General features: G+C 42.2%; 13 protein-coding genes and 2 long non-coding RNA genes across 35 annotated transcripts; 8 read left to right on the forward strand and 7 right to left on the reverse strand.

Annotated features, from left to right (window-relative positions):
* The first annotated feature begins 5810 nt into the window (after positions 1 to 5810).
* Positions 5811 to 8591, forward strand: LOC105022138 (myocilin). The gene is made up of 3 exons (XM_010890305.3): positions 5811 to 6688; positions 7079 to 7171; positions 7471 to 8591. The coding sequence occupies exons 1-3, from the start codon at positions 6205 to 6207 to the stop codon at positions 8271 to 8273; spliced, it is 1380 nt and encodes a 459-aa protein (XP_010888607.1). The 5' UTR covers positions 5811 to 6204; the 3' UTR covers positions 8274 to 8591.
* Positions 8592 to 11579: 2988 nt separating this feature from the next.
* On the forward strand, positions 11580 to 17623 carry LOC105022123 (peroxiredoxin-6-like). 2 transcript variants are annotated; one of them, XM_010890293.3, is made up of 6 exons: positions 11580 to 11748; positions 15374 to 15530; positions 15782 to 15928; positions 16333 to 16479; positions 16743 to 16843; positions 17158 to 17622. In XM_010890293.3, the coding sequence occupies exons 1-6, from the start codon at positions 11657 to 11659 to the stop codon at positions 17207 to 17209; spliced, it is 696 nt and encodes a 231-aa protein (XP_010888595.1). In that variant the 5' UTR covers positions 11580 to 11656; the 3' UTR covers positions 17210 to 17622. The 2 variants fall into 2 exon arrangements, with proteins under 2 accessions (XP_010888595.1, XP_010888586.1); XM_010890284.3 differs by having other exon boundaries at positions 16743 to 17623.
* A 7704-nt stretch (positions 17624 to 25327) lies between these two features.
* fggy (FGGY carbohydrate kinase domain containing) lies at positions 25328 to 33212 on the reverse strand. 4 transcript variants are annotated; one of them, XM_020041627.3, is made up of 16 exons: positions 32843 to 33212; positions 32224 to 32352; positions 31906 to 32112; positions 31668 to 31779; positions 31370 to 31521; positions 31163 to 31182; positions 30286 to 30401; positions 29989 to 30117; positions 28854 to 28957; positions 28519 to 28626; positions 28254 to 28315; positions 27632 to 27785; positions 27281 to 27355; positions 26903 to 27118; positions 25983 to 26044; positions 25328 to 25516 (listed from the first exon to the last, which is right to left on the reverse strand). In XM_020041627.3, exons 3-16 carry the CDS (start codon positions 32101 to 32103, stop codon positions 25438 to 25440), a joined length of 1587 nt encoding a protein of 528 aa, XP_019897186.2. In that variant the 5' UTR covers positions 32104 to 32112; positions 32224 to 32352; positions 32843 to 33212; the 3' UTR covers positions 25328 to 25437. The 4 variants fall into 4 exon arrangements, with proteins under 4 accessions (XP_019897186.2, XP_010888554.2, XP_010888544.2 ...); XM_010890252.4 differs by having other exon boundaries at positions 31163 to 31251; positions 32224 to 32314; positions 32843 to 33210; XM_010890242.4 differs by having other exon boundaries at positions 31163 to 31251; positions 32843 to 33210.
* A 2348-nt stretch (positions 33213 to 35560) lies between these two features.
* Positions 35561 to 37476, forward strand: LOC105022094 (transcription factor AP-1). The gene has a single exon (XM_010890231.3). It carries the CDS (start codon positions 35990 to 35992, stop codon positions 36926 to 36928), a length of 939 nt encoding a protein of 312 aa, XP_010888533.2. The 5' UTR covers positions 35561 to 35989; the 3' UTR covers positions 36929 to 37476.
* Positions 37477 to 39397: 1921 nt separating this feature from the next.
* On the reverse strand, positions 39398 to 43079 carry tada1 (transcriptional adaptor 1). Of its 2 annotated transcripts, none has more exons than XM_010890212.4 (8): positions 42825 to 43079; positions 42421 to 42512; positions 41957 to 42022; positions 41745 to 41863; positions 41404 to 41616; positions 41174 to 41325; positions 40431 to 40587; positions 39398 to 40276 (listed from the first exon to the last, which is right to left on the reverse strand). In XM_010890212.4, the coding sequence occupies exons 1-8, from the start codon at positions 42896 to 42898 to the stop codon at positions 40124 to 40126; spliced, it is 1026 nt and encodes a 341-aa protein (XP_010888514.1). In that variant the 5' UTR covers positions 42899 to 43079; the 3' UTR covers positions 39398 to 40123. The 2 variants fall into 2 exon arrangements, with proteins under 2 accessions (XP_010888514.1, XP_010888522.1); XM_010890220.4 differs by having other exon boundaries at positions 41745 to 41842; positions 42825 to 43070.
* A 2027-nt stretch (positions 43080 to 45106) lies between these two features.
* On the forward strand, positions 45107 to 60876 carry angptl1b (angiopoietin-like 1b). Of its 2 annotated transcripts, none has more exons than XM_010890200.3 (5): positions 45107 to 45555; positions 49355 to 50222; positions 51161 to 51354; positions 58281 to 58551; positions 58652 to 60876. In XM_010890200.3, exons 2-5 carry the CDS (start codon positions 49421 to 49423, stop codon positions 58837 to 58839), a joined length of 1455 nt encoding a protein of 484 aa, XP_010888502.1. In that variant the 5' UTR covers positions 45107 to 45555; positions 49355 to 49420; the 3' UTR covers positions 58840 to 60876. The 2 variants fall into 2 exon arrangements, with proteins under 2 accessions (XP_010888502.1, XP_019897951.1); XM_020042392.2 differs by having other exon boundaries at positions 45551 to 45620.
* Positions 60877 to 64280: 3404 nt separating this feature from the next.
* Positions 64281 to 70684, forward strand: si:ch1073-82l19.1 (protein zyg-11 homolog). 2 transcript variants are annotated; one of them, XM_010890181.3, is made up of 14 exons: positions 64281 to 64544; positions 65037 to 65205; positions 65383 to 66197; positions 66383 to 66526; positions 66646 to 66822; positions 67666 to 67730; positions 67889 to 67988; positions 68311 to 68361; positions 68457 to 68618; positions 68724 to 68771; positions 69217 to 69417; positions 69498 to 69550; positions 69665 to 69762; positions 69953 to 70684. In XM_010890181.3, exons 1-14 carry the CDS (start codon positions 64542 to 64544, stop codon positions 70108 to 70110), a joined length of 2244 nt encoding a protein of 747 aa, XP_010888483.2. In that variant the 5' UTR covers positions 64281 to 64541; the 3' UTR covers positions 70111 to 70684. The 2 variants fall into 2 exon arrangements, with proteins under 2 accessions (XP_010888483.2, XP_010888490.2); XM_010890188.3 differs by having other exon boundaries at positions 68460 to 68618.
* A 4664-nt stretch (positions 70685 to 75348) lies between these two features.
* LOC109615086 (leucine-rich repeat-containing protein 52-like) lies at positions 75349 to 83234 on the reverse strand. The gene is made up of 3 exons (XM_029119133.2): positions 82917 to 83234; positions 82132 to 82762; positions 75349 to 76477 (listed from the first exon to the last, which is right to left on the reverse strand). The coding sequence occupies exons 1-3, from the start codon at positions 82977 to 82979 to the stop codon at positions 76131 to 76133; spliced, it is 1041 nt and encodes a 346-aa protein (XP_028974966.2). The 5' UTR covers positions 82980 to 83234; the 3' UTR covers positions 75349 to 76130.
* A 7400-nt stretch (positions 83235 to 90634) lies between these two features.
* Positions 90635 to 93216, forward strand: LOC105022050. 5 transcript variants are annotated; one of them, XR_003777810.2, is made up of 5 exons: positions 90635 to 90771; positions 90931 to 91610; positions 91770 to 92109; positions 92338 to 92555; positions 92684 to 93216. It is a non-coding gene; the product is annotated as an uncharacterized LOC105022050 (long non-coding RNA). The 5 variants fall into 5 exon arrangements; XR_003777809.2 differs by having other exon boundaries at positions 91770 to 91863; positions 91935 to 92555; XR_003777808.2 differs by having other exon boundaries at positions 90931 to 91270; positions 91498 to 91610; positions 91770 to 92555.
* A 97-nt stretch (positions 93217 to 93313) lies between these two features.
* On the reverse strand, positions 93314 to 98602 carry LOC105022030. Its single transcript, XR_828874.4, has 5 exons — positions 98505 to 98602; positions 98306 to 98373; positions 97415 to 97522; positions 95801 to 95898; positions 93314 to 93663 (listed from the first exon to the last, which is right to left on the reverse strand). It is a non-coding gene; the product is annotated as an uncharacterized LOC105022030 (long non-coding RNA).
* A 41-nt stretch (positions 98603 to 98643) lies between these two features.
* Positions 98644 to 101780, forward strand: mgst3a (microsomal glutathione S-transferase 3a). Of its 3 annotated transcripts, none has more exons than XM_010890163.4 (7): positions 98644 to 98752; positions 99181 to 99309; positions 99488 to 99561; positions 100635 to 100692; positions 100820 to 100892; positions 100982 to 101142; positions 101551 to 101780. In XM_010890163.4, exons 2-6 carry the CDS (start codon positions 99193 to 99195, stop codon positions 101137 to 101139), a joined length of 480 nt encoding a protein of 159 aa, XP_010888465.1. In that variant the 5' UTR covers positions 98644 to 98752; positions 99181 to 99192; the 3' UTR covers positions 101140 to 101142; positions 101551 to 101780.
* Positions 101781 to 101803: 23 nt separating this feature from the next.
* On the reverse strand, positions 101804 to 107839 carry si:ch73-344o19.1. 2 transcript variants are annotated; one of them, XM_010890078.4, is made up of 5 exons: positions 107647 to 107839; positions 105911 to 106246; positions 104868 to 105062; positions 104446 to 104603; positions 101804 to 104284 (listed from the first exon to the last, which is right to left on the reverse strand). In XM_010890078.4, the coding sequence occupies exons 2-5, from the start codon at positions 106188 to 106190 to the stop codon at positions 104234 to 104236; spliced, it is 684 nt and encodes a 227-aa protein (XP_010888380.2). In that variant the 5' UTR covers positions 106191 to 106246; positions 107647 to 107839; the 3' UTR covers positions 101804 to 104233. The 2 variants fall into 2 exon arrangements, with proteins under 2 accessions (XP_010888380.2, XP_010888371.2); XM_010890069.4 differs by having other exon boundaries at positions 101806 to 104284; positions 107654 to 107839.
* Positions 107840 to 107975: 136 nt separating this feature from the next.
* On the forward strand, positions 107976 to 115554 carry LOC105022001 (importin-13-like). 4 transcript variants are annotated; one of them, XM_010890090.4, is made up of 22 exons: positions 107977 to 108200; positions 108384 to 108620; positions 109280 to 109405; positions 109561 to 110225; positions 110334 to 110474; positions 110638 to 110779; positions 110884 to 111050; positions 111283 to 111403; positions 111521 to 111668; positions 111801 to 111982; positions 112131 to 112157; positions 112235 to 112369; positions 112468 to 112599; positions 112774 to 112854; positions 113034 to 113171; positions 113291 to 113387; positions 113475 to 113527; positions 113633 to 113699; positions 113794 to 113852; positions 113966 to 114055; positions 114284 to 114465; positions 114973 to 115554. In XM_010890090.4, exons 2-22 carry the CDS (start codon positions 108540 to 108542, stop codon positions 115070 to 115072), a joined length of 2934 nt encoding a protein of 977 aa, XP_010888392.2. In that variant the 5' UTR covers positions 107977 to 108200; positions 108384 to 108539; the 3' UTR covers positions 115073 to 115554. The 4 variants fall into 4 exon arrangements, with proteins under 4 accessions (XP_010888413.2, XP_010888392.2, XP_010888401.2 ...); XM_010890099.4 differs by having other exon boundaries at positions 108430 to 108620; XM_010890104.4 differs by having other exon boundaries at positions 108518 to 108620.
* A 372-nt stretch (positions 115555 to 115926) lies between these two features.
* On the reverse strand, positions 115927 to 121479 carry fzr1b (fizzy/cell division cycle 20 related 1b). The gene is made up of 12 exons (XM_010890124.5): positions 121352 to 121479; positions 121088 to 121189; positions 120108 to 120299; positions 119929 to 120011; positions 119320 to 119503; positions 119160 to 119225; positions 118931 to 119033; positions 117964 to 118145; positions 117630 to 117863; positions 116939 to 117043; positions 116666 to 116758; positions 115927 to 116552 (listed from the first exon to the last, which is right to left on the reverse strand). The coding sequence occupies exons 1-12, from the start codon at positions 121424 to 121426 to the stop codon at positions 116511 to 116513; spliced, it is 1461 nt and encodes a 486-aa protein (XP_010888426.1). The 5' UTR covers positions 121427 to 121479; the 3' UTR covers positions 115927 to 116510.
* Positions 121480 to 123325: 1846 nt separating this feature from the next.
* LOC105021981 (cytochrome P450 2J2) lies at positions 123326 to 130639 on the reverse strand. Of its 4 annotated transcripts, none has more exons than XM_013140218.4 (9): positions 130257 to 130639; positions 127837 to 127897; positions 127580 to 127729; positions 127164 to 127324; positions 126597 to 126785; positions 126258 to 126399; positions 125904 to 126088; positions 125568 to 125709; positions 123326 to 124446 (listed from the first exon to the last, which is right to left on the reverse strand). In XM_013140218.4, exons 1-9 carry the CDS (start codon positions 130431 to 130433, stop codon positions 124268 to 124270), a joined length of 1386 nt encoding a protein of 461 aa, XP_012995672.1. In that variant the 5' UTR covers positions 130434 to 130639; the 3' UTR covers positions 123326 to 124267. The 4 variants fall into 4 exon arrangements, with proteins under 4 accessions (XP_012995672.1, XP_012995673.1, XP_010888358.1 ...); XM_013140219.4 differs by having other exon boundaries at positions 127837 to 127970; XM_010890056.5 differs by having other exon boundaries at positions 127837 to 127999.
* Positions 130640 to 136071: the final 5432 nt, after the last annotated feature.

The following is a 136071-nucleotide window of genomic DNA, read 5'->3' on the forward strand; positions in this document are numbered from 1 at the left end:
TCAATGGGTGACAGGTCTGGACTGCAGACAGGCCAGTTTAGCACCCAGACTATGGAGCCATGCTGTTGTAATTTGTGCAGAATGCTCCAAAAACTATATATACTGTTCAGCATTAAAGGTGCCTTCACAGATGTGAAAGTCACCCATGCCTTGTACACTAATGCACCCCCGTACCATCATGGATGCTGGCTTTTGAACTGTGAGCTGATAAGAAACCACATGGTCCCTCTCCTCTTTAGTCCTGTAGGAGCCATGGGGTATCCTTAGTTATAGTTTAGGGGACAAGGAGTGTTAGTATGACATAACTGTCACTATCCCTAGAGGCTTGGCATTCCTTGTTAAGGCGTGCCATATACTGTATCTAATCCTCCATTTCCATGGCGACGGATAAGGTACTAGACATGACCATCCTTGGATGTTGCGTAATAACACATGCTACCCAAATGTCGATTGTTAGATGGTGGGAATCAGCAGAGAGAGAAAAACTAACACTGTTGAGAGCCGTGATTGCACCATCTGGAGACATGTACTATGACTGCTGAATAAACATTGAAGAAGCCTGGAACCCTGATTCATTCTTTCACTGGTACAAATCTACATTAACGACTATTAGCCTAACGGTTAAAAATACGTAGATCTAACAGTCCGGAGGACATGGCGTCCATGAATCCCAAAAATAATTTCATATTTTGATAAGTTTTCCACTTTGCCTTAGTCCATCATAAATGACATGGACCCAGAGAAGTCAGCAGAGGTTGTGGATTGTTTATATGGTTTCTGCTTTGCATGGTGGAGTTTTAACTTGCATTTGTGGATGCAGCAACATACTGTCTTCACAGACAGTGGTTTCAGAAGTGTTCCTGAGCCCATGCAGCGATGTCCACTACAGAATCGTGTCTGGTTTTAATGCAGTGGTGCCTGAGGGCCCGAAGATCACAGCCATCCAATATTGGTTTTTGTCCTTGTCCCTTGTATACAGAGATTTCTTTGGATTCTCTGAATCTTTTAATGATATTATGTACCGTAGATGATGAGATCCCAAAACTCTCAAAATGTTATTGTTCAGAAACATTATTCTTAAATTGTTGCACTATTTGCCCGTTAAGTCTTTCACAGAGTGGTGAATCCCTCCCCATCCACACCTCTGACAGACCCATGCCCAATTCAAAGTGGGCATATCATTCTCAAAAATCAATAATGTCAATAACAATAACAATACCTCAGTTTCAACATATGATATGTTCTCTTCGTACTATTGTCTGTTGAATATAGTGTTTAAATGATTTGCACATCATTGCATTCTGTACAGTACATTATACCTTCTACATGCATGTGCTATGCACAGACCCGCACACACACACACATACATAAATACACACTGAATGAACACTTACACAAACCTAACACACCCACTCACATACATAAATATGTGTACATTGTTATGAGGTGTGTGCTTGGCTGCATGACAAAGCCAAAGTATGTTGTAAATGTACAGTATTATGGCCATTGGTATTCTAAAGAGCTACACTTACTCAACATTTGTCTGAAGGTTGCTTTGTGAATTCCTTCACTATGCATTTACATTCCATAATCAGAGACAGACAGAACAAATGAATGACAGACAGACAGAGTGAAGGAAATAGAATACTGAAGATCTGAAGAAGATCTGGGGAATATAGACGGGTGACACATTAAAGGAAAAAACAAGAAAGTGTCTCAGTAAGGTGTTGGGCTGCCAGAAAAGCTTCAGTACAACTTGGTAGAGATTCTATATGCTTTTGGAACTCTGCTGGAGAGATGGAACATTGTTCTTACAAAGGATGTTCCCTCATTTAGTTTTTTCATGATGGTGGTGGAGAGTGATGCCTAACACTTTGGTCCGAAATCTCTTATAGGTGTTTAATTGGATAGAGATTTGGTGACTTCCAGTGCTATAGGACAAAACAAATTGGGATTAGTTGAGGATTAAATAAAACTTCACTGGCTACAAGCTTCAGTAACTACATGTAGTAAGCCAGAAGTAAAGCAGTTTATGGTTATGGACAAACTGTAACCTACATGTCGAACATCATATCTCGTTTGAAGTGTTGGACTCTTTGTCTTGAAACACACTGCTCTCACACAGGAAGAGCAGGTTAGAGTGAGGGCAACAAAACATTTTTCACACTCCCACCTAATCTGCCTGAGAGAACTTTGTGAAGAAATAAGTTAACTTCACGAAAAACTATCAACAAAAATATATTATGTTTATTGACAAATGTATAAGCTTTATAGATATTTCTCCCACCACCAATGTCCATAGAATTGTATACAGAAAATGAGGATGTCACACCACTCTGCTACTGTGTGGCTTAGTGGTCAGAGCAGCTGTCTCTACACACAACCCCAGGTTGCCACCAGGTTGTCTAAGCAAATGCGGCAATCTTTTTGGCAGGCCCAAAAAGCAAAGGATCACTGGATGGCACCCGGTCTGTGGCGGGCAGACTGTCCGTGGGGGAAGTAATGTCCTGGGAATGTGCCGTGTTTACTGGGTGGTGCCATAGTCTGTCTGCTTCACTAATGAAAGCTTTTGAACAGAAACACCTGGAAGGTTGTCTGGAAGTGAGCTAAGCTGTGACTAAACAACACTTGCAGTAAAAGTGGGAGGAGAACAATGTCTGTGCCGTGTGACCCACCATGATTACACCTGGCGGGCCGACAGACTGGCTGATTTTAATCCTTAAAGACAAAAACATCCTTCCGCACACTCACATCCACTACTGAAAGAAATAATCAACGTTAAATACATTTATTTTTCCCAATAATATAATTCGAAATAACACTTTTCACAACAAAGTAGGCTGTGATTTATTTTATTTTATTGTTTATCCTCTTGATCTTTCATTCAAACTATTAACAAAAATCCAATAAAATTTTTAATGAAAGTAAAACAATTGAAAGAAAACTCTAATTATTATCATAAAACATATACGGCAACACAAACCCTTGAGTTGGTGATCAGTGAACCATTTTAGTGTTGATTTTGACATATGCTTTGTCCTGCTGGATGATCCAACCACAGCCCGGTTAATGCTTCCTGCCAGAGCCGGTCAGGTTTTGATTCAATATCTGCTGCTATTTGATAGTGGACATGATACCATATACACTATCAAGTTGTCCCGGGCCAATGGAAGAAAAACAGCCCCATGCTTCATAATTATTGCCCTTACACTGGAAATCGGCATTTTTAACTTTTGAGCTATGTTCTTACAGCCATTTACTGATTTGTGCTGATATATGACTATGGGAATTTGGCTTGTGTGTCAGCTCATATTCATACCCCAGTGAAACACGAAGTCATGGATTACCACTTAAGTGTTCCTAATTGAAGGAACATTTCATTTATTTCACACAAATCTTTTTCAATCATTCTACTTAAATTAAAGGTAAGATTTTGAACAAGAGGATCAACAGCAAAGAAAACAATTTCACAGTTGTTGTACTCATATTAACCAAGGGTGCCAATGTAAGTGGAGGGCACTGTGTGTGTTTGTGTGCATTTGCGTGCGTGCTGGCCAGCCATCTCTGCTTCTTCCTAACCCTGTGAATTATGCCCCAGAGCCACAGGACACATCACAGTGAAAATTACACATAACACTTTTTTTTTTTATCACCTGTGAATGCATGTCCACTGAAATGTTGTGGGCTAATGAATATGTTGGCCAAGTGTGAGTGTGTGTATATAATATATATATATATATAGATACAGTATTATTTCCTTTAAAGATCAAGGCAGTGGAAATTACTGATTTAAAATGTGGAATGTCACTTTATCCGGTTGAGCTGAACGATGTCTGTTGACAGGTTGGCAACACTTTGATCTTCCAGGTACTAGTAGTCATTTCCACAGTCTTTTTCTGTCCACAATCAGCTCTACTAAGTGTTGCTCTTTACAGTCCTGTATCACCACTTAAAATGTATCTCTCCTCTTCTAACTATTTTTCTAGTACGATGCACTGTCACCTTTATGGTCTGTACAGTCTATACTGATATATTTGAATATATACTTTTTTCCTGCTTTATTGAACAGGAAATTATAGACTACACAGATTTAAACTGCTGGATCACCCTAGGCAAAGAGTGCCTCCAAACCAAGCTAAGCCTTGCACTGCTTATCAAACTGCTCAGCCAGGAAGTTCCCACTACAACTTTTGTACTTGGAAGTCAGTCCATCCCTTAGCTTTCAACCATGATTGAGCTTGCACATGCAAAACACTACAAGAGTCACCAGAGAGCAACGCAACAAAGCAGCCCTGTCAGGAAACCCAGGACGCCGTCGAGTCAATCCAACATTACTGCGGCGCCAATTGGGAGGACCTCCTTTTAACAATCAACCATACTGTTGTGTCTGACCCATGTGGTCCTAACCTCTAGCAGCGCCCTGTATGTTTGTGCATATGTGACACACACACATGCTAGAGGATTGTGATGTTCCCCCCAGTCCAACAGGCCTGCATGTGGCCTCACAAGACTGGCCCTAAAAGCCAGACCAACAGACACACCTGCAATGTCCAGCTGGTACAAAACAATGGTTCCATTATGTCTCCAGATAAATAGATCTAACCAAAGGAATGCTCCCCCAGGACCCACCTCAGAGAGATGGAGAGGACAGGCTGGGCTGCCCAGTGGAAAGCAGTGTGGGTAAATGGAGGCAGGGTGATTTGAAAGAAGAGAGAGGTAGGACACAGGTCCCTACACATGAGGGAAAAGAGAGAGGAGGTGACTAAGGCCTCGAGTCAACATTCTGATATGAATCACGTTGTAATGAAACCTTCTACATCACTAGAGTGGGGTGACGTCCAGGTAAATGTTCCTTAATCCAAGTCAATGTGACCCCCCCTAGAAAAGAGTGAAAATCCTGGGATCCATTGATCCTGTCCCCCCATTGAGGAGCAGCCAGCACTTCCAAATAGATGAAAATCTCTAATGGTTATAAAGTACATCACATTCACCTACTAAAACGGGTCAAAATCCAGTTCCTTCACTATCTAGCCTCCAGACATTCTGCCCTGACAGAGCAAAGTGTAACACTGTTTTCAGGTGAAGTAGGTCAACCTTAGATCTAGGACTAGGCTAGACCAGGTTGACCTGCTGTGGGTGTCAAGGGTAGGGTGGCAGCCTGGAATCCCAGACTTGTTTGAAGTAAGGCAAGCAGACAGGATGGAAAGGTGCTTCCAACTGAGCCCACAGCTCACCTGCTATCTTAATAAACAGGTGGGCAGAAAATTACCAGGTGATAAATCCAAGGGACATTGGACTTATTCTCTGCAAAGAATTTAATACTAAAGTGATTAAATATTACTTATTAAGGAAGAGGATACTGAGTAGCAATCTTTATTGTTATAAACAGGAGACTGACAGAGTCAGAAACATATGTCCTGTATAGACTAAATCTTTGACAGGAACAACAAACTGTGTTGATTTCCCCTGATAACTCCCAAAACACAATTAAAATACTTCTGAGAAACAATTTATCTTGAAAACTTCTAACAACACTTGTTCTTGTATTTGGACATTTTGATATTATACTAAATTACACCCAGTATATGTACTTCTGTTCTAGTGCCTTGCTTGTGGTTGTGTGTGCTGGTCGTGACTCAAGGGGTATGGTATAGAGGGATGTATGGGAAGTTGTCAGAAGTTTAACGTGTTTTGGGAAGGGGGTGTTGTGTTTTATTTGTGGTGTCTTTGTTCTGTCTCATCCTTTCTAAATTTGTAGCTGTTTATTTGTTTTATTGCTACGAATACATTTGGAATAAAATGAAATAAAATACAATTCTCAAAACACATGATGTCACCAGCTACCCTTCAGCTCGGTTCCTGCATCCCAGATTTGCAGCATGATTCCTTGTCTCCTCCCACCCTCTGCTGCTTGTATAAATACCCCCCACACAGCGGGATCTAACTCCAAGACCAACAGACATAGATCACATAGACTGACAAGTGACAAATCAAACTCAGCCAAAACCAAAGAAGAAACTAAAGACAAAAAAGAAACCTCACAAATTAATGTGTGAAATAAAGAGACTGAACTACCAAAAAACGGTTTCCTCAGGTCCTCAGATCCACCAGGACAGAGAAGACAAGGTGAGAAGAAGGACTCCTGAAGGACCTAGGCAGTGATCCACCCTGAGACCCAAGCAGCCAATCCAGTGGTCCTCTAGAATGTGGCTGGATTTAGCCTTGTGTCTGTCCTGCCTGGTGCTGTCTGCCCATGGCCAGGACAGAGCACCTCTGCCTCACTCCAGCAACCACACAGGGAAATGCCTGTACACCTTCATGGTGGACAACCCTGCCCAGGCCAGCTGCCCCGGAGCAACCGGAGATCCTGAGATGGAGGGGGTAAAGTCTCGTCTCACCCTGCTGGAGGCCCTGGTCAACCGGCTGCTGGGGGACAAGGGAGCGGGCGGAGAAGGGGCAAGGCCTGGGGGCGACAAGACCACCCAAGCGGCATGCTTCCAAGCCATGGGAGAGAAGAGCCAGCTTCAGGAGGACAAGAAGCAGCTGAACCGGAAGGTGCAGGAGCTCCAGAAAAGGGTGGATAAGCTGAGTCTGGAGGCTGAGACACTGAAACAGAGACCCTGCCACCAGCCCCAGGCTGCTGGAGTAGGACTCCAACTGCATGAGTTCAACCAGAGAGCAGCCAGCAGTGAGTGTTAATATCCCTTATAACCTATCCCTGATCTGTATGTTTAAATGGGAGCTGGTGGTTGGAGCTTATTTAACATGGTCAAAATACAAGGATAGTAATGTAAACGATGTGTTCAGATCAAAATGACCAAAGATCTGCTTGGTTGCATAAGCAGAATGTTATACTGCATCAGGGTCAGTAGATGCTCTTTTTACAACACTGTGCTGGTCAGTTTTAGTGTCTGTAGTCATTTTGATGCTGCCTGTCAAATTCCTGGGACACCTACAAAGAGGATTTGTTGTCTCCGTATAAACTCAGATTTTTCAGGTTTATGGATAGTGTTTGTTTGGAGTGAATGACATCAGCCACAAAATCATCATCTAAACTAGCTCTCTCTCCGTCTGTAAGACCCCAGCGTTACTGCCTACCAGGAGATGAAGGCAGAGGTGACGGAGATCCCAGCTTCCCGTCTCATCCAAGAAGCTGGGCAAAACAACAAAGGTTTTTCCAGGGGTGTTACCTCCTGTAGAGTTACCTCCCAAACTCCCATCTATCTTCACTGCCCTTCTCCCCTTGGTGGCTTCTTAGAGTAACTACAACACAGGACCATGCAGGCACGACATCTCGCACAATCCACAATCCAAAACATTTTGAAAGCCGATCATAGGGTTAGCTTTGTGACACGTACCGCATATTAAGAATAAAACAATTTCACATTCAGTTTCATTAATGTAATGCCACTGTATTTGACAAACATGTTTTAACTGAACGTAACCATTTCTGTTCCCCGTTGTGTCCAGGATGTGGAGAGCTGGTGTCTTTGGGGGAACCTGTCCTGCACCGGAAGGCTGACAGCATCAACGGGAAGTACGGGGTGTGGCTGCAGGACCCTGAGGCCGTGGGCGGTACGTACAGCAACAGGACGGTGTGGCGCATCGACACAGTGGGCAACGACGTGCGTCAGCTGTTTGCCTACGAGGACATGGAGCAGTTCGCCAAGGGCTTCCCCATGAAGGTGCTGGTGCTGCCGGAGGCCGTGGAAAGTACGGGCGCCACGCTGTACCGCGGCTCCCTCTACTACCAGCGACGACGCAGTCGTACCCTGCTCCGCTATGACCTGACCTCAGAGAGCGTGGCGGCTCGCCTGGAGCTCCCCCACGCTGGCTTCCACGGCCAGCACCCGTACTCCTGGGGAGGCTACACAGACGTCGACCTGGCAGTGGACGAGCAGGGTCTCTGGGCCATCTACAGCACCAGCAAGGCCAAGGGCGCCATAGTGGTGTCTCGGCTGGACCCTGAGAGTATGGAGGTGAAGAGGAGCTGGGAAACCAAGATCAGAAAGAACACAGTGGCTAACGCCTTCATGATCTGCGGTCGTCTCTACACGGTGGCCAGCTACACCGCTCCAGACACCACCATCAACCACATGTTCGATACGGCCATCGGCAAAGGCAGAGCCATGGCCGTGCCCTTTAAGAACCGCTACCGCTACAACAGCATGGTGGATTACAACCCTGCTGAGAGGAAGCTCTATGCCTGGGATAACTTCCACATGATAACCTACGACGTCAGGTTGGGGAGTCCAAGCAGTACCAGCCAATAGAGAAGTCTGGCCACAGATGAGGGATTGGGTTGGTTTTCTACGCTGTTGTTATAATATTATGAACCAAAAACATTAGTAACAGCTTTACAATAAGATCCTAGCAATGATTCTGCATTGTTCTTCTGGAACATTTGTTTTCTTCTGACAATGTAAATAGAATAAATATTTCAATAAAACAAGTGGAAGGAGATTTTTATGTGATAGGACTTCTACTGTAAATGATAGGGCTTCCTATATGATAGGTATTTTATATGTTATGGGACTTCTATATAATTTCACATTCTATATGATATGACTTACATATTATAGGATTTTCTATTTGATATGACTAGGCCTGTTGCTACTCCATATAAACTTAAATGTTGCTTATTATTTATGTTTTCTTTTCATTATATAATGTTTTTCTTTACTTTTTCATTTAAAATTGCAACTGTATTGTCCATGTTAAGTGTATATAGAAGTCGCATTTTCACTATTGTGTATTAAAGACTACACACCTTCTTTTGCTTCTTTTGCTTCTTTTGCTGATGTAAAGGCTGAAATCAATACATTTTTGTTACCATATGTATATCATACTACCAGTGTGTGGACCAAGGATGACATCTAATAATGACTGGCTGGATGCTGCTACACAGTAAATGGAAGCTTTTCATTGGGTGGGTATTGCAGTGTTTCCATCTTATTTGTAATAACAGCAGCGGGTTGATAAATTGTGATGCGTTGCCACAGAAAAACTGAATTTTTTATTTTTTTCCTAAGCGGAGTGCAGTTTACTATTGCATGAGCATCAGAGTAGGGCAACCATAGATAATAGAACATAATTATATCTATGAGGGCAACAACGTCCTGCACCCGACGTTCGGAGTGATTTCAAAGAAACAAAACTAGCAGTGTCTGTGCACGTGCACATTTGTGTTGAACTGTCAGTGGCTGTAAGTGACTGTGACATAAGTGGCTGTGACATTGAAATAAAGAAGGTAGCCATCATCTGAACGACAGCTAAAGGTAAAAAGCCATCCAGCTAATCAACTCTGACAACTCAATTGCTAAAATCGGCTACAATAGATAAGCATCATACTGGAAACATGAGAGATTCGGCAGCAACAATAAGACCTCTGGTTTTCATATTTTGCCTTCTAGGTCGAGTAGAATATACTGTAAAATGCATTAAATACCCCCCGAAAAGGAAACATCTCCAAATGATGTTCACAAATAAATCTATTTTAATTCTAAAAGAGAATACAACCATTCTTTCTTAACTAAATGGCACATAGCTATTGACTAATGTGACCAAAAAACAAGCCTGTTGATAGCCAAGTATGCATACACAGCTTACAACAATGTACCACTGACAAATCAGCACGAGGGAACGACAGAGAGATATGTCAGTGTAGTGATGAACTGAAAACCTAAATTATATTATAATTAGGTTTTTCCAAGTTTGCTAGAATGTGTAAAATACATAGCTAGCCAGCTGTTGTTATTGTGTGACGCTCAATATCAGCTAACATTGGATAGCTGGCGAGATAGCTAGCTAGTACAGTTGCTAGCTATTCAAGCTAGCTGTGTCTGCTGTCCATGACTCTTCTGCACAGGCGGCAGCACAATTTCTAACAACACTAGGGGAGGCCTGAGAAGGAGGGGTGTCATGTCCACTGTTAATGCCTGACCAAGGGAGGGGTAAGAATTGAGGTGTGGGATAGTTGACATGGGGAGAAATATTCTGAGGAGGAGGTTTGGCACTTTACTAAGAAAGAGGTGAGGAGTGAGAAGGAGCGGAGATGCTTGACTGGGGAGAGATGAGTGTCTGAGGATAAGTGGCCATGGAGTTCCAAATATGCAGAACACAGGCTCAGCGCTAGAATTTGAAGAAACAGCTTATTACAAATACACAAAGATGAAACATACTCAGTTTATTTCAGTGCACAACACATTGATGTCAGACATGGATGCACTTACATCATGGTGGGAAAAAGACTGGAAATCCCATCCACTCAACATAGAAAACATTTACATTGTTTTTTGGGGTATAAATTCTGACTATCTTGTGATCTTATTCGCTCAAAATGATGTTTGGATTACACTAAGAAATGAGGCACAATATGGTGTGTCTGAGGGCCAGGACACCCTAGGCTTCATACACAGTGGGGAGAACAAGTATCGATAGACTGCCGATTTTGCAGGTTTTCCCACTAACAAAGCATGTAGAGGTCTGTCATTTAGTTAGTCTAACTAGGTCAAAAAACTGCTAATTTACGCCTTAATTTTTTTTTTCTGATAACACAAAAACGTCACCTAAGCACTGTGTGGTCATAGCCTAGTTGAGATGGCTACATCACCGTCTTTCCAGCGACGTGAACAAATAAAACATTTATGAGCACTTACACTGCTTGCTGCAATCTTTTTTCATATTATTTATAATATGTTTTATTAAATCGTATTCAACATTGAATTAACTACAGTGGGGAGAACAAGTAATTTATACAGTGCCGATTTTGCAGATTTTCCCACTTACAAAGCATATCATAGGTACTCTACAACTGTGAGTGACAGAATCTAAAACAAAATTCCAGAAAAATCACATTGTATGACTTTTAAGTAATTAATTAGCATTTTATTGCATGACATAAGTATTTGATACATCAGAAAAGCAGAACTTAATATTTGGTACAGAAACCTTTGTTTGCAATTACAGAGACCATGCCTTTCCTGTAGTTCTTGACCAGGTTTGCACACACTGCAGCAGGGATTTTGGCCCACTCCTCCATACAGACCTTCTCCAGATCCTTTAGGTTTCGGGGATGTCGCTGGGCAATACGGACTTTCAGCTCCCTCCAAAGATTTTCTATTGGGTTCAGGTCTGGAGACTGGCTAGGCCACTCCAGGACCATGAGACGCGTCTTACTCCTTAGTTGCCCTGGCTGTGTGTTTCGGGTCGTTGTCATGCTAGAAGACCCAGCCACGACCCATCTTCAATGCTCTCATGCAATTCTCCCCATTGTATGGGTCAGTGGTCTGGGGACCCATTTTGGTAAATTTTTAACCTGCAGTAATAATTTGTTTGAAATAGGATAAATAACACACTGTATTCAGCAAAAGCACACATTTAGTCACTGTATGCCGTGCAGTGGATCTAAACTATCAATATGGTTATTCTGATTATAGAAATAATGATATTGTAGAGGAGATATTAATTCTGTATTCATGTGGATCAAAACCGCAACATGTCACTTGTGACTGCCTACAATAACGAGTCCTTATTTAGGATGCAACGTGATTTGTAGCTCAGTCATTTGGCGGTGTGGTCTAAATTGGTTTTGATCCTCTAGAGTCTAGAGCAGTTTGATAGACAACTGCATGCTTGACGCGTCAAAATTTGAACCATGCCTGGACTACTACTTGGAGAATTGTTTCCTAATTTTGAGGCCGAAACCACCACTGGAAAAATAAAATTCCACGACTTCCTGGGTGACTCGTAAGTATAGGCTCATTTAAAACGCTGAAATGTATAATCTGCCTCAAACATTTAGTAATCCTCGTAAAGAATAGCTTAGACTGTATGTTGTTTCGCTTTTCCTTTATAACTGATATTCTACCGTACGTCGATTTCACAGTAGGCTTATAGTTCGAACTAATAGTAAGTTTCTGAAGAAGTTATACGTAGGTGTAATTCTTTATCAAAAATAAAGGTTTTGCATGTTTGCCGAGGTTTAAGGATGTTGCTGTGAATAATAGACTAATGCTAAGTAAATGTAAGCTACACTATAGGTCTTATAAAAATCATTGTGTGGATGAGCCTGTCACGAACGAACATCAGTTGTTTTGTCTTGTACTACTAGAAAACGATGACGATAGTCTACTCATAGTATCATCATATGTTTGAATCAGAAAATCGTAGTGTACATTTAGAATTTAATAACACTGCCTATGTACCGATTTCACGTTTGCAAGTGTAAATGTTATCGCTCCAATTACACAATCTCTAAACGCTCAATCTCATTGGATTTTTTTCCTGTTGCCTGAATTGTACAAATTTCACACTACAACAGTATTGCAGATTTTGTGCCAACACAATCTGAATGCAATCGAAGGCGTTTCCAGCAAAGGCAACGAGTTGGCAATTTTTGTCTCTGATCTATAAAATCTGCATGCGACTGCTAAATCCCCGCGGTCAACCGCTCTTCTCGCTTGTAGGGTTTGTGAATTCGGAAAGCGCTATCACGTGACTTCGGAGGGGAGTCGAAGCGGATGCACGGTACAGCATACCACGTTCAGCCACCAAGACATGATAGCTGCATGCAGTACCAATTCATCAAACACGTCATTTTAATCACCCTTGTTCAAACTTAACAATTATTGAACTTATTTAAACTTTAATTTAAATAAGTTGAACATTTATTGGATTTAGTTAATTAGGACATTGAATAAAACGAAATAAAGGAATTGGGCAACATTCATATGTGGTAGAGACACATTTTGCTGCAATAACGAATTTCCACCCAAACTTCAGATTTTATTTTTACAGTATTTCCCTGCGTTTTGCTACGTCCATACTTCCTTCAATTTACCCGGTCCCTACCGTTGAGAAGCATCCTCACAGTATGATTTTGCCATCACCATACTTCACAATCGGGATAGTGTGTCTTCAGGCATAAACAGTGTTAGGTTTGTACCACACAGCACTTTTTAGCTTTGGCCAATCGACCACCAAATCAGATTTTACTTTTTGAGTAACAGCTTCACTCTAGCCCCCTTCCAGTACAGTTTTATACAGAGCACTTATGACTAATCAGTGCACCATGTTAGCCATTTCACATTACGGTGAAGGTAGGGGTGTACTAACATTTTTCTGTTTAAGGAAATTGCATTTCTCTTTATTTTAATTGTATAAATGGCTTAATAGTTTTTATTATTATTTGAGAATTTGGGTTAATGAATGTGGTTGGGATTTAGCTTAAACATCCATGTGTCAAAATATGTCAATAAAGAACAACAACATTTCAAGGGGTGTACTTAATTTTTCGGATGAATGTATAGTGTATAACCGGATACTTGCAATTCAATCTATACCCTATATTTACTACAGACAGGGTCTGGAATCCGGAGCGTTTCAGTAAAAATGGTGTTAGACATTTTTCGTTATGTTTTTTTTTCTCTAAGCTCATTCAGTGAAAACGCTGATAACACAAAAACGTCACTTAAGCACTGTGTGGTCATATCCTAGTTGAGATGGCTACATCACCGTCTTTCCAGCGACGTGAACAAATAAAACATTTATGAGCACTTACACTGCTTGCTGTATTCTTTTTTCATATTATTTATAATATGTTTTATTAAATCGTATTCAACATTGAATTAACTACAGTGGGGAGAACAAGTAATTTATACACTGCCGATTTTGCAGATTTTTCCACTTACAAAGCATATCATAGGTACTCTACAACTGTGAGTGACGGAATCTAAAACAAAAATCCAGAAAATCACATTGTATGATTTTTAATTAATTAATTAACATTTTATTGCATGACATAAGTATTTGATACATCAGAAAAGCAGAACTTAATATTTGGTGCAGATACCTTTGTTTGCAATTACAGAGATCATACGTTTCCTGTAGTTCTTGACCAGGTTTGCACACACTGCAGCAGGGATTTTGGCCCACTCCTCCATACAAGACCTTCTCCAGATCGGCACAATCATAAAACAAAACCCCGAATTCTTGCAGGTGGTATAGCTCCCCATTCGTCCTGGAAAAATGTCTCCAGGTCATGCAAAGTCTTTGGGTCGTCTTGCATGAACCGCACGTTTGAGATCTGCCCAGAGTGGCTCGATAATATTAAGGTCAGGAGACTGTGATGGCCACTCCAGAACCTTCACCTTTTTCTGCTGTAACCGCTGGAGGGTCAACTTGGCCTTGTGCTTAGAGTCAATGTCGTGCCGGAAAGTCCAAGAGCGACCCATGCACAGCTTTCGTGCAGAAGAATGCAAATTGTCTGCCAGTATTTTCTGATGACATGCTGCATTAATCTTGCCATCAATTTTCACAAGATTCCCCATGCCTTTAATGCTCACACACCCCCAAAACATCAGTGATCCATCACCATGCTTCACAGCATGGTGATGGCACTGTCGCAGTAAAGGCACTGTCGCAGTAAAGGCTTCTTTCTGGCAACTATCAGATTTTTGTTCAAGTATCGTCGTATTGTGCTCCTTGAAACAACCACACTGTCTTTTTACAGAGCAGCATGTATTTCTTCTGAGGTTACGTGTGGGTTTTTCTTTGTATCCCGAAGAATTCTTCTGGCAGTTTTGGCTGAAATCTTGCTTGGTCTACCTGACCTTGGCTTGGTATCAAGAGATCCCCGAATTTTCCACTTCTTAATAAGTGATTGAACAGTACTGACTGGCATTTGCAAGGCTGTGGATATCATTTTATATCCTTTTCCATTTTTATAAAGTTCCATTACTTTGTTACGCAGGTCTTTTGACAGTTCTTTTCTGCTCCTCATGGCTCAGTATCTAGCTTGCTTAGTGCATCCATGTGAGAGATAACAAACTCATTGACTATTTATACACAGATACTAATTGCAATTTAAAAAGCCACAGGTGTGGGAAATTCACCTTTAATTGCCCTTTTCACCTGTGTGTGTCACCTCATGTGTCTGTAACAAGGCCAAACATTCAAGGGTATATAAACTTTTGATCAGGGCCATTTAGGTGATTTCTGTTATCATTATGATTTAAAAAGGAGCCAAAAAACTATGTGATAATAAATGGCTTCATATGATCTCTATCCTTAAATAAAAGACAGTTTTTATCAGTCATATTTTCAAAATCAATGCAAAAATTTCACAATTTTTGCCAGGGTATGCAAACTTATGAGCAAAACTGTATATCAACATGAAAACTGTATTATTTGTAAAGTCAGGATTCTATGATTGACTGAAATGGAAGAGCCTAGAATACAAACCTGCACACAATCACAGGAGCCAGGGGGTTTGAGGCCATTCCTCTGCAAAGCCTCTGCTAATCTCTGTTTCTCTTCATCACATCTCTTTACTTCTCCCTCGCGGTTCCTCTCTATCACTATCTTTCTGTAGTTGGGGTATCCTGTTCTCTCACCCCCGTGACTATACGCCTGTCTGCACCACAGAGCTAGGGCGAGCCACCACACTCTGCTTAGAATTCAGCAGGCGCAACGTGAAGATGATTGCCCTGTCCATCGACAGCTTGGAGGACCACCATGGCTGGATCAAGGTATACGTGGCTGTTGTAACACAGCTTTATAGAAAACAGGGGGTCATTTGGTTCAGTAATAGTACCAATGACCAGTGTGTTCCGTAATAGTGCCCATGACCAGTGTGTTCAGTAATGGTACCAATGACCTGTGTGTTTCGTAATGGTACAAATGACCAGTGTGTTCACTAATGGTACCAATGACCAGTGTGTTCAGTAATGGTGACCTTTGACCACTGTGTTCAATTGAGGGCTGTGCTGTGGTCCTGTAGGACATCCTGGCCTATAACACTGAGGGGTGTGGCGGTGCCTTCCCGTTCCCCATCATAGCAGACCATCACAGGGAGCTGGCAGTAGGCCTTGGCATGCTGGACCCAGAGGAAAAGGATGAGCATGGCATGCCCCTAACTGCCCGCTGTGTGAGTATAGAAACACACATATGAATGTTTACACGCAACAACTGTTTTCTCAGACAACCTTTCTCACTTTCTTCCTGCCAGACTCTCAACTGTTTCTCAGTTTCATGATCTTATGGTGAGTCATTGCCCACTATAAGATCAGCACCCTCTTTCTTGACACTTTCCCATGAACATTACTTATTCATGCTGACTGGTGGGGGGGCATGCACAATATCAGTCCTTTGCTGCATACAATTACTTCATCTGATTAGGTATGTGATCTGCTTCATTCTGTATTTCTTATACACACACACACACACACACACACACACTGTTTCTCTCTTTACAGTATTGCAAGTGAGTACAACCATCTACTACCTGGATAATGCCCTGCCACCAAACTGTGACATATTTGTGTTTCTCAGGTTTTTGTCATTGGCCCGGACAAGAGGTTGAAGCTATCTCTGCTCTACCCTGCCACAACGGGCCGGAACTTCGATGAGATCCTCAGAGTGATTGACTCCCTGCAGCTCACAGCACACAGCCGAGTGGCCACCCCTGCTGACTGGCAGGTCAGTTGACCAACCCATCCCAAGGTTTAAAATCTCCAAGTAGCCACGTATCACTATACTGTAGCGCCCACAGCTTCCTAGAGGGAGAGTGATCAGTTAAATATACTGTAAATGGCTGCTTGATCATTTGTCGCTACTGCAACTTATTGTATTGTTCCCCTGAATAATTCCAACCTTTCCTCAGAGCAATAGAGATTGTTTTCTAGTCATATATCAGGCAGCATATCGATGTATATTTATTTGTATCCATGTATATTATGCAGCCTGGTGAACGTGTGATGGTTCCTCCAACCATGCCAGAAGAGGAGGCAGCAGCCATGTTCCCTGCTGGGGTCTACACCAAAGACCTGCCCTCAGGGAGGAGGTACCTACGATATACACCTCAGCCACAATGGCGGCAGAGTCACACCGATAGTCACTCAGCCACTGATCCAAACACACAGGGAGAGGAGGTGGTGAAAGAGAAAGAGAGAAAAGAGAAAGAGGAGAGAGAGAAAGAGGAGGAGGAAAAGGATGCCAGACCTTATGATGGTGGAGTGCTGATTATATCACAAGATGACTAGAAGTAATCTCACCCGTACTGTTAAAAAAATGTTTTAATGACGTTGGAAATAATGATACACATATAAATCACTGTAGCGACCCTGTGTTCATGAAAATGGATATTCCTTACTTCAGCATGGTTTTCTGGAACCCGAACGTGTCAGTGCCACTCAGGCCAGCAGGTTGATGACCACCAGGGATGGCTCGCTCACCTGCATGCAGTATTGACGTTTCAATGATATGACAATAATCACCATCTGGTTGGTGTAGGTAACACATGCTCTACCATTAAAATACCTGTTTCCAACAGTTCACCCCACAACCAATAACCGAGGCCTTCCCACATGTCTGACTTAGGGAAAGAAAAACCCCTAACCCTCACTGAAATAGCAAAAAGAAAACTTTGACAAACCACCTTTTTTTGAATACCCAGTAAATGTAAAACTGTTCCTAAATACTGATAATTGGATTTATAAAGTTGAATGTACAGTTTTCAGGTGATGATAAACAGGTGTGCTGCCTTCTGTTTAATTGTGATATTATTAATAAACTATTATGAACAGCAATACAGCCTCTAGTTTCACTTCCACCCTACATTTTGCAGTCAGTTGTAACCTTACACTTCATTCAGATCAGATCTCTTTGCATGACAGCTAAGGTGTTTAACAGTGCCAGGGTCAAGAGTAAAGGCACGGTCAGTAAACTGCAGTGCTGGTCTGGTTAGTGTTTGTAATAATAGCAGCAGAACACAGGATCAGTGCAAGCTAACGTAGTATTTATATACTATTGTATGAAATACTCAGGAGTTTGTAAAGTTACAAATGTAATGTGAAATCATGCGGCACTGCGTGCTATATCCAGCAAAACTATATTCTCTACCCCCTCTTAAACTAATATTGTGTCGTTGGTGTAAACATACAGTACCTCACAAAAGTACACAAAGAGTACACCCCTCACATTTTTGTAAATATTTGATTATATCTTTTCACTGAAGAGACTGAAGAAATGACACTTTGCTACAATGTAAAGTAGTGAGTGTACAGCTGGTATAACAGAGTAAATTTGCTGTCCCCTCAAAATAACACAACACACAGCCATTAATGTCCAAACCGCTGGCAACAAAAGTGAGTAAACCCCTAAGTAAACATGTCCAAATTGGGCCCAAAGTGTCAATATTTTGTGTGGCCACCATTATTTTCCAGCACTGCCTTAACCCTCTTGGGCATGGAGTTCACCAGAGCTTCACAGGTTGCCACTGGAGTCCTCTTCCACTCCTCCATGACGACATCACAGAGTTGGTGGATGTTAGAGACCTTGGCCTCCTCCACCTTCCATTTGAGGATGCCCCACAGATGTTCAATAGGGTTTAGGTCTGGAGACATGCTTGGCCAGTCCATTACCTTTACCCTCAGCTACGTTAGCAAGGCAGTGGTCATCTTGGAGGTGTGTTTGGGGTCGTTATCATGTTGGAATACTGCCCTGCGGCCCAGTCTCCGAAGGGAGGGGATCATGCTCTGCTTCAGTATGTCACAGTACATGTAGGCAGTCATGGTTCCCTCAATGAACTGTAGCTCCCCAGTGCCGGCAGCACTCATGCAGCCCCAGGCCATGACACTCCCACCACCATGCTTGACTGTATGCAAGAGACACTTGTCTTTGTACTCCTCACCGGGTTGCCGCCACACACGCTTGACACCATCTGAACCAAATAGGTTTATTTTGGTCTCATCAGACCACAGGACATGGTTCCAGTAATCCATGTCCTTAGTCTGCTTGTCTTCAGCAAACTGTTTGCGGACTTTCTTGTGCATCATCATTAGCAGAGGCTTCCTTCTGGGACAACAGCCATGCAGACCAATTTGATGCAGTGTGCGGTGTATGGTCTGAGCACTGACAGGCTGACCCCACACCCCTTCAACCTCTGCAGCAATACTGGCAGTACTCATACATCTATTTCCCAAAGACAACCTCTGGATATGAGTATTTCATACAATACTTCCACTGCAGCACTAAATAGATTAGATTATTTGAACAGTTCAAGTACAGTACAATGAAATGCAGTTCACAAATTCTCGAGAGTTGGGACAAAACACGTTTTAAAAAACGTTTTTATAAAATACACACTATATCAATTAGAGTTATATGTTTCTGCAGAGAAAGGTCTTAGTTATTTAACCATGTAAAGAAACAGGTTCTCCATTTTTTTTTACAAAGAAACGTTTCCCTTCAGAACTGGATTTGTGTCAACTCCATCAGACACACTAAAAAGTATACCATTTTTATTCTCCCAATCCAACAAGAATCTAAAGTTCTGAAGTATGTTGTAATAGTGTTTACTTACTCTTATATGTAAAAAAATATATATTATATAAACTTAAGTTGTGATTTCACATTTTTATGAAAACCCAGATTTCTAAATATTTGCATTTTCAAACATTGATTTTAATTTCAATATTGTAAAAACATAAGAAGATGTAGATAAGATGGTCCTTTATTACAAAAATATTAACTGAAGGAAGAATATTGTTTTCCCCAAAAAATTAACAAAAACATACATCTGGCGCTGTTGACGAAGATCTGACGGTGTTGACAAAAAATGTGTGTGCATTGCTGATTATTGAACAAATGTTCTCTTTAAACACTACTACTAAAACTACTCCTTGTTATTAGAGTATTGAAATTACTGTAAAGCAAACTATAATAAACATATTGCACATACACTGTTTCCAACTACTATTAATTACACTGTTTCCAACTACTATTAATTACACCGTTTCCAACTATCAAAAAAACAATAAGGGAAACCAGGGGCCCTCCTCCCCCTCTGTTTTCATCTACCTACCCTACACCAGTGTCTCCCAACCTTTTTCAGTTACTGTACCCCCAAAATGTTTTTGCACTGCTTTCAGTACCCCTGAAGTACCCCCTCATGTTAATTTCACTATTAAGTCTATGGTGTCATGAGTGTTTTCAAGTACCCCCTGTGGAGAGTCCAAGTACCCCAAGGGGTCCTAGTACCCCTGGTTGGGAACCACTGCCCTACACCATTTCCTGCTCTCCTTTTTCTCATCCACCTCTTCTCCTCTTCCTTTCCTCCTTTGTAAGTAGTCATTTACTTTAAAGTGGCATGTGTGTGTGTGTGTGGGTGTGTTTGGATGTGTGATTGCCCTGCACTGCCTACTTCATACTGGGTGCGATCTTAAATTGACATTCCTTGAAAACAATACTGCAACACATAATCTGTAGTTTAGAATCAGGTTCAATTAGCTTCCTTAAGTTTTCATTTTTGTCTAACCTAACCTAATCTAACCTTGCGCTTATGCCTTGAGCAGCAGGCGTCTGACATGCTCACGGTCTATGAAGTCCATCACATCAGGGGCTATGCTGTAGATCTCTCATGTTCTTAATTGGACTGGTGATGCATTTCCCATTAGTTTCACCATGATGTCTTCAACTGGGCAGAAACAGACATCCTTAGTGAGAAGCTTAGGCTGATACTTTGCTGTTGGACCATGGGGATGCAGAAACTCCACTTTCACATCTTGATGCTCAGGATCCACAGCAATGGTCTTGGCTAGCCACCAGTGGTCATCATATACTATTGCTAGCCAGTCTCCATTATTAAGGCTGCTAACAGCCGTTACTGTCACAGTACCCTCAGGACCTTTCAGAGGCTCCTCATCCAACTCCTTCTCCATCACATCTTCCATTTCCATATCCTCTTCCATCTCCCCTCCCATCTCTTTTTCCATCTCCTTCCACAACATGGCCAAAGGTCTTTTCTTTCCTGCCCTCCTTCTAGACTCTGCTGTTCCTCTGGGTAGCCATGGAAATAGAAGGTAGCTGGGCAGAAGCACTGGCAAACCAACATCTTGCTGCAAAAGCAGGATAGTTGTCTGTGCTGGATCCTGTTCTCATGTGGGATGACCTGGTGTATTTGTCTTGTTGAGGGAACCTGTTTGAGAGGATGCATGAGAAGTGTATCGTATCTTTGCATGTCTTCCTCTACAATGTGGTACAGCCGAATGCTCTTCAGACTGTTTGAGACCTTTTCAAAGAATGTGTGTCCATCTGTCACATCATTTCCTCTCAGGACCAGTTTGTCAGCTGTTCTTTTCACTGTTCCGCCAATGCCGTCTGGTGCGCCCTTACCATGGGAATTGGGGAAAAAGTTCCATGTTGCCTTTTCAAACCCAAGTGTAGGAGGGATACAAGACAGAAGGAAAAAATTATTCTTGTTCTTATACTGTTTACTTGGACCATCAGACCAAAAGTTTTTCTTGTAAATACATATTAGTAAGTATTTACAAGTATTAAGTATATGTACATTACAAGTGTAATGTGCAGATGTGCAATGAAGACAAATGCAGTACAAATAGCAATACTAAATGTGCAATAAAGGCCAATACAGGTTGGCAGAAAGTTCACAAGTTTGAGGTATTGTGAATGTTACAAGTGGGATAATAGTTGTTCGGGTACAAATGGCAATTTCTTAATGGCATTCTAGATGTGCAAACAAGGTAAATGGAGTAATGTAGTAGGGTAGCATGAGCAACCGGGATGCAGAGATAGCAGCACTAAGGTCCCCGAGGTAGATGTGTGTGTAGCAACTGTGTAATGCAAGCACAGTGGCAATTCTAAGTGTGCAAAATGTCAATGTGCAAAGAGGCAAACTGAAGGTACAAAGTGCATGTGCAACTGAAATGCAGGGATAGCAGCGGTGAGGATCTTGATGTAGACACGTACCTGCAACAATTGAAAAAGTTCCATTATCAGGCTTTGCAAGGCAGTGTCGGGGGGGGGGGGTCACAGAGTTCAGCAGGGTTACAGTAGATGGGAAGAAACTGTTCCTGAGCCTGCTGGTGTGGGGAACAGAGACCTTTACCGCCTGCCTAATGATAGGAGGGCAAACAGTTTGTGGCATGGATGTGATGACCCCGCACGCCCTGCGGACAGCACTTGCATTGGAGGTCTGCGATGAGAGGAAGCCGGGCACCAGTGATGTGCTGGGCGTTTTCACCACCCATTGCTGGGCCTTCCAGTTGGCTATGGAGCAGCTCCTAAACCACACTGTGGCACAGTTTGTTAAAACGCTCTCAATTGTGCTGCGGTAAAAGCTCACAAGGACCCTGGAGGACAGGTGGGCTTTCTTCAGTCCCCTTAAAAAGTAAAGCCTTTTTGACCAGGGCTGAGGTGTTGAGGGTCCAGGTGTGTCCTCCCAGGAATGTGGACACCCAGAGATGTGGACACCCAGGAATTTGAAGCTGGACACACATTCAGGGCCAGGTGGTTGTCAGTCCACCATGCCGCCAGGCAGGTTTTTCTGCAAAAAGAATCCCTTACAGTACATTACAGTGGAGGGATGGAAAATAAATCATGGTTGGATTTATAACACAATCCCTCTCCAAAGCTAATGAGGACAAGCAAATTAACAACAACAAAAACATCAAAATAGTTTTTTTATATTAGATGTCCTCTACATTAACTTAAGCTCTAACCATTATCTCAATATGCTCCACCTCATAATATTCTTTAACTCATGTAAAGTATTATTTAAATAGTCATTTTGTTTCATTTATATTTTTCCCCACAGTTTTTCCTTTGAAAATTCACACAATACACACACTATAGACAGAATGCAAGCTTTTATTCTGATGGCAAAATACGAAAAACTGTAGTTTTATTGTTCCTGCTAAATGTATAATGTTTCACTGCAGACTTTTATTTTGAAAGCAATATATGAAAACCGGAGGTCTTATTGTTGCTGCCGAATCTTTAACGTTTCCAGCAACGCTGGACGATGGCTAACTTCTTTATATCAAATGTCACAGCCACTTATTGAAAGTTCAACACTCCAATGCTTGATACTCTGAACGTCGGCTGCAGGACGTTGTTGCTCTGTTCTGATGCTTGTGTAATAGTAAACAGCGTGAAATGGTAAACTGCACTCAGCTTGGGAGAAATATTATATTTCATGAAAATATTCTGTTTTTCTGTGGCGGCACATCACAGTTTATCAGTGGCAGACCGTCACTGTAATTACAATATGAGGGAAACACTGATCAGTGTCTGTATTTTGTGTATCTGTGTTTTTATTGTGTGTCTAGCTGTGTCTTTATTGTGTGTGTAGCTGTGTCTTTATTGTGTGTGTAGATGTGTCTTTATTGTGTGTGTGTATTGTGTGCATCTCTGTGTCTTTATTGTTTGTGTAGCTGTGTCTTTGTTGTGTGTGTTTGTGTCTATTGTGTGTGTAGCTGGGTCTTTATTGTGTGTGTGTGTGTGTGTGTGTATATATCTGTGTCTTGTGTGTGTGTGTGTATCTGTGTGTGTATCTGTGTTTGGATTGGTAAGTGTTTGAGTTGGTGTTGTACAGAGTCATGCATTCATGTGTGAACAGGGAGTAATGCAGAGTGCTGAGGACACGGAGGAAGATAATTTGTTGTCAATCTTCACAGCCTGAAGTCTGCCCTACATAAAATCCAGTATTCAGTTGCACAGGGTGGTCCAGATCCAGCGCTCTGAGCTTGGTGACAGGTTTGGCTCAACAAGCAGCCAGGACTGTACTGATGACTAAAATGGACGAGCCTGGAATACAAACCAACACACAAACACAGGAGCCAGGGGAACAGAGGCCATTGTTACTCCATAGCCTTTGCTAATCTGTTTCTCTTCATCACATCTCTTTACCTCTGCCTCGCGGTTTCACCCCGTGCCTGTCTGACCATAGAGCTAGGCCGAGCCATCACACTCAATTCAGTAACAGTACCACTGATCGCTATGTTCAGTAACAGTACCACTGATCGCTATGTTCAGTAACAGTACCACTGATCGCTATGTTCAGTAAAAGTACCACTGATCGGTATGTTCAGGAACAGTACCACTGATCGGTATGTTCAGTAACAGTACCACTGATCGGTATGTTCAGTAACAGTACCACTGATTGGTATGTTCAGTAACAGTACCACTGATCCCTATGTTCAGAAACAGTACCACTGATCGCTATGTTCAGTAACAGTACCACGGATCTCTATGTTCAGTAATATTACCACTGATCGGGTATGTTCAGTAACAGTAGCACTGATCGGCATGTTAAGTAATATTACCACTGATCGGGTATGTTCAGTAATATTACCACTGATTCGTATGTTCAGTACCAGTACCACTGACTGGTGTCTTCAACAATAGTAGTGTTGAATGCTGAACTGTAGTGAATGAACAGCATTTTAACACTTCTCTAGGTGTGTTGTAGCGATGTGAATTTCATTGGAAATGGCACCCTCTGTGGATCTTGTTGTGGCGACATGCACATTGTGTCCAGTAATCCTGGCAAACTGCCTGAAGTGGGCCTTGATAAGACTCTCAAAGCACTTTAACCCTATTTTTAAAGTTTGCTTGGTTATAATCTACCACAATGATCCAAACTGCATCCAGGTAAGATTCATGTTAGTAGATATTATTCTGCAGTTAAGTGCAGCCTTGAAGTGCTTGTGGGAGTGTGTAAACAGAAACTAAGTAAATGCTTACATTTTATCTTCAAATAGTGAGGATGGCATTTTAGTGTCAAGTATTCCAGATTGGGTGAGTTGAAATGTTATTGACTGCCTTATGACAACAATGCACAGGCATATTTTACAAAACAACATAAAGATTAACACCAAATTAGCAAAAAATAATAATAGAAATGTGGAATTGGATCCTGTAAAACACTTGTGACTGCAAGCATATCCTGTCATTGGTACACTTGTTTGTGGAAATTTGCCAGCTGGTTTAAGGCAGTGGCCTGTACTCAGTGTCACTAAGACAACACCAGTGGTGAGGAGATTACCGTCTTTGGTTCTGTACAGAACAGGAAACAGCAACACACATTTCTATATGGAGAGAGTCATGGTTTATTTCTCATGATGGAGAAAACGATAAGAGATCAGAGAGTGTTTGTGTGTGTTACAAAGAACAAAGTAAAATTCTGATACAATCTTAATAATTTATTACCAAAATATATTTCAAGTTGACTGTATTATTGCTCAGTCCCTTTGTAATGTCCCGTTGATTATAATGTATGCCTTATTATATCTTCAAGCTAGGACAGTATATCAACTTTACAATCTGAAATACTTCATTAATTAACTGAATAGAATCACCACCATTTTGAATTGATAAATCTGATAAATGCAGGTCCAGATCCTCTGACACTTCTATAGCACTATGGGGTATTTTGGTCTTTCGAAAAGGTAAATACAGTCTCTGGTATCCAGCACATTTTCAATTAGGTTGTCTGATAGCCAACCTGTATCAACAGTATCTGTACCTGAAATCCCATTCAGCTTGATCTTCCTTGTTGTTGGGACTACTGCCTGCTATAGAGCTATTGCAATACGCTGGAACTGGAGCTTTTCTTTCCGGAACCTCCTAGTTCTGTCAGGCATTCATAAGGGCCATGTACTCCCTCTGGTGGACATGAAGACGCAGGAACACAGAGTGCTTCTTACTGTAAAAGCTAAGAGAAAGAGAGTGAGAGAGCACTACTGTCTGTCAGATATTACAACATTATAATATTATTAGAACACTGCATGAATGGCTTAGCGAAGACAACTTCCACAGAAAAAACATTTATGAACAAACTCCCAGGACAATGTTTCGGTCATCTGAGCAATGGATTAAAGTGAGCAAAAAGAAATACAATTTTGCCTAGTGCACCAACTTCGTTTAGCCTCAAATAATTCCCCTTGGAAGTTTTTGTTGATGAGTCTTTCTCATGATTTGTGTTGTCAAGCAACACTCTTTCTTTGTTGGCTTAAGTGTGAAGGCCCTTCTGAACCATTTTTACTTTACCAGCAGACCTAATGGGAAATACACATTCACAAACCAGTTCCCTTATTAATGCTAATTCCCCAATGTACCACAATCACATAGAGGTTGACTAATGAAACCCAACAGTGCTGCAGGACTGTCTCATTTCTCACCTCTGGAGCTCGTGGTCAGGCTGAACAACTTTTCCCACTTTGGCCATTTTCTCCATCGCCTCCTAAAACATGAATTAATAAATCAAATACTGCTCAATAAATAATACACATTCAGTTTTAACCTGGAGAGATGAGCCAGAGCAGTGGGCTTCAAACCTCCACTCCCAGACGTCGAACAATTTAGTCAGCATCTTACTGATTAGTTGGCATGTTGAATCTGGTGTGATGCTTAGCACATCAAAACAATACCCAATAAATGGAATGTCTGGCTGGTGGTCCTGGAAGAGAGATTTGACAACCACTGAGCTAGATAACAGCCAGTGACCTTTTTTGGGGAGGAATGGCCCAGCTGTGGAGTTTGTGGCAAGCGAAGAACAATGCTTCTTTTCTGACCTCGTCCTTGTCCTTATACATCATCTCAAAGCTTAACTCCCCTGTTATCACCACTAGTCTGTCATCCCCCGCTGGTATCTTCAGACACCACTAACTGCAAGAGCAGTGACAACCTAAAAGGAGGGGACAGGTGTGACCTAGTACAAACAGTAAGGCATACAGTTATTTTTAGTCCGTCTGGCTTATGGGGTGACACTCCCTAGTGGTCAGAGATATGCTGCTGAATGCCGCAGAGGGACACCCATGATTCACCATGCCGTGTCATGTCAACAGACTTTACACAGGTCTCCTTCTAGAGACACAACAAGAGAGCATGTCCCTTTCTCAAGGTTTAATCTATGTCCAGTAGTTAGTAATCTAGGCCCAGTAGATATTCGTACACTATGACCAGTAGATGTAAACATTTTACCAGTAGATGTTAGTACTGCATGTCCAGTAGATGGTAGTATAGAGTCGGGAATGTACACAAAATAACAAGCAAAATCATATTCTGCAGTGTTTATTGTGTGTGAGTGTCTTCCACCCACCTGTATAGAGCTATAATCACAGGAGGCACAGGCTCCCAGGACAGCTGCTCCCACCAACACAGCCTCTGTCTGGGCAGGCAGGACAACAGGGAGTCCTGTGGCGTTTGCATGAACCTGGACATACAGAGGATTCTTACTCAACCCGCCACACAGGAAGAGGGTTGTGATGTCATTGCCTGATTGCGTCATGGCCTCCAGGATGTGTCTGGTGCCCAGCTGAAAGGGGAGAGCACAGAATTACACAAACAATGACACGATACAACTTAAGTTTGAAATACTTTTTCTTCCATCTCAAGCTGTCGTGACAGTTCTTGGTGGATCGTTGTGGGTATTAATGTGGGCCTTCTTATGGAGCTCATGCAGTGTAGTTGTACTTACAGCCAGGGCCTGTAGAGTGGCCAGGTAAAGCAAAGCCAGGTCATCCAGGGTGCGGGACAGCGACAGGCCAACCACCTGTACAAACACACAACACCTGTGTACCAACAAGCTGCACAACAACTTCATAGAGGCTTCTCTATTTGTATATAAAGAATACCCAGTGTCTTGCTTGGGAAATTGCTCTCTAAGCAATTATGGAGGTCTGGTGTTTTGATTTCTGAGCGCAGAGGGTCAGAGCCCTAGCTTGGTCTACTCTATCTGGGCTCACTTGTTAACACGTAATGTTAATGTCACTGCCCACCGACCAACGGTTGTCAAGACAGCCAGGAGCCAAGGGTGGTCTCTTCTCACCATGCCCCTCAGGGTGGGGTCAGCCAGGGGTGAGCGGTTGCCATGAAAGTCTGGCCAGACATGGAGGCTGGAGGCCAGAAGATCCAGGGGAGTCCCCGAGTCTTCAGACATGGAGGATAGGTGTCTGTTTAGGTAGTTGTAGACATGTTCCCCACTGCAAGGAAATATGAGACATGGTTCACATTTTCAACTAACTTTGTATTATGTTGCTGTTTTTGTATGTTGTTGCCAATAATGTTGTTGACAAATGTTTGTGTAGCATAATAATGGTTTTCTCATTAGAAATCCATTTATTGCATTAAGTAATTCAGCGTCTTAGCTGCTACTGAAATGAAGAAATGCCTCCGAGCAATAGTAAATCAGTCATTCTCTTTCAACATGAAATATTTTTACAACCTAGAAAAACTGGTTCTCCCATTGCCCAGAGGGGTTTGTTCTAACCAGAATCTGGTGATAACTGAAATGTAAACCCTGCTCTTCCTAGGTTGGTGTTATTATATGGACTCTTAACATTCTGGGCCAACAGGCACCAGGGCTCCAAGTACATACTGTATATGAACACAGTATGTGGTGTATGTTAAATACATATGTTTTGATAATATGACTGCTGTAAAAAGCCAACCTTTTCACAGCATGCTCCTGTAATTGGGGGAAGGCTGCATGACCTTTGACCACATGGTCAATCTGAGGTAAGAAAAAAATACAACTAAGTTTTTCTGGGAATAGGAAATATATTGCTGATTACTTGAGGGCACACATTGACACAGCTACAGGATTTGACGTATAGCGGTTTACTTTTACTCTAGCAGGTAAAGAGAAGCAAACCAGCAGCTCTGCAGGGCCAAGGGCCTGTAGTTGAATAGGTCAAGCAGCAGAGCTGAACTGACCAGTCTTCCAGTAGCACTCTGTCCTCCCTCATTGAGCCACATCTCAGGCACCATGGCAGACAGGTAGGGTCCCCAGACCCCAGGGACATGAAGGGGTCCCTGACTGATCTGAAACAGAGAAAAACACAAAGGTAACATTGAGCTATGGGCTTCAACACAGAAACGTCCGCAGGCCCCAACCACCCCCCCTTAATGAACTTGGCTATCCTGCAACCTGGGTTGTGGGTTCAATTCCTGCATAGGCCTCATTTATTGAAAACTGTACATGTTCTTTAAGTTGCTTGAAAAAAAAAACGAGTACATTTATGTGTGTTGTTCAGGACTACAAAACTCACTGCCATGTGACAGGATGATGTCCCACAAATCATGGCCATGCGCGATGTCATTGGCTGGTGCTTACAAGGCAGTGAGGAACCACTCACATCTGCACCAATCACACCTGGAACCACAAAAAAGGTTTATTCATATTAGTTATGACTGGATAGTGCTTTGTCATACAGGCAACAATGCCAAACATACTGCCATAAAGTTTTTCAGGTTCAAAACGTGTGAAGTTCTTTAAATCCAATCGAACATGCCCATAATTTGCAGAAGAGACTTAAGGCAAAAGACCTTCAATGAACAACACCTGAAGATCGCTTCAGAAAAGCCCAGCAGAGCCTCACCCGGCATCTGGTGGGGCAGTGGCTCACAGGCTTCAATCAACCATTACATGCAATGGATATGTGACCAAACAAAACATTAAGGGCTTAATTTGTACATTATATTGATCAGTCCCAAAACTTCTGATTCCCCCAAACAGGAGGACTTTGTATAAAAAGTGTCATCATTTGTAAATGGTTCAACCAACATGTACATAAATGCCCTCAAATGTATACGTATTGTTGAATGTGTGCACAGCTTACACTTCTCTTCTTTTTCCTCAGTAAGGGCCCAATTGTTTAAAAAGGAAGAAAAACATCCTTTACGATTACAAAAACATTTGTTATCTAATAGCCAAGGGGGAGACTGGGCCACAACGTGAAGGAGTTTTAACTTATTTATTTAACTAGTCTCTTCACTCTTTGAAGTGGGTCTGTAACCTTCACAGTGGAATTCCGTGCTGAAATTAACTGCTGGGATAATGTTTTCCAAGCTGGTTCCAGTTGTTACGGTGGGGTGGAGGAACAGGGACCAGAGGTGGAGGAGCAGAGTTCACATCAGTGTGACATGCAAAACTATTAGAACCGCATGGAGTGGTTCAACCTTTGACCTTTGACCCAATGCAACGTGTGACAAGTAGAAGCAAAAGTTCATGAGAAGTTTAAGTGTCTGAACAGAACCAGGTGGGCAGCGTGTGGTTAAGAGACTGATCCAGGTGTGGATATACTCCTGGGTGAGTTTCTATAGAGCCGCTCATACAAACATCTGCCGTTGTTATCTAGTTTTCTCATCTATTCAAATCTCTACTACAAAACAATGAGTGCCTACCCAAGCCTCCAGCATGGGCATCAATAAGAGAGGCTCCCACTGCAGTGCCCAGGTCCAGCCCCAGTTCAGCTGCAGCGTCCTGAGTGAGGCCTTTTCCCACTGGGCTCCCAGGACAGCAGGTTACCGAGCCTAGGTAGATAGGGAGATACACACGGTGGCTGAATTCAGAACAACAACAGGTATGTAGGTACTCCCATTAAGATAACACCAATCAATGCTGAGTATGAGCTTCCTTGTTCATTTTTCATTAATCCAAGAAAATGTCCCTCATGTTGAAAACCTATTGACTGTGATCACCTATTTTGGAATGGTTGTTTTCCAGTAAGTCCTCCAGACCAATGGCTGTCCAAAAGCTGTCATCCCATTTCTCTGTGGGGCAGTATGTCCACTTACACACCAGAGTGCATAAAGACCTGAAGGGGAAATTGTAGTGGAAAAATAGAAGAGTGTGTGAACGAATGTACATGAAGAAAATGGCCGGTGATGAAACATCTACAGGAAAACTGAATGATTGTTCTAAGGAAAATGCTGAATTCAAAGCGGCAATGTAGTGGTTGTTCCTATTATTTAGATAAGAAAGTGCTGATTATATTTCAGAATACATTTGATCTTTTAAGACTTTTGTTTCAGAGTGATGGTAGTTAAAAAGTGGGGGTTACTGAAATTGGGATCTTGATTAATGGCGGACACTTTCTTTGTGGAGCAATTTTTAACCAATCTGAAGAACACTGTCATAGTAGCCTCATTTAGACGTATGTGATGTACTTTAGAAACTTCAGATATTAAGTCTAATATTTCAGTATTCAGAGTACTTAGACTAATATTCCTTGAATTTTTATTGTATGTCTCATAGTAATAGTTTCTGACATAAAAATCCTTATGCTAGGCCACAAAATGTGAATCTCTGAGCTAAGACTGAGTCAACATTTTGCATAAGATCATTAGCTGCAAGTATTAGGCATTTAGCCTCTAGATTTTTAATAATTCCAAAAAGCAGATCTTGGACACATTTACTAATCAAATATATAATACTTATTTTGTCTTACGTTAACTCCTGTCATCCTCAGCTGCTGAAGTGGAATTTGTGTTGATATACAGAATCTGTCTGACAACCAGTGTACCCGGTCAAAATACACACATGCAGGCAACCACATGCTCCTGATCTGAAGCCCACCTGGCCAGAGAACCTGTGGCCTTCCAGGACAGAAAGTCAGGGAGGTCAAAAAAATGGGCGGCGTCCCTCCAGCAGGTCTCTCTCAGGTTCTGACAAAATATGTGACAATATAACTGGACAATAGACGAATAGCACTTAGGCCAACCAACCAATCAGAGAGGTCTAACAATAAAACTGTCTACAGACTGATGGCGGGTGACCTCTAACCTCTTTCAGCCAGAGCAGCTTGGGGGGCTGCATCTCCGGTGACATCACCCCCCCAACCCTGCTCAGGACCCTATGGCCAGTGGTGGTGATGCGGGCAGCCTGCTCGGCAGCACGGTGGTCCATCCACATCACCACATTCCTCTCAGCCTTGCCTACACACGGGGTGACAGAGAGGAGACCAGTTCAACCATGACTTCTGAGTTCTAATGCTTGTGCATTTTACGCAATCCGATGAGCGTTCAACACGTTCAACAGCGTTAGTGTGGTTATAGATTTGTTTTAACACCGTTTCACTCACCGTCCTTGTTCACGGCTACAGGCCGGAAGTTCTGGTCCAAGACCACAAGGGAACAGGTGGCGTCAAAACCCACCCCTCTGACCTGGCTCTTTGGAACTCCTTGGGTAACTCTCTGTCACAGGAACATGGTAAAATGTCGTTGTTTAGATATTGTATTGCTACTGAATTTAGCGAGAACATTTAGCAAAATGTACTTTACTCCCACTTGAACACAGTCTCAAGAAGCCCAGGCACCTACCCGGACTGCTCTACAACACTTAGACCAGATGTCAGCGGAAGACTGGACGTAATGGTCGGACTGAGGCTCCCAGATGCTGACAGACTCCTCTGCAGTGGTCTTCACTTGGCCCTCCCTGGTGACCAGAGCAGCCCTCACACTGGCTGTCCCCACATCCACCCCAACATAGTACCAGACCACTGGCCCTGAGACAGCCATTTACCACACCTGCTAGACACAGACAAATCAATGACAAGAGATCAATGGTGACCGCCTCACAGTTGGCTGTGTCGTTGGGAGACCAGTGTTCGAAAGGAGGGCAGTACAATTGGCCAATACCTTCTGGGTTGGGATGGTTAATATTTGGATCACCTTGCCTCGTGGCGCTCTAGAAACTCCTTGTGGCGGCTTGGGAAGGTGCTGGAAGTTGCTGCAATGCAAATCACAAGATAGCCAATCACAAGTTGGCTATCAAAATTGGGGGGGTGGATTAAAAAAAGTTTGAATCATCACAGCCTGGTTTCAGGCATGTCACATGGCCACAAAGCACCGCTGCAAGTGATGAAAATAGACCATCGCATCCTTGGGGCCATGCTCCCACCCATCCAGTATATCTAGCCAAAACTGTGCCTAATGAAAGCCTGAAGAACCCTTCACACCCTCTAGATTTGTCTACTGTAAGGTCTTAAGAGGCTAAGAAATGGTATCTGCAAGCCATCAGACAGCTGAACCATTGAACTTTGACCACCTACACTGACTCTGTTCTACAAGGCAAACATTTCTCTACAGCTGCAGACCTAACTCAACCATAGACATACTGTTTGAACACATACTGTACATATTTACGTAAATACCATATGATTATCAATCACAGATACCGTAGCGTTGTTATAATTATCATTTTTCTTTTTATTTAAATCGAATTTGTATTTCTTGTTTCGTTTTTGGGTCGTTTTACCTTTTAACGTCTAGATCACAATGTATGCTGATAATGAACTTCCACCATAGGAGCTTTGGTTCCACAGACTACTGGAACGGAATGCGTTAGCAGTCAAAAAGCGTAAAGTCGTTGTTGTCTCGCATTGAAGACCAGAGGGGTTTCTCTTTGGCCATTGGGTTTTGGTCAACTGCGACACTAGCCGCAATCCAACGCACGCACATCTGCCAAAGTAGCTTTACATTTTTAGATTGAATATAAACCTTTGGGAAATAAACGTTGAGACAATGGACCTTTAATCAGTACAGATAGGCTCTGACAAGAAAAACGACAAAATGACAGATTTATATGAAGTACTTTTAGTCACATTTTAGGTGTTTTTTTTATTAATAATACTGTTTATGCTAACTCCTCCATCATGTGTATATTCAAAAAGCCTTGTCCAATTGAAGTAGACATGCTGTCCAGAGTTTTAATGATTGTATAACAAATTAAAGGACAGCTGGCATATTTAACACAAAAGTGGAAAAAGAAATTGGCTTCATTTATAGCTGGTATAACTTGGATAAATCAGGGTAATTTCAATATAACACAGACAAGAATTTAAAAAAGTAGTCAAAATAGGAAAACAATCCTACTGATCAAGAATAAAGTATATTACTATTGTTTTATGTACTTAGAGAGTTAAATCCCTTTAGGCCCATGGCAAACAATGTACAGTTAGCAGTCGATGTTTGGGCCAAACATGAACCAGACAGAGATTAAAATAGAAGGGGTGGGAGATAGAAAAGAGTAATAGAGAGAGAAAGAAAGAGGGGGAGGGAGAGTGAGAGAGGGGAGATAGAGGACGGAGGAAATTATAGCAGCAGGACAGGAAGAAACAGATGGTCCACTGTAAACACTGTATGCATGTTTAACAAACAAACATGCACACACACTTGAGTGAGTACTCTAACTTTCCTCTATTTATTGTCAACACATGCAAAGTGCACTCTACACATTTTGGTCAAACAAAGCACAGACCGGAAGATTGTGTTTTCATGAGCTAAGGGTCCATCACTTTTCTACAACAAAGGACTGCTTGTGTTGGCTGTGGTATAGCTCTTCATTAGAACCCTCCATGCAGTGGAAGCAGCTGGCTGAGCTAGAGAGAAGAAGGTGGTGTTAACTACATTTGAGGTTACCCATCAGGCCAGAGGACAGGAAGCAGGGACAGAGAAACAGGAAGTTTGGTCAGGCCAGCTGTAAGTTGATGGATGAAAATTCCCCACCAAATGAATAAACACAGGTGCTGGCTGTTGCAGAATATTGTAAATGTACTTCATCTTCCACAAAGAGACCTGTCTTAAATCATGCTAGCTCCATAAAGAGAATCTGTGTGTGTGTGTGTGTGTTAATTTTTGTGTTTCTGGTCAGTCCCTGTGACAATGTGTATGATTCTTGGATAGGACTGTTGTTTGTGACATGGGGAACAGACTTCCCTAAATATTATAATCTGGAAATCCAACTGAAGGTGTTAAATACCTCCAAATGGTGGTTGTTGTTTTGTTGTCAAGACAACCTGAGGACAAGCATGTAATCTCAGAGTTGACCTCAGTCAACACTCACACTTACTATGGCCTGTAGCTGAGGCATGTTAAATAATTTATAGTCAGGGATGAATAGAATGTGTTGAATAATGCAAGAAGAGAGCAGACGAGAGTAAAAGCTCACGGCAAGCAGACAGAGCTGAGAGATAATACCAGAGATATCAGTCTGAGAGTTTCTTAGAGGCTAACTAACAAGCAGCACTGATTCCCATTAAACTCTAATGACGAAAATTACACATTGCATGTTACAGACAGATATTAAGGCATTCTATTTCTAAACACAATACGCATGTAAAGAGTTCCTAGTTTAAATATTATGAACATTATCATGAAGAGCACCTAGTCATCTTAATTAATAAATAATAGTGATTTGATAATACTTAATGATTCTGTAAAAAATCATGATCCAGAAAACCAAGAGCAATTATTAAAATGAGCACATCACAATGTATTTGATTTGTCATAATATGAGAAACAATGGTCAGTTCTGTTTTGTTATTCAGAATGTTATTGACACTTGGGACAAATTACTTTGTATAAATATTACTGAAAGCCCTTAGCACTCAAAGCACTAGACACAGTGTAATTACCATGTAGAAACATTGTGTACTTGCTTACGATGGCAGGCTACATTAAGCACCTCTTAAATTTGAGGTAGAATGCGCTCTTTGATCTTCACTTGATCATTCATTCCCCTACATAACTAAAGGAAAACGTGTCACCTGAGAAGAAAAAACACTGGGAGCCGCCCCCTGCCCTCCCACCATCACCAACCGCCTCCAACACACATACACCCATAAATACAAAAGTATATCGTCAAATTGCCACGCTTTTACCCGAAAAGTCAAAGATCAAAATAAAAATGGTGTAAGCTGTTAATAAAAAACAATCCGATCAACCTGAGTCAAATTGGGTAACAATTGAGCGGGTAATAAGATATTCAAAACAATACGTAATCCCAGAGGACACCGCGTCTCTTACTGCATTACCTAATCCCATCAGCCATTGCGGGAGGCGGGAACATGTCCGGTTGTCAGCGCAACGTGCATGTCATTACAAAAAGTAACGCCCATCACATCATCCCAAACCAATAGGAATCATTAGAAATGACATCATTGTTATTTTCAGTATAGCAGCGGCTTAGAAGTGGATAAAGTTCATCTCCACGTTGGAAGTGGTTGAAACTACGTTGTACCAGGCCCAGTTATTATCGAGTCAAACGCCGTATCTGCTAGGGGAAGGAAAGTCTTAATCAGTAGGCAAGTCTAACTTTTAAAAAATCCCTCATTGAAACAAAGACGCATATCGACTGAGGAAGTGTTTATTTTTCTTCTTCATACATACTATTCTTCGTGTATCAACCCTCGAGAAAAGTTTCCACATCGGACATCAAGACTTCCAGAGTTGCCTCCGAGTTGAGGTTAGAAAATTACTTCTTTTGATATCCTCAAAATATTATTGACAACGGATTGCAATTTCTCATTCTAAATTGTTTATTGCAATTTCGAAGTTTGATGTTTGGATTTTTATTTCAACAACCATCTTCGAGATAAATACGGGGCAGTGTCTGCCCACCAAGATGGAAGCTACGTTCTATGACGAATCGGTAAATGGTCAACAAGGAACAGTGGGTGGATATCATGGGTTTAACCCGAAAAGTATGAAACAGAGTATGACACTGAACCTCAACGACCCTAAAATGTTTAAACCTCATCTGCGGGCGAAAGCCATCGACATATTGACATCCCCTGATGTGGGGTTATTAAAACTGGCCTCTCCGGAATTGGAAAGGCTCATCATACAATCTTGCAATGGGTTGACTACTCCGACACCAACTCAGTTTCTCTGCCCAAAGAACATAACTGACGAGCAAGAGGGTTTTGCCGAGGGTTTCGTGAGGGCGCTCGCGGAGCTTCATTATCTACAGCATATGCCCAGTGACAGCTCAGAAACTCAGACGAATGCTCCCAACGGCATGGCATCCGCATCTAGTGTGTCGGACAGTCCTATATCTTACAGCTGCACTGTGCGCCCCGAACCACCGGAATACACCAACTTGGGCACTTTCAATCGTGCTGTCAATTCTACTTCGGAACCTTCTGGTGACAGACACTCATCTGCAAGTTACACGCCCGTCCCGTCCCAAACCCACAATGAGCCCCAGCATTCAGTACAGCACCCACGGCTACAGGCATTTAAAGAGGAGCCTCAGACGGTGCCCGAGATGAGCGGCGATACCCCTCCGCTTTCTCCAATAGACATGGAGAGCCAGGAGCGGATAAAAGCCGAGAGAAAGCGCATGAGGAACAGGGTGGCCGCGTCCAAATGCCGGAAAAGGAAGCTGGAAAGGATCTCAAGGCTGGAGGACAGGGTCAAAAACCTGAAGACCCAACACACAGAGTTGATTTCCTCTGCCAACGGGCTCCGGGACGAACTGGCACTGCTCAAACAGAAGGTCATGGACCATGTTAACAGCGGGTGCCAACTCATATTGACGCAACAGCTTCAAGCGTTTTGAATGGCCAAAAGACTGCGCTTTCGTTTTGAGCAATATACATTTCATTAAGGGACCAAACGTCGCTCCTGTAGGGGCATGATACCCTAGCCTACTTCGACTTTGTTACCCGAACAAATTGTGGGGGAAAAAGAACTATATAATAATAGTATATAATAGGCTAGTGGTGGCCAAAGCCAAGCAGTGCAAAGGCCTGTTGCCCGGTGACGAGTTTTGACATTGTCTAGTATGTACATAGACCAAGTCTAGCACTGAGTTTTCTCACCAGCGACACGTTGTAGCCTACAATGTAACACTATTTAAGACATTGCTTTAACATATCTTGTGCGAGAACTGTCTCACAAGTGTGTGTACTAGGTCTGACACAAAACTGCCTTACTTTCTTAACTTTTACATTAATAACAACTTTGTTGAAAGGGTATAACACATTTTAGACCTTAATACTTTAGCATAATACTGTTTTATGCCTGTCTTTTGAGCACTTCAGAAACTGTATGTATTAAACGAAAAATAAAATCTGTAATAAAACGTACGCCTTTTTTAATATTTTATTATTTTAGAACGGGTTTTAATTACTGAGAAATGGGTTATTAGTTCAGTCTGGGGTGAACAATGAATAAATTCTGTTTGTTGACCGTGAAATAGGGACAGACAAACCATTGACTAAGTCACTCCAGTCTAGTATAAATGCTTGGCAGTGGACAGTGCTACTCGACAAACGATTGGACGAACCCTTGTCGGAAATGCGCAGCTAGCGAGCCAAATATGGCAAGAGCTCTAGGAGCAGCTACGTTGCCCGGGTGTGCCTAAAAGTGGCCTGTTAGTGGTGTAGTAGTAGTGGAACTTAGCTGATTTTAATTCATATAAATTAAAATATATTTAATACAGAATATTTTTCCTCAACGTTGGTACACACGTATCATACCATTGCCCACATTCTTTACTACACCATCGAAAGACTAGAAAAGTATTGTATTACTGCTTATACCATACAGTAGATGCCTTTCCACACAACCCATTAAGACAAAGCCAAAACACGTTTTTTTTTAAAATATGTGCCATTTTAGTGAAAATCCATATCTGAAATACCTAATGTAAGTACTCCAAACCTTGGTTGTGAAACTCCAAATTGAGCGCAGATGCATTCTGTGTACACTTATCATACCTGAAATGTCCACCTGTGGCAAATTCAGTTGATATGTCATGATTAAGAAAGACAGACACAGAGCCATGTCAGGCTGGCAAAGACCAAGCCATGAAATCCCACAAACTCTCAGCAGACATCAGAGAGAATTGTTTTGAGGAATAGATCTGGGAAATGTGATTTAAAAAGTGCTGACACATTGTATGTTCTCAAGAGCTCCATGATTGTGAAATACAAGAAGTTTAAAACCACCAAGACTCTTCCTAGAGCTTGCTATTCTGCCAAACCATGTAACCAGGCAAAATTGGCCTTAGGAAGATGACCAAGAACCTCAGTGATTACTAATATAACAGTGCTTCAGGGTTTCTCTGCAGAGATGTGAAAAGCTGCTAGAAGGATAACCATCTCTGCAACACTCCATCAATCCGGCCTTTATGGTAGCTAGACAGAAGCCACTTATAAATATAAAGCATGTGACATTCATCCTGGGGTCTCCCAAACAGCACTTTAAGGACTCTCTGGTCTGATGAAACCAAAATTATACCATTTGGCCTGAATGCCAAGCGCTACATCTGGCAAAAACAAGGTACGGCTCATTTCCTGGCTAATACCATCCCTACGGTGAAGCACGGTGGGGAGAGCACCTTGCTACGGGGATGTTTCTCAGCAGCAGAGACTGGTCAGGATAGAGGAAATGATGAACTGAGCTAAATTAAGTAAAATAGATCTTCATAGGATAGTGCGCCAAAAAATCTGAGTTAGAGCTGCTAGCATAACATCCTGCTGCTAGCATAACATCCTGCTACTAGAAGAACGGTAATGAAGCCTCGAATGGCCATCAATACTTATTTAGACCTAAGACACCAGGTGCGTCCAATAAACGATGAGGTAGAACAGCAGCCTCAATCCCTCGTAGGCTAAGAGTTGATGATCCCTGAACTAAAGGTTACATTTGTTTCCAGTCATAGCAGCTAAAGGTGGCACACCTATTTGCAATATATTCAGCCAATCTTTCTATTATTTTGAAAGATTGGGGGAAGGGGGTTGCATGTCATTTTTAATTAATGAAGAATTTACACAAACATGCCATTTGTTCACACAGGTTCCTTAAAATGTATGGTTTTGGAAGTTACAACCTATTGTGTCTAATTAAATAGAAAAATAAGAACTGGAAAGGGGGCAAATAATTTACCACTGACCTGTATTTAAAATGTTCACATGAAAGTAGTGTTCAGCAATTAAGCTAAATTCCATTTTTCCTTTTGAGCATAAAAGATGGAATGGAAAATAAAAGAGCTGCGTAGTAGATACAAATTACAAACAATGAATTCATTGTGAAACTGGTGTTGGCGGAAGTTTAATTATTTTGCCATTTTTGACTTTCACTGCTATAAAATATTTGTTGGGTCAAAAAAAAAATCATACAAACATATTTGAGTACATACTGTAATGTTTTGACTGCTTGATAACAGTGGAAAAGGACTAAAGTGTAATGGCATAATTCTAGAAGAGCAGGTCAATGTTCAGTATTTGCAGCATTTGTACACAAGAGTCATAGGAATTATAACAAAAATAATACGATCAGAGACAAGTAACCTGAAAAAATAACTTCACCAGAGGGTTAGAACCAATACACCCATTCTCCTTGTATTAACAATAACAGTGCATTTAAAAAAAGGGTCCAAGGTTATGGGAAAGACTTGGGTAGACATGTTAGTGACAAGATGTCTGTGACCACACAACACACCAGTCTTCCACCACAGCTCAAAGAACTGACTGCATCTTATGCTGGGGTTGCACTCGCCAACCATCTTCAATAGTCCCTGACAATAGCTTGATGTTGTGGTGAGTATTGAAGAGGAACCACAGAGTATGCCTAGTGGTGCGTTATCCAGTCTTAGATATAATCCCCTCTCTCTGCTTCAAGACAGAGTTTCCACGACACCGCATGTGTCCATTTCTCCACTGGTCTGTATGCGCTACACTACCCCATCATCTGTCCATCCAACTGTCCACCTAACATGCGTCAGTCTGTCCACCTGGCAGTCGGTCTCTCAGCTGACGAGCAGACCATCCTTCCTGGCAAGGCGCTGGCGGTGCACATGGTCCTGCTCCAGCTCCTCGTGACTGGGGTGCCAGATGCGGGACAAGATCCGCTCCACATTCAGGGCATACATGGTGTGAGAGGGCATCACACCCCGGTGGACCTACCAAAATAAAACCAACAGATTCTTTTGGTTAAACCGAGTCACGTAATCGTCCAATGCTAGTGAAAAAACAGATCAATGTGTTTAATGTTTTTTGATGTAGGTATATATATCACGTGATAGTAAGGCTGATGGGAGTCTGGGATTCTCTCACCTGCAACGCTTCCAGGATATCAAACATACTAATAGGAGGGAGGGGCGCAGGGAGACTGTTACCGGAACAGGCCAAGAGGAGAGCGGCCTGCTGCTCAGCATCGTCTGGTGACACTTGAGGCGGAGGGCCGGCCTGGAGAGATGCACTAGATGGGGGGCTGGGGACGACATGGAAGAAAAATGGCAGTGTCAGAGGTGTGTTTTAGTCACAAACCACTAACAAGTGTGTCCTAGTCACAAAATGGAGTGAGTGAAGCCACTACAACTCCTCTGGTTAAACACTAAAGAAAAAAGACGTTTTGGCGTGTCTACCAACGAGCCATGGTAAGTTTAGTTTACCCAACGGGATCAACAGTATGAAACTTGAAAAAGGAGAGTACTGTACACAATTTGTGGGTCTGCCTTTGTTGGCGATGCATGCTCAGTTCTGAGAGTTGATGAGGTCCACACTGTGGTTTATTGGGACCCATCTTTTTTCAAGTGTTCTTTCTGGAAGATTTAACTTAAAAGGTTTGAGAGACTGTGGTAGTCGTTTGTAGCTAGCTATGTTTCGTCTGATTTGTAAGCACGCTTTGGCGCTCGGCAAGATTTGCTAATGTAATTTCCCTACAAATTGCATAGTAATTCTATGCAATTATTATCTCAAAGTAGATTATTTCCAATTTACTGACAAGCTTTTGATACTGTACCATTTTGAGCTAGATGAGCAGTTGACAGTTGCTGACAAATTGTTGACCTCCTTACCCCTCTGTGATTATGTGGTAGGCTGCCAGGCTGTTCTTCAGGTAGGGCTGTGGAGTGACATCACTGCCGAAGGCGTAAGGGAAGTGGCCGTCACGCAGCCGGTAGGCCTTCCTTCTGGACACCACAGCAGTTAGCACATCCTTCAGGTGGTTCTGTAGTAGTCAAGGGAACAGCAGGTGAGTGGTGTATCACAGATACACCCCAGTTTCAATATCCCATTAAACACATACCTCCACAGCGTGGATCATGGAGCTAACAGCGTCCTCAGAGACATTATCCAGGCCCAACTCGAAAGCGGTGACCATCATACGAGCCTCCAGCTGGCCCCGAGTTGGCAGCAACAGGGTGTGGGCACTGAGTCTCAGCTCTTCCTCTTCACTCCCCACCTCCCGCGGGCTGAAGATCTGGGCCGCACTCAGAGGGTTCTGGGGCTGGAATCGATGCTAAAGACCAAATGGGTCACACACAAATGTGCACAAGCATACAAAGCATTAAATATCAACACTAAGAGAGGTCTGACATTTCTAAAACTGGGGTAATTGGCAAATCCCATTACCAACATAAGACTCACATCAAATTTCTGTCTTGAGGAAAACTTCTTTTTTCCTTTGGCTGGCTTGCCAGGCTTAGAGGCAGAGACACATGTCCACGGCAAAGATCCAGCACCCTCTGGGAAAGGGTTGCAGTCAGCTTTGATGTAAACATACAGATTTATAAAAACAAAAAATATATATTTAATTTTTTTTTTAAAAAGGTTATTGATACTTTCTATGGAAAACCTACCTGGTGTGGAGACGATGATCTGACAGCGTGTGAGAATGGCCAAGAGAAAGTCATTGTGGACATGAACTGTAAGGGCGAAAATAGACACAGTAGGCTTTGAAATTATTTATATTTATATTTTTTGTATTGTACTAAGTGGGTCTAGTCAAAGCTAATGCTAGTGGCTGTAAACAACGTGCTTCCATTTTAGATTTTGGGGAAATTACAACATGAAAGGTTGTGTATTGTGAAAATGGGAAAATAAGCTAAATGGGACATAAAATGAAAAGTATTTTCACGTGCACAATAACATAACATAGGAAAAGTATCCCATGTTCACGGTACTGGTACAAAGTACTTTGGTAAGCAACAAAATAAAATGTAAGTAATTATAAAACATCCTCGATGTAGGGAAGCATAGAAAGACGTTGTCGGGCAAGGACCGGCACAGATAGACAATCAAGCCATATAATATCTCCACAAACCGTTGTCTTGTGTCAAAAGGCGACGTGCCTCGATGTCAAACTCTTCTTTGCTGATCTTCTGTTTGAACCACAGTTTTAAATTCGCCCAGTAACTATACGAGATGCAATTGATGAAAAAAGCATTAAGGGAAACATTGGCCAGCTAAACATTCAGTACTAACATCAGCCTAGAATCAAAACTTGTAGCTAGCAGTACAGAAACACGTAGCTAGTTGTACAAGTTAACAGAAATACGTAGCTAGCAGTACAAACGTAACAAGCACTACAGTACTGTAAAGTCGTTATAGTCTCTAGCCGGTAGTAGCAAACAGCTAGCTTTAGCTATCCATTTGTGAACTTGCAAAATAGGGAAATCAAAAAACTTAGTGTAAAAACATCACATCAACCAATGGGTGCATACTTACTGTTTGATATTATCACCAATTGCTTCAGTTAAATTCTTTTTCGCAATTTCAAGCTCACTAGCATGGGCTGCCATAATGAACGGCGGCTACAAGTGCGTAACAAACAAATAACGTAATCATTCAGCGCCTGGCATGTCTCCTGAAATCAGTCGTGTGAGCATCACGGTGCGGATCAACTAGAAGTGTAGTAGCGCCATCTATGTACTTGGAATATACGGACAGCATACATTTTTTGCTGCAAGCACACCCCAAAACACACTTTTGTTTTCCTATCCTTGTGGGGGCCTGAAAAACGGAAATCCATGATCCGTAAATCTAAACGTAGCCCATATCTTAAATATAACCACAATAACCTATTATTTATGCCTAAACATAGCTCTGATGCCTTACCTTTAACCTCAAGTGTAATGTCTGAACCTAAAAGAGACCATAACTAATAAACCTAAAACCTACCCTTTTTCAAATCCAAACCCTAAACCTTACCGTGACCATAGCGATAACCTTAACTCTAACCTTAACCTTAATAAACTAACATTCCTGCCTAAACTTAACCTATAACTAATACCTAACCCTAAACTTAAACCTAACCGGGAACCCTATTCTAACTCTAAATTGAAACTTTTGTACTTCAGACAAAATAAATAGCTTTTCCCAATGGGGACAGGCACATTTTGACATGTCTTTATGATTTAACCACAGTTTGGGGATATCATTGTCTCAGTTATATTGTGAAGTCTGAAACACACGCATACATATACACGCACACACACAAACACACACACAAACACACACACACACACACACACACACACACACACACACACACACACACACACACACACAAGCGTGCGTACCTACATGCAATTATCAATTTTTGCCAGTAGAGAGCACATATGCCTCAGGAGAAGTTGAAGTGTTTGCATGAGCAGAGATAATTTTGTTTTACACTCATTGCATTTCACCCAGGTGAACTTGTCGATTAGGCACAAATCTAGTTTCAGCAAAATTACCATTGTTTTAGTGTGGGACAATTTCTTTAATCTTTGTTAAAATTTTCTAACCATTGTATAGATATACACATTTCTGTTTGTAGAACAAAACACAGAAAACATGTAGAGACCATAAGACATGATTATACCCATTCATGGTAACACCCATTCTTGAACATTAGAAATTCAATTAGTCTGTTTAAGCCTCTTGTCTGTTGTTGTTTGTAACTCAAGGATTCTAGGGACAAGCCCAATCTGAAAAGTACTAGCCTTGTTAGTAAACTGGATTAATATCCATCGCTGCTTATAATTATATAAAACATTGGCAATCAATCCCTTCCCTGTGCCTGATGCACACTTTCATACACTGGAGGAGAAAGATCTGTAAATTGATATGAAATTAAAATTGTACATCAAAAGCGCTTGCCTACATTGTCAAAAAATGACAGCTCAAGATAATTATTGATAGGGTAATAAAATATGTATTGCCTTTATTTCCCTCCTCTTAACTCTTTTACTTGAAGACTGACATATAAAATGTGTCTGGTTTGTAACAGGTTTGTTAAGGATTGTTGAAGGATAGAATAACCATTAAATCAATTACAGTCAAGGCATGCCATATCCTCAGTATATGTCTTTCATTTTTATACAGGACTTTTTCTCAAGTCAAATACATTTGGGTATCATTTATTTATATACCTCCTTTTATACACAAATGACCACCTTTGAGAGACACTAAAAACACAAACATAAATGTCAGTCAAGAAGTGTTCAGAAATCCCCTATCCCAGTATCATCCACGTGATACCCTTCTCCCACACAAAAGTATTTCCTCCCTATTTTATATCTAAACATTTTGTGTAAAGCCCTCTTTGTCTTCTAAGACTCCACATATTGTGTCCATAACCAAATAAACACAGCTGCAAATAGCCTTAGACTGCCACAATACACAATATGCCTTGTTGGACAAACAAAATAAAAACATACCCCTCCCTCACAGAAACCACTTTTATAACAGCAAAACCACAGGGATAGGCAAGATCATAAGTTCTTCTGAGGGGACTTCTAGAAACAGAAACAGTGTTTTGATAGAGTATGCATGACAGAGAAATGTTGGAAGAACCTTAGTCAAATAAAAGTGATAGAGAGTGACTTGTTGATAACACGATATATGGGAATGTTTCGGAGTTAAACCGCAAGATTAAACGACTGAAACAAATACCATGTACTAAGCCGTGACCGCAACAGCGACTGAGTATGTGTGTGTGATCCAGAACGGGTGTAAGTGTCATCAGCAGAAACATCAGTTCCAGGCAGTCCGGCTTTGTGGATTTTGCTTTCCCTCCGTCCTTTTATTTTTTCTTTCCCTCCGTCCTTCCTTCCTTTCATTAGCAGTTGAAACCTGAGTTTTGTTATTCTTTAGGAGCAGTATGACATCAGAGGTAGTAGGCAGGACAACCTCCCACTTTGCAGTGAAAATCCCACTATCACCCTAGGCTAGCTAAATCTTTGTGGACCAGCCTACATCCCACTGTGTATCTGTATGCATGCATGTGTGTTGAGTTGCCTGAGAGATAGAAATCGAGACCAGTGCTGAGGAGAAAGCATGACAGTGAGGAGCATGCATCTGTACAGGAGCCACAGCTGAGATGGAGACATCGGCCCCTGCACGCCTTTGACAAGGACCAGAAGAACAGAACAAACGACGTGTTGCCGTACAGACTGACTTCCCACAACTACAGGTGCGAACACGTTGCTCTTACCTAAGGTTAATCTGGTCCTGTCTTCAGGAAAGTCATCCTCAATGGTAAATCCTTGTTAAAATGTTGTTTAAACAAGAGATAATTTACCTATGAACAAGTTTGTAGATCGTAACTGTTGTCTTAATGGGTTGTATAGTTCTTTGTTTTATGTAATTTCCTGAAGTAGGGTCTATTTTCATTATTATTGTCTATTATCATTATGTGTTTCATTTTTGTTGAATTGTCACCATGAAGGGCTTGTTTTCATGTACAATAATCTTCCCAAAGCTAGTACATTTACCACAATTCATCGTTAATATATTTTAATACACATCTGTAATCATATAATACACTCCTACAGTAGAAGTGTATGAATGTATGCTTGTTATGTTTAGATGACAAAATTACATCTGTTTATCCATATACAGGAAGTCCCGTTGTGACAGTAATCAGCCAATGGGCTTACAGTATTGTGATGTGTATTCTGGGTTGCATTGTCTATAAAGTAGAGGTATGACCGTAAATTCTTTGAGATTAGATCAAATTTGTAAGACAGAGTAAGCTCGAGTCTGTAACATCATGAACAATAGACTATCAAATTCAGCAATAAATATTTGAATTACTCTTCTCCTTTGACGACCGGTTACGCAATCATTATTTCAACCACAATACTAAATGGCTGATTTCTTATGCATTTATTAGCTGTTAATTAACTTACAAACCTGAGCGATCAGACAGACCCTATGTAGGGAGACGAGATTGAGTAAACATTCCTGTTGGTCCAGCCAATGAATGGACAGATACACTTCTGTCACAGCAGAACAGCCAATAAATGGACAGACATATTTATGTCACAGCAGAACAGCCAATGAATGGACAGACCTATTTCTGTCAAATCAGAACAGCCAGTGAATGGACAGACACACGTCTTTCACAGCAGAACAGCCAATAAATGGACAGACACACTTTTGTCCCAGCATAACAGCCAATGAATGGACAGACACACCTCTGTCACAGCAGAACAGCCAATGAATGGATAGACACACTTTTATCCCAGCAGAACAGCCAATGAATGGACAGGTACACTTTTATCAGAGCAGAACAGCCAAGAAATGGACAGATGCACTTAAGTCACAGCAGAACAGACAATTAATCGATAGAGGCTAGGGACTTAGTTCATTTAAAAAAAACTGTTGCAATTTTGAAATTCCTCTGGTTATAACAACCACTGACAGATGCTCAGTAATGTTAACAAACACTTTCGAGATATCAAAATTAGTAATCGAAACAAAAATCATGGACAAATACTGATCGGGGAGACTTTTTCCCAGGGATCCTGACTTGCACAGGTCTCCCAGTGATTCTGATATGATTTTATCATGGCATAACTCATTCCAAAATGAGAGCGGGTAACCTGCTTTACATCTACCTTTTGTCCCTCTGCCCTAAGGCAAAGGCATCATTTTTAGGAAATTTGCTGTTGTCTTAATCGCACTTAGGGCCCCCATAAGACTATGGCTGGCACTGGATGCCACTGGATAGTAGTCACCCTAAATAATTTTCTTTGCCAGCCCAGTGGAGGACAGTCACCACAAAGTTTGACCTGCCTGGATTCAAACCACCTCATTAATATAGATGAGTAAACGGTCTAGCTCTGCCTGAGGTAGAACATGTACTTTGGAAACGTGTATGCGCTGAATGTGGCTGACTTGATGAAGACCAGCAGGCCTAGGGCGTTAGCGAGACGTATAGCAGTAATAACGCGCAATTAGATTAATGGTCTTGCCATTCTCACACTGAGCCTTTCGTGTAAAAACACTGTCTGTAATTGGGGTTGGAGACTTTCTGAAGGGTCACAGATGCCAGATTATTGGGAGCGATGCTGAAAAAGGTTACTGCTGACCCAAAGGAGAGTGAGGAAGAGACAGGGAGACATAGAAGAAAAGCGAGACAGAGAGAACTGAAGACAGGAAGTAACAGAAAGAGAAAAAGAGAGAGTGGTGCATAGGCCATGTTCACAACCCAAGTCTCATTGGCTTACTGGCTAAGCCTATTTTCCATCTGTAAGTTTGTATTTGGTGTTTTCATGGGAAGCCTGATACAATGGAAATTCATGGATTCCTACTGGTGGGCTGGTAATGAACACCATAACATGTATGGCTTGTATATTAATAAAGACTAATTGATGTTGCATTCTGCTTGATAGTAAGCAGTCATAAAGTATTTATCTTATGACATTGATGAAGCAGACAGTTCTGACACCACAGTAGTTTTGTTTAAGGTAATGCTGCTGGGTCGCTCTACTGAAGTATGGTTAGAAAGGGACACCAGTACATTTCAGAACATTTTAGAGAAGACCACAAACATAAATGATTGAGTGCCCACACTGCTTTTTCCATCCAAGAAACATTGAGTCCCAGCTTCCTCAGTATGTTTGAATCCAGGGGATTTATTTTGATGGAAAGCCTATTGATGTGAAGTAGGTCATATTTTGCGTCTGTCAAAAGTGTTGGATGAATGAGGATTACTTAACCTTTTTGGCCCACTTTCTCTGCTGACTCCATTTTAGTTGGGGTTTGGCTAAAGGATAACAACTGTCTAATGTTGAAGCTGACTCCTCTGAGTCAAGCCAAGCCATTTATTTAATATGAAGGGAGTGATATTTCACTTCGCATTTGTTTTTTTACATTTATTCATTGTGCTGCCATTTCTCCAAAAATAGATTCCCAGAAAATATTTCTCATTAACCAGTCTCATCACATTCAGGTTTAATTTAATACCAAATTCAGCCAGCCCAAATGTCTCCAGCCAGGGGAAACATAAGTAAAAAAAAACAGTAATCGTCCTCAACTGGTGTCTAAGAGGTGCACGTGTGTAGTCTTATTATAGTTTAATTGCCATTTTATTTGAAGGCTTCTAGATGTGAAGACAATGGGTGTGTAGAAATGCACTACCCACTGGATGAGGAATAGCAAACATCCAATACAAAATGTTACGTAATTACAAAATGTAACTGATAAAACCTACACATATGTCCTCTAAAATATAATAATAAGCAAATATGGTCCCAAAGCTGGAGATGAAGGTGTGTACCAGAAGAGGTCTGGCAATGGGTAGCAAATTTAATGTATATTGTGCAGATTCTTAACTAGGTTCTTATTGGCAGGTACAAATATACACATACAGGGGTCTTAACAATGAATCCACGCAATTATTTTGAACTGTGTAGACGTTTGTCTTCATTTAAAGCAGGTAACAGATATCCTAACAGTTAGAGCATCAGACCATTAACCAAGTTTAGTTGATGAAATCTCTGAGCCAGCAAAGTGAAAAATCGGTTGTTCTGTCCCTGAGCAAGGCAGTTAGCTCAAACTCATCCCATGTCCTTGCTTAAAATGAGAATATGTTCCCAGTGAACTTGATAAAGTAAAAATAATGCAAAAACTATCTTGATTTTCCTACTTTTATTCTGAAACACATTTTCTTACAGTAGCCTTCCACACAATAAGAATACTAATATTCCCAGTGACACAACCTGGAAGCTTTTGGAGAAGTTTAAGTGAGACGGGGTGATCTGAGAGCCAGGTCCATCCCAACCAAACCAGATGTGCAGAAAAGCCCGGCTATGGACACTAGCATGAAAGCATACCCAAAAGTGAATAAACACAAGATAGAGCTGTAGGTTATTTCTGCCTCTGTTTGCTCTGCAGTGGACACACCAAAGCTATTAATTCAACGCTTAGGTTGAAGTCATTAAGTAGACAGTCTTATTGAGATGTTTTCCCCGTCTATGTTTTAGGTGCACCAGTTATACAGTCTGCCTAGTTGTAGGGGAGCAGAAGAGGAGAGGAACCAAGAAGCTGACATGGAGCCCAGAGTGTGGTGCCTGTTTGTCCTGCTTGGGGTGTTGTTCTGGGACAGCAGTCAGGGCCTCAGATCCCCCATCCTGACACGGAGACACAGGGCCACGGAGGATAAAGGAGAACCACCCAAGAAATGCTCGTACACCTTCCTGGTCCCTGAGCAGAAGATTAAGGGGCCCATCTGTGCCAGCCGGGGCCCACACACGGACAAGGACCGTGTGACCCGCCTGGACGTGGCGGTGGTAAGGGACCTGCTTTCCAAACAGAGACGGGAAATGGAGACCCTGAAGCTGGTGGTGGACGTGGATGGGAACCTGGTGAACGAGATGAAGCTGCTGAGGAAGGAGAGCAGGAACATGAACTCCAGGGTGACTCAGCTCTACATGCAGCTGCTCCACGAGATCATCAGGAAGAGGGACAACTCCCTGGAGCTGGCTCAACTGGAGGGACGCATCCTCAATGCCACAGCAGAGTCCCTACGTCTGGCCGCCCGCTACCGCGACCTGGAAGCCCGTTACTCCTCGCTCTCCGCTTTGGTCAACAACCAATCGGTTCTCATTGGCGCCCTGGAGGAGCGCTGTCTGCAGGTGTATGGCCGGCGACAGGACCAGCATCCTCAGGGCCCACCGCTGGTGCAAGTGGTGCCTGAGAACATACCAGTTAGCATCCCAAGATTCACCAATGAGATCCAGAGAGACCACGGCCGGGCATTCCCCAGAGATAGGGGCTCCCGATCAGGGCCAGCACCCACGGGAAGCACCCTGGAGCTGCAAAAGGCTCTGCAGGGCAACTTCAGCGCAGAGGGTGAGGGAATTGATTGTTAGTTGGCGGGATGGTTGGGTGTTGAGTTGGTGGGTTGGGTGGGTGGTGAATTGGTGGGGTGGGTGGGCGTTGAGTTGGTTGGGTGGTGAGATGGTGGGGTGGGTGGGCGTTGAGTTGTTTGGGTGGGTGGGCATTGAGTTGGTTGGGTGGTGAGATGGTGGGGTGGGTGGGCGTTGAGTTGGTTGGGTGGGTGGGCGTTGAGTTGGTTGGGTGGGTAGTGTTTTTAAGGTATCAAGGATGAAATGATCCTCCCATTCCCAGACCAATATATCTATAAATAGAATAAATGTGTTCATGATCTTCTCAGTCTGATATTTTGTTAACTTAGGAAACATTTGCATATTCAGACAGCATTAGGTTTGATGATGTGCACCTTGAAGGACTCAGACATTACAAAATGCTGTAATGTCTGAGTTTAAAAGAAGGAAAAGAGAAAAAAGAAAAAGGAAAAGAAACTGCCTATGTGATTTTACTCATCAACTGAAATACCTGACACATTTAGATTGTCCTGGTCCAAGAATAATACAGCGTGTGGGATTTGAAGGCAGCTGTGTATGAAAGTGAACCCTCCATTGGTCGCTCTTGCTAAGCATGGATAGAGCCCAGGTTGGAATGACATGGTTTCCTCTGACCACGAAGAAGCAGTACCTCTGGTTTACTTCACTGCTTTCTGAGACTAATACCTATCCTCCCCTATAAACTAGGCAAAGATTTGTATTTTTAAATATGTTCACATCTGCTTCAAGACAGCTTCATATCTTTTTTCTAATTGTAAATAGAGGTAAGCCATTATAGTTTAGTTTTTAAATAAACTTCCTGGTGTAATTGCCTACATCTGGTTTGTGATTAACAGTCTATAACTGTTAAATCCCTTACTCTGTTTCTTCTCTTTCTTCCTCCCATTTTCCGTCCTCCCCCAGGTCCTTTCAGGGACTGTCTCCAGGCGCAGGAGGCCGGCCACGGCACCAGTGGAATGTACCTGCTGAAACCGGATGAGGCGGAGAGGCCTATGCAGGTGTGGTGTGAGCAGGGCCTGGACAACGGAGGTTGGACTGTCATTCAGAGCAGAAGAGACGGCTCAGTCAACTTCTTCAGGAACTGGGATGCCTACAAGGTGATGATGACAAAGACACAGACACCTCTGTCTGTCCAAATACTCAAAACCCACTCACTGAGACAACAACCGTGTTGATATATGACCTATCCAAAGGAACCAGTCTGTTGTCTCGGGGTTTTCTCCAAGGCTTGGACCCCTTGTCTCTTCTAATGTGTGTGTGTGTGTGTCAGTGTATTACAATATAGCTGAAGAGATTTAGCTTGAGATTGCCTTAATGAAACTTAAGAAGAGCCAGCCAGAAGGTATGTTCCACCGCTCAATCGCCAACATTTACGCTCCAAACCACAAAAGCTCTGCTAGCCACATCCATGCAGCACATTGTACTGTAATGTGAAGATTAACTGGATCTGCATTGGCCTTGCTGCTTGTGCTGGTGATTTTAGTCTTCCATATTGCTCTGCCAGGCTACCTAGCATATGTTTAACCAGAGTTTAATCGCTCTCCTCACCACCACTTACTGTATTTATCTACCACCTCCAATCCACCACATGTACTCACCAGTTCACATTCACACACACACACACACACACCCAGAGACACACAAAAACACACAAACCCATACAGCACCACCCTAGGGCAAAACCCCTCCAGATCATTCATCATCATTCCCGTCTGGCCTAGTTAATCTGCAATGAGAACCCAAACTAGACCACATCCATTTAGAGTTGGAGTGTTCTGAGGGGAACGGCCAGATGAGACAGTTTGGTCATAGTCACTCAACTCACACAAAGGGGCCAGTATCATCACCATTATCAGAGATTCCAACAGTTATTTGGGGTTGAAAGATGAACCATGGAAGCATGAACCATACAAGATTGATGCTTGTTATTTTCCATCGTGGATCCCACACCATAATTTCCTTTCGTCCGGTCACTCAGTACGACACTATGGGGTTTGGCACTCATTCACTGAAATGTATTACAATCACAATCCAGCCCTCCAACTGCTATACATTTCTTTTCAATATTCTCTGATTCTTCACATTTCACACAAACTGAGCAAAACAAATCATGCTTCTTTAAAACTCAGATTGCTGTTTGGGGGCATGGTGTCCCTAGCCAATTAAACACAGAGCTGGAGTAGCTGCCACAGAATCTCGTTGTGTAGTTAACAGGCAACCGTCCAGCCGACAGTGGCCCGTTGATGGACTTGTGGAACCACCACCCTCCTGTCAGAATACTAGGGGTGTGGCTTAATAGTGGCATGGGATGTTCTGTTTGAACTATTTTGCTACCTGAAGGGTTAATTCAAAATAAGTCTGGTTTTATTATTTTCAAATACTGATATTGATACATTTACCTGAGTTTTAACAAGGCTTACTGAGTTCCTTATGAGCCTATTTATAGTGTTCAATGTCAGATAAATAAGTATCTGTAAGATATAATGTCAGATATATAGGTATCTGTAAGATATAATGTCAGATATGTAAGTATCTGTAAGATATAATGTCAGATATATAAGTATCTGTAAGATATAATGTCAGATATATAAGTAGCTGTAAGATATAATGTCAGATATGTAAGTATCTGTAAGATATAATGTCAGATATGTAAGTATCTGTAAGATATAATGTCAGATATATAAGTATCTGTAAGATATAATGTCAGATATATAAGTATCTGTAAGATATAATGTCAGATATGTAAGTATCTTTAAGATATAATGTCAGATATATAGGTATCTGTAAGATATAATGTCAGATAAATAAGTATCTGTAAGATATAATGTCAGATAAATAAGTATCTGTAAGATATAATGTCAGATATATAGGTATCTGTAAGATATAATGTCAGATATGTAAGTATCTGTAAGATATAATGTCAGATATATAAGTATCTGTAAGATATAATGTCAGATATATAAGTAGCTGTAAGATATAATGTCAGATATGTAAGTATCTGTAAGATATAATGTCAGATATGTAAGTATCTGTAAGATATAATGTCAGATATATAAGTATCTGTAAGATATAATGTCAGATATATAAGTATCTGTAAGATATAATGTCAGATATGTAAGTATCTTTAAGATATAATGTCAGATATATAGGTATCTGTAAGATATAATGTCAGATAAATAAGTATCTGTAAGATATAATGTCAGATATATAAGTATCTGTAAGATATAATGTCAGATATATAGGTATCTGTAAGATATAATGTCAGATATATAAGTATCTGTAAGATATAATGTCAGATATATAAGTATCTGTAAGATATAATGTCAGATATATAAGTATATGTAAGATATAATGTCAGATATGTAAGTATCTGTAAGATATAATGTCAGATGTATAGGTATCTGTAAGATATAATGTCAGATATATAAGTATCTGTAAGATATAATGTCAGATATATAAGTATCTGTAAGATATAATATCAGATATATAAGTATGTGTAAGATATAATGTCAGATATATAAGTATCTGTAAGATGTAATGTCAGATATATAATTATCTTTAAGATATAATGTCAGATATATAAGTATCTGTAAGATATAATGTCAGATATATAGGTATCTGTAAGATATAATGTCAGATATATAAGTATCTGTAAGATATAATGTCAGATATGTAAGTATCTGTAAGATATAATGTCAGATATATAAGTATCTGTAAGATATAATGTCAGATATATAGGTATCTGTAAGATATAATGTCAGATATATAAGTATCTGTAAGATATAATGTCAGATATATAAGTATCTGTAAGATATAATGTCAGATATATAGGTATCTGTAAGATATAATGTCAGATATATAAGTATCTGTAAGATATAATGTCAGATATATAAGTATCTGTAAGAATACGTCACAGACTCAGACTCAGCCGAGCGTGGATTGAATTAAAATCCAAAAGGCAGTAGTCAGGCAGGCAATGGTGGATACACAGCAGAGCAGAAGAGCATACGTCCAAAATCAGGCAGGCTCAAAACAGGGTAGAGAATAAACAGGCAGGAAGACTGGTCGGTATACAGGGAAAGCTAATAGTCATAGAGCACTCTATAGAAAGGCTTAGTATGTCGTACGAATACAAAACAACACCTCATAAAGAAAATGGAAACTGAACTAAATAGGGGACGACTAGTGAGAACCAGTTGGGTGAAAAGGTGATTCATATTCAGGGGATTGGGATCCGAGGGGTGAGCGGCGTTCATGGGGAACGGGAAATGCGCTGTGTTCTGGTGGCAGAGGATGTACAATGACAGGTGAACTGAGAGTTGGTCTCTCAAAGTTTCAATATGGTAATAATAATGTGATAACTTATATATTAGGGTGAAAAAGAGCAACACCCTGCTAGGAACATTTTAATTAGCACTGTATAAATCTATTAGGATGAACTTTGACTCTCATGGGTGGCCAGTGGGATAACTCTAAAGACCACAGCCAACAGGTCTTGCCCCCAGAAACATCCTATGGATTACATTAAAAAGACCCAGCTGCTAATTCAATCTAACAGGTGGTTAAACAAACATCTGGTATTGGTTAAATGTACCCACATCGCATTTTCTTTATTTATTTTTTAACACAACCCAACGGATTGAGTCAGAAATAACCCTAAACGCATTCTGTACAGCCAGGTTAATAAAAAAAGTGAGCTGTTTTTAGGGCAGTATTTTCTGACACAGTCTGCCTCTTTATCCTGACTATTGACATGTTAATGTCTCCTTCGCCAGCATTCCTGGTATTCCATGGATCTTAGTCCACGGATGTGGAGGGGATGCATGAGGCAGGACTTGTGTGACTGCTGCCAGTGGACTGGATGTTGGCTAATTACCTGGCACCATTTTCCACCCAAGAGAATAAACCAAACACATTGCATGCAAACAAGTCCAGTTCCAATTAGAATAACTAGTTGGTATACTAAGCTGCGCAGGTCTACCAAACAGTGGCCAGCACTCCAGCAGGGGGGTGTCCTAATGCAGAATTGCTCTATAGAATTCATGAAAGACCGATAGGTGTGAATATTGCCACAAGAATCTACCAATTGTCCTTCCTGGTATTCCTATTCAAACTGGAAGTGCTACTTAAAAGTGTTTAGTTCTCACCAAAGAAAACCACACATAATCATAGCCTGCCACTGTATGTGAGAATTAACACTAATGGTTTGATAGATGGAGATAATTTTTTTTAGCACTGATCTTATGTGAGGTACTGGCTGTTTGTGCAGCCATTTCTGTAAACATTTCATCCAGTCCCTGCGGGGTTGCTGCTGGAACCCTTTCTCCACTGCCACGTTACGTTCAGGTTGTAGACATGAATAACGGGTCAGTCCACTTGTTGATCCACCTGCACATTTTATATTGAGCTTGCAGACATTCGCATTCTTTGCAACACAGACAACATTTTGGGAAAGATTATAAGCAGGAAGACCAACGCAAAAACAAAAAACAATTTTGTTCCAATTTGTGTTTCAAGATCAATATTTTCAATATAAACTCGATAGCATGTAGACTATAACAACACAATGACAGTCGATTATTGATAACTCAGAGAAAACCAATGGCAGACAGGTTTAGACATTGAAAATAATTCAATATAACGTCCTTTCATTGGTGTTAACTGAGTGGATCCCGGTGGCTCCGTGTTTGCCCTGGAAAAGAGGGGAATATTTGCTGAGATATTCGCCTCTTGTGCAAACACCCATGGCAGCGGAGCTTATGCAACATGTCCTGTGACTTTACGCACGTACTTGGACCAGACTCATTGTTTCCACCAGCTGTTTGTGTAACGTCTTGGGCACTGGTCAGGTTTAGTGGGGTGGAGGATTATGCTGCAGTAACCTGGTCATTACGTTGGGGGTTTCATCTCGTGGATGTTAGGTCACCTATGCATCCATACAGTGGATATACCTGGAGTGGTTGTCCCACGTCTTCTGGGTCTGCCGGGTCTACTGGGCCTAGAGTGGTCCTGTGGTCTGGCCCGTTGCCTTTGGTTGCACATGTACTGCCACAGCACAGGTTTGAATCTGGCCCACTGCACTTTCAGCAAAAATATCTCTCCTCTATCTTTCTCTGCTGTTGAAAAAGTGATGTCTATAACCCCTGTTACCTGAGGGAGGGATTGAACTACATACAGTTGTGCTCATAAGTTTGCATACCCTGGCAGAAATTGTGACATTTTGTCATTGATTTAGAAAATATGACTGATCATGCAAAAAGGGGAATCAACAAAGGTGAAAATGACATTGAAAGGTGAATTTCCCACACCTGTGGCTTTTTAAATTGCAATTAGTGTCTCTGTATAAATAGTTAATGACTTTGTTAGCTCTAACGTGGATGCACTGAGCAGGCTAGATACTGAACCATGGGGAGCAGAAAAGAACTGTCAAAAGACCTGCGTAACAAGGTAATGGAACTTTATAAAGATCGAAAGGATATAAAAAAATATCCACTGCCTTGCAAATGCCAGTCAGTACTGTTCAATCACTTATTAAGAAATGGAAAATTCAGGGATCTCTTCATACCAAGCCAAGGTCAGGTAGACCAAGAAAGATTTCAGCCAAAACTGCCAGAAATACTGTTTGGGATACAAAGAAAAACCAACAGGAAACTTCAGGAGAAATACAGGCTGCTCTGCAAAAAGACGGTGTGGTTGTTTCAAGGAGCACAATACGACGATACTTGAACAAAATGAGCTGCATGGTCGATTTGCCAGAAAGAAGCCTTTACTGCGCCAATGCCACAAAAAAGCCCAGTTACAATATGCCCGACAACACCTTGACACACCTCACAGCTTCTGGCACACTGTAATTTGGAGTGACGAGACCAAAATGGAGCTTTATGGTCACAACCATAAGGGCTATGTTTGGAGAAGGGTCAACAAGGCCTATAGTGAACAGAATACCATCCCCACTGTAAAACATGGTGGTGGCTCACTTATGTTTTGGGGGTGATTGAAATCTTGTGAAAATGTATGGCAAGATTAATGCAGCGTGTTATCAGAAAATTCTGGCAGACTATTTGCATTCTTCAGCAAAAAAGCTGTGCATGGGATGCTCTTGGACTTTCCAGCACGACAATGACCCTAACCACAAGGCCAAGTTGACCTCTTAATATAATCGAGCCACTCTGGGGAGATCTCAAACGTGCGGTTCATGCAAGACGACCAAAGACTTTGCATGACCTGGAGACATTTTGCCAAGACAAATGGGCAGCTATAAACCCTGCAAAAATTTGGGGCCTCATAGAAAACTATTACAAAAGACTGCACGCTGTCACTGATGCTAAAGGGGGCACAGTATTAAGACCTAAGGGTATGCAGACTTTTGAACAGGGATCTGTTAATTTTTTTTCTTTGTTGCCATTCTGTTATGACCTACAGTTGAACGTGAATCCCATAAGAAATAAAAGATATGTGTTTTGCCTGCTCACTGTTTTCTTAACAAATGGTACATCTATTATCAATTCTCCAAAGGAATGCAAACTTGAGCACAACTGTAACTTTGGGCCATGGAGCTGTTCTGAATTAAAGGAAAGATCAAGCTGCAATATCTCACTTCCAGGCGCCATGACTCTAATGAATATCAGTGAATTACAATGTTTGAGCACCTCCCTCAAGCGTCATAAATCATTCCCTCCCTCAGGAAACAGGAGCTCTTTCAAAATGTTACATTGTTACAAAATGTCCCTTTCGTGACAGTGCAATAATTAAATCTGAAATAAATTCTCCAAATGTATTATCGTATGTTTGGTTGTCTTATATATTATCATGGCCAAATATATATTATCATGTCCTAGATGTTCACTAGGACAGACCAATGAGTGATTTAGGTGACTGGCTGAGATTACTGCACTCATGTCTTCCAAAGGTAGTTTTCACAAAGGTTCATTTACAGTGTCCCATCTTTTAAATGTTCTTTTTATAAACCCTCAGACTGCACCAAACCAACAATAAACTTTGTATTTCCCTCCCCCTGTCTTAGAATGGATTTGGCAACATAGACGGGGAGTACTGGCTGGGACTGCTGGGGATTTACAATTTAGGAAAGCAGGCAGACTACCGACTTCTGGTGGAGCTGGAGGACTGGGTGGGAAAGAAGGTTTATGCCGAGTACAGCAGCTTCCACCTGGAGCCGGAGAGTGAAGGCTACCGCCTGAGGCTGGGAACATACCAGGGAAACGCTGGCGACTCCCTCAGCAGCCACAACGGGAAGCAATTCACCACACTGGACAGGGACAAGGACGCCTTCTCAGGTGGGACAGTTGAATCAATGAATCAGTGAAACTACCCGACTAAACACTTAACATATGCAGTACTATAAAGTGCAGGTCTGTTTACATTGTTCCCGTGCAGGTAACTGTGCACACTTCCATAAGGGCGGCTGGTGGTACAACTCCTGTGGACAGGCAAATCTGAACGGTGTTTGGTACACCGGCGGGGTCTACCGCAGCAAGTTCCAGGACGGAATCTTCTGGGCCGACTACGGTGGGGGATTCTACTCTATGAAGGGAGTGCGCATGATGGTCAGACCCATAGAATGAGACAGGGAGAGTCAGGATAACCCCGCGATCAACACGTGTGCACAGTGCCGCCTGTCTCTCGCCTACTCCATCACGGACACCGAGTACAGACACTGGGCGACGCCGTTGTCTGAGGTGACAAAGTGCTGTGTGAAACTGAGGTGAAGGCAGGCGACAGGTTTTTCCTGACAGACCCAGACCCTCACCTCTACCTTTAGAGACTTTGAAAATCTAGACCTCACTGGCAGCACGTGAATTAGAGCAGGAGGTGCCGCACATATCAGTTCCCATGGAGAACAGATCCAAACAACCGACCGTATTGGATGGCATTGATATTTATAAGTCGCCAGATGTAAAGGATTGCATATTTTAGCGAGGTGTTGTAAATATCCGTGATTGCGATATCTTATGTAAGCATTCAATCTCATTTCAACTACGTGATGCCTTCTGAATCACGTTCCCTTAGATATTTTTTTTTGTAAGTTTGAAATAAACCAGTGCAAAGGAGATGCTTTAAATTATCCAATCGGAAACACTGTTTTTTTTCTATTCATTCACTATGTATTGTTTTTTATAGCCCACTCATGTGCTGTATGTTGTGTGAAAGTTTTTCTCATTTGTGAGTTGATTAACTTTCAATAGAAGCATTAAGAAAAAAAGAACAGGATTTGTGGTTAGTTTTGCGTGGTTTTGGAGACTTAGAAAATGCAGACGAAGCAGAGAGTTAGTGAGAGGCATTGGAGCAGACAATGAGAAACACATTGCTGAGAGCCAGACAGGACAGAGTAGAGGGGAGAAGAGAGGGGGAAAGAGAGGAAAGAGAACACGAAGGGGGAATGGGGGTGGAATCTGTCCAAATTTCCAAGTGATCTTTTTTCCTTCTTCCTTTTAAATACAGAGAAATTGACATTCTTTCCACACAAAAGTGCTTGGACTGTGTGTTTTTGAATATTTTTCATTGAAAAAGTCACGACTCTGTGGTCTGTAATCACCAGTAGAACAAGTTGGATCTGGAGGGAAACCCATCTCAAAGAAGAGTGAGATCGGCCAGTTTCTACCACCCATTAAATTCATTGTGGAAAGGACTGAAATAAAATAAAAGGTCCTATTATTATCTGTATATGGGTCACATCAAGATGAACTCTTAACATGTATTCTGACCATGTTACAGTACAGTAGGGACTTTCATTGTTTTATTGGATGACTGCTGTTGTACAGTCATTGATAAATTATTCAACTACATTGCAAGTGACAAGACCTAAGCAATGACAGCTGTAGCATGCCCAGTCATCAGATTGTAATAGAAACCAGTTAGGATAAACCAAACAGGATCTTTGTACTTCTATAGACATGTTAACAGACTCCAAATGCAACTCAACCAGGCTCCTACTCCAACAAATACAGCAATTACTCTGACCGTGAAGAGACCATCTGCAATTCCTACATCTTTTCTTGGACTTATTATTAAATGATGTTACTTATTAATGCCTCATTATCTCATTTAAACAAAAAATATATTTTATTCTCACACCAGTGATCTAAATATTGCAAATGGTGACAAACACAGCCTGAAAACATTGTTAAAACATGAGTTTCATGAGAGGTCAATCTTTTGTCTCACTATCTGATTGGCCCTTTTAAAGCCCATTGGAACAGACAACTATGGCAAAATAAAAACAATGAAAACACGGGAGTGGACCACCAAAGTAACTTATTCTCTTTATGTGGGAAAGGAGTTCAGAGTTCAATACATATTAGGATTATTTGTTCTGTTGAGTGCCTGTTGCTCATCTAACTTCACCTCAAACATAAGAAACATTTATCAACCAGTAAGATAAAATGTAAAATTAAAGCTATGTAGAGTGCAAGGGGGAGGTGCTACAGAAATAAGATATGATTATTGGATGTTGACAGATTTGACTATTGGATGTTGACTTATTGATTGATTGATGGGTGGATGAATTTTATTTGACAATTTAACAACACCAAAAAGACAATGTCTACAAAATGCAGGAAATGTGTTTAAATGTGTTAAATTATTATTTGTAATAAATATTAAAGGACTATTTTTAAAACAACTATTAAGTATTCATTTAGAAAAAGGAAAACTATCACCGCATCAAACCAAATATCCTTTCACATTACGGGGTTGAACTAAAAATGCAACAAAAGTATTATTTCTTACAAAGGTGTAAACATTGACACATTCTGGGACCCACCATGTTTAAAATCAGAATGGTCCACATGGCATGTCGAAATGCCAACTGTCAGCACTTTAGTGATTCATGTTGAAAATGGGATTAATCGAAGTTTTAATTCGTGCAGGCATTTCTGATACTTCTTTCAAACTGTTTTCTTTACCAAACAGGCGAGCTCTGAAAAATATTGGACGTGAAGAGATCGAGAATCATTAAAATATCAATTAGTAGGATATGGGTTTCCTGTGTAAACACAGGAATTATGGGTTTCCTGTGTAAACACAGCCAATGTGGTCTATATCAAAGGCACCACATTTAATAGAGCATGCATTAAACATTCTAAATAGGAGCTTCATTTCTTATTTTCTATTCTCAAATTGAGCACTACCGTGATCTACAGTGAGTTCTGAGACTGGCTCTGCCTCATATGATTTGCCCGGGTTTCACCAGTCTCTCTGCAAGTGTAATGGCATATTACAGCGGTGAAGACAGAAAGAGTTTCCCACAGGAGGGCCAAGGTACATTCTTTACAGATTCTCTAATATTTGCATTGGAGTGCAGGGGCCCCTCCTAAAGGTGTGTGTATATATGAAGGAGGATGGTGAAGAGAGACGGACCCACCACATAGAGCTCTTTCTGCAGCTGTTGAAACGCTCCTATTCCACCTCTTTACAAACTCTGATTAAAATCGGTGTACTGTACGTTTTTGCCTTTGTGTGTGAGTGTCTGGGAGTGTGTGTGTCTGGGAGTGTGTGTGTCTGTGTGTTTGTGTGTGTGTGTGTGTTTGCGCACAGCCATGCACGAGATCCACCTTGAGTCTTCCCGTCACTCTGTCTGAACCATAAAACCTCAAACTTTACATAGCCAGTTATCCACACATGGTGCCCTCCGTCAGAGAGACACCGCTGTCAGGAGCAGAAAGGGAAAAGGTGAGATCTTTGGCCCCATTGAAGAGACTACACTCAGGGACTTGCCAAAGCCAAACTCTGGGGGTGGCTGGTGGTCCTCCGTGGGACCATCAGTGCTTTAATTAAGGGGTGAAAGGAGTCTTTGACCACCGTGACGGTGCTAAGCTGAGAAGACTCGGAAAAAATGTGTGGAACCTTCAATGACCACCAGGGTGTCAGTGACAGTGAGAGACATCCACTGTGTTGAGAATCTCTATGGAGATCCATTTATCCTTTCCAACCCTCAAACCTGTTACCAAACCTGTCACAGCACACCCAACCAGCTAATGATATTCACCAGGGATGCAAAACCATACAAATTCGAAAGAAAATAACCCTGCATAAAAAATAGAACCACTTAGCTAATAGAGCTCATTACTGTCTGGAGTCTGGGTAGAGACAGTTGAGTAACTCTTCCACTTAGACATGTAGCTTTTAACTTGATAATCATCCAGTGAGAAGCTGGGAAGGCTCACTTAAAGGCAGCTGCCTGAGTTTGCCTCTCCTTCAAATAACTCTACAACGTGGAATGATATTTCAATGAGATGTGAAACACATGAGGCTTGGCCAAGGCTTAATGAGATTTATTTTAATAGCACACAAGAACGAATCTGAGTACAGAGAATGTATCCAAGAATAATAAATAAAAGAGAGATGTGTGCCATAAGAAACCAAACCAAGTTTCTACTGCCATTTCAACTGCCATTTAGCAGGTATCCAGTCTAATAGATATAGCATATTAGCTGTGCTGGCGATCATAATGTCAGCAAGAGCTTTGTCTAGTCCCTATGTACTTTAACAGAGATATTGTGTGGAGTTTTGAGTTTTACTAACACAAACACACAGAAGGCGGAAATATATGTGATTGGTTGAACAATAGAGAGGGTGGAGCTTAAAACCCATACCTGAAGATGCTCAATTTAAACAGTTTAGGGAAGGGTCCTGTATAAAATGTCTTTTAACTTCATTTAGACACAATTTACTAAGGAAAATAGTTACTAGAAATGTCATCAAGATGAAAACCCCTTCTGAGGGGTTTGTGATGTTGCCAATATACCAGGGATAAGCACTGCGTAGTGCCTAAGAACAGCTCTCAGCTTTGGTATGTTGGCCATTTACCACAGACCCTTGTGCATTATTGCGTAAATATGGTAGCAAAAAACACAAAATCGTATATCACAAGCAGACACATTTTTCCAGCAGTGCTCTACATTTAAGCAAACAAGACATTCAAGCTGGAGCTTATTTTAAAACATATTCCTAGAAAATGGATTTAACCCAGTGGTGTCGTTAGGCCTCAGCTTCCAAGGCTTCAGCCCCAGATCTTTTTGGAGCAGCCGGGGGACTTTTGATCCAATTCCACAAAATTTAGATGTCTGCTTGTTTTCTGAGTTGACATTAACACAGCTGGAATGGTGTTAAGAAACACGCATAAGTTTCTATTGCACAGGGTGTTTTGACTTCAAGTTATTCCCCATACCACAGCTGTTTTGCAAACAATAGTTTGAAAACAGAATTTGAATCTTCATTCAGCTGTTTAGAAAATGCTTCACTTGTCAGTGGCCTTGGGTCATTTGGGTCAATATGCCTGCCTGCCTGTCTGTCTCTGACCCCTGGCAATACATCTAATACTGCCTATGTCTTATAGCTCAGCAGTTTTTATTGCCTACTTATTTCTGAAAAACAACTGTGAGGGCCTCACAGGGGGGCCAGGGATCTGATCTGGAAGCTTTCCAATGTACCCGGAGGGCAGTATCAGTACTGCAATTCTGCTAAAGTTAAGCCTACAATTCCCAGAACAGTCTTTTGAAAAGTGCACACACACACATACAATTGAGGGATGCAGGGAAATATTTCTAGATGCAATATTCAATAATACGTTTTTTTTCCGCAACTTTTGCGTCAGAGGAAGGTCAAGAAATTAATTCAATAGGCAATCTTTCTATTGTAACTTACCTGTCAACTAATGTACTGTATTACGTCATGTTTGATGTTTTGTGGGGACACCCAGAAAAGTAGCTGCTGCTTTTGTCTCTGGCTAATGGGGAACCTAATAAAATCCTAAATAGCCTATTGGTAGATTTTTCCCTGAGTCCATTGGCCCCTCCTTGTGGCAAAAAGAGATACTTACTCTTAATTAAAAACGTAATATACACATGATACTAGCAAAAGTAACTAAATCCCAATCTAAAAATAATTTAGCATTTTTTTATTGCATGCAAACAAAACGAAGTTCTCTCATGTCACAACATGTTCAAGATAAGTCAACAGCTTTGAAGTCAAGTTGACATTGGGTGGCGTTTGACTTCTGCTGACCAATTACAAAGCAGTAGACTGCGTGAAACGACATGACAGCGTGGATCCACTTATGTCACTTTGTCACATTATCAACACTATACAGGCATTTCCAAGGAAGTAGATACTTTGCAGTTGGATTTTACTTCAGTCAGTAGATGGAAAATGAACGGAATATTGATGGGCATATCCATGACTGAAGACATTATTGCCCTTCAAACCGCAATGGTTGTTTTGGATGTCAAATGAGTTCGGAAGGTGTTAAAATATTTGTATTTAAAAAATGGTGAGTAAGTTATTACCCCCTGTAGAATTCAATGTCGTGTTGCCTTGCTGCCTGTGTAAAATAGCAAGTGCCTTGCTTTTGTCCGCTTTGTTCAAGAGATCTGTAGGATTAGAAAGTGATTTAAATGGACTATCTACTTTAATCCGCCATGCCTCTCTGTTGTGGGTAAAATTAGAAACAAGCCGTGTCGCAGATCCTGTTTCAATCACTCGATTACTAGCGTGGGTATGAATGTGCGCACGTTGTTATGTCTTAAATGAGTCATCTGGTGATTATCGAGAAAAGTAGGCTATTGCTGACCACAGGGATACATTTTGTTATAATTGAGAAAAAAACGTTTATGCTAAATTAAAACTACATAATAGTTAACACAGGCTGCCTTAGTAAATGCTGTTATCCATGTAGAGTATATCTGCTGTAAGGAAATGTCACCTACCACTGTCCATTCATGTCAACTGGGCAATGTAAAGCCAGCTGTGTGTTTGCCTGCAGGCTGACGAGTCCTGTCCAGCGGCTTTGTCGGAGCTGTGTTTGGCCCAGGTTTGTCTCAGCCTGGACACTCTCTGCAGAATAGGACCAAATGGCTCCATGAGGCTCCTCTGGGCCCCATTGCTCCCGCAAGAGATGGCGGATCAGATACTGAACAAGATGGCTGTGGAGGGTAAGTAGAAGGGAGGACGCCAGAGAACGTTCAGCACAAATTGGCGGTTAAACATTGAATGGTTAACAAACACTGTATAGGTTTCATAAAGGTACATCGTATTCTAAGCTAGGGCCACCTCCTGGCCAGCACAAAATGTCTACCTCATTCATTGTCACGTCTTCTTTTGCCCCCTAGGCAGACTGAATGACAGAACTGTCAGCATATTCCGCAACTGTGAACAACTCCGTTTGAGAAAAGCACGTATCCGCTCCTCTCCTCTCTCTGCGGAGGCCTTCCGCTGTGCCCTCTGCCCTCACCGACTGCAGGAGCTGGATGCTTCCTGGGTCTCTGGGGGCCTCACTGGGGCCCAGATCCTCTCAGGGCTGGCCTCCAACCCGGAGTGCAGAGCCAGCCTGCAGAGGCTCACTCTGAGAGGCTTTCAGATGGAATGGGAGTCACTGCAGGTGGAGGAAGCAGCCCAGGTGGCATTCAGCTCCCTGAAGGGCCTGAGGACACTCAACCTGGCCAACACAGACCTCACAGACCCCACCCTGGAGGACATCTGTACACTCCCAAAGCTAGAGGGGCTGGACATCTCCAGCACCCCGGTCACTGAGCTGAGTGCCCTGCTGGGGTGCCGGAATACCCTGAGGTACCTGACAGCACACGGCCTGAGGCGGCTAGACATGTCCTCATCCAGGCTAATTTCCGTCCTCGGCCAGCTCAGCGCCCTCCAGCACCTGGATCTCTCTGATGATCGCTTTGCATCTGCACTGTCATCAGCAGAGGATGACATAGAGAGCGAGGTGGATCAGGCGCTGAGGCTTCTCCTGGAGGGTGATCCCGGGGTTCTCCCGGCTCTTGTGTCCCTGGATGTGTCTGGAAGAAAGAGGATGACTGAAGGGGCGATCCAGGCCTTTGTTGAGAGGAGGTGTGGTCTGGTGTTCCTGGGGCTGCTGGCTACTGGTGCTGGTTCCTGTGATGTTCTGACAGCGAAGGATAACCTGAAGGTGAGCTGATTTATTTGGATGCTACAAAATCTGTTTCACCCTTACTGCTGTCATTGACTTGCCTCATTGGATCTGAGACATCTATGATGTAAAGACATCGGTGTTCCCACCTATTACCTATTCAGTGCTGACAGATCTGTGCAGAGGAGAGAGTCATGGGTAATGTTCTTCTGTTTGTGTTCTAGGTGACTGGTGAGGCCAATGAGCAGCAAATCTGTGAGTCTTTGAGGAGGTACAGAGAGAGGGAGTGTTTCACACGCGAGGCCCTGGTCAATCTGTACCAGCTGACCAGCGACATGGACAACCAGACCAGACCAGATATCCTGAAGGTAGATGTTCAGAATACGGCCTGGAGTATGTGATGTAATGGCTCCATCAGACTTTCTGGATGTTGAAATATACCTGTTGGTATGGGTAAGGAATGTGTTATGAACTCTTCTGCCTGTAGCTGGTGTTGGAAGGGATGCAGAACCACTCCGATTCGCTCAGTGTCCAACTGGTTGCTTCGGCATGCATCTTCAACCTGACCAATCAGGACATGGCTGTCGGTATGCCTCACCCCCTACTCAGTGCTGTTGTGAATCAGGTGCTGAAGGCCATGAGGGGCTTCCCCAGCCACCAACAGGTACTGGCCCAGACACATGCTTTAACCTACTTTGTTACAGAATGCAGAATAGTGTTGGTTCTCAGAGGCAAGGGAGATGGCAGGCCAACAGTTTCAAGTCTTGTGTTTAGAGAAAGGTGTTCACTAGTCAACCTCAACATGCTTGAATCCAGTAAATGTAGAACACAAAACTGTCTAGCAAACCCTCCAATGGTAGAATACAGCTACAGCTCCGGAAGAATTAAGAGATCGCTGCACCTTTTTCTTTCCTTTCCAAAAAAGTTGAAAAGGAACATTTTGAGTGAGCAACAGAAGGGTTCAATTTGCAGTGGTCTCTTAATTTTCACCATTTTGTTCCACATTCAAAACCTTCCTTTTCGACTTTTTTGGAAAGGAAAGAAAAAGGTGTTGTAGTCTCTTATTTTTTTCCAGAGCTGTATTTGCAGATACTACCCAATCCAGTCAATGGCGATAACATCAGACACAACCTGATCAAATAAATAGTGATGTCATTAGATACTACCCAACCCATTCAACAGGGATGTCATTAGACACAACCCAACCCAGTAAATAGTGATGTCTTCAGACACAACCCAACCCAGTGATGTCATTAGATACACCCCAACCCAGTGATGTCATTAGATACTACCCACCCCAGTCTACAGTGATGTCATTAGATACTACCCAACCCAGTCTACACTGATGCCATTAGATACTACCCACCCCAGTCTACAGTGATATCATCAGACACAACCCAACCTAGTGATGTCATTAGAGACTACCCAACCCAGTGATGTCATTAGATACTACCCACCCCAATCTACAGTGGATAAACCTCCAGACCATACCATATTTCCCCCTCAGTTACAGAAGAACTGTCTGCTGGTACTCTGCAGTGACATCATTCTTCAGGATGTCCCTTTTGATAGGTGAGTCAGTCCACAGCCTGAATGATTCAAATCAAAATCAGTCAATTAAAAACGAGTTATGTTCATTTAATAACATTTTTCCATGTGTTGGCAGTGACCTACTATTATGAGATGCAATAACAATGATAGGATTCCTCACTGCTGTGTGTCCCGGACAGGTTTGAAGCAGCCAAGCTGGTGATGAACTTGCTTAGTGGTCAAGTGGACCAGACCCTGCAGAGGATGGCTGTGGCCATAATTTCCATACTAGTGGCCAAAGTAGGTCCTCTATTATTCAAATGAATCATTAATAACAAGTTAAAACAATGTTTCATATCAGAACTCCAGCATAGTGAGCTAAGTTAGAGCAAGAGGTTTCGGCCAGTACATGGCTTGTGGGATGTAGAGCAAAAGTGAGCTCAAACTGGCAGTAGCAGAATGTGTGAACGGAGCTGGTTTGTCAGCTGAGCTGGGGCCTCTGGTGTCACCCCTGACCTGGCTTTGATTTATTAAAGGAGCATCATTCTCCAGAATAGAGCAGAAAAGACAGAAGCTTCAGATCTGCCGCCACTCTTTGTTTAAACTGCTTTCCTCTTTGCAGCTGTCCACAGAGCAGACTACACAGCTGGGAGCTGATATATTTATTATGAAGGTAAGATATCCACATCCCACTATTATCTAATCACTTCATTCCACCATATTCGCTCTCTCCATTCCCCTCACCTCTATCTCCTCCCTGTCTAACAGCAGCTGCTGGGCATCGTGCAGCAGAAGGCCATGACAGGAGTAGTAGACTCCACTCTGAAGTTTGCCTTGAGTGCTCTGTGGAACCTGACAGATGAGACACCCACTGCCTCACGACACTTCATCCAATGTCAGGGCTTGGAGCTGTATGAAGAAGTTCTGGAAGTAGGTCTAAAACACACACACACACATCAAATCTGCATGCCCGCATTCACTCACTAGTTATAGTTAAACATTGGATGGATTTTCATTTCCTTTTTTGCCTTTCAGTCCTACTACTCCGAATCTTCTATACAGCAAAAAGTTCTGGGTCTTCTGGTAGGTGTTTCTGTTCAGAATGTTCTAGTTTTGTGTGTGTCTGTGTGTGTCTGTGATCCAAACCACCCTTGTTTTGTTTGAGCCATAAACACGAGCCAGATTGTATACAGTGTACATGTATCTGTTGATGTGTTCTGTTTCCCTTCATTCACCCCACCCAGAGTCTGGGTCCAGTTCATTAGGATACACCGTGGCAAAATATTTTGAAGCAGATTTTATTGGATCACGGGGGCCAGTATTAAAACGTGTACACAGTACTGTCACCCTAGATAAGAGCATCTGTTAATAGACAAATGGATGTTTACTACCTAACAGTTTTCCACTTTTCTTTAAAAAAAAAAAAGCTGTGTGGTCTGTTTTGTTGGTATTGAACATGGCCCTATTGTCTCTGTGTGGTCTGTTTTGTTGGTACTGAACATGGCCCTGGTGTTTCTGTGTGCTCAAGAACAACATAGCGGAGGTGGAGGAGCTGCAGGCTGATCTGATGGACGAGGGTCTCCTGGATCACATTATGAGCCTGCTCCAGGGTCCCCATGTGGAGGTGGGGGTCAGCTACTTTGCAGGGGGCATCCTTGCCCACCTCACCTCCAGGCAGGATGCATGGACCCTAGACCAGGAGCTACGACAAACCATACTGGAACAGCTGGTGTGTGTGTGTATGTGTATATATCAGTGTATGTTTGAATGCATTCTTCTTTACTTTATATACTTGTGTCCTTCCTACAGTGTGCTGCCATACTGACCTGGGACCTCCCTGAGCGGGAGATGGTGTCCTACAGGTAACATGTCGGTATGTGTGAACAACTGTTCTAAGAAACCCTTTCTGATCAGTGCTTTAACATCTCTCCTTCTCTCTCCCCTCTCTCTCTCTGCCTCCCACCTCTCCTTATTAGGTCATTCCGGCCATTCTTCTCCCTTCTCCAGACCTGTCAGCCTGCCGGAGTGCAGCTATGGGCTGTGTGGGCTATACGTCTCGTCTGTACTCAGAACAGTGAGCGATAAGAAATATAATTTAGAGAACTATTCTTGTAGCGACTGTAATATAATGTTATGTTAGTGGGCTGTATGCTCACAGTCCTTTGATCACATGGCCTAAGGAGGTTTTCTCAAATCCATTCTGTTAATGTTGTATTAGTGTTTTTTAAGACATTATAAATCAAGGGATTTGACTTTTATTTTAGGCATGCAATACTGCCGTATGCTCCAAGAGGAGGGAGCAGTTGACCTCCTGAAGACCTTGATCTCTGACCTTGACACCCACAGCGACATCAGAAGGATGGCAGAGTGCATCCTGGGTATAGTGGAGTGCCAACAGACCACCAGCGACCCACAGGATTGACCGGAGTACCATGGGGTTTCATGGTAGTTCTGTCTCCCTGGTCCCCTTAGTCATAGAGGGGATCTTAAATTAGGAAAGTGTGTGTTTAAATATGAAGAGGATTTCTTAGATGTTTTCCTTTCTGTGTACAGCCTAGTACATTTTCCTTTAAGTTGTGGGAATATTTATTGTGGGAATAAATATCAAATTTTTGCAACAAAACACAAGACTGCCTAGCTTTTAAAAATTATTACTCAACAGTAATTTAAGAAATCACAGAAGTTGGTCTAGATCTGAAGTGACTTAAACTACATAGTTGCTGCTGTTAAAAGAAAACAAAATTTTAGTAATTTAAAATTATTATCAAAATGAATTTGTTTTCTTAGTAGGTTGCAGGGTAATGCACCAACAAACCATTTCACTGTGTTTTAGGTGATTAAATCCAAACCGTCACCAGGGGGCTCTGAGGTGCTGCGTTGCCAGCCAGCCCCAGCTCCATGGTCGGAACACCAATCCTACTTTAAATATGTTATATAGGGTGCTAGCCTAGTGGTTAGAGCAGTGTCTCCCAACCTTTTTCAGTTACTGTACCCCCAAAATGTTTTTGCACTGCTTTCAGTACCCCTGAAGTACCCCCTCATGTTAATTTCACTAGTAAGTCTATGGTGTCATGAGTGTTTTCAAGTACCCCCTGTGGAGAGGCCAAGTACCCCCAGGGGTCCTAGTACCCCTGGTTGGGAACCACTGGGTTAGAGCATCTGATCAGTAACCAAAAGGCTGCTAGTACTAGCTAAATCAAATCCCAGAGTTAGCAAGGCAAAATAAACTGTTGTTCTGTCTCTGCAAGGCGATTAACCCTAATCGTGCCCATGTCGTTACTATGAATAAGAATGTGTTGTAAAATAATATATCAGTAAAATGATAATGAACAAAAATAAATATAATATACAGTTGATAATCAAAGAAGGTACTTTTTCATCTCCCATGTCATAGTTTGATATGCAAACTCAATTTCTTTTCTCATTAAGCCACACAGTTCTTACAGTGAAGATACTAATATAGGGCCTACTATACACACACACACACACACACACACACACAGTGGGGAAAGATATCTTGAAATTTAAACCTCTGGAATTGTGTACTATAGGGTTAACATGCCAAAAGTCATAAGAACCCTGGTGTGACAGTCTCGCGATGTCAAAGGTCACGTTTGCCCTGAGAACTTGGGTGTGACCTTACAGAGAAGTTCAAGTTGTAAGAAGGATGCCAAAAACTCAGTCAAGGCAGAGTAACAAAATGTTTGTTGATGTGGGATTGGTTACTGTGCTTCGCCCCAGTTTACCCTAATTATAATATCTTGATTAGAAGATTATTGTTAATTGTTCTAATTGAAAAATAATTTCAGTTGCACTGCCAGTTGCTGAAGACCCATGGAAAGTTTAGATATGGAAATAGGACTGTTTCCACTGAGAGCCTTCCTGGATAAAGGTTAAATAATTGAAGTCATTTAGCAGACAGTTGAATCTAAAAGTACACGCAGGAGTGAGAGCAAACATTATCCTACTGGCCCCAGGGGGAATCAAACCCACAACCTTGGCATTACAGACAATTTGCTCTATCAAATGAGCAAACACAGAACCTTTGGTCACTGACTGTTAGCTTGATGTAACAGAAACACTCATGATGAATATTAAAGTGATACTTGAGACATACAAATAGGGGGAGCATAAATAGGTAAAGAGTAGGGCCTTAGATTACCACATTTGATGATCGATAGATGGGGAGCAGGGAACTTTGTCTTTATATATAAAGACGGAGAGACTCATAAAAAGAGAGGGAAAGTGACAGGTGAAAAAGTGGCGTCTGTGGCCCTGAGCCAGAAATATCACAAAGAGTGATAGGAATAGAGTGATGAAGGAGAGAGACAGGCTGGGGACAAGGAAGTAGGCAGAAATCTATGAAAGTCACTGCAAATCCTTGACTGACCATGAAACAGACATACCACAAGACAATGTGCAGACTGCCTGTGTGTTGTAGTCTTAAATATCCTCTGTGCGAGCTTAGCGCAAGTGTCTCGTTATCTTCCTCTTCCAGGCAAACCCATTGGATTAACATAATTCTGGACCAGTCTCGAAACCCAGAATAGTCTGTACAGTATTTCATAATACACTACTTTAACACTGAGTGAAAAACAATATGCATGTGTTTTTGCACTTTTAAGAGAACAAGGCTTTACTTTTTCAGATGATAAAGCTACTGGTGTTTGTCTACAGAGGACATTCAGAGGAACAGACAGTGATAGGCAGTGAGGAATACAGAGAAAGACTGACTGACCAAGACAGTGGGAGTTGCATAGAAACAGGCAAGAAGAGCGAGATATTGCATGTTACAGAGACAGTGGAAGTTACAGAGACAGAAGAACACAAGACAAAACAGGATGTCTCTCCATGTTGTTCTGTGACACAGAAAGGACATCTTAGCTCCAATCCAATCAACTTTTATTCCTTTGGAAGCGTACAGAGTTGGCAGGCCTTTTGAGCCAGTTGTACAGTTATACCACTGACCTTCCAATTACAGGCAGGGGCTGATGGTCCACTCTACTACAGCAATTCAGTCAGACTACATCAGTCATTCATTTCATTTCACTCATCAGATAGTTTTGTACTGTCAGAATAAATAGTCTGGTTAACAATAACAAAGACAACTTCAGAAAGGTACAAAACAGCTATAGAGCACTGAATATACTGTATGTTTACAATTGTAAGCATAGAAGACTTCACTTAATATAAGTTACTGTAGTTTTGTTATGTCCCGAAGCCCAGTTTACAGTAAATATGTAGTGTAGTGTGACCTTTGATTCTATTCGAAGGCATGTCATGATGTAATGACAGAAGAGTAAGGTGCCTAGTACTTGGTTTGGTCTGTGGTACACTGTGTCTGTGTGGGGGGTGGGGGCGGGCAAGGACGAAGGATGAGTACCCCGCTGGCCCCATATAAGAACACAAACACATGGGTGCATGACATCCCACCCGGCGTACAGACACAGCCCATGTGACCGGCTGGCTCAGAGACAGCTGTGACTGTCTAACTGTGGCCCAGGTCAGATCCTGGCCCGGATCACATGCTGCTTAACCCACGTCCATGTCAGACCGCTAATCAGTGACCAATGTAAACGGACCTCTCAAAGCTATCTTGGACGAGGCACCGTACCCCGTCTTGTGGATTGAAAAGAGATAGAGAGAGTGTGTGTGTGTTTCTGTGTATGTGTGTGTGTGTGTGTGTGTGTGTGTGTTGGAGGGAAAGCGCTTCAGTGGCAGTGGACACTGACAGAAGTGGTCATTCCTTGACATTCCTGCTGGGTTATGGTGGGGACATGTATTACGGTTGGGGCAGGTATCCTGCTGAGTTATGGTGGGGACCTGTATTACGGTTATGGTGGGGACAGGTATTACGGTTGGGGCAGGTATGTTGCTGGGTTATGGTGGGGACCTGTATTACGGTTGGGGCAGGTATCCTGCTGGGTTATGGTGGGGACCTGTACTGCGGTTGGGGCAGGTATCCTGCTGGGTTATGGTGGGGATCTGTATTACGGTTGGGGCAGGTATCCTGCTGGGTTATGGTGGGGACCTGTATTACGGTTGGGGCAGGTATCCTGCTGAGTTATGGTGGGGATCTGTATTACGGTTGGGGCAGGTATCCTGCTGGGTTATGGTGGGGACCTGTATTACGGTTGGGGCAGGTATCCTGCTGGGTTATGGTGGGGACCTGCATTACGGTTGGGGCAGGTATCCTGCTGGGTTATGGTGGGGACCTGCATTACGGTTGGGGCAGGTATCCTGCTGGGTTATGGTGGGGACCTGCATTACAGTTGGGGCAGGTATCCTGCTGGGTTATGGTGGGGACCTGTATTACGGTTGGGGCAGGTATCCTGTTGCAGCAGCCCACCCTACTTCTGCCCTTTCCAGAGCACCTCCTCCCAGCAAACCTGTTGCCTAACCAGAGTCCCCCAGACTGGACTGAACGTGCACTTCTTGTACTGTCCCGCCTGTTCTGTATGGACATGCAGATATGGTACTGTAGCCACACACTGGGGCTGTTCGACAGTACGTATCAGACGACAGCAATTTATCATTGCATTAAGACATCTAAGCGCAGCTTACATAAATTCCTGAGTGTCCCATTTGAGGGAAATAGCCTTATTCACCCGAACCCGCCATCATGTCTCTTTGCCTGGTGTAGACTACAGACAGCACCATAGACAGTACAACGTTCAGCTAAGTGGAGTAACATCATTGCTTTGATCCAGTAGTAATGACATGAATGCTGTCCTTTTAAGAATGTAGTGCATTATTTTGGGGTCACCTTGGACTCCAGTCTATCGGTGTAATCTGGTTTGTCTGATACTGGCCCTCTACCTCCTCCACCATCTCTCCAGCTGACATATCTATTGGTCCTTTGACAGCCCCTCAGACCCACTGTAATCTAGTCACAGGCTTCTCCTTCAGTCAGCTGTTGTTGCTGGGATGAATGGCGACTCGCCTTTACAAAGTGTATAGGAGTTAAGTGTGTCTCAATGTCAAAGTGCAGCTGGAAAACTGGATAGAAGGGGGGATGAGTGTTGATTCATGTGGTCTAAATAACATGCAGCTTTAAGAGGCTGGTGCTGACATTGTTGCATCGAGAATGATGGATGGTCAGTAGTATTCTTAGGCACTGGATAAAATCAAAGCAACTGTTCATCATAATCAAACAAATTCTCAAAATAGGTGTTATATTATTGCTGTAGAATTGTTATATAATTCAGTATGTACCATAAGGCTTTTGGTGCAGTCAGTGTTTGCTGAGAGAGACAGTGAGTATATTTATAGAAGGTTGGAAAGCAGGGCCTATCTACTTGTCAGTGCTTTTAAAATTGTGCATCTTTTTAAATTGTTGCTGTATTTATTTTTTATTGGAGTTAGATGGTACCGTATGGATGGTGTATTTTTATTTCCCTATGTTTGTTTTTTGTGTTTTAAATTAGGTTTTGTTTGTGATGCCTGTTTTGGCCAGTACACTCCTGAAATAGATTTGTAATCTTTCCTGGATAAAGGTTAAATAAAAATAAATCCCAGCTTCATTGTTTACCTGGCCCCACTATCAATGATCCCATTCAGTGTTTACCTGGCCCCTCTATCAATGATCCCATTCAGGGTTTTACCTGGCCCCACTATCAATAAACCCATTCAGTGTTTTACCTGGCCCCTCTATCAATTATCCCATTCAGTGTTTACCTGGCCCCTCTATCAATTATCCCATTCAGTGTTTTACCTGGCCCTACTATCAATGATCCCATTCAGTGTTTACCTGGCCCCTCTATCAATGATCCCATCCAGTGTTTTACCTGGCCCCTCTATCAATGATCCCATCCAGTGTTTTACCTGGCCCCACTATCAATGATCCCATTCAGTGTTTTACCTGGCCCCTCATTCAATGATCCGATCCATTGTTTTACCTGGCCCCTCTATCAATGATCCGATCCAGTGTTTTACCTGGCCCCTCTATCAATGATCCGATCCATTGTTTTACCTGGCCCCTCTATCAATGATCCCATCCAGTGTTTTACCTGGCCCCTCTATCAATGATCCCATCCAGTGTTTTACCTGGCCCCTCTATCAATGATCCCATCCAGTGTTTTACCTGGCCTCTATATCAATGATCCCATTCAGTGTTAACCTGACCCAACTGAGAGGCCAGTTAGCATAGACACACTTGGTTAAAGCCAAATCCTTCCCCAGAGAGGGCTCTACTGATTTGATAGCACAGGGGAATCTCACACAGAAACAACCACGGAATGGTATCATTACAGTGTATCTGAACATTCAACCCACCACCTGAATGACAGTTAGGTGATGGTGTTCTGTCTTTTATCAGTCAAAATACAGAAATCCCAGTGTGTTCTACTTTGGAGTTTTCCTGCCATCCTATGAAATCCCAGGTTTTGTAGTTCAGTATGCTCCAAGGCCCAATGAGTATGGAGGATGGGTTGATGGGAGGAGTCACACCACCGTGTGACCTGGGTTTTTCAAATCCCCATTCCCATGTGGTTTAGCTTGTTGACTACCCCCGCCCCCCATTCCAGGTCCTGCTTCCTGCTCCACCTCATCATCAGGGTTCATCTGCTCACTCTTCTTCTTGACGTAGCGTTCATACACCACCATGACCACGCCGATGGCCCATGCCGACACGGTGCCCGCCGCAAAGATGACAAAGCCGATGGCAATGCAGTACAGGTAGTCCCATGAACCCAGGCCTTGATGGCACTGCGACCGCAGCTGCAGCCCCAGCTCACCCAGACGCTCCCCCTGGAGGCCAGGAGGACCACCGCACACCGTCTGACCCTCGTCTGGAAAATACCATAAATAAGAGTCGGGGGGGTTAGTTACTTAAGCCGTTCTAGAAGTTGCATTGGTAAACCAGCAGTTGAGGCTTGTCACCAGTCATACTGCTGGAGCTCTGGGTTTTTCTTGACCATGTCACACGACCTGTAATAACTGTGGCTCCTCATGACCCAGGCTTGTCTAGTAGTGTAAGTCACTGCCTCTCGCTGTTGTCGCAAGGATTCATATCCGGCCCACTGCTCTATGTTTTTCCACTGCTTCTTGTCAATAAAGCATAAAAATGTACATATCTTTAAAAATACCTATGACGTACTACCAACCTATGGACATGCTACTGCTGTACTGTTCATCATTAACGAGAGCATTAGGATCTATTATAAATCTGCCTTTTTAAGGAAATGTGTCTGACATTAACTTAGTTTGATAGGGTGAGTGCAATGATTAAAAGTCCCAAAGGTAAACTTGAACAACAAACCAAAGGTAAACATGAGTAACTTGCTATGCTATACAGAATTTGATAAAAATAAAACAATTTCAGCTTTTTATTGATTGATTAAATGAAGGCACACAGGATCAATAGCTGTTTTTTTATTATTATTGCCAAGATGTGAATTGTGCGTAACCCAATGACAAGGCATATGAGTTTCAAATACTATTGTTGTGGTTTTTTTATATGGCAAACACTCTGAATAAGATTTTCTTTGCATTAGTTGGTACTCTGCATACGTACAAAAATAATAATGGAAATGTTCTTTGTGTTGCCTGGCAATGAAGAGCTCAGGCCTATTAAATAATTCAAACACATTTATATGATATCGTTTTACATAACCTTGTGAGAGGTGGATCACACACCATCCTTTCTGACATATCTTTCAGATACATTTGTTTTAAAAAGAAAACAGTACATTAACTAGTTATTTTTTTTCCATTATGAGAAAATAACAGAATAGGGTCTGCTACCCCATATCATGGTGTAATTGCATAATTTATGCATTTTTCAGCCCCACTGGAGTTTTGAAATCCATTGTGTCTGACTCATACAGTAAATTGATAGGAGGGCTCATCTTCTTCTAGAAAGGAAAACCCCTAGTTTTATCCTGAATAAATCCCTTCACTCATTCAGAATTCATCAATTCATCTCAATAGAAAAGGTTAGGTTTGTTTTGATTGTCAGAACAAGGAATTCCGGTTCTGTACCTCCAGAGACCTGACAGATGACATAATATAGCGGGGGAACAGTAATGTAGATTAGTCTACTATAAATGTGTTTTTGAAGCAAATTGTTTGATACAGTATGTTGGTCTAATAATAGATACTACTGTGTAGCTTGTCATGAGGCTACTGTAATACTGTGAGCATGGCTGCCTGGATCTCATCTGCTTTGTTCCGGGTAATATTCTGCTGAAATGTCATTACGATACCCAATGTTGGAGAATTTGAACTGATATGCTTTAATTTGCTTTTGTTCCACAGCTTTTGTATTTGGGGATCTCTCTCTAGACAAATTCAAAAGGCTCTGCTGTTTTTGCCTGACTGACTGGCTGTGCTTTGTTCTGGTCTGAATAATGTTTCATGCCAGCATATTGCTCATGCACTCTATGCACTGCCGTATTTTTCACCAAATAATCTCAGAAGGCTGCTTTGTGCATGGATGAACATTTAGAGGAATAGATGCTCGTCTTACTAAAACATGTGATTGGAAATATGATGTCCTAAAAGACCACTGCAAGAGACAAAAGAGACAAAAGTCATGAAACGATGCATAGGAGGAAGGATCATCACATTTCGTGAGGCTAATTAGAACTTAATTGGTGTTTGAATTGTAGAAATTCACACGGTCATAACAAAGACTTGCACAGCACACTATAATACCACCGGCAACTGACCTCTGACCTTGCCTCAGACCATGCAACCTCTACAGTAACACTCCTTTGAATTACACAACACTGTTCTCTTCTTCACATTTTAGCTTTTCTGTTTCTCCCCAATCCAACCCCCCCCTCCCCCCGGGGGCCTCCCTCTAATCCCCCCAGGGGCCCACATCAAAGGAGAGGGTTTCCCCCCCTTCCCATCCATGCTATTTCTAGAGACTCTACTTATATAACACCCAACTACAGACACACAGTATGCTAATAGCAGAGAGACTGTTAGTTCCTTCCGTGAGTTATTCTTCACTTCTTCCATCTATAAATGCATTATTAGTGAGCTGCTGAGATGGCTACAGACAGCGCATCTCAGAGCAAGTGACAGAGCCAGCGCATACTGCTTAAAACACAGCATCTCTGCATCTGCTTTTCTTATGTTTTACAGTACCACCCTCTGAGTGAGGCGTGCATGCATGTGGTTATGGGTGTGTGTGGTTATGTGTGTGTGTGGTTAAGGGTCTGTGTGGTTAAGGGTGTGTGTGGTTAAGGGTGTGTGTAGTAATGGGTGTGTGTGTGGTTAAGGGTGTGTGTGCTTAAGGGTGTGTGTATTAATGGGTGTGTGTGGTTAAGGGTGTGTGTAGTAATGGGTGTGTGTAGTAATAGGTGTGTGTGGTTAAGGGCGTGTGTAGTAATGGGTGTGTGTGGTTATGAGTGTGTGTGGTTAAGGGTGTGTGTATTAATGGTTTTGTGTGGTTAAGGGTGTGTGTATTAATGGGTGTGTGTGGTTATGAGTGTGTGTATTAATGGTTTTGTGTGGTTAAGGGTGTGTGTATTAATGGGTGTGTGTGGTTAAGGGTGTGTGTATTAATGGGTGTGTGTGGTTATGAGTGTGTGTATTAATGGGTGTGTGTGGTTATGAGTGTGTGTGGTAAAGGGTGTGTGTATTAATGGTTTTGTGTGGTTAAGGGTGTGTGTGGTTGCACTTGCTGACATGTGTCTCTGGTCCAAATGCAAGCAGACAATGGCGATCAGCAGCAGGAAAGTAGACCAGTCCTTCTAGGACTAGTTTAGGACTGCATGAGCTGCAGGGGAGAGGATGAGCTGGTGTGCGTGTGTGTGTGCATGCGTGCGGGGGATGCCAGTAAGTAATATTACAGTGTTGGAAATATGACTGTCTTTTGCTCAGCGAGGTACACTATAAATAACTGCCCTTTTGTATATTGACACATCCCAATGAAGCAGGAGGAGATTTTAAACTGAACAATGCCAAAAATCAGTACATTCATCTGTCAAGATATAAGAGCATTAATCCAAGAAGAATCCCACAGAACGTTGTTCAATAGTGTCACCAGATAGACAGGTCTATTGTGCACTTCAACACTGTACTGTAGCAGGATTTGTTTCATAGGAAATAAAGCCTTGCCGTTTTGTTCCTGAGCAAAACAGTCAGCCTTAATTTCTCCTCTTCCCCCTTAACTATCCCCCCCAGGATGTTGCTATAAATATGAATAGGTTCTCAATCAACTTGTCTGGTTTAATAATGGTAAAAGTGAATGAAAATAATTTGCACAAGGGAATGAGAATGACTTCTCAGTATTTAGGTCCTGTGTTCTAACATCATCATCAATAGCAGTCAGGGATAGCCTCCATGGTGTCTGGCTTCAAGACTTACAGTTGTGCTCATAAGTTTGCATACCCTGGCAGAAAGTTTTGGCATTGATTTTGAAAATATGACTGATCATGCAAAATAAAATGTATTTTCTTTAAGGATAGTGATCATATGAAGCCATTTATTATCACATAGTTGTTTGGCTCCTTTTTAAATCATAATGATAACAGAAATCACCCAAATGGCCGTGATCAAAGGTTTACATACCCTTGAATGTTTGACCTTGTTACAGACACATAAGGTGACACGCACAGGTGAAAATGGCAATTAAAGGTGAATTTCCCACACCTGTGGCTTTTTAAATTGCAATTAGTAACTGTGTATAAACAGTCAACAAGTTTGTTAGCTCTCACGTGGATGCACTGAGCAGGCTAGATACTGAGCCATGGGGAGCAGAAAAGAACTGTCAAAAGACCTGCGTAACAAGGTAATGGAACTTTGTAAAGATGGAAAGGATATAAAAAATATCCAAAGTCTTGCAAATGCCAGTCAGTACTGTTCAATCACTTAAGAAGTGGGAAATTCTGGGATTTCTTGATATCAAATCATGTAGACAAATAAATATTTCAGCCAAAACTGCCAGAAGAATTGTTTGGGATGCAAAGAAAAACCCACGGGTAACCTCAAGAGAAATACAGACTGCTCTGGAAAAAGACGATGTGGTTGTTTCAAGGAGCACAATACAATGATACTTGAACAAAAATAAGCTGCATGCTCGAGTTGCCAGAAAGAAGCCTTTACCGCGCCAATGCCACAAAAAAGCCTTACAATACCTTGACATGCCTCACAGCTTCTGGCACAATGTAATTTGGAATGACGAGACCAAAATAGCGCTTTATGGTCACAACCATAAGCACTATGTTTGGAGAGGGGTCAACAAGGGGGTCAACTAAGGGTATGCAGACATTTGAACAGGGGTCAGTTCATTTTTTTCTTTGTTGCAATGTTTTGTTTTATGATTGTGCCATTCTGTTTTGACCTACAGATTAATGTGAATCCCATAAGAAATAAAAGAGGTCTTTTGCCTGCTCACTCGAGTTTTCTTTTGCAAATGGTACATACAGTATCTAACAAAAGTGAGTACACACCTCACATTTTTGTAAATATTTGATTATATTTGTTTATGTGACAAGACTGAAGAAATGACACTTTGCTACAATGTAAAGTAGACAGTGTACATTTGCTGTCCCCTCAAAATAACACAACACAGCCATTAATGTCTAAACCGCTGGAAACAAAAGTGAGTACACTCCTAAGTGAAAATGTCCAAATTGGGCCCAAAGTGTCAATATTTCGTGTGACCCTCTTGGGCATGGAGTTCAACCGAGCTTCACAGATTGCCACTGGAGTCCTCTTCCACTCCTCCATGACGACATCACAGAGCTGGTGGATGTTAGAGACCTTGAGCTCCTCCACCTTCTGTTTGAGGATTCGCCAAAGATTCTCAATAGGGTTTAGATCTGGAGGCATGCTTGACCAGTCCATCACCTTTACCCTCAGCTTCTTTAGCAAGGCAGTGGTTGTCTTGAAGGTGTGTTTGGGGTCATTATCATGTTGGAATACTGCCCTGTGGCCAAGTCTCTGAAGGGAGGGGATCATGCTCTGCTTCAGTATGTCACAGTACAATTTTCTAAGGGTATGCAAACTTTTGAGCACAACTGTATACTATGAAGCATGCAACTACACACAAAATGTATGCAGTGTAGGAGACTTGAAGTACTAGCTCATAATTAATACCTTAAAGTTTGTCAAATACTGCTGTCATTATAATAATACCGGTCTGTCATAATGGTCTTGAATGTCTTAATGTTGAGACGTGGCAGACCTTATTTATTCCTTAGGATATTGGTGAGCATTTCAGAAGAGTGGACATGGACACTTTTTTGAGAGACTGGGAAAGTGCCGAGTTGGAGAGAATGGTGGTCCTCTCATCCTACTGGTCCAGCCTCGCACTTATTTAGACCATCCCTTATGTACAACTTGAATTTATATAATTTGTGTAATATTAGGACAGTTTATCACATAATATAGTAATAGGGATAGTATAGGGACTGCATATTATCTTACACGCACCCAAATGGGGAGAATAAGCGAAAAACGCAGATTTAAAACAATAAAGATTTACCTTGAAACTTGAATCCCTCGATGTGGACCCAAAGACAGAGGTCTTCGTTGTTGCAGTCGCAGCTCCAAGGGTTTCCGCTGAGGCCGACGGAGCGGAGGGTGGCCAGACCGATAAGAGAGCTGATATTGAGCTCCGTCAGGTTGTTTCTACTCACGTCCAGCACCTGCAGCCCCGAGTTCTCCCCGAACGCGTCCGGGTGAATGTCTGACAGGCCGGGATTGTCGGTCATTCTAAGCATCACGAGGCTTGACAGCGGCCCGAACGTTCTGTCATCGATCCGCATCAAAGTGTTGAAGGACAAGTCCAGGTAAGCAAGCTTCCGCAGGTTCCCGAATGTGGATTCCGAAATCTCGGTCAGGGAATTGTTGCTACAGTCAAAGTACACCAAATCCGACAAGTAGTTTAGCAGCAGCGGCGGCAACTCCATGATTCGGTTGTTGGAGATGATGAGTTGCCTTGTGGCCAGAGGGAGGTCGGTGGGAAAGGCGGTAAGGTGCTGCCCGGCGCACTGGACCACAAGCTGGTCGTCGCACACGCAGCGGGTCGGACATCCCGCCGTCAGTGCCGGGGATGGGGCCACCCCCATGACGAGAATTAGCAGAATGATGAGCCGCAAGGATTGCGCGCTGGGCTGCGGGGCAAGACGCATGACACCGGCAATGTCTTCATCAACTCCGTTTGGACAAACCACGGCGTGGCATTCTTCATTGATATAGCCTATATGTTCTGCCAGTTATCGGTTAATGATAGCACTATTAACTATTTGAAATTCTTAAATTAGTTACCTGGTATTGAGATTTGTCGTTGGCCACTTGTCCAACTCCTCGCAAGGTGTCATTGTAGTTCATTCCGAGAGTCGCCTCACGTTCGTGTTTCTGTGTGTATCCATTATAGTGGATCTGGAGGATTCCTGCCGCCCGGACTCTCCAGTTCTCAGAAATTCAATTCGGTCAATAAAAGATAGTTATTTACAGTGTTCATCTGGCATTCATGACAACTGTCATTTAAACCCACTATAAAGAATAGATGTTTGGCGCGTCGTAGTGTAGCTAGTGTTAAATTATATTTGGACTCCGGCAAGCGTGGTAGTGTGACTACCCACTCTGAAAGTGAGCCGCGAATGAGAAAGGGGGCGCGGAATGGTGTGTGATCACTGCTCAAGAGTGTAGAGAAGAGAGGAGCCAAAGAAAGCATAAACAACTAGAGTCAAGCAGTCACCAAAGCTAGGTTACCTAATTCGAGCAATGTACCCAAAGCATTCTAGAAATAGAACACACTGGGAGCAGCCGATAGTGGCACTATAATGTCCCGTTGGACTGTAGCCCACCAGAACGCTATTAGAGTCGTCTGTGTGCGCTGGAGGTCACCAAACAGTACAGATGGACTGAAATGTGGCACATTTAAGGTTTAGAGATGAAGATATCAGGTTTGAGGTAAAACTTTAAATACAGGTTAGGGACAGACGTTGGAAATGTAAGTGTTGTGTTTATAGGGGTTACAAGGTAATACACTTTGGGACAAATCTAAAGCAACACACAACTGAGTAACTACCTCCTTGTTGCGTTTGACATCAGCAAATAATATGGAACTTTTCAGACACAAAGAAACAGATGCAGATGCACAGACAAACTCCTAAAGACAAAGATGCTTCAGTCTGCTTGACTGGTGGCACTGGGACTGAAATTCAACAGAGCGTTGGGCCAGTAACCTTAGCTGTCCAGGTAAATAAATAAATATTGTGCTCTTGAACAAGCTACTCTACCATCATTGCTCCTGTAAATTGTTCTGAAAGGTCACTGGTTCTAACCTCACAACTATCAAGGTTGAAATATACTGTTATAACCTTGAGCAAGGCAATAACTGTACTTGGTCTTGTAAATCACTATGGATTAGAGTGTCTGCTAAATGACTGTATAGTGTTATCTAAAAAAGGAGTTGAGGAGTTGTACAAAGCATGCGAGAAATAGGCAATAGAAGAATACAGCAGTACAGAGAAAAAGGACGTATTGAGGACAGTTGGCTACTATTCTCATTAGAATAATTTTTAGATTAGGTTAGATTCAACTTTATTGTCATTGAATAGTACGAGTACAGTAAAACAAAAGGCTGTTAGTATCCAAAACAGAAGTGAAATGTTTAGGTGTGCAATGAAGGCAAATGCTGTACAAATGGCAATTCTAAAAGTGCAATGAAGGCAAATAGGACAGGAAATGTACAAGTATTTAGTATAATGTACGTACAAGTGGGGGATGAATAGTTCTGCGATGAGGCAAATGCAAGTGCAAATGGCAATTCTGACAGTGCAATTGAGCAAATTGGAGGTGTAAGGTAGCATGTGTGCAACTGAAATGAAGGGACAGCAGCAATGAGGTTCCCAAGGTAGACACATACATATAACAATTGAACAGTCCTTATCAGAGTTTGCAAGGTAGTGTCAGAGTCCAGTAATACAAGGGAGTAGTGCAACAAGGTCCCTGAGAGACAGTACTAAGCGGTGTGCGGGTGGGTATGGTTAGTGATTGGTCACAGAGTTCAGCAATATCACGGTAGATGGAAAGAAACTGTTCCTGAGCCTGCCTGTACCGCCTGCCTGATGGTAGGAGGGCAAACAGTTTGTGGCTTGGATGTGAAGGGACTCCGATGATGCCGCGTCCCCTACGCAGACACCACTTGTGCTGGAGGTCTACGATGGCTGGGAGCTGAGCACCAGTGATGTGCTGGGCGGTTTTCACCACCCGTTGCAGGGCCTTCCAGTTGGCCACAGAGCAACCGCCAAACCACACTGTGGCACAGTTTGTCAGAATGCTCTCGGTTACGCAGCGGGTAAAGTTCACAAGGATCTTGGAGGACAGACAGGTCTTCTTTAGCCTCCTCAAAAAGTGCAGGCACTGCTGCGTCTTTTTGACTAGGGCTGAGGTGCCGAGGGTCTGGGAGAGGTCCTCGGAGATGTGGACACCCAGGAATTGGAAGCTGGACACACGCTCCACCTCAGAGTCATCGATGAGAACTGGGGTGAGACTGCAGAATTTAGACTGCCTGTAACCCACAATGAGCTCTTTGGTTTTCTTTGCATTGAGGGCCAGATTGTTATCAGTGCACCAGGTGCTTGACCTCCTCTCTGTAGGCTGATCATAGTGATGCCATTAAAGGTAACTGCTGAACCATTCAAGCTAAATAACGAAAAAATGTGTTTCACATGTTTAGGCTATCCTAAAAAAATCTCGAAAATGTTAAAATGTTTAAATGTATATTCATTTGCATACATTTGCATAGTGAGGATTATTTAACTCTACAGAAATGTTAACCGTTCAAGCTAGAGACATCAAACAAAGTTGTGTTTTTAATCCATATTTAAACAAAATTCTCTTTCCTCGCAATTTCTTAACATGAAGCAATTTTGCCTTGTTTCAACAATTGCGCGGGTATGGGATAGTCAAAGTTTCCTCCAAGCACATCTCAACATGTTGTTCAGATTCTATTCACAATGTTTGTTAAACCCTAAGTTTTTTGCGCATTCCCCAGTCATCACCCATGTTTGAGCTTCACATGCACCTGATCTACAATAAGATGTCACTGGCATGACAAGGCAGCCCTGTCCAACATTTCAACCATTCACCCCAGTCAGCTGAGCCAAATTGCGCTGCCTTATGCTGGACTAACGGGCATTGTTTGTTTGCTGTGTGCAGGACTTGCCGCAGTGATGCATTTATAATGCTATAAAGCTGTGTTTCCCAATCCTGGTCCTCTGGGCCCAAAGGGGTGCACGTTTTTGTTTTTGCCCTAGCTCTCACACACCTGATTCAAATTAAAAACTCAAGTGTGTAAGTGGTAGGGAAACATTTGAATCAAGTGTGTGAGTGCTAGGGCAAAAACAAAAATATGCACCCCTTTGGGTCCCCAGGACCAGGATTGGGAAACACTGCTATAAAGTAAGTTAAACCACTGTGCCACTTGGGGGCCCACATTTATTTTCACATGTTTAAGTTATCCCAAATTCAAGATCTTAAATGGTAGACTATGATTATTTATTTGCATACATTAGAATAATTAGAATAAATGAATTCCCTATTAGTATCTCTGTTGAAGAAAGACACACCTAACAAAATATATTTTGAATGCTAGTGCTAACCCAAATTCAAAATCCCCAAAAACGTTTTATTTACTATTTTAATTTGCATTATTATTGTACAATAACTCGCTAACAGTATCTCTTGAATCATTGTTCAAGCTAGAGATATCAAAACAACTTTGTTTCAAATGTTTAGGCTTTCCCATATTAATAACGTTTACTGACTATTGACTATAGTAATTTGTGTATATTAACCCACATATATTATCTCATGAGCAATTTAAGTTAAAGATGGCAAACCAACTTTCTGTCAGGTCCTGGCTGGGGTGCCTCTTGGCACCTCTATGTGCATTGCTGTTTAATCATTTCCAATCAGAGGCAGCTGCTCCCTTTGCCTCTGATTTGGGGTCCTATTTAAGTTGCCCTGTATGTCCCTTAATTGTCTGTCATTGTTGGGAGTTAGCTGTCTGTTTTGCCTTGCTTCAGTTTGTGGTTGTACTCTCCTTTTGTTGTTTTCAATTAAGTTTGGCATAAGAAACATTAAAAGGATGCTCCCCAAGTCTGCCCCTGGTGTCCTGCCTCATCAGAACCGTGACACTTTCTTCCCTTTGATTAGGCTAACCCTACATGAAATACTTAAATGTTCAGAAATAATGATTATATTAATTGGTGTAAATTAACCCACTAACCGTTGCTTTTGAACAATTCAAGCTAGAGACTCCAAACCAATTTTGGTTAACCTCTTGAAAAGGTGGTCATCTCAAAATACATAAATCTAGTACTATCTAGTGATCTACTGAGGTAAAACAGGATTCCCATTGCCTTTGGCCATGACAGATTACTGTACATTGAATGTACAGTAATCTGGCCCGGGGTTGGGGCTCGTATGCGAGCGACTGGTGGCCCACGGGAAGGCAGCCGCACGTCGCTCCTTCGGGCTGAGCCCGGCTGGACCCCGTGGGCTCACCACCTGCAGGAGGGACCATAAGGGGTCGGTGCGTAGAGGATCGGGTGGCAGTCGAAGGCGGGGGCCTCGACAACCCGATCCCTGGATAGGGAAACTAGTTCTAGGGACGTGGAACGTCACCTCGCTGGCGGGGAAGGAGCCTGAGATTGTGCATGAGGTTGAGAGGTTCCGACTAGAGATAGATGGGATCACCTCTACGCACGGCTTGGGCTCTAGAACCACACTCCTTGAGAGAGGATGGACTCTTTACCACTCTGGAGTTGCCCATGGTGAGAGGCGGCGGGCTGGTGTGGGTTTGCTTATAGCCCCCCAGCTCTGCCGCCATGTGTTGGAGTTTACACCCGTGAACGAGAGGGTCGTTTCCCTGCGCCTACGGGTCGGGGATAGGTCTCTCACTGTTGTTTGTGCCTACGGGCCGAACGGCAGTGCAGAGTACCTGACCTTCTTGGAGTCTCTGGGAGGGGTGCTGGAAAGTGCTCCGACTGGGGACTCTATCGTTCTACTGGGGGACTTCAACGCCCACGTGGGCAACGACAGTGACACCTGGAGGGCTGTTATTGGGAGGAACGGCCCCCCTGATCTGAACCTGAGTGGTGTTCAGTTATTGGACTTCTGTGCTAGTCACAGTTTGTCCATTACGAACATCATGTTCAAGCGTGTCCATCAGTGCACGTGGCACCAGGACACCCTAGGACGTAGGTCGATGATCGACTTTGTTGTCGTTTCATCTGACCTGTGGCCGTATGTCTTGGACACTCGGGTAAAGAGAGGGGCGGTGAGTTGGATCCGATGGCGGGGGCAGAAGCTGGACAGACTCGGCAGACCCAAGCATACTGTAAGGGTCTGCTGGGAACGTCTGGCCGAGTCTCCTGTCAGAGAGATCTTTAACTCCCACCTCCGGCATAGAGATATTGAGTCCGAGTGGACCATGTTCTCCACCTCCATTGTCGAAGCGGCCGCTCGGAGCTGTGGCCGTAAGGTCTCCGGTGCCTGTCGAGGCGGCAATCCCCGAACCTGGTGGTGGACACCGGAAGTAAGGGATGCCGTCAAGCTGAAGAAGTCCTATCAGGCCTGGTTGGCTTGTGGGACTCCTGAGGCAGCTGACGGGTACCGGCAGGCCAAGTGGACTGCAGCCCGGGTGGTTGTAGAGGCAAAAACTCGGGCCTGGGAGGAGTTCGGTGAGGCCATGAAGAAGGACTATCGGCTGGCCTCGAAGAGATTCTGGCAAACCGTCCGGCGCCTCAGGAGAGGGAAACAGTGCCCTTCCAACGCTGTTTACAGTGGAGGTGGGCAGCTGTTGACCTCAACTGGGGATGTTGTCGGGCGGTGGAAAGAGTACTTCAAGGATCTCCTCAATCCCGCCGTCACGTCTTCCATTGAGGAAGCAGAGGCTGAGGGCTCAGAGGTGGACTCGTCCATCACCCGGGCTGAAGTCACTGAGGTAGTCAAGAAACTCCTCGGTGGCAAGGCACCGGGGGTGGATGAGATCCGCCCTGAGTACCTCAAGTCTCTGGATGTTGTGGGGCTGTCTTGGTTGACACGCCTCTGCAGCATTGCGTGGCGGTCAGGGAGAGTGCCTCTGGGATGGCAGACCGGGGTGGTGGTCCCTCTTTTTAAGAAGGGGGACCGGAGGGTGTGTTCCAACTACAGGGGGATCACTCTTCTTAGCCTACCCGATAAAGTCTATGCCAGGGTACTGGAGAAAAGAATACGGTCGATAGTAGAACCTCAGATTCAGGAGGAACAGTGTGGTTTTCGTCCGGGCCATGGAACACTGGATCAGCTCTATACCCTCTACAGGGTGATGGAGGGTTCATGGGAGTTTGCCCAACCAATCCACATGTGTTTTGTGGATTTGGAGAAGGCATTCGACTGTGTCCCTCGCGGCATCCTGTGGAGGGTGCTTCGGGAGTATGGGGTCCTGGGTCCTTTGCTAAGGGCTGTCAGGTCCCTGTACGACCGAAGCAGGAGCTTGGTTCGCATTGCCGGCAGTAAGTCAGACTTGTTCCTGGTGCATGTTGGACTCCGGCAGGGCTGCCCTTTGTCGCCGGTTCTGTTCATAATTTTTATGGACAGAATTTCTATGTGCAGCCAGGGGCTCTGCTGCGGCCGCAACAATTGCTATTACAATTAGCATGATCTCGCGGGTTTTTTCATAGGCCTAGTTGTCTAATATTTCACTGTTAGTTGGGCCACTAGCCTAGCTATTTGATAATTTGTTATTTTCTACTGCTTTGATTGTTATTTAAAAAAAGTTCAGTATATTTATCGGGAATTTGCATTATTATTATTTCTAAGGCATTTTTATGCTTCATTGGAATGAAGAAATAGTAGCCTCTTTTTTGGTGAAAGAAGTGGTTAGTATTTGAACACCTGCTACAGCGGTCTCGTGCGCTGTCCAGTTTTGCCAACTGCATGAGTCAAAGAAGAAACCGCAGCTTCAAAAACAAGCCTAATAGACTTATAGCGTGTTTATTACGGTCAATGAATGAGACTGCAACAGTCTGAAGCTCAACAATCAAAGATTTATTTTGCAAAAATAATCAAACGTCAACAACGCTCATCCACTCATCTCTGACCACCTGCGAGCAAAATATGAGAGATGGAAAAAGAGGGGATTCTCACTACGTAGTTTGCTATGTCACCATTCATTAGCTTATTACACTCATATGTATCGATAATATTCAATAATTATACTAAATTGATGCTAGTTTACATTGTAATGTATATTACTGCCTTTCTTATATAATCAATAATAGGCTAATACCCAGATTGTTGCTAGTTTACAGTACACTCTTTTAAACTGCTGCTGGTGTGCACTGTTATGTTAAGTGTTTCTTTATTTTATTTTTGTCTGGCTCTATTTTTGCTTATACATTCCCCACTCTCACTACGTAGTTGTCGGGTGCCATGACACAATAATTTAATTGCTCAGGATGACGCTGTGTTGCTCGGTCCATTTGACAAATAAACGTTGAAACTTGTAACATCGCTTGGAATTCTAACTAGATTTTTCAACAATGGGAGGGAGGTGGGGGTGGGAAAGATCCACGTGGGGATACTACAGCACTACATTGCTGTGAGGCTGTGAGCAGACAGTGTCAATCAATGCATTTAGGGAAAGTAGCGACCATAAATGTACAGAAACGATGTCGCTTGTCAGATTTTCCTAACAAGCGACCAAACATTTTAAAACAATCCCCAAAAAACCGAGACCAGTAATTATTTCAAGCTCTTCTCCCTTAATTCCACTGCAGTGTATGTGGTTATTGCCATCGTGTGTCGAATACAGACAATAAAAGCGACATACGAGAAAAAAAAGAAAAAAAACAGTATTTACACACAGTATGAACGTATTAGGGAATCGCATACTCAATGGAATCCATTACACCTGATGCGCAGGGTTGAGCCGATTATGACGTAAGCGTCGTTCTCCATTCAGTTAAAGCGGTTGCATTGACGCAACAATGTAAAAGACCTGTAAAAGCAAGTGCTTTCAGCAGAGCGGTTCATAACCAAACTGAACAATCATCTGAGCAAAACTACCTACTTTAAGACTGTAAGACTGGATCAGGTCTGGCTGTCTTTGCCTTGGTGTTGCTAGGTTTGTACATCATAACTGTCTTTCAGCAAATGTTTTCACGTGCATGCCACATTAATAGTCCCAGGATGTGTCTGTCTGTATGGAGTACGTAGAATACAATATCTAACATGTTCTGTGTGTGCCCTGTGTTAACGTGTGTGTCTGTGTGTGTTTATGTAGAAGGCAGTGTTCTAACCATCGCTGATACACAAGACCAGTTCAGCTTCTTCCTGGGGTTCCCCTGTGATAACATGCAGCCTGGACTGTCAACCAGGTGGGTCTGCGTCATCCAACTAAATATCTCTGTCTAACACTTTGTCTGACAACCCTGTTTCCCTCCCACAGGGCCATCCAGGACTGCCTGGTAAATGGACGTATCATTAGTGCCTCAAGAGTTTGCTGTCTGTGTGCGTTGCCTCTGACCCCTGAAATCTACAATGCAACGTTTTACACTACCAACTTAAAGACTGGGTCTGGTCTGGAGGGTCATCTCATGTACGAGTTGACCTTCCAGACCCTGGTAAGTAGAAGACCACTCTGATCCTGTGTTTTCTTCAGCACATAGTCTAATAGCTCAGTTAGGTATTTTCAGTTAATTAACGGGAAGGGAAAATGTCTAAAATTCGCTGCAAAGACCCAATTGCCACAGTGGGACATATTTTGTTCTCTGAGTAATATGGACCCAACCTAAAATCGGTTTACCTTCAGCCTGACATTTGAAGTCGATCCATCCCGTTCCTCTTTCAGTAATGTCTAGAAGTAAAAGGCTTCTTGCTGTTGGGTATTATACCAGATCTTCAGATGAAGAGTTCATTGGCCATTGGCAGACATGCTGGCTGACTTTGCCTTGGTGTTGCTAGGTTTGTACATCATAACTGTCCTTCTGCAAATGTTTTCATGTGCATGCCACATTAATAGTCCCAGGATGTGTCTGTCTGTATGGAGTACGTAGAATACAATATCTAACATGTTCTGTGTGTGCCCTGTGTTAACGTGTGTGTCTGTGTGTGTTTATGTAGAAGGCAGTGTTCTAACCATCGCTGATACACAAGACCAGTTCAGCTTCTTCCTGGGGTTCCCCTGTGATAACATGCAGCCTGGACTGTCAACCAGGTGGGTCTGCGTCATCCAACTAAATATCTCTGTCTAACACTTTGTCTGACAACCCTGTTTCCCTCCCACAGGGCCATCCAGGACTGCCTGGTAAATGGACGTATCATTAGTGCCTCAAGAGTTTGCTGTCTGTGTGCGTTGCCTCTGACCCCTGAAATCTACAATGCAACGTTTTACACTACCAACTTAAAGACTGGGTCTGGTCTGGAGGGTCATCTCATGTTCGAGTTGACCTTCCAGACCCTGGTAAGTAGAAGACCACTCTGATCCTGTGTTTTCTTCAGCACATAGTCTAATAGCTCAGTTAGGTATTTTCAGTTAATTAACGGGAAGGGAAAATGTCTAAAAGTCGCTGCAAAGACCCAATTGCCACAGTGGGACATATTTTGTTCTCTGAGTAATATGGACCCAACCTAAAATCGGTTTACCTTCAGCCTGACATTTGAAGTCGATCCATCCCCGTTTCTCTTTCAGTAATGTCCGGAAGTAAAAGGCTTCTTGCTTTTGGGTATTATACCAGATCTTCTGTGTCATCCCTTCTGCTAAGTCCTGCTAATGTATGTGTTCTCGGAGTGTTGTGTAGCTGCAGCAACAGGTGACCACCATTCTTAACCAGCTTCCTCCTGCTCCCAGACCAGCGAGACCCACACCTGACCCACACATACCAAGAGGCCATGGACAAACTGATAAAGGTATCTTCATTCATTAGTTTGCTCATATGGGACGTGTTCCTCTGCCCCCCAAAATTTACAATGCAACGTTAAAATCTTTTAGGTGCTGCACCTAATGTCTTTATTCAACTGATTCTGTTTCTGTGTAGGGTGTGCCTAATGTCAGAGAGGAACCCTGCTCGGAACACTAAATCAAACCCTGACAACCTATAGGACACACTGGAGACATGCATGTGTGTGTGTGTATATATATATATATATATATATGTGTGTGTAAACTTGTGAGCACCATGACCAATCAGCAAAAAAAAGATACTGGGACATTTTGGCGGTCCTATTCTGCAATTTGGAAACGTCAATGATAATGTGTGTAGACCAAAATATCTGAAAAATATTTATGTAATTTAGATGAAATTGGGAAAAAAATTATGTTATTTGGCATAAGATTATTCTTAAAAATTCTTATCCGGCACAGCCAGAAGAGGACTGGCCCCTCAGAGTCTGGTTCCTCTCTAGGTTTCTTCCAAGGTTTTTGACCCTACTTGGGAGTTTTTCCTAGCCACTGTGCATCAATGTATTGTTCTTGCTTGCTCTTTGGGGTTTCTAGGCTGGGAATCTGTGCATTTTGTGAGAACAGACAATATAAAAATGGCTTTATAAAATAAAATGTGTTCATTGCTTACATCAGATGTGGTTTTGCCTTCATTAAAAATCTTTATAGTGGAAATGGGTGTGATTTGTCTTGGTTGTGCTCTTTTGCAGAATAATAACAGACCCAAGTCAGGGGGAGAAGCTTTCATTCACAAAATATAGTACACGTCAGCCTTCTTTCCATCTCTTTCTTGGCCTTTCCAGCTGTCTTTGTGCTTCCCCAAATATCTCTGTCTTAAACAGCATATTTATTCTTGACTGGACCTTCAACACATCCCATGCACTATCTGGCTGTCTTCCAATCATATACGTGTATTCTAAATCTTATCCTTGTAGGGCCTGGTATAGTGTCCCATCTTGAGATCTTGGCTCCACACATTCCCACTTAGCAGGTTGTATGGGAGCCTCTTCAACTGTTTGTGATACGGTACTTCATACAGCACAAGATAACGAAGTACCAATCCTCGGTTTTGTGTTTCTAAACAAGAGAATAGAACCAAAATAAATGTATATAATAAATGTATAAAGACATGCTTTCTCACAATTCCCCCCATGACTTTAAAATACCACATTTATATGTCAGAACAACTAGTCTATATAGCATATCAGCACTACCCATGTAATAATAAGAAAATTAAAAACAGTTACAAATAATAAAGCAAGCTCATTCATCTCACCACAAGTGTGAGAGGTACAGTTGTGGTTACTATGCATGCATATTCAAATGAATGACAGACAGTGGTATTCAAATTTGGCATGGCCTTTGCTCTGGAATGTGCCGTGGGAGCATGCGCCTTACCTTGAGCGACAGACCCCTGCCAATAGCACACTTGACAAGTTGTACCAAGATAAAAAAGATCAACACTACAACCACCGCTGGCATAATCATGTTCAGCAGAGAACCTCCCAATTTACAAAAAATAGATGACAACCATGTAGAAAAACCTACATCAATCATCAGGATTGTGATTATGGTATTTGGCACCTTCCTCACGGATCTTACCAGCCAAATCAGTCAGTTCTTCAGAGTTATCAGGTATGTACGTACAACACTAAATTCCAATAACTGCACAGGTTCCCCCTGAGCAGACAATATGTAGTCAAGAGCAAGTCTATTTTGCATTGCAACAGTACGAAGGGCAACCATTGCAGCTGACTGTAATTTCAGACTTTCAGAGGTCATGTTAGCGAAAGCCTCCAAAGAGCTAGCCACACTAATAACTTCTCCTGCCAACATGGCAGTGCCATAGGGAGGGAATGCAATAGCAAAAACCTGTTCCGTTTCAGTGATGGCTCGTGTATGTCGTGTTTTAAAGGGAGAATATGTACTCAGTCTCACATGTGGAATTACATAACTCAAATAACATGATCCTCGCCATAAAGGTGGGAGCCATGGATAGGCATTGGGGCTGCAAATGAAGTGAGTTCCGTTAGGAGCAATCATGCCCGTAGTTATTAAGTTAGCTATGGTGTTGGCATAAAATACAGTTGCAGTCCCATTATTGAGGGTTATATTGGCATACATAAAACACTCAGGGTCTGCTGTTTTGGTTGCAATACAAACCAAAAGCATCAGAATATTGTTCCGTTAGACTTTTGGATTGTTCTTGCTGTATACACAACCATCCCCTAGGCTGATTAGTAACTACTATATGTGGTGGACGACGCCAGAAATCAGGGCTGTTCCTATTAAAGGCTGGCATATAACTATGACGCCATGATTTCACAGGCACACCTAAAGATGTTACATGATCCTGGACAGTAATACATCCAGATTGATTAGGTTCCCTTCAACAGGGGTCAGACGCATTTGGTCCACGAGAGTGCAAGTAGCTATCATTAACACCCCAATTTTTGTATATAGAAAATTTGAACCAACTGAGGTCTTTCCAGATCCCTAACATCTCAGACTGATTGAATGGAATGACTCCCTAACATCTCAGACTGATTGAATGGAATGACTCTCTAACATCTCAGACTGATTGAATGGAATAACTCCTAAGGGAATACCTCCGTTAGCGGTGAAAAGGCTGTGGGTACAAATCCAACAACTACTCTGGTTAACCGTCCTGGCAAATTGTAGGGAGAGGGCCAAACATGTATTAATACCATGATGACCATCCTCGTGAGTATGGTGTCTATGTTTGGGACTAGAGCACCACCACTCTGTACCACCAGGAAACACACAGAAACAATTACCATGAACAGAATGATCTACAAATGGAAAATATGTATGACAGCTAGCTGATTGAGAAAGATATTGGTTAAAGCCCTGAACTACCCAATTTACTATTCAAGGGCTAAACGTTTTTAAATCTTCATTTGTGATTGTTGATTTCTTTCTTTGGCAATGTTAATCTAATAAGATCAGGTGTGTAAGCAGTTGAGTATTTCAAATACATGGAATAACTGGGGGTTCCAGAGGAGTTTTCATAACCACTGCAAAAATCCTCACACCATGAAATCTCTAGTCCAGAATCCAAACCAGTAAATCTACAGTATATCGCCTGTGGTAGTAACTACATGAACATCTTTTAAGAATGAACATTTTATTTCTTGTTGATTTTCTTTAAGTCCTAGACACATGATGGTGCAGATGGAAAAACTCTAGATACCTTGAGGGAACAGAGGACCAGACTACTTTCAGGGCATGTCCTCCTGAGTCAGTTTACTGCTCCCAGTACCTCTACAGTTCCAGCCTATCTCATACAGTCTGAAAAACAACCATGTATGTGTTAGACATGTATTTAATGTGTTTCCATATTTTTTTAAATTATTTGAATAATCTTTGTTTGTCAGTCATTCTTCAATATTCATACTTAAATTGTCTCTGAATAATAAATAGTCATGTTAGATATTTCAGCAATTAGACAGGAAGGGGTGTAGTATATGACCAATATACGACAACAAAGGTCTGTTCTTAGGCACGATGTGACGCTGAATGCCTGGATACAGTTCTTTACATGGTAAATCAGCCATTCATCTGAAACGTCCTGCATTACTACTATTGTTAACCTGTTACTAACTTGTATCAGGTCCTATAGCTAATCAACATTAAGTGTTTGAACAATTAGTAGTTTATAATTCTATACTAGTAATCAGGCGATAGAGTTAACAACATTAAGATCTTAATTTCATCACTAATGTAAATAACACATTTCACACTAAGTACTAGTGTTTAATACATTTTATTTCAGACCAAGGCAGGATTCAACCTGGGGAGTTTTAATTGTTCTGCCACAGTCTGACCACATTGGTGATGTTAGATTTTAAGAAAAAAATCTAGGTCCAGGCATTCATGTGATTCTCATATATACATTTTTTTACTGGTCTTCTGTTTCATAAGAAATTCTGCCAGGCTGTCCACCCAATCCATTCCTAGTAAAGTTGTGTTCATCTACTGCTTGAAAGATTGTCAGCACTCATTTGAACACTGATTGCTGTAGTTTCTGTGTGTTTTATTAGTGGTTCTCCTTTGTCATCAGTAAATATTCATGCTGTAAGGTTGTATCAGTGTTCAATACAAATCAGAGCAGGAGGATGTATTACTGGAATACAGACCATATGTTGGGGTTTTTATAAATTGTCCCACTCAGCCACTGGTGTTATCTGTTCCTCAAATTCATTTTATAGAACACTTTGCATTGGCACATGTGGGAACGGGACCTAAGAAGAAACTTAGAGAGTAGACAGAGTTTGATGGGTCCTCTTGACTGTTCAGGGGGAAATTCATAAGAATACATGACCTTTCTGGGCCAAAATGTTTTATTGTTTATTCTTGTTTACACTGATTAACTAACAAGATACATATTACTGGTAGCATTTGTTATTGCTAACGATTAGTGTGAGAAACAAACATTGGGTTACTGTACTGTTATTTAGCTAAATCAATTGCAAACTCAGCACACATAAGTAGGACTGTAGCTAGCTTCTAACATTTTGCAATCACTTGTGCCCACATTGTCATCATGTTAATTTGGTTTACATTCAACAAACATCTAGATAGCTAATACGTTGTCAGTTATAATCATCAAAATTAAAATAAATAAACATTTGAAATATATCAGTCTGTGTGTAATGAATGAATATAATATACAAGTTTCACTTTTTGAATGGAATCACTGACATAAATCAACTTTTTGATGATATTCTAATTATATGACCAGCACCTGTATAATACGAAAGTAATGATGTTCACTTTACAAAGAACATTTAGCTAAAGCTCTTACCTGAATCAAATGGATGTGCAAGCCAGGATGTCCTGAATTACAGCCCATACCGCGTCCCGTCCAGTTGAGGCGGTTGGCAGCCTCTCTCAATAATTCTGAAAAGCTTTTCTGGGAGCCAAATGTATTTATTTAATATAGACTTAAATGGCATTCCTTAAACCACTACGTTACCAGCCCATCAATGTATGTCACGCGTAAAATGAGTGCGTGCTACCGCCGTCTGGTGGCAAAACATACAAATTGCTACACGCATTTGCAGGTCTCTGCTGCGGCAGAAGTGTAGCAAAAGTCACGTGTAAAAAGATAGCGAATTGAGAGGCCCGTCTGTTGTAACTGACGACTCAGATTAGTCTACGCATTTACAGATTTGTCTACACATTCACAGATTTGTCTACACATTCACAGATCTATATACGCATTTACAGATTTGTCCACACATTTTCACATCTCAATACACTTACAAGTCTTTTACACATACAATTTTGATTACGCACATAGAGAATCTGAATACACTTTCGCAGATTCATGTAAACATTCACAAAACTCTGTACGCATTTACAGATTATTTTTCACATTTACAAATTTGATTACGCACACATAGATTGAAATAGTCACACAACTCTCCACACACATTTGTAAATAGTTTTGCTACAATAATGTCCCCAACTGCTGGCTTCAACATTTTGTACTATCCCAAAAACAGAAATGAAACAGTTGTAAATTAACATGATTGGAAAAACAGTAACGAATGAGCAGAATCCCACTAGAACAATGAGCAGTAAATCACTTTCAAAATACTAAGGCTCATGAAGTAATTCCCGTGTGCGTCCTATTGTCACAATGACTAGGCATTTTCAGAGAGAATGGCAAACATGGCACGAGATGTTTTACCTGTGAGTCAGGTGTTGCAACAGGTTTGCAGGATCCCGGGTTATGGAAGATGATGCATAACATGAAGTCTGCAAAAAGCACAGCATTAGTAGTGTAAGCCTATGTAAATTGTATTTAGCAAGGGAAAATTTAATATTGCAACACTGTTCCCTCTTTAAACTCATGATCGGGAAGTTAGGAAGTTCTCAGCTCAGCCCACCTTATATTTCAAATAGATAATAAATACGTCAAATAGTATGTTTTCCACCAATTATATTCTGCAATTATATGTGGTATTGCCCGTGAACTCTACTCCACTACGCCCTCCTGTGTTTCTGGCCGTTTATGACTCACTAATACACGCATGTGCGGAGGACATACAAGGCTAGTTGATGACATTGCTGCACACAGTGACTTTTTTTCGATTGGGCATCTTAAGCGCGAACGTCATTCAGATAATCATTTCAGGTAAATTACAATATTTTACCGGGGATATTAACAATTGTTTTTGCTTCATGTAATTTTTAATTCTAGTTCTAAAATGGATTAGGGTTTTACGAAGCCTTTAATCACCAAAGTTCAGCTGATATACTCGGTTGTGAATTCGTAGTTATGCGCGTTTCTGCATATGGTATCAAAAGAAATGTAGGGTAGGGCATTCTAAACATGCAGACGTAAAGTATTTCTACTCGTGGGTTAAAACCGTGTGAAACTTAGAAAAGGGAACGTTAATGTAGGTTTTGTGGCATAGTGTCGCTAGCCTAGCCGAGCATAATCCACTTTATTTTCGTGAAAATGTTTTATGATTTAACATTATGGCCGTCCATATATGTTGTTTGTTGTATTAGACTTTTAAAATTTTCCAACTCACATGGGCACTGTATTTTCGTCTGCAGTTCAGAGCAAGGATGGTTGTGCTGTCTAAAGAATATGGGTTTGTGGTTCTCACTGGTGTGGCCAGCATGGTAATGATCGGCCACCTCGCAGTGAAAGTTGGAAAAGCCCGAAAGAAGTACAAGGTCAATGTGAGTGGCAAAATGGATGTTGTTTTGTTTTACCTGAGCATGTGACCTCATCCAGCCAGAAACCATTTTGACTAAAGTTAGAGGCCGAAGTTGGGCCCAGTTTTACCAACCTCACTAGGACTGCTGTGTGTTGACCAAACCACTGAAGGGTTTATCTGACATCTCCTTTGTTGGACAGTACCCTCAGATGTACAGCGATGACCCAGAAATCGGAAATATCTTTAATTGCATCCAGAGGGCCCATCAGAACACGTTTGTAGTATTTTTATATAATATTGTGTGAGATGTGTTGTAGAACTATGTAATATGTATTTAGTAGAACAATATAGTATACACGTACAGCGATCAGCCATAACATTATGACCACTGACAGGTGAAGTGAATAACACTGATTATCTTGTTATCATGGCCCCTGTCAGTGGGTGGGATATATTAGGTACCAAGTGAACATTCTGTCCTCAAAGTTGATGTGTTAGAAGCAGGAACAATGGGCGGTCTGCAGTGGTCAGTACCTGTGAAAAGTGGTCCAAGGAAGGAAAAGCGGTGAACCGGCGACAGGGTCATGATGCACGTGGGGAGCGAAGGCTGGCCTGTGTGTCCCAATCCAACAGACAAACTACTGTAGATCAAATTGATGAAAAAGTTCATGCTGGTACTGATAGAAAGGTGTCAGAACACACAGTGCATTGCAGTTTGTTGCATATGGGGCTACGTAGCCGCAGACCAGTCAGCGTGCCCAAGCTGACCCCTGTCCACTGCCCGAAAGTGCCTACAATGGGCACGTGAGCATCAGAACTGGACCACAGAACAATGGAAGAAGCTGGCCTCGTCTAATGAATCACGTTTTCTTTTACATCAAATGGATGGTCGGGTATGTGTGTGTCGCTTACCTGGAGAACTCATGGCACCAGGATGCACTATGGGAAGAAGGCAAGCTGGCGGGTGCAGTGTGATGCTTTGGGCAATGTTCTGCTGGGAAACCTTGGGTCCTGCCATTCATGTGGATGTTACTTTGACACGTACCACCTACCTGAGCATTGTTGCAGACCATGTGCACCCTTTCATGGCATTGGTATTCCCGACCTTGCAACTTACAGGACTTAAAAGATCTGCTGCTAACATCTTGGTGCCAGATACCACAGCACACCTTCAGAGGTCTAGTGGAGTCCATGCCTTGACGGGTCAGCGCTGTTTTGGTGGCAAAAGGGGGACCTACACAATATTAGGCAGGTGGTCATAATGTTCTGGCTGATCAGTGTAAGTAGTTGACATTAAAATGTTGTTGTGGTGTTAGGCCCTTTTTAATATAATTTCTTTCTTTACAGCTTGGAGATTTACCCTGCTTTCCTCTTCTGTCTGGCCATTGGTGGCCTGCATAGTCCTGTGAGTTGACTTCATTTACTGTACATTCCATTTTTATAGCATACGTGACACACTTGTCTTTCTGCATTACATTCCCATGAATTAAGTTTTCTGTGATACGAATGAAAACGGGATTTCTGGGTTACAGCGCCTCGTCAGTGGTCTTGGAATGACGTGGGTCATAAGCAGGGAAATCTATGCATATGGCTACTCCACTGGAGGTAAGACAACGGATTCATTTGCACAATACAGTGGCCTATTAAGAGGATAATGGTCATTACAAGGGTTTTGTTCAATGTATTTCTTCCAGATCCTAAGAAAAGGATGCGCGGGTCGTTTGGGAACGTTGCTCTGCTGGGGATGATACTGACCGTGGCCAACTTTGGCAGAACCCTGTTGGGCTGTGGTGAATGGGTGAGACCTGGGATGAAGTTCTCAGCTCCCCTGCCCCCTGCCATTCCCCAGTGAGAGGTACTGGACCCCCACCTCATCCACACTGTAATAGTGGCAGAGTGTCCCTTATGGGCACCCGTACTTGTGTATGGTATACAAAGACAGACAGGATACAGTAAACATGTTCAAATAGATGGCCAGCAGTGTTTGTGCCTCATTCCTAAACTATAGCCACCCCTTCCTGGCCCATGAGCCCCTACGGATCACTGATGGCCCCAGAGAAGCTTCCAGCAATGGACAACTGGAAGTTTCCGCTTTTCCACGTTGATTAACACACTCTTTGTGAGAGTGTGATTTGTTTATATTTTTATGCATGCACTTTCCAAAACTGAAATCATAATGTATAAAAGGACCATCGAATAAGGTGCTTGAAATAAATATGAATGTAAATGTTTGGTTCTAACGGTGACTTGTTTTTTAATGCAGGTTCCCATGTTCAAGTTCAAGATGTAACCGTCACATGGAAACACAAAACAAACCTATCAGCAAGGTTATGTTGTGCAGGTTCCTGCTTGACAATGACACAGTACATAAGATAATTACAATGACAATAGTAATAGTCACAGCAGAACATCGTTTTGGTTGCTGGAAGGTCTGTAGACACATGCTGAACATGTACCTTTTACTATTATGAGGTATGAGGCGTTGGTGCTGTTCATTATTGGGTTGGGTTAGGGCCAGGGACTAGTTACAAAACCTGAACTAATAATTCATTTCCTCATGCTCAGGAGTCAAAAGCATAGTGTTTCAGTTTTATTTCTTAAAGCAACTAACATTCCTTTCTTTATAGTTAACCCTGCTACTGTATATCATATGTTGCATCACTTTAAACACACACAGGTCAGTTACAATTGAAACACTTCTTTATAGGTGTTACAGTGCACAACCAAATATTATTTTTAACAACCAATTATTTATAGTGCAGCAACCCTTTACCCTCAGTTTTCAAACACTGTTCTGTTTTTTGCATTTCAGTATGCCTATTTAGTTTGTTATACGGAATGATTAATTTCTTATTTTGTCATTTAAAAGCTTTTGTATTGTGTTTGTCTACAGCATACAATGTCCCAGGGTGCATTTCCTTTCACACAATATAATACAAAACTCAAATAGTGTTTCCATCAATAACAGTCAAGGTTCATAATATAGCAACTGTATTAAACAACAGTCCAAATAACATGTAGGCCTGTTAGAAGAACATTTAGGATTAATTGCTCAGGCAAATCACTATGGAATCGTAGTCCATAAAAAATAAGGGGCTAAACCTGTTGCATCTAAAATACAATGTTTTCAATGACAACAGACATAGTGTCAGTGACTCTCCAACCTGCCAAAATACTGAAGGCCTATTGAACGTATTAACAAGTATGACGTTTCTCAGTGATTCAATAGGGCTGATGCTCTGTCCTGTCAATGGTACCCATAAGTGAAATGGCCATTCATCCCATGAAGGTTTTGACAACAATCCTTGTTATCATGCTTCCAATTCAAATATTGAATAGGTACAACTATCTGTGTGGTTAATCATTAATTTGAAAGATTAAATGAAAATACATCTGTATATAGATTTGTTTTGAAGAGTTCTAACCAGGGTGTTGAAATGTTTATTAGTGAAATGAACTGTCATTCCACTTCCAGAACCAGAATCTCGGAAGGTGGGGCAGAGCATGAGCCCAATAAGAAAATATAGGCTATTTGGTTAGGCATTGTAGAAATATAGCAATCACAAAGCCACAAATTTGGTCATGGCTAGTGGTATTACAGAATGGAATCATGGGTGTTTGAGCCTCGAACATCCCAAAAAACTGACTATAAATATAATTCTATAGGTATTTAAAATATTTACAGATTAGACAAAGATAAACAGTGTAACATAGTAAGTTCCAATAAGTTACAAAGAAAAGTCCAAATGGGTTATAGGTTGCTAAATACTTTTATAATTTATTGTATTTTTTAATTTGTGTATAACATAGAGCCTTCAAGGATCTGTGTGATGTGTGAATACTGCTGTCAAACCTGACCTTTCATCTCATTAATTTTAGTCTCTTTGGATATGGTTTGGAATCATGTCAAACTTCTTGATGAGCCACTGGTTGTCACCAGCCCTAAGAAATGACACCCCTAACAAATCTCTGAATACACTGTTCACTATTTTGGGGTTACATATACAGGCTTTAAATATACCAATAATGGGTATTTTTAAATATATATATAACCTCTGTTAAGATAACCCAATATACATTCTTATTTGAAAGAGCACTGTTCCTTTATTTGGTCTATTCAGGGATTATAATAGACCCAGACATGGTTTTCTGGAAGCTGCTGAACATTTCTTGGTAAATCACTTTCAACACCATGTCGATTCCCTTCTGCCATGGATGTTTGCAGTAACATCAAATGTGAAATTGTGTCTTTGTTAACTACAAACCTGTGTGGACTCTGAGGGTTCCACTAGAGGGCACTGTTTCTATTTATAAACATGTTACATCATTAAAGGTAGAATCAGTGAAACGACAGACAAAAGGTCAACTGCAGAGTAGGTCAATTTCAATATGTCAACGCTCAACTTCCCAGCTGTTTTAGTCCCGTGCTGTAACAGTGTTTAGTGAGCCTTTACACATGGGCAGATACTGTGTGAGCATGTATGAGAGCCAAGTCTTGCACCTGGCTCAGTCTTGATATCAGCAATGCTGCTTGTGGCCACATCATTTTTCTGTGTCTACCTTTAAAGTGCAGTCCATGTTATTCATGACCTGTATTGGGTGGAGGGGGTATGGTAAAAAGAACAAAACAGACTCCCGCAACCTGGATATGAAACATCTGAGAGCTTCAAAGGATTGGCCTAATGTTGAAACAGAACCTCTGATGTTGGCCTGTTGTTAAAACCCTCACACTGGGTACTGAAAGCCTTCTTATTGTTAACAGAAAACAATCAAATTGGAAATTGCTCACCAGGGGGAATCATAGTGAGCCAACATAGGTGCTGGCTGGCGGCCTCCATTCCAGTTAAAAGCTTTTCCTGGCAGCCAAAAAAGGCAGCCCGCTGGATGTCTGATGTGTAGCTGTGCTTGAAATAAAGTTGACTGTTGTAGCTAACAGGTTTCCATCATCAGTAACTATAAGTGTATCTGGAAAGTGGCGTGTCTTCCATCAAGTCATCCTGGAGAGGGGGAAAAAACAAGGATTAGTTATAATCTATTACTATTGTATAACACTACAGTTTATCACGTCCAACTCTTGAAAATCATCCATCCCACATTCATAAAAGTGGCATGCCATAGAAAACCTGATTCTAACATATCCTCAGTACACAATTCTCACCATTGGCAGATCTTGCAGGCGGTGGAACTCGGGGTGGTTGGTCTGTTTGCGCAGTTTGAGGAAGAGGACAATGGAGACCACAGCTGTGGTGACGACGAAGACAAAGACCATGCTAGCCAACAGAGGATCCAGAGGAGAGGGGAGGGGAGGGCCTTTGTCTGGAACAACATAACCATTGAGTGATTGATGTAATTATTTAATGATTGCCTAGTTTTTGGTGTATTTTTTTTTCACTGAACAATATATTAATTAGTTTATTTGTCAGTGTACTGAGGGGAGTAGATTTGTGGGAGGACAAGGTGTCATCCCCCCCCCTCCCCCGATAAACCGACAGGTCAATTAGAGCCTCCCAGAGAAAGTCTGGAACCATTGCCCCCCCCCCCCCCCCCATTTGCCACACAAACATACGCCCTTGCTCTTACCGTCATCTCCGACATTGAGCTCAGATGGAAACTCCTGGTGAGGTGGGTCGGCGGGGGAAGGTACATGGGCAGTGTCGGAGGTCTGGGTCTGCTCAGTGGTGAGAGGCTGGGTCGGTGCGGGGGTCAGTGCTGGGGTGCTGGGTCCAACAGAGGACTGGATCAGTGTTATAACACGGGATGGAGGTTGGGTGGTACCTAAAACAGAAGATGTAGAGTTGGTGAGGTGGTCTTCAGCAGGGCCTGTCCCCTAGGGTGGATGGGCGACTAAGGCTGTCCCCTAGGGTGGATGGGCGACTAAGGCTGTCCCATAGGGTGGATGGGCGACTATGGCTGTCCCCTAGGGTGGATGGGCGACTATGGCTGTCCCATAGGGTGGATGGGCGACTATGGCTGTCCCCTAGGGTGGATGGGCGACTATGGCTGTCCCCTAGGGTGGATGGAGAGCTAAGGCTGTCCCATAGGGTGGATGGAGAGCTAAGGCTGTCCCCTAGGGTGGATGGAGAGCTAAGGCTGTCCCCTAGGGTGGATAGAGAGCTAAGGCTGTCCCCTAGGGTGGATGGGCGGCTAAGGCTGTCCCCTAGGGTGGATAGAGAGCTAAGGCTGTCCCCTAGGGTGGATGACAGTCCCAAAAGGGATGAAGAGAAGGAGACATCTAGAGAGGTTGACAGACACAGACAAATGAAATGACTACAGTATTTACAACAACGCTGGGCATGTCATGAGTGTTATTTTGTAAATACTGGATCTCCATGAGGATATGTATCATTCACAAACTATCTAAAATGGTGAAATGAAAGAAGGGGAAAGGGAGATTGTCTGTGCTCCTGGTATGCTGCCTGCTGGAGGGTTGGATCCTGAAGCAAGCTTCCGTGTACACAAACAAGCAGCTTTTACAGAATCCGTCTTTCTATTTCCAGACTGTACACAGCCCACTTTATAAAACACAAATGCTGGCCATATTAAGGACTACATTTGTGTAAACATAGGGAATATAGGATAACAATCCTAAATCGTTAAGTGAAATACCCTTTGGGTGACTGTACCTGTGAGAGTGCTGCCGTCCTGGCTGCTGGTGCCTCTGCTGACTCTGTGGGCAGGATTGGTAAGCTGACTGGTTACACCCATGTTGTCGTGCCTGATGTCATCCCTGTCACCAGCCGCTGTAACAGACCGCCTTTGTAGCAGACTGTCACTGTGAGTAACAGCTGGTTTGGTCAGGGCTCCATCCACCTGGTGAGTTGGGGTCTGATTTGTAGGATTCAGCTCTGGTCCGGGATCGCCATCTCCATTGACCAATGGGAACAATGGGTATGCAGTGGACATGCCCTCACGCTGGAGAGTGACTGGGGGGGGGGCGGTGGTCAAAGCATTGATCTGACCTGCAGAAAAATAATGACATCACTGTACAAATAGAATGCTTGCGATCTACACACGTCCCTTAAGAATATACAAATAAAGGAGAAATTATACAACATTTTGTTGGGAATATGTAAATTAACTGACAGACATGAGAGAAAGAAATAGGAGTATAACTGTGTTAGGCCTTCAAAATGTGTTTCCAGGGTAAATATCTTCCATTCAGGTTCCAAAGATGAACAAGAGTAAGCATTGTTCTAAAGTTAATGTGACCAAAATCATTTGGGATGAGTGACCTTTGGTCAGCCTTGATGCCATGTCATCTCCCACTGGTTAGGCAATGATACTAATTCAGAAACTACTGAATCAACCAGTTAGATAATATCAGATACTACTGAATCAACCAGTTAAATAATGTCAGATACTACGGAATCAACCAGTTAAATAATATCAGATACTACTGAATCATCCAGAATAAATAATAACAGATACTACTGAATCAACCAGTTAAATAATAACAGATACTACTAAATCAACCAGTTAAATAATAACAGATACTACTTAATCAACCAGTTAAATAATGTCAGATACTACTGAATCAACCAGTTAAGTAATATCAGATACAACTGAATCATCCAGAATAAATAATAACAGATACTACTGAATCAACCAGTTAAATAATAACAGATACTACTAAATCAACCAGTTAAATAATAACAGATACTACTGAATCAACCAGCTAAATAATATCAGATACTACTGAATCAACCAGTTAAATATACTACTGACTTTTTCTGTTCATATCTTTAATGGACTGTTAGTAACAAATCAGTTATGTTAATAGTCTGGTCAACAGTTTTTTTTTCCCAATTAAATGAATGGCCCAACAACCACTAGCTACCTGCTTCTGCTTCATAATAGTTCCATAATAACAGAACGTAATGGTTCCATAATAACCTAACAGCAGGTTTAGAAACTAATGTGCAGAACAGCTTTGCGAGATGTGGTTTAAGGACACGCACTGATCTTTGATTCTCCAGAGGCAAGGCCATAATGAATTGGACGCCACAAAATTGAGCACAGCAAAATGGGAAATGATGTATGCTTAGATTATCCTTCAAGACAATTAAGAAATGATTAGTATCAACAATTCCATCTAAATAAAAATACTTAAAATAGAATATAAGTAAAGAGAAACGTGATTAACTAAAATAAACTAAAACAATGTGCGATAATAAACTATAATAAACAGGTATTAGTTTTATTGTATAAACTATCAACATATACAAATTACATCTAAACGTAGCCCGAGTTAAACAGCTATCAAACTTTTATCGGAATGATAATGATGATAAGGTATAGACTAACAAATCAGACTACGATCTCAGCGGGCTGTCTATTCTAAACACACAAACACGGTTACCTCCTACCCTTTGTCTCAGATGAGCTGATAAGGATCATCAAAGCGCAAAGCACTAGATTATTTTCATTTTTCATTTTATTTTATTTCCGTGGTGAGATAAAACATTCAACGGCCTAAACCCCGGTTATCTTCTTTGCTGAGCGTGTTCTTAACTGTTATATCCGTTAGATTTGTTGACTGTGAACTGAACACCAATGCTAAAATACATAGGGGTCTGGCATTAGAAGAGATGAGTGCTGAAGGGGTGGGGTTGATAAAGTGACGCGCGGGGCGCAGTGTCACAATCAGGTCCAATTCAACACACAAAGTGAAACGTTTTGACCAGCTCCGTGAGGAAGATGTCTGTCGATATAACTCAAAGCTCCAAGTGTTTTCTGAATATGTCACCCACGGCCATGGCCATGGCTCGGCTGAATCTCAATTGAAGGGGCGCGGCGCGGCGCACTCCAGTCAGCTGTCAACGCTTGCAACGTGCACTCCGTGCGTCCGAAGTAGAACCAAATATATAGGGTTCAATACTCGATTCTACGAAGTATCAGAAATACTGATGTGCGGTAAGTACGGGAATGGATATGTTTAAAAGATTCACTAAATTGTTCTTTAATATAAAAAAAAACATATTTAACTAGGCTATAGTTCCCTAGCCTAACTGAGTTAGCCTAGAGTGTTTTAATAGACTTATCGCTGCTGAAATGGTTTCTGGTCAGTAGGGTCAGCTAATGTGTCATTCACGACAGGACAATATATGCTGAACCCCTTTCCGAAAACGAATGTATTTCCTAGAATACTGCCAGCACCCGAGTAGCACTGAAAGAGGGAGACTTTAAAGGAGACAGCAAGAATCGACATTAACTGAAGAGTTAACCACCAGGTTACAACTTTTCACGGACGGGATGGAAATGGAGCCCCCTAACAGATTGGTGCTGAGTCCTGAACCCGGGGCTTTAGAATTAACCGAGGGGAACGTGGAGTCGGTATGTTCCAAATACACTTTGCGCGACAGAAGTTAAAGGTTTTTCATCCAGAAATACAGCTTGCATTCTGTTTGTAAGCATTCATGTTTTCTACTATGTGCAGCGGAAGAATACATTTTAATGTCTCTAGGCTTCTAAAATATTTCATTTGTGATTTTATGCTATGCAAATGACAATAATAAGCTAATATCCTACACAAATCTAATATAGGCTATTGTCCTACACATTGGGCTTTGTGTTTTACTGAGATAAGGATTTCATCTTTCTTTCATCTTTCAAATGTAGGCCTATACGTTGACAGTGGTTTAATCGTTTTTTATACAATCAGTGGGAAGACTGTATGCAGTAAACTAGTTCAACTGGGGTATAGAGGGAAGGAAGCAGTTGTAACATGATATAGTATCAGTCAAATGTACTAATTATAACCATGCCATGTGCTTGGGATTAGTTGTCAATAGCAACAACACTCAGCTTCATAAATGTCTCTATCATGTGTGCATGGCAGGCAGATACACCCCATTACATTCTTTAGCAGTGACATTTGCTCCTTCAAATACACATTGTGTAATAGCTTAAGTCTTTTTTTATTCAGTTGTTTTTATGTCAGTATCTATTGTAAATGTAATTAGTTGAATTGGAAACATCCTCTGCTCTCCTAGGCCCTCCACCAGCTGTACTATGACCCAGACATGGACCATAAGAATGTAGCCCAGAAGTGGCTGACTCAGGCCCAAACCTCCACTCAGGCCTGGCAGTTCTGCTGGCCTCTGCTTGGCCCAGACAAGGTCTGTTCCCCAGCATCGTCCTACACCCTTTCCCATAGGTTTTACACACCTGGTTTTGATGTAGAATCCTTGCTTGTATTGCATTCCATGACCCCACTCATAACCCTGTTTTCCCCTTTGACCATCTACTCATTATCCCGCCATTTTCAAAACAGCTTCCTGAGATCCAATTCTTTGGTGCCAGCACCCTCCACACCAAGATCTCCCGCCACTGGGCTGACCTCCCTATAGACCAGCACCAGACCCTGAGGATGCAGCTTCTTTCCCACATCTCCCATTTCTCAAAAGGCCCCAAAATGGTGCTGACCAGGCTGTGTGTGGCCCTGGCTTCCCTGGCCCTCCACACCATTCCTCAGGCCTGGCCTCGGGCAGTCTCTGACATGGTCCTGGTCTTCCAGCCAGAGAAGACTGGGTCTGGGAATCAAAGTGGAGCCGGAGATGTAGGTGGAGCTGGTGAGATGGAATTGAACAACCACTCCCACTGCCTGGCCCTGCTGGAGCTCCTCACCGTGCTGCCAGAGGAGTTACAGAGCTGCCGGCTGCCGCAGGGGCGTCGTGCCCAGCTGAGAGAGGCCCTGGCTGGGGAGTGGACGGTGGTGTGTCCCCTTCTGCGTCAGCTGCTCCAGAAGCAGGAGGCCCCCAGCCAGGTGAAGGAGCGGTGCCTGCGCTGCCTGTCCAGCTGGGTGGGACTGGATATCCCCCTGCACGGGGAGAGTGAGGGACTGCTACAGGACTGTTTCGCAGCTCTGTCTGACCCTGAGCTCTTCAACACGGCCGTGGAGACCATCGTCTGTGCTATATCTCAACCTGACTGCCAGAGGTGAGGCAGACACACACGAAAACACACTGACATGTACAGTCAGGCATAAACGCACGCTAAAGCTGGGAATTACCACAAACCTCGCTAGGTATGTATGTGTGTGTTCAGATACACAGATGCTCTGGTGAACCTGATGCCTCTGGTGTTGGGTCTCCATGACCAGCTGAAGGCTGCGGCAAGGGACGGAGACATGGAGACCTCCCACGGTATATGTCGCATCGCTGTTGCTCTGGGGGAGACCCACTCCAGGTACACAGGACAGCTTACGCTGATGGCAGTGGATCTTAAGTTGTCTATGTACCTAAAGCTTCCTGATAGATGAACGGCAAACGATTTGTGGTTGTTACCAAGTTGGCCTTGTTCTCTCCTGACCTGTTGAATGTCCTCTCCCTGGGGGAGTTTTGTGAAACAGGACTCTTCTGGAACAGGTCCAACACTGGCAGGGCTACCTGTCGCTGGTCAACATGATCCTGTTCTGTACCAGCATCCCTGGGCACTACCCGGTCAGCGAGACCACCAGCTCCCTCACGCTAACATTCTGGTACACTTTGCAGGTATTGTGTTAGGGATGGGATTGGGCCAATGTTGTTGGAGAGAAAGCTTGCTACCTCTTCTGAACATGGTTGCATGGCTATATTGGGACTTCCTGTTGTTGCAGGATGACATCTTGTCATTTGAGGAGGACAGGCGGACGGTCTACCTGCAGGTTTACAGACCAGTCTACCTCCAGCTGGTGGACATCCTGCTCGAGAAGTCCCATTTCCCCTCAGAGCAGGACTATATTTCCTGGTCCTCAGATGACAAAGAGCTATTCAGGATCTACAGGTGAACAGTCCTTGTAGGAGGTCTATGATTTTCTCTTTGAGATTTACAGAATTTGTTTAGAAACTAAACAAACAATTGTTATACAATTTCCTTGACGCTTTTCCTAACTCTAGATTCTAGTGGACAAGATCGGTTGAACGTTTTGAGCAGTAACAATATAAGTAATTTTGAGTCCAAACAAAGCATCCAGTAAACATTTTTGGTTACACCGAATGTATGTTTTCTGTGGTAGAGTGGACATATCTGACACTCTGATGTATGTGTACGAGATACTTGGGGCGGAGCTTCTCAGTAACCTCTATGATAGACTCGGACAATTGCTGATGGCCACCGAGGGACCAGCAGCATGGCAGGTCAGTCAAGTCACCTATTTACATTAACGCAATGCTCACACAACGTCAAACATACCGTCCGTAACGCCAGTGTGTACATTCCTAAGTTGTGTCTTCTTGTTTTCCTCTTGTCCCCAGGACATTGAGGCTCTCCTATTTGGCTTCCAGTCCATAGCGGAGACCATAGACGTGAACTACTCCGATGTTATCCCAGGCCTCATCGGACTCATCCCAAGAATCAGCATCAGTAACATCCAGCTGGCCGACACGGTCATGTACACCATAGGTGCTGGCCAACATCTCATTCCATCTCCGTCTAGCTACCTCACCATCCTGACCCCTCTCTGACTAATTTGTCGGTCCTTCGTAATGTCTCTCTGTTTCTTCTCTGTCCCTCACAACGTGTCTCTGTGTCCAGGTTCTCTGGCGGAGTGGCTGGCGGACCACCCGCTGATGCTGGGCTGTGTAGTACCCATGGTGCTCCAGGGCCTGGTTAAGGCGGAGCTGTCTGTGTCCAGCGTGTCCACTCTGAAGAGGATATGTAGAGAGTGTCGTCATGACCTTGCACCCTACGCTCCTGACATCATGACCGTGTCACAGGTCTCCACGACAACAAGATTCTCATGTGATGATCGATCAATTGTACTGTAGCTGGATGTGTCTTGTGCAGTAGCTGTGCAATTGGTTTGGATGTTGTCATTGGTTCGTCATTGACAATAATGTCAAGGGGTTCTCTTTTCTTTCACAGGATGTACTGGCAAAAGAAATTCACAAGGTATTCCTTGTCTTGAAAATAATCCTATTTTATTTTGTGTGCGTAGAGATGGAATTCAATACTATTTGTGTATGCAGAGCAGCCAGTGCATGTGGCTGATGCAGGGTCTGGGCTTCCTCCTATCTGCCCTGCCAGTGGAGGAGATCCTGGGCCGCCTGACCTTGCTGATCACCCCCCACATCCAGACGCTGGACACACTGGCACACCAGGAGGTAAGGACAGAGACAGTGCCCTTGTTCTGTGCGATCACCTACAGTAATGTAAAGTCGATACATTGTCTGTAGTCATTGTGTACCTGCCCTGACTGTAGCCCAGCCCCACTACTAAGCTGTCCATCATCCACATCCTGGGTATGCTGTCCAGTCTCTTCACAACACTGGACATAAGAGGGCAGGATCAGGGGTCAGAGGGCACCATCCCAGCCCAAACCAGAACCAACCCTGTGAGTTTCCTGACAACTCTGTCTTCTTTACTGTCTGTTACCCTCTCCCTGACACTCCCACTTTCTACCTCTTGTCTGTCCATTCTGATGACTGTCTTTGTGTCTGTCTGTTGTCTGAGAACTTCTGTCACTACTCAGAACTGCTGCAATGTTGTTGACTTTGTGCTCTTTCAGATTGTGGTGATCTTACAGCAGGTCTTCACATTGATACAGAACGTCCTCAGCAAATGGCTCAGTGACCCAGAGGTGGTTAAGGTAATTAGTGCATACACCATGTATATTAGCATGTTGTAAAATGTAAATGGGTCATAATGTTCTGCATATTAGCCTGAAATGCAAGCTATTCTTCCATTCATCTCAAAGTGACCCAGAGCGATATTTCGTTTGGATTCTAGGCTAGACGTGAGCTAGACTCACAACATCTTGTCCCTTAGGCAGTGTGTGGAGTGTTTGATAGGTCTGTGAAGACACTCCTCCGTGACTTTGCGCCCATGGTGCCCCAGCTCAGTGAGATGCTGGGACAGATCTACACTACATGCCCACAAGCCTCTGCTCTTGACCTTACATGTCAGGTGGGTTTGTCACAGACCAATCATACAACTAAATCAGATTCAGTCCTCAGAAGATTCTGCCTTAGACTTGAGCAAAGTATCCATCTTGATTTCTATAAATGAAGTCATCTCTCATCTAGATGGTCCGAATATTTACTGGAGAGAAAGATCATTTAGGTCCAATCAAGCACCTTATTGAGCTAGTCACCTCCACCACACAGTCCATCTTTCAACAAGGTAAGAATTAAAGAAAGCTTGGGTAAAGATAAAGGATCTTGCACATTTCTGTTTTTCACATGTATTTTCTCGCTCTCCGTTTACCAGGCCCAAGCGAACATCCAGATATAGTTGAGTCATTCATGCAGCTTCATGCCGAGGTGTCCCTGTCTTTTATCATTTCAGTTATTTCCATCAAGTTATTTTAAGAAGAGTTTAATGGAAACTACATCCTGGGTAAAATGTGTTTGTCATTGACCCTATAGGCCCTGAAAAGGGAGCCTGGCCTCTATCGGTCCGAACATCTTGATGTCAAGTCTCTGTTCTACTGTGGTGAGTGACTTTGCCATATAACCTATTTTGTAATTGGATGCACAATATTATTTTTTAGGTGTATACAACAGTTTCAGTACCAACTCCTTTTCAGGAATCCTGGCACTCAAGTTTCCAGAGACGCCTACAGCGAAGTCAGCCTGTTTGTTTTTTGTAAGTTAAATACGTGCGATGCTGATCCACTTTACCGTGCAACTGGACAACCAAAGTCATAACTTTATTCTGCATCATTTCTATCATAATTAGAGTGTTTTCCACCCCCCCAGGCGGAGTTAGTCTGTCATTGTGTGGACATCCCTCCTATTGGTCAGGTTCTACATAGAGACGGGAAGCTTCTCATTCAAACCATCCTGGAGGTAACCAACTGCTTTCGGTTTTAGAGTGTGGGAAGGGCCCTCACAAGTAGGACAACCTGGCAGTAGCTATCCTCATTCTAATGGCAGTTCTTAATAAGTTAACTTTTAACTCTCTCCCGCTACTCCAGATCCGTACTGGCCAGTGAATGGTATAATGATTTTCCAGTCAATTGTTTCGTATACTGTATGTATGCTTCATTGCTCTCTCGCACTGTGTGTTATCACCAGGCGGTTGGAGGGCAGTCTCCCCACTGTCTGACAGAGCACTTCTCTCAGGTGCTGTTCTGTCTGAATCGACATTGCCACACACTGCTGTCACAATGGCTAAAGGAAGGACTACATGTCCCAGGATTCCCCACTGCTCAGATCTCGATGGAACAGAAAGACACATTCAACCAGCAGCTCCTCAGGTAGCTTTCAGAACAATTAATCATTCAGACCTGCCACAGAACTGTTTATGCAATGTCTTGATTGACAATATTCATCTCATACCAATATACACTTCCAATTTGGTGTACGCATACCAGTAGTCGTTGTAGGTTTTAATGAAGTACCCAAGACCATGGAAAATTAAAACAGGTCCAAGTTAATTTGACCCATGGGTAAAGTTGGTGTTCCAGATGCTTTATTGAATCCACACTGGTCAGATTTGCTCTCATAACATGAATGATATACAGTATATTTGACATGTTAAGTCATTCAGCAGACGCTTATCCATAGTAGCTAAAAGTAAAGTGTATACATTTTCCAACCTTTTTTGCACTGGCCCCACCATAGGAATCAAACCCACAACCCTGACATTGCAAGCGCCATACTCTTACCAGCTGAACTCTACGGGGCAGTGTGAAAATCATGTCAGTGTTCTGCTAACAGCACAACTCCCACCGTTGATATCTTATCCACTTTCTTTTCCCCAGGGAACAGAGCAACAAGCGGCATGTTGTGGAGATAGTGAACGAGTTCTCGCTGTTGTGTCGAGGTCTGCAGGGGCCTACCGGACACTCTGCAGATTACTAATGTGGCTACAGTACTCGCTTTGTCTGAACCAAGACTAGACCTCCAGACAACCAGGACCTGTGCAGGGGAACCTAGCGTTGGAGACCACACATGACTGTAGTCTGTACTCGGTAATGACATTTCGCGTTTCAAACTGTCTGTGGGTTAGTGTGAGTGGATGCTGCTTGTGGCCTTGTGAAGAATACTGTGATGGGCTTTTTCAGAGTAAGTGATTAACATTTGTGCGACTGCAGTCTAAGCCACTATGGCTCACTGACCTGGGTTTATATCATCCCTACACTTCACTGTCCGTGGCAGCAAGTCCAATAAAAGGAGCATGTTGGTAGTGATGGGGAAAACATTGACCGTCACCGATTATATTTTCTCGAACAAAAACAAAGTGTTTCTGCTTCCGACCTTTTTCTCCTCCATCTTCTTTTAAATTTTGAACCAATTTGTATACAGCAATATTCCTTCCATGTCTAATAAAATCAATTTTCTCATGGCTTTTAGGCTATCCATCTAAAGCAGAGGTGTGAGCAATGCGATTTGGAACGTCAAATCACAATAAAACCATGGAACCAAATTCCAATACATATAGAACAGTGAAGATACATATAGAATGGTGAAACATATAGTATTGGCACCCAGGTAATGTGATATCATACTTTGAGGTGTCCTGGCAGGGATTCCCTTGACTCATTGCACTCTAGCGACTCAGTGAGGTTGCAAGAACACTCCTTTCTGATCTCCGCAAAAGCGATCAGTGTGACAAGAACGGCATTTTAAATACCCAGGTAATGACACCTGAGACATACAATCCAGTTGAGAAAGAAAATCAACACATCGGAGTCACTACAGCTGCCTGGGCAGGCTGACTATTGGTGTACTTATTTATTATGACATTCTGTTAGATTGTATGATAACTCATTTACAGATTATCAAAATATAGACATCTGCAGTCACTCAGTCTTTGTAAGTTGGAGAGGCTGAGAAACCATACAACATGATGGAAATGTGTAAAATCTTTCCTCGATAAACTTAACATCTAACTATCTCTGCTAACAGAATACAGAATATGTAGTGCCTTCCCAACCATGTGTCCCCATCGGTAAAACTCTGGGCCCTGGTCAAGTCACACAGTTGGAGAAAAAAAAGATCTATAATAACTCATAAAACATGTCGGGTCATCCACAACAGATACAAGGGACAGACGTACGTAGACAACAAGCCCTCGGTCATGTTTGTTCCGAAATCAATGACAGCCGCTCACAGGCTGTAGGTGGTTAGAGCTATCCTCAGTAGAAAAGGTGGGGCTGAAACTGAAAAGTATTTATTGATGGCCGATGCTGTGCTGACAGAGAAGTGATACAAGGGGGTCAATGCAGGGTTTGTGGGGCCAGGAAGATGTCTTCCCTCCCTAAACCCCCCCCTACTTAAGTCCTTACCCCTTGTTTCACTATCGTATCCTGGTGAAGAGATTTAACACAGACTTGGACTCCTGAGCAAAAGAAAACAAGAAAAACAAGGGGATTCTTTGTTTAAAATGATGACGCAACAGACCGGTGACAGGTGGAATGCAAGAGAACCATCCTGTGTGTTCTGTTCACCAACCTTGGTGCAGCGCGTCTTACTGAAAACATTCCAGAAACGTAGAGTCTCATCTCCCGCCCCCGTCACAATGGCCTCTCCATCTGGTGACACAGCCTAGAGCAAGGGAACCGATAGACTTCACTGTATCAACTGCGTCAGAGGTACTACTTATAGTAACCAAGCCGCAAACCTGATGATGACGATAGATTACTACAGCTCTGAAGAAGATATTCTGTGTTGTTCAACATGACTGCAAGACCTACAACAGTAAGCACGGCATTGCCTCAGTCTCACCAGGTAAAGAACTCTGTAGGAGTGTCCCGTCAGCTTGGCCACCTGGGTCAGAGAGGGGTACTTCCACACCAGGATCTGGTTCTGAGAGTAGCCATGGGTGCTCACCTGAAACACAATTCAAACCCATTCATTATTATCTGGGATAGAACAGACAAAACTCTTTTCACAATCCATACATCAACTAATAGATCTACATTGCTGTGTACATTGCTGTGCAAACTTCGTAGGGAACCTGAGAATCTTTTAATTTTTTTTAACTATTCATCTGGACAGTAAATGCTCATTTGCTGGTGAAAGCACTATAGCATTATTGTGTTGTCCGAAAGGTCACTGATATTTTATGAGATGGATAGAATGAATGTCATGAAGAAATGAGATGGACATGGGCAAGTCGAAGACTGAAAACACGGCGAGGGACAGAAGGAGGTCCATGGATGTGCTTCTCATCATCTTTCAGAGTCGTCTAGCACCAAAGTACATGCTTTGACCGTGAGAAGTCTTAGACAGAAAGGTGTGCTATTCTTTTCCTTCCATATACCACCTGTGACTATTTAAACCAACCCATGTTGTAGCCAACAAAAGCATTGTTGAAATCTCTTCCGCTTGTTGCCTTCTGAATGAAAACCATATCATATGATTGTAAAAGGCTACCTGTGCACTAGGAATAAATATCAGGTAAGTGGTTCCTCACCAGTTCATTGGCGTGTTTGGACCAGGCCAGGTTGCAGACTTGTGAGCCTGTGTCGGTGCTCTGCAGGGCCTGGCCCGTCAGGGTGTTCCAGAAGCGCAGGCAGCGGTCGGCCGTGCCTCCACCAGACACCAGCAGTCCGTGCTGGTGGGGTGACCAGGCTATGGCCTTTACCGCAGCCAGATGGTCACTGTACTGCTGCACCGGGAGCAGGCTGGAGCTGTTCCAGACCAGCAGCTGAGGAGGAGGAGGGGTTCGTAGAGTTGAATGACGAGAGATTACAGACCCCCGTAAGCACTGGAAATGTCGCAGGAACCTTGAGCTGAATACAACCCACCTTGTTGTCATTGCCCCCGGAGGCCAGGTGCTGGTGGTCCGGCGACCACTTCAGGCCACAGACCTCCTGCCTGTGTCCCTGGAGCCTCCTCTCAGCAGATGGAGGGGTGCGGACATCCCTCTGGAGGATCACACGGTCCCTGCTGCCTGAGGAAAGCTGCTCCCCATTCCAAGCCAGCGCTCCTGGAGAGAGGGGCGAGTGTGGAGAAGAAATCCTCAATGTTGCAGTCCCAACTGATCTGGTATTTGTTAAGCAAATATAGGTTACATGGCAGTCAAACCTAAACCAAAGAATAATGGCCTTTACACGCTAATAACAGTTAATCTGAATGGCATTTCAGTGCAAATAATAGGTAGATAACACTTTTATTGACATTGGCAATGGGAATTATGGTTTTGGAATACTGACAACAAATGTGAATGAAAATCTGCTATAAATAAAACAGTATTCTACAAAAATAAAATGCAATTTGTGCTTTTATTATCATAATTTTTTATTCTTTTTTTAGGGGGGGGTTAAAACACATTTGCAGTAAGCAACTAATATTACCATACAAAACCTAACCAAAATGTGTTATGTAATGCACATTTTCATGCCATTTTAGTCAAGAATATCCCCTATATGAACTGATTATTAGATGTTGATAAACATGAGAAAATAATTATCTTCCTCAATGTATGAACAAATTCATACACTACAAAAAGGTGAACTGAGTTTGCTATCCTGAAATGTATACCATGCCACAATTCTAAATAGTACATACTACAGAGATTTTCTGCACATTATCAGCCTATATCATGAATGCGGGTACCACAGGTCATACAGTATGTATAAGAAAATAAACTGGCAAATATCAGATGTAAAAACCAAGTAATTTAATACAACAGATATTGCTAAGGACATACTGTACACACAGAAAATAGAAAGTAAATCCCACACATCTTGCTCCTAAACTGACATCACTGACCGACGCGGGCAGAGTGGCCTTCCAGACTGGTCAACTTCCTCCCGCCCGCTGCGTCCCAGATTTGAACGTAGCCCTTATGGGTTCCCACGGCAACTAGGCTTCCCTGTGAGGATGGACACAACTCAGGCCATTGAGTGATTAGGTCAAATGAAGCCAGTTTGCCTCATATCATTTCCTCACAATATACCGAAATAATGATTAGAGACACTGAGCAGGGCTTTAAACTCACCCTTTCGTTCCAACACACGGACGTCACAGAGTCCCCATCCACTGACAGGTCACAGAGTCTTGTCACCTGCAAAGACAAACACGGCGATAGGAAACGAACAGTGTGAGGGATTTGTGCCCTCTCGCACTCCAGCTCACCTGGCCCCTTCCTTTCTTCTCACCTGACTGGTGCAGGCGCTCCACAGGTACACACAGGCCCCCAGGCCCACGGATAGCAGGTTGCCAGCCGACCAGTCCACCAGGTTGAGATAGAAATCATCCTGCAGCTCAGGGGCGTCCAGCACCTTGAACGGGATCTTGGAGATCTTACGGGCCGGCTTCCGAGGGGATCGCAGGAGCTTGTGACTGAAATGAACACGAGTGGGGGAGGTGGGGGCTATTTTTTAGCTTCAACAGAAATGTATATTGGATGGATGTACCATAAGTGTCATTTTACACGGGGTGGATGTAACGTCCCATATCTGTCACTTCATACTGGGTGGATGTAACGTCCCATATCTGTCACTTTATACTGGGTGGATGTAACGTCCCATATCTGTCACTTTATACTGGGTGGATGTAACGTCCCATATCTGTCACTTCATACTGGGTGGATGTAACGTCCCATATCTGTCATTTTACACTGGGTGGATGTAACGTCCCATATCTGTCATTTTACACTGGGTGGATGTAACGTCCCATATCTGTCACTTTACACTGGGTGGATGTAACATACCATCAGAGCCAGTGGTTGTATAGCCCCCTAAACCACGCAATGGACCCATCCATACCTCTTGTTGCTGAGTGGGGAGAGGGAGTACGGCGACACCTCACTGCCACTGTCCAAAGGCACTCTCTTAGTGTGGACTGTGTACTGGGGAGGAACAATTCAAAGGAGCATGTTAATCATAAGGAAAGTACACCACACTTTATATCTCTGGCCCTGTGCTGGACTCTATCTGCTGCTTACCCTGAAGAGGCTGTGTGTTTCCTGGGAGGGGACGGTGTGGCGGTGGTCATCAGTGTTGGGGTCTGGAACACTCTCTATCCCTGCCCCCAACAGCTCATTCCTCAGCAGGGCAGCATATGCCACAGCGTCTTTCCCATTGTCTGACCCTGCATCCTTGGACCTGTGGTTTTGGTTGGGAGATTGACAGTTCTCCTGCCAAGAAGTAAACGTGGGGTTGTACATGATATTGCCAAAGTTGTAGCTGTAAGAAGTCCTGTGTTTAGCTCAGCTGCCGGAGCATGGCACATTCAACGCCGTGTTGTGGGTTCCATTTCCCCCGATTGTCAGCACGCATTCAATAATGGAAGTTGCTTCGGTTAACAACAGTTCAGGATCCTGTACAATGTATTCTTTAACTTCATAACATAAAAAAACTTTATATAAAGATGCTTAGTGACATTACCCTAGCAAGGGGAAGTTGCACAAAGTACTGAAAACAAGGATGTCGTAATGTTGACATTTAATTATGGGGGGAAACGGTTATCATTTGAGAAACATTTTTACATAGCCTTTTATTTGCTCATCTTTACCAAGGAAGAACATTTTCTGGACAGCAGTGTATATACATTACTGGTGGGAGGAAAGGGCAGGGACTGCTGGTCCTACAACATGGTCCATTCATGTCATGTGGTTTGTCACTCATGGATGTCACAAACAGGGATAAGGGGGATAGGACTATTGTGTTTTTGCTGACATTACTTTATTATACAATGTTTTTTTGCAGATAATTCTGCAGTATTTTATACAATATTCTTAAATACATTATTTAACAGTATTTCATGCAGTTATCTACAGTATAATACAAAAATAACCCTGTAAGAACTACATGGTCATGGGTAAATAAAATGTTCCATATAGTATTCTGCAGTATACTGCAAAACTGATTGTGGGCTAGTACACATTGTAGTGGTACACGATTAGAGGAAAGGTGAGTGGCTCACATTGGCGTAGTGGAAGTTGATACTCCAGTTGCTTCCAGCGCGGGTAGGAATGAATCGGTCTCCAGACTTCACACTGACAGGACTGCAGGTGGCACCCACAGACTGGGAAAGACAAGAATCCCATCAGGTGTACCTTTTGCACTCATCTACAAGATAATCTGTACTGGTTTTAAACAGATTATTAGTAAGTGTCTATTATTTCCCCAATCCCTTTAATTTGTAGATTGCTTTTTAATAACAGAGACACAGAGACCACCTACTCACCTTAGACAGTTGTCCCTCCGGCAGGTTCTGATGATTAATTTGTCTCAACAGCCTTCTCTCGTAGTCCTGGTCCATTTTACAGGAGCACCACCACGAAATAGACTGTCCAGCCCCCCCCACCCCCACCCACCCACCCTCCTTCCTTCCTTCCTAACACACCGTCACTCTGGCCGGTACTGGCCTCCCATCCTATGAGGAAAGAACTATCATAAAGTATACCAGGTCTCTGTCCGCCAGCAATGTACTGTACCAAGGCGAGCAAACTCGGAAAATGTCTTTACTAGCTAGCTAAGTATCCGATTTTTTTTGGTGAATTTCGACTGGTGAATTAGAGATGCATTATGGTGAGGTTTCAGTGTAAAATATTTGGCTGGCAGGTACTGTGCAAAAAGATGTGATGATGACAGTCACACCGTTGTCATGGTATTATTCCACTTTAAATAAATCCTTGACGACTGGTGTTAAGGGCAATAACTAACTGACGACACAGTATTTCTCTTACCTTCTCTGGTTAGATCAGGTAGAAAGAAGACGTATATCCATGTTTAGTTCAGGAAAGAAAATCGAAAGCCTTTAAAAAGCCTCGGTCGGCTGCATTTACAATTTCGTATACGTTTTATTTAGTTGATTTTAATGACCGATAAATCCTATATTTTGTCCCGAAGTGAAGATTTCAGCACCATCACATCCAGGGATCACATTGCTATTGCAATTATTTGGTGTTGTTTATGTCTGAATCAAGATGGCGACGATCAGCTGGACAGCAAGACGCAGAGTTGAAGCAGTGCAGCTCAACAGCGCCACGAAACGTTATGATCCAGAATATATGGGTGGTTGACGTGACATGGCCTTTTTGTGGTTCCGAGCATTAAAAAAACTAAACAAAAAAACAACATTAAAAAACGTGTTTATATTGTTTCAGAACATGTTGCTTTATGTGAACATACTGAACATTAATTAAATTCATCACTTACTTTTTCATAAATGTTCAAATAAACATGAAAAGGCTCATATTATATTGCTGTCCCAAGCACGTTTCACAAAGTTTCAACTTGAATAAAACTAAGGAAACTAAATGCAGCTCCCCTCAAGAATGTACAGAATGATAAAACAGATGTCTATTTGTGAGTCTGATATTTTCAAAGTCCAGGCATAATGTTGAGTCTGGTCTGATCAAAATTATTTTGTCCTAGAAATGGATATGATATGGTGTGACATTATATTGTGATATTTAAACAGGCAATTTTTGTAGACCCTTGGGAAGGAGAGGTCATTGTTCAACCAGGAAGTACTGAAAACAGTAGGAAATGGAAGTGTTACAAGGTGAGTTGTCCCGTGCCATTATTTCATTGAATCAAATCTTTTTGGCACTCCCACTTCAGTGTCCTTTCCCATTGTATTTTAGTGTGATGCTTTTTACATAATAATGCAAAAGATAAGTGACCTTTGTGTAGTTATTACTTAAAAATCTATGTTATCATGTTGCAGTGGGTATGCTGCTAGGATGCTAGCGCATAACCACAAGGCCCAATCTTGTGCAAAGTGCATGAAAGCTCATATGGTGTAACACTACATCATATTGTGTGACAGGTTTTGCTTGTCATTTCATATGATACATTCATCACACCATATGATATGAAATGTTTTTTCCTACACACAGAATTATTATTAATATGATAACGATACTTACTCATTACAAACCTAACCTTGTTTATATGGCTGATTTATGAATAAGGATTACTTACCAGTAGTTAATATTCAACAGACTTAACCGTACACAATTATTTGTGATAATATTCTTTATTAAGTGTGTTCCTCACTAGAAATATGGTTCTTCACTAGTCCTGTGTCCACTTATGCAACCAGGTTATTTTTATTTTTTTCCACTCAAAGATTTCAGTTTGTTTTCCAATTGAATTGTTCATGTTATATGTCACATTAAAGGTGGAAAATGTTCTGATGTGATTTCTCTTTTTCTCATTCTTTTACATCAAAAGAACCTGGCATTTTAACAGGAATGTGTAGACATTTTATATCCACTGTATATGTCAACCACCCAATAATTTATATTCAAGGGGCACAGTGGGTGTTGGGCAGATAGTTTTATTACCAATGAATAGCCAACAGACTGAACAGGGGTGACATGGTTAAAAATACCAAGAGTTTGCCTGAGAAATGTCCCTGATTGGACAGAGTAGTTGATAAAGACCAGTTGAAAAGAATCACAGAGTTTTTGCATCCAAAATCCACATTGAAAACAGATAGCATTCAGAATACTGCCCAAAATAATAAAATAAATGTCTGCAGTGCATTTTCCTAGTAAGTACTCGGTTGTTGGTTCAAAAACTATTACAGTTGACTCCAATTACAGCACATTACTGCAGTTCCAATTCAGTCTTTCCAGTAAGGGACCTCCATGTGCCAACCTAATAGTTATATTGATAATGACACATGACTTACTGAAGCATCAAATGCAAATAAATCAGAAATTTGTTCCAAAAAAAAGAAGTACAAAAAAACTGAACAAATGTGGAGGACTACGCATACAGAACTGTGTAAATGCATTATGTTATTCATGGAAACAGTGCTCAGTAAGGGTCCTAATAGCACAAACATTAAAAATAAATATTTCTGGTTGAAAAGACATTTAAAAGTTGAGAAGATGTTGAAAATACATCTTTCAAATTACTTAGCTCAGATGCATCTTCAAATCTGCCATTGTGCCCCTTAAGCAAGGCATTTGAGCTGGAACTTCTCTAATGGTGCTGGACTGTGGCTGACTTTATGCTTCCAATCCCTCAAGGGGTTGAGTGTGACTGAAGCGGTTGGGTTCAAAGTAAAAAAAAAAAAGCTGATTTCTATGGACTGTAGGAAAATGAACAATACATGAATCTTGTTGTCCACGATGATGATCCATTATCGTGTGGAGGCACTGATAGTGAAGGGTTCAGGGGACAGGATGGCTGTTCCCTGGGGTTCCAGGCTGGGGGGTTCTTTTCCAGGGGACAGAGAGATGGTGAACCTCTGGAGGAGGGAGGTGAAAAAGAGGAAGAGCTCCATGCGGGCCAGTGGCTCCCCCAGACACGCCCTCTTCCCTGGGATCAGAGAGAGGATGAACAGCGATCATAAGCATGGACAGTGACTGGGCTGGGAGCCTGGGACGTTATTATTATTACTGCTGCAGTGTTACATAAAACTGTCTATGTCAGCCTTTTAGGGCTTGGATTCATTCCAACATGCCCACAACAATTTCTGTTTACCATATTAATTTTATATTTACATTTTAATCATTTAGCAGATGCTCTCATCTGGAGCGACTTACATCAGCAATTAAATTCAACAGCATAACTACAGTGGATATAAAAAGTCTACACACCCCTATTAAAATGCCAGGTTCTTGTGATGTAAAACACTGAAACAAAGATAAATCATATTTTTCCACCTATAATGTGACCCATAACGTGAACAATTCAATTGAAAAACAAACTGAAATCTTTGAGGGGGGGAAATGAAAAATAAAAACCTTACAATAACCTGGTTGCATAAGTGTGCACACCCTTATAACTGGGGATGTGGTTGTGTTCAGAATTAACCAATCACATTCAAACTAATGTTAAATACAAGTTATTACACACCTGCCATCGTTTAAAGTGACTCTGCTTCATCACAAATAAAGTTCAGCTGTTCTAGTAGGATTTTCCTGACATTGATTGGTCAATAGTGAGTGTAGCATGAACATAGCAAAATACAAAGAGGTCTTTGAAGAAAACCTGATCCAGAGAACACAGGACCTCAGACTGGGGCGAAGATTAAACAGAGTTGTCTTGGCACACAGCCAGGACAAATCTGGAGTGGCATTAAAGACAATACTGTGAATATACTTTCGCTTTGTAAACATGGGGTATTGTGTGTAGATTGATGATTATAATTGATTACATTTATGTATTTAATCAATTATAACAATTCTGTCTATAACACAACAAAATACAGGCTTCTGGGCCTATTCTTTAATAGGCTATCTACCTCAAGGCTGTCCCACAAACTTCTAATTCTAAAACATGAAAATGAACCCATTGGGGAGAACCCTGGTAATAGTTGTACATTAGTCAGTACCGATTTGAGTCATTCACCATTGGACTAAGAGCAAGTGTGTAAAGGCTACAAAGCATTTTTGATTTATTTGAGCCCTAAATTAACATTTCCAGTAGGGACCTACCTGCAGAAAATGGGAAAAAGGCCTTCCTTTTTCGAAAATGACCATGTTCATCCAGGAAGTGTTCTGGATTAAAGTAACCTGCTGTCTCCCATTCTGATGGGTCACGTAAAACTGAGGAGAGGTTAACAATCACTTTGGTGCCCTATGGAGAGGAGGATTACAAAGCACGTTTGAAAGTAACTTTTATAACCAACATTGAAGGTCATCATTACTTTCATGCAGTGGTCTTTTACATAAAGTAGAACAATTATTCACCAGAACACCTGCATTAGAGTTAGCACACAACAGCCAAAACAGAGAAATGTAGTGTGGTGATAAAATAGTAGTATTTTTCACCTGGGGTATGAAATACCCCCCTACGGTTGTGTCTTTGTTTGTCTTCCTGGCGTTAAGTGGCAGTATGTTAGCCATCCTCTGGGTCTCATGGATCACAGCATCTGTATAGGGCATGTTCACCCTATCAGCAGAGCAGGGCTGGCGTGACGGTCCAATTACAGAGTCAATCTCTTCCTGAACTTTCTCTATGGAGACAAAGAGGATTTCAAATGGCTTAGAACTTAGTTACGATTCAACTTGTTCTTTTTTTATTTGCAGCTTGGTCAAAGAGTGGTTGATTATAGCTGCTTAGTTACTCAGAGGCTGTTTGCAGGTTAGTCGATGTATCAACTAGACAAGGCTACATATACTTACCCTGAACTTCAGGGTGATTCAGTATGTAGAGCAGAGCCCAGAGTAAAGTGTTGGTTACCGTCTCTATTCCAGCCTCAAACAAGTCGAAACAGCAGTATGCCAGGTTCTCTGAATGGAACCCAGCCTCAGTGTCCCTCTTTTTCTGAAGGAGAACAAGGTGTTACATTATCTCCAACAGCCTAAGTGGTGCCAGTTGGCATAAGCTTTGACAGTTGAGGCAGTTAATAATAGCAAGTCCATTTCAGTTGATATTTGTATAACTATAACAAGTATAAGTCAGGGCTTGCAATGAAAGCCTCTATGAGCATGAGCATGCACACAGTGTTGTATAGGCCTCACCTTGTCTATTTCTCCAATGTAGGAGTCACTGAAGTCTCTGTGATCAAAGGGATCCCAGTCCTTCTTATGTTTCTCTATTTCCTTTTTCAGAAATGACACAATCTTTGCATTGTTAGAAAGAATCTTCGAATGGGGACCAGAACGCAACCCCGGCAAGCGCTTAAACAGCCATGGGAATATGTTATAACACTAAGAGAAAAAAAAGGGCAAAATAACTGAAATTACACTTAAGAGAAAATATTAAGGTATCTACTTGAATGACAGTCCATTGGCTAATGAGAAGGTATCAATCTGCATGTTGTAGGACTGTCCCCAACTCCATCCCTTAAAAAGCAGTGGTTCTCAACAGCCTCCCCCCATCCATATTCCATGGATTAGAAGTGTTGCAGAGCTAGCACAGCATAATCAACTAGACTACTAATTACTAATTAATCAGCTCCTTTACTGGTTGATTTAGGTGAGCTAGTTACAAAAAACTTGACAGGACAAAATTTGACGAGACAGGTTTGAGAACCACTGCCTTAGGGGCCATAATCCTGTAGCATTATATCAATGTCATCAGCACACCTGAACCAGAGGGTGGCCTGTTAGTAGCATGGACTCCTGTCTTAGTTGCAGAAGGTCCTGAAAATCTGTGGTTCCGTAGTCAAATCGCTTTCCAAACACCAAGGATACAATGCTGTTTGCAGCAGCACTGTTTATTATGACTTGGGGATTGAAGGGGACTCCTGTGGGTTACATTTACATACTGTATCCTAAAAGCAGACTCATGGAAATGTTACATTCCATGGACCGGTTGATAATGCATTAGATCAGTCTCAATTTACTTCTTGATAACTCATGTATGAAACATGCTAGGCTTACAAAGTGCAGCAACAACCTTATGAACACTAAACATGATCATTTGTATTGTAACATCACAACCAGAACTTTTATTATAAAGCTTTTTTGCCATAAATTGTGATTGGTTTAAAGCAGCTCACCCATTTCCTGTTTGAAGGCCTGACAAAGAAAGTTACATTCCAGCTGTACATGAAGCTCCAGGGTTTTCTTGCCCTCACTAAACTGTTTTAGGTGGCCGACAGAGAACTGACGCTGCCTCCTCCATCTGTATCCATTGCTAGTAGAGATTCCTTTAAAAAAGTATCCCTATGGTTATTTTAAATATTTACTTGGATTCACCAGAAACAACGGCATGATAAATTACATTGTAAAAGACAAGGTACATAGAATATCTTACCAAAGTCTCTGAAAACCTCACTACAAAGAGGGGATGCTGGTCGGTCTAAAAAGTGGTCTCCCTGAGTCAGCAAAACATCCTTCACCATCTTGTAGCCAGAAACAAACACCACCCTCTCCCTGCCCCACTGAAGGCTGAAAACATTGCCAAACCTTTTAGCAACCTACAGTCATGTGAAAAAATTAGGACACCCCATTAAATATTCAATTATTCATTAAGAAAAGTTCACATATCGATGTCTAATCTTGTTTTATTCATCTCTGGAAAAGAAAGTATTTCAATTGCAGGTAAACAGCAAAACAATTACATTGTTTTACTCATTAAACAAAAGACCTCAACATAAATGCATATTCTAACTGAGGAAAAAGTTAGGACACCCTACCCCCTAATACCTAGTGTTACCCCCTAATACCTAGTGTTACCCCCTAATACCTAGTGTTACCCCCTAATACCTAGTGTTACCCCCTTTGGCTGAAATAACTTCAGTGAGATGCTTCTTGTAACCCTCTACCAGTCTCTGATATCGGTCTGAGGAAAGTTTGCCCAACCCCTCAAATGCAGAATGCTTTAACCTGTGTGATGTTTGAGGGGTTTCTTGCATGTACAGCCCATTTCAAGTCAACCCACAGCATCTCAATGGGATTAAGATCTGGGCTTTGACTGCGCCATTCCAGGACTCTCCATTTCTTAGTTTTCAGCCAGTCCTTGGTGGATTTACTGGTATGTTTAGAGTCATTGTCATGTTGCAGGGTCTAGTTCCACTTCAGCTTTAATTTTCTTACAGATGATCTCACATGTTACTCAAGCACCCTCTGATACACTGTATAATTTATGATGGATTCTGTGATGGTGAGCGGTCCAGGTCCTGCTGCGGCAAAGCATCCCCAAACCATGACCCTTCCACCTCCATGGTTCACAGTTGGTATGGGGTTATTTTCCTGGAACACTGTATTTGGTGTGCGCCAAGTCCTCTGTTCTGGTGTCCAAATAATTAAATTTTAGACTCATCTGTACAAAGAATATTATTCCAGAAGTCCTGTTCTTTGTTCGTTCTCTCTGGCAAACTTTAGTCTGGCCTTATTGTTTCTCTTGGAGAGTATAGGTTTCCTCCTTGCACACCTCCCATTAAGATTAAACCTGTGCAGTCTATTTCTGATTGTAGAGGCATGCACTTTCCCATCAACAGTCACCAGAGCCTGCTGTAGGTCCCGTGATGACATTTTAGGAGTTTGAGACTTCTTTTAGCATCTTGCGGTCTGTTCTTGGGGTGAACTTGCTTGGACGGCCAGACCTGGGCATGTTGGCAGTTATTTTTAATGTCCTCCACATTATTTTCGAGACAATGGGAATGGCTGATTTCAAACTCTTTTGAGATCTTTTAAAATCCCTTACCAGACTCATAAGCTGCAACAATCTTTGTGAAGGCCTCAGACATGTCTTTCAATCTCACCATGGTGTTCACTCTCACATCAACAGTCAGGAGCACACCAAACTGAATGTCTGAGGTTTAAATAGGGCAAGCCTCCTTCAAAATGTTGAGTAACAATGTTCTAATCATGTGCACCTGATGTGATACACCTGTGTGTGATTTCAGCCATTTTAAGTGGGACAAAGTGTGGGGGTGTCCTAATTTATTCCTCACCAGAAATTGCGTGTTTATTTTATTACATTTTACAGAAAGTTTTAAAAAGTATTTCCTTCAGTTTTACTTGTTTAGTTATATTACTTGAATCTCTCAGTATTGTTAAAATTTCTATTAAATATCCATATGTCTAAATATGTTAAAAAACATATGTTTTAATGGAGTGTCCAAATTATTTCACGTGACTGTTTGTGAAAACAATCAAAGAAAAAAACAACATTAAAGGGTAATTTCACCTTTTTTTTGGCTTAATGTTAGATGGTCCTTTAGACTGAAAATAGTCTATGGGCAAAGAGAAATCTATAGTTCAGTTTCCATTAAAGTGTCATTGCAATCTAATCTAATCAAATATCTGCTAATTTTAGCCACCATTACCTCATGATTGAATTGGGGGTGTATGAGCATGCTTAACAAAAACTCTCAGAAACTTATATAAATATAATCCATATATTTGGTTTAATGTTATTTAAAGGTGATTAGACCATGTAAAAAACTAACAATTCATATGCCCAAATTACTTCCTTTGATTTATAACTCGCAGAGGCAAATTTAGCTGAAGTTTGCTATGACTGTTCTAAGAAAACTAAACCATGGACTGTTTGTCTTGGCCCACTGACTGCTTCCAGGGACGAACCGTCTGATAAAAAGTCTAATTGTCATTTAAGAAAAGTCTTTGTGAACAATCCACAAACAATGAATGAATGTAAAGACTTAAAATAATGCTGTATCATTAGCATTAGGTATATTTATGAGTATATACTTCAATGTTCAGTGTTACCTTATCCACAGCCTGATAGCCAAACCCAGTAAAGAGATTGCCCACGAAAGGTAGAGGCCATGGTCCAGGGGGGAAGTTGGGTGGGTTTCTGTGCTTCAGGAAGTCCACCAGCAATAGTAACAGCAAGATCCCAAGCAGGCAACTTTTCAGGTCCAGACAATCCATAAGTAGTAGCATGGCGGGTGGCAGCTACAGCAGAACTGGGACAGACACTGATAGGCTGTGGGATGCAAGCAGCATGCCTCTTCCAAAGTTCACTTGCAGTTTAAATCCTCTTGCACCAGACGTCAGGTAAACATTCCACATGGAGTTTTCTTATCTTCACTCTCTATGTTGTCTCTCACATTAATTCCTCACATTGTGGGGCCCTAGCCACCTGTCGAGGTCTCTTTTTCTTATTAATTCTCTCTCCTTCCATTCCCTGATTAGTTTGTTGCCAACTATTCATGTTCAACCTCTTATGTAAGACCTGCAGAATAAACACCCAGCAACGTTGAAACAGGGGAACGGCAGACGAAGGAGAAAATAGAGCCATAGTAAGGTTAAATAGGCTTGCACTACAGAAAACCATATAGAGTATACCATCTGTACATCCCTGGCTCCTCAATACATTAGACAACTTTTCAATGGATATTTGTTCATTTTGGGTCTGTGGAGTTTCATGGGTCATTTCACGAAGTTGTGTTGAGGAGATCGTGTCCATGCATTATCCAATCCACATGGTGGCACTAAATCTCTACAATGATGGTGTCTAGCGACCGCCTCTGTTGAAATCCCAGCATTGAACCAGGAGGTGGCAGTAGTAAAGGAGGGAAAATAACCAGGAATGTGTCTGTTTGTGTGCGATGGAGTACGGACACGTGTGTATACATCAGCGAAGGAGAGAGCAGGAGTGAGCAAGGAAACTCTCCCTTAGTTCTATTCCAGCAAATAAAGACTGTGTCCTGGGCTGTGCCTTGTTTGCATATGACCTCAGCTCCAACGCCTAAGGCTGAACAGAAAGACCATCCATTATGAAAAGCGGTTAACCAGCACTCTCCCAAATTACAGTGACTTGGGTTCCCTTTCGCCTGATTTAGTGGTTGTGTAGTTCCCCCTCTTATGTTACTCTGTTTTTTATAGTATGTCAGATGTACTCACGCTGCCTTTCCAACCCTTAAACTGAAGTTATTTGTTGGCCATTGAATAAACACCAATTGAAATGCTACGATGGCTGGGGCCATTCAAAAACAGAACCATATATAACTTGTTTCAGTCCATCAGATAATGGACAGGAGACATCAGCACTATCACATTGTAACCATGAGATTATGAAGAGAGACAATCAGCACTATCACACTGTATCCTAGAGATAATGGACAGGAGACATCAGCACTTTCACACTATAAGCATAAGATAATGGAGAGGAGACATCGGCATTATCATACTGTAACCATAAGATAATGAAGAGAGACATCAGCACTATCACATTGTAACCATGAAATAATAGAGAAGCGACATGACCACTATCAGACTGCAAACATGAGGTAATGGATGTTCCAAATATGGCATATGTGTTTGATTGAGAGCTGATGGCATCCAGATAACACCCTTGTTATAAAGCTGACCCCAGATTTTAACCGTTTATCCCAAGTGCTGTCTTCACCCTAACCCCCTATCTCCATCAGACCTAACACTTGACCCAAACACAGTTACTCAACGCCCTGCAGTGGCTTGCACCCCTCTCCCAGAAGCACACCTATTAGTAAACAGTTGGCAAACTGTGGAGATGATGCTTGACCCCCTCAGAGACTCAAGATAACCTCCACACCATATCATGACACTGCCTTAGTCACTTTTCAGTGCAGCATTTTGGCCTACAGTGTGAGTAAAAGTGTTGTAACACAAAACAAATATTAAAGCAAATGGAATCTGTGAAGGAGGAAAGTTAGATTTTCAAATGTATTTGTTGTGTTATAAGTTTCAAACCTAAATAGATACTGTAGTTTACAATTTAAAATAAAAGTTAAGTATAATAATATTATATAATATAATATTTGATTCTAAAATCCTGAAAGTGCATGTTGGTAGCTGCGTAGTCTAATCAAGACATTTGCCTTGGGGACAGTTTAAAAAATGGCTATAGGGTAGGTTGAGCCAATGGCCACAATATCTCATATTATAATTGCATTTAGTCCACATTTTTGCAATGTGTCATATATAGCCAAGCTAGTGTTACAGTTATTGTTATTGTCACTGAGCAGACATCATCATAAAGCATGAAAGAGCAGTCAATAAAATTACAAGTAAAAAGGTCCATTCTTTGAGCAAGCAATGAAGAAATAAGATAATAGATATACAGAGATATGCCTATGTGTTAGCACATGAAAACATCCCAGTCCCAGACAACAGTGGTAAAGAAATTAAAGAATACGTGATATTAAGCATAGAGCTCTATATATGTAAATGAAGGCTTACAAACCCGATTCCAAAAAAGTTGGGACACTGTACAATTGTGAATAAAAACAGATTGCAATGATGTGGAAGTTTCAAATTTCAATATTTTATTCAGAATACAACATAGATGACAGATCAAATGTTTAAACTGAGAAAATGTATCACTTTAAGGGAAAAATAAGTTGATTTTAAATTTCATGGCATCAACACATCTCAGAAAAGTTGGGACAAGGCCATGTTTACCACTGTGTGGCATCCCCTCTTCTTTTTATAACAGACTGCAAACGTCTGGGGACTGAGGAGACAAGTTGCTTCCATTCTTGTCCCATTCTTGTCTAATACAGGCTTCTAGTTGTTCAACTGTCTTAGGTCTTCTTTGTCGCACCTTCCTCTTTATGATGCGCCAAATGTTTTCTATGGGTGAAAGATCTGGATTGCAGGCTGGCCATTTCAGTACCCGGATCCTTCTTCTATGCAGCCATGACATTGTAATTGATGCAGTATGTGGTCTGGCATTGTCATGTTGGAAATTGCAAGGTCTTCCCTGAAAGAGACGACTGGATGGGAGCATATGTTGTTATAGAACTTGGATATAACTTTCAGCACTGATGGTGCCTTTCCAGATGTGTAGGCTGCCCCTGCCACACGCACTCATGCAACCCCATACCATCAGAGATGCAGGTTTCTGAACTGAGCACTGATAACAACTTGGGTTGTCCTTGTCCTCTTTAGTCCGGATGACATGGCGTCCCAGTTCTCCAAAATGAACATAAAATTTTGATTCGTCTGACCACAGAACACTTTTCCACTTTGCCACAGTCCATTTTAAATTATCCTTGGCCCAGAGAAAACGCCTGCGCTTCTGGATCCTGTTTAGATACGGCTTCTTTTTTGACCTATAGAGTTTTAGCCGGCAACTGCGAATGGCACGGTGGATTGTGTTCACCGACATGTTTTCTGGAATGTATTCCTGAGCCCATTTTGTGATTTCCATTACAGTATCATTCCTGTATGTCAGAGGTGTCAAACCGGTTCCACGGAGGGCCGAGTGTCTGCAGGTTTTTGCTCTCTCCTTGTACTTGATTGGTTAATTAGGTCACTGATTGGTTAGTTTCTACCCTCACCTGGTTGTGTAGGTATGAACTAGGAACCAATTTATAGGAAAAACCAAAAACCTGCAGACACTCGGCCCTTTGTGGAACCGGTTCGACACCTGTGCGTATGTGATACAGTGCCGTCTGAGGGCCCAAAGATCACGGGCATCCAGTATGGTTTTCTGGCCTTGACCCTTACGCACAGAGATTGTTCCACATTCTCTGAATCTTTGGATGATATTATGATATTATGCACTTGACTTCTGAGAGACACTTTTTATACCCAATCACTTTAAAGATTCGATATGTTATCTATATTCTATTGTGAACTAAATAAAGTTTATGAGATTTGTAAATTATTCCCTTTCCTTTTTTAATCACAATTTGTACAGTGTCCCAACTTTTTTGGAATCGGGTTTGTACATTTGACATACACTATACATAGAATAATAGAGCCCTTTTATGCTCAAAAGTCTGTTTTAGTACTGATAGCTCCAGGAAGGGCCACAATATTTTTATGTAGTCAACTGGGTGGGACTTCCAACTTTATACATTTTTTGCACATATTTCAATTAGACTTCCAACTTTTTACATCTTTTCAATTTGCAGAAAACTCATAATGACCCATTTGGAAATTGTTCCAAGGACATGAGAAGGAATGAGTCAATTGTGAAGAAAAGATTTACTTGAAACTGAAACTGAAAATTGCCTCAAATGGCACTTCCTGTACTTTCACATATACCATAATAGGATCTGTATAGGGATACTCTATCTTTCCTTCTCTTTGACAAAATACCACACTCCCATTCCATTAATAAAACTTTGATCTACCATCAACCACTGTCACTGGACACCAGCACCCACTCACCCAAAGGGAAGCTCTGTTTAATTTGTCCCAATGCTCAACTCACCCTATACCAGGATAAATTGTGTCGTGAGTATCGCCAATTCTGATGTATTCCTGGGATACAAAACATCCTGAAATGTATGTAGACATCTTTGTTAGGAATAATAAAATGTTTCCAATTAATCCCACTCTCCATCATGTAATGTATGAATATGCATAAATATACTATGTCTGTATGTCTGTGAGTGTGTCTAGCACCACAGCTATTGAAATTATTGTAGTTAGTTTGAAGAAGTTTGTTCATCGCCCAGGGAGCACTGCAAGCAGTTATATTCAATTACAGACATCAGACACATACATGGTCTACAAACTACAAAAAACGTCCTTAAGATAATCCTTCAGGAATGTAATTCATTATTATTATTAAGTGATAATGTAGTGTAGTTTGACTTAAAATAACATTTTGGAAGTTTAGACAATATTTGAAGAGTTACTGCCCAAGATAAATGGCTGTGTTTGACCAGGCATAGGAGAAATTCTAGAGTTTGCAACATTCATTCCCACATTCATTCCCACCATCCTCTACGTGTTCCTTCCTCCTCTTTCTGAATCTTCTCATTCATTTATTTGGTTTCCCAAAGTAGCTGGGAATGAGAAGTCATGGAATAGAGAGTGTGGAGATGTGGCTAGGGGTGAAAAGATAGAGACCAAGATGAGAGACAGACAGAGGAGAGAGACAGGGAAACAGAGAGACAGATAAGTATAGACAGACATGACAGACAGAGAAAGAGAGAAATTCAGACAGAGTAGAGACAGAGAGAGGGAGACAGGTAGACAGAGGAGAGAGCTGAAAGGGAGCTATATCAAGTCCCTAGCTGGCAGGGCCAAGCCCAAGCAACAAACTTGACCAAAATAACCCAGTCAAGCATTTCCTTCTGGGTAATGACACTGGAGTAGATCAGGCATGATAAATAAATGACCCCCCCCCCTAAAGATGGGAAAATGCTCAGGATTTCTTCCCTTGGTGAATGCTCTCTTTTCCTGAGTCGGTTTCTATCCATCTGCCCTTTTTTGTCTGTTTCTCTTTCTCTCTGTCCATCTCTGTCTGTCTGCATGTTTCTCTATACGTCCGTGACCTATTTACCTTTGACGTGACCAGATTGTCCAGGGTAGGCAGAGAAGAGGCTTGGCTAACTCACCCATCACTGTAACCGCATAATATAATGTTGACATTAACAAGCCTCTGACCTCACAACCGTGCCCCCGATGATCTCCTTGGTCATTGTCTGACTAAGCCAGGATTGAATCAGCTTACTTAACCTCTTTACTCCGGAGGTCACGTTGTCAACCGAGTCCCACCGACACACATCGGCTGAGGCATGGTGCAGGTGAAAACCTCCTGGGCTTCTCTAAACAGACGGAATCACTTCTATTGGAA

Source organism: Esox lucius, chromosome 3 (genome assembly GCF_011004845.1).
Source record: "Esox lucius isolate fEsoLuc1 chromosome 3, fEsoLuc1.pri, whole genome shotgun sequence".
Taxonomy (NCBI): domain Eukaryota; kingdom Metazoa; phylum Chordata; class Actinopteri; order Esociformes; family Esocidae; genus Esox; species Esox lucius.

Coding starts and splice junctions, on each gene's coding strand:
- LOC105022138 (XM_010890305.3), top strand. CDS start 6,205: ATGTGGCTGGATTTAGCCTTGTGTCTGTCCTGCCTGGTGCTGTCTGCC. Junction 6,689..7,078: donor CAACCAGAGAGCAGCCAGCA/GTGAGTGTTAAT, acceptor TCCGTCTGTAAG/ACCCCAGCGTTACTGCCTAC. Junction 7,172..7,470: donor AGCTGGGCAAAACAACAAAG/GTTTTTCCAGGG, acceptor CGTTGTGTCCAG/GATGTGGAGAGCTGGTGTCT.
- LOC105022123 (XM_010890284.3), top strand. CDS start 11,657: ATGCCTGGACTACTACTTGGAGAATTGTTTCCTAATTTTGAGGCCGAA. Junction 11,749..15,373: donor CACGACTTCCTGGGTGACTC/GTAAGTATAGGC, acceptor ATCTTTCTGTAG/TTGGGGTATCCTGTTCTCTC. Junction 16,480..16,742: donor CCACCCCTGCTGACTGGCAG/GTCAGTTGACCA, acceptor TATATTATGCAG/CCTGGTGAACGTGTGATGGT.
- fggy (XM_010890252.4), bottom strand. CDS start 32,103: ATGGCTGTCTCAGGGCCAGTGGTCTGGTACTATGTTGGGGTGGATGTG. Junction 30,402..31,162: donor GCCACAGGTTCTCTGGCCAG/GTGGGCTTCAGA, acceptor TTTCCCCTTCAG/GTCTTTATGCACTCTGGTGT. Junction 30,118..30,285: donor AAACAACCATTCCAAAATAG/GTGATCACAGTC, acceptor CTATCTACCTAG/GCTCGGTAACCTGCTGTCCT.
- LOC105022094 (XM_010890231.3), top strand. CDS start 35,990: ATGGAAGCTACGTTCTATGACGAATCGGTAAATGGTCAACAAGGAACA.
- tada1 (XM_010890212.4), bottom strand. CDS start 42,898: ATGGCAGCCCATGCTAGTGAGCTTGAAATTGCGAAAAAGAATTTAACT. Junction 41,617..41,744: donor CCTCAAGACAGAAATTTGAT/GTGAGTCTTATG, acceptor TTTGGTCTTTAG/CATCGATTCCAGCCCCAGAA. Junction 40,588..41,173: donor TACCACATAATCACAGAGGG/GTAAGGAGGTCA, acceptor TGTCGTCCCCAG/CCCCCCATCTAGTGCATCTC.
- angptl1b (XM_020042392.2), top strand. Junction 51,355..58,280: donor GGAACTGGGATGCCTACAAG/GTGATGATGACA, acceptor CCCCTGTCTTAG/AATGGATTTGGCAACATAGA. Junction 58,552..58,651: donor GGACAAGGACGCCTTCTCAG/GTGGGACAGTTG, acceptor GTTCCCGTGCAG/GTAACTGTGCACACTTCCAT.
- si:ch1073-82l19.1 (XM_010890181.3), top strand. Junction 66,527..66,645: donor CCAGACCAGATATCCTGAAG/GTAGATGTTCAG, acceptor TTCTGCCTGTAG/CTGGTGTTGGAAGGGATGCA. Junction 68,362..68,456: donor CTGATATATTTATTATGAAG/GTAAGATATCCA, acceptor CCTGTCTAACAG/CAGCTGCTGGGCATCGTGCA.
- LOC109615086 (XM_029119133.2), bottom strand. CDS start 82,979: ATGAACTACAATGACACCTTGCGAGGAGTTGGACAAGTGGCCAACGAC. Junction 82,763..82,916: donor ACGACAAATCTCAATACCAG/GTAACTAATTTA, acceptor CTTGCCCCGCAG/CCCAGCGCGCAATCCTTGCG. Junction 76,478..82,131: donor CGAGGGATTCAAGTTTCAAG/GTAAATCTTTAT, acceptor GGTATTTTCCAG/ACGAGGGTCAGACGGTGTGC.
- mgst3a (XM_010890163.4), top strand. CDS start 99,193: ATGGTTGTGCTGTCTAAAGAATATGGGTTTGTGGTTCTCACTGGTGTG. Junction 99,562..100,634: donor CAGAGGGCCCATCAGAACAC/GTTTGTAGTATT, acceptor CTTTCTTTACAG/CTTGGAGATTTACCCTGCTT. Junction 100,693..100,819: donor TTGGTGGCCTGCATAGTCCT/GTGAGTTGACTT, acceptor TCTGGGTTACAG/CGCCTCGTCAGTGGTCTTGG.
- si:ch73-344o19.1 (XM_010890069.4), bottom strand. CDS start 107,720: ATGAAAAATGAAAATAATCTAGTGCTTTGCGCTTTGATGATCCTTATC. Junction 104,604..104,867: donor GCTCAATGTCGGAGATGACG/GTAAGAGCAAGG, acceptor ATGTTGTTCCAG/ACAAAGGCCCTCCCCTCCCC. Junction 104,285..104,445: donor GCCTGCAAGATCTGCCAATG/GTGAGAATTGTG, acceptor CCCCCTCTCCAG/GATGACTTGATGGAAGACAC.
- LOC105022001 (XM_010890090.4), top strand. CDS start 108,540: ATGGAAATGGAGCCCCCTAACAGATTGGTGCTGAGTCCTGAACCCGGG. Junction 112,600..112,773: donor CCCAAACCAGAACCAACCCT/GTGAGTTTCCTG, acceptor GTGCTCTTTCAG/ATTGTGGTGATCTTACAGCA. Junction 113,172..113,290: donor CTCTTGACCTTACATGTCAG/GTGGGTTTGTCA, acceptor TCTCTCATCTAG/ATGGTCCGAATATTTACTGG.
- fzr1b (XM_010890124.5), bottom strand. CDS start 121,426: ATGGACCAGGACTACGAGAGAAGGCTGTTGAGACAAATTAATCATCAG. Junction 117,864..117,963: donor CCGGGGGCAATGACAACAAG/GTGGGTTGTATT, acceptor CCTCCTCCTCAG/CTGCTGGTCTGGAACAGCTC. Junction 116,553..116,665: donor GTAAGACGCGCTGCACCAAG/GTTGGTGAACAG, acceptor TCTTTTGCTCAG/GAGTCCAAGTCTGTGTTAAA.
- LOC105021981 (XM_010890056.5), bottom strand. CDS start 130,433: ATGCTACTACTTATGGATTGTCTGGACCTGAAAAGTTGCCTGCTTGGG. Junction 127,730..127,836: donor TGAGGTTTTCAGAGACTTTG/GTAAGATATTCT, acceptor ACTTTTTTAAAG/GAATCTCTACTAGCAATGGA. Junction 127,325..127,579: donor GGCCTTCAAACAGGAAATGG/GTGAGCTGCTTT, acceptor TGTAACCCACAG/GAGTCCCCTTCAATCCCCAA.